Genomic DNA, 141,787 nt, shown 5'->3' with positions numbered 1-141,787 from the left:
TGACCGCGGACGTTGTAACCTTATCCCTGCCCCGCGAAGAAGGTTCGGAAAACGGCCTGGAGGCCGGACCGCGATGGAGTTACGTAATGGGCGCTGATGACCGAGGTTCGCAGCCAGCCGCCTGCGGGTTCCAAGTGCAAGCCTCTGCTTTTCTCTTGAGTGGAAAACGTTATCAGGACACCCTCCCATCAAAGTGACACACGTGCGTCTTGAAGACAAGATAAAAAGCGAAGAAAAATCAGTGCTGACAGGCGGTCCCCTGTTCCGTTTTATTTCTTAACAACTTAGGGTCTTATAAAATCAAAACCTCACATGTGATATGATTCACACGTTACTAAGTATTTAACACAAGCTGTTCATTCTCATGCTTCAGTAAAATCCAATGCATCGAAATCTAAACTTGTGAAAATGTAAGTGGAAGTGACTTTTTGCCTTAAAAGGGGAGCCCCTAAACTTGACTACAGTTCTAATAGAACGTCCATTAATCCCGTTGAGTTTTAAGCTTTCATGTTTAACATATATTGAGATTTACTATGTCCTCTGCCCTGGGCTTTTCGTGGATAATAGGTCCAGACAGACATTCTGTGGTATAGAAACTAGATTCTTTCCATTTGAAAATGTCTCCATTTAATACAGGAATTTCCCTACAACCTCCTGGCAAGCGACTAGGCAGCATTTATTTGAACCCAGGCGATTCTGCTATAACCTAGAAGGCCATCTCATAACCCTTTAGAGACGTATCTGTAGAGTAATTACAGGTTGTGCGCAGTCCCTCAGTCGTGTCCTACTCTTTGTGACTCCGTGGACTGCAGACCCTCAGGCTCCTCTGTCTGTGGAATTTTCAGGACAAGAATAACTGGAGCGCCTTGCCATTTCCTACTTCAGGGGATCTTCCCCACCCAGGGATCAAACTCTTGTCTCCTGCATTAGCAGGCGAATTCTTTACCACTGTGCCACCTGGGAAGCCCCCAAAATTACCGGTTAGTTACCTTAATAATGGCAGGAATGAAGACTAGAATGTTCTTTAAGTATTAATCAAGTCATGTACATAAGAATTAGCCAAGGGCACCAGGCTGAGTATCATCTGTCAATTTCCTGGCACTCTATGAGTGACGACACTCTGCTTATTAGTGGTTCTGTTTCCTGTCCTGTTATCTAAAATACTTCCTTACTTAACCTCCTTGACAATTAAAAAAATTGAAAAGGTTTCTAGTTTGAGGTTGGTGTTAGGAGTTTATAAATGAGTATTAAAATAATTTTAATAATTTAAAAAAATCTTGAAAGTCTAACTTACTTATAAGAAATGAGGCCTACAGAAGGTGAATACCGGACCAAAGATGGTAGACTCTGGATTGCAATGTAAATCCATTCTCCTTGGGGGGCCCTTTCCCACTGATGACTTGGCTTTCACTCCATGCCCTCCTTTAACACCTCAGACATTTAAAAAACGGAAATTTTAAAAAATTATATTCTTTCCATTTTTGAAGTTTTAAGTATGAGTGTGATTTCAGGCTTGGTCTCTACTGCTCTCAATACTATTAAGCTGTCTCTTGAAATTTTGGGAATCCCGCAATCGCATTGTTTTAGGAAACATTATATCATATTAGCTGAAATAACACATATACTGGAGTCAGACAGTTAAGGTTTTGCTGTTGATAGCAGTGTTAACTGTATGGAAATTATTCCTTGGTTTCCTCATAGGAAAATGTAGATGATTCCTATCTAGCAGGGGTTTGCAGTAATTAAACTAACATAAAGTAATATGTGTAGTGTTTAGACATAATACAGGATGGCTAAATAGTAATCCTTACTAATAGTTATCCTGTGTCTCCAATCAAAAGCAATGAAAAAAAATGAATTTTAGTTTTAGAATTAGTTAATTGTGCAAATATTTGGTCAGGCACTTTACCAAAAGTACACATTGCTTACTTATTCTCTTGGCTTTTCCCATGCCTACTCCATACCTGGAGTAAGACTTGTTTCTTCCCTGTTTTTTCATACTAAGTGTGTCCAGCCCTCTTCTTTTAGGCATTTCCTGCAATCCCATTACCTCCAGCGTTTTCCCCAGTAAATGAGAAGGAAATACTATATAAGTATGGTGACAAGAACAGCCATGATTTCAAATATCCTGCCCCATTTTTCTCTGTAAACCTGTACTTGTCAGTGCCCGTGTTCTGATTAGTGGTTAGGCCATATACATCGCCACCAAACTTCCACTTCCCAGGGCATCCTTTACCTCTGTAAAAACGCCCCCCAGAGCACACAGCTACCTCACCACATACAGAGCATGAGACCTTTGCCTTCCTTTTTTTGTATGTTATGTGGATCTGGGACAGATAAATACAGGATACTTATCATGGCTGGGCAGAAGGGGCCCAGACTAGGATGAGGGTGAGAAGGAAGGGAGAAGAAAAGGAGAGACTGAAAGCTAGCAGTAATCCAATTTTGTCCCAGGAGAGGGGTGACAGCTGGCAGATAGCTGAGTATACAGTGTAAACACATGGGGTAGCTAGGGAGTCAATACAAAATGAAAGTACTGCTAAGTGGTGCCTCTCTTTGTAACTGGTGTGTGTTTTCTGAATATTTGAATGGTGAAAAAAGTTAACATATGGTCTTACATTAAACCAGGTTGTTTCTATTTAATATACTTTGCAAAGTTAATACATTTCCAGTTATATAGAAACATAATAAGTCATGTTTCAGAAGACTGTTTCAGAAGATTGTTACAGAATGTTACAGAATCCCTTCCAACTCTGATAAAAATAATATTTGTTTTAAAAACCGCCTAAGAGTTTTTGTAGTTGTTTTGTTTCTTTTTTTTGTTTTTTTTTTTTCAGTCACACCACCTGTGGATCTTAGTTCCCAGACCAGGATTTGAACATGTGCCCCTTGCAGTGGGAGTGCAGAGTCGAACAGGTTTACTACTAGTTACCCTGTGTCTCCACAGCCTAAGAGTTTTAGAGGGTATTTATCACCTTCAGTAGAGTTGTTCTCTTAGCATAGCCCCTTGAAGTTTATATACTGCTGAAAATTGTCTTCCAAATTGCTTGTTAAGATCTGGACACAGGGCAAAGTAGAAGTGACAGGATTACATTAACTCAGTGGTTCCATCTGAGAGCTTGTGATTTAGTCAAAAAGAAAAACCAATTTGCAGTTTTGTATTTTAGTTTTATTTTATGCCAAAATATGTTCATGACACAGCGTTTTTATTTAAATTATTTTTAAAAGTTATCTTTAAAGCATTTGTTAAACTAATACCTGGCTTTTAACAGCTTTTTTTTTTTTTTTAACTCTTACAAAAGTATCCTTCTTCACCCTGTATTCTGGATCTTTGCCTTTAAAAGGTAAAAAAAAAAAAAAAATAGCAAAAGACTAGAATCCAAGTGTAGCATTTACAAGTAATTCAGCTGTTTCTGCTCTGATTGGAACTGACCCCACTTAGTTTTTCATGATCAGTCTTTAATCACTTTATCTTGATGTATGGCTTATCCCTCCCAATTACACTTTAATACATTCATTTAGTTCTTAGACTATTGAGCTGAGACTTTCCTAGCCTAAAATTTCCCCACCAGTCTTCCTCTTTCGTTTTGCCTGAGATTTCCCCATAAAACTTAGCCTTTCAGGTCAGTCTAAAAAAATGAGGGCACTGTTTCCAGAACCCACAGCTGAGTTCAGGAAAGCAGAGGAAAAAGGAAGACTCAGTATCTGCATAGTTGCAAGGGGAAAATAGAAGAATGAAGCTTCAACCCGGTGTCAATGTGTTCTTTTCTTCTCCCTCATTACCACAATTTTGGGGTGCCGTTCTTCCCAGAATGGCACAGTAAATCAGAATTAAAGATGATTACACCATTCTCAGCTTCTTCATTCAGTAGCTTTGACGTTGGTGTAAGAAAAGATTTGAAAAGAAGTGTAATCTGGCTGGACCTCCACCCCATTTCTCATCCTGACCATCTCAACCCCAATAAATGCCTCCTGACTAGGAAAGGGAGGAGAATTTGCAGCCAGATACACTGTGAGAGTCATGGTCCCTTGTCCCATCCCTGAAGTGAGTTCAGGATAGGGGTGGAGGACATCCAACAGTGGAGATGGTTTGTGCCTCACAACAAACTCTCCTGTTTGCTTCTATCTCAAGGCAACAGAGCAGAAGCCAAGAGCAGCCTTCCTTAAAACCACTCTAGTGAGAAGCCTCAAAAAAAAATGGTCAAAAGGGGTGGGAAGAGCAAGAAAGGGAGTGCAGAATAGCCAGGGAAGCTGGCCTAAAATTCTCCAGAGATTTGCACATTAAGAAATATATATATTTAAGTAGAAACAAAGGTTCAGGATACCTAAAAAGTTATGCTTATTTGCTCAGTCATTAATCCATGCACTTATTCATCAGACATTTGCGGAGGACTTTTAACTACATGCAGAGCAGGGATGACTAAAGTCCAGGCATGATCCCTGCTTTGAGGAGCTCAGCAGTCCAGTGGTGGACAGGCAAGCATTTGTGCAAATAAATTCCACCCCACAGTGCCCCGTGCTAAAAATGAGGCATGAACAACGTAGTGTAGGTTCATTAAGGACCAACCAGGCCTCTGTGTTGGGAAGAGGAAACCACTTGGAGCCAGATGATCTTTGAGCTGGGCTGGGAAGAATGTCGGCCTCCAGGGACTGGAAAATGTATGGGGGACTTAGCAGAAACCAGTAAATGGCAACCTACACCTCCAGGGAGAATTAGGGGGAAACCCTAGATGGAATCCTAACCTCCTTATGTTGTGCTTTTTATTTCAAACCACACTGCACTCGGGGTGCTTTAAACTAGGAATTAGTAAAGGTGCTAAGGGAAGCGGATGTTGGTCAACAATCTTAACTTTAGGCATAGCTTACATTGTCAGGGAAAATGGGAAATTGAGGAAATTACCGAAAAATCAAAACAATTACTTAAGCTGAGTTGTAAAAGAACAGTTATGCCTTACGTAAAGCAAAACAAAGATAGATAATCAACTAAGCAGGATATTTTGAGTAACTCCTTTGTGCAAAGCACAGCACTACAGACTTTCAAAGAAATTTTTTAAAGTATGGTACATGGTTCATTCCCTCCATAAAGGTACTGTCTTGTGTGTGTGGAAATGAAATGTATACATGCGAATCAATAGGTTAGGCAACTAAATCGTGAGTGACAAAGGCCTCAAAGGATGACATCATTGACAAGTGTTAAATCTCTACTAAAACGTAGAGAATGAAGAAATAAGAGAATGAGAGGACAGTGTGAAAAAAAGGTTTAACTAGACATTGAAGTAAAGAAAGTCTTATTTGGTAAGATTTGATTTATAAAAAAATCATCTTGACACACAATTTTTCAGGAATAGAATTATTCCATAAAGTGAGATGATTCTATATTTTTGATTGTATGAAACATTTGTATTTGTCTATGTTTAGCATGTATATTAGAAACTGGGCAAGAAGTATCCAGAATTTGGATCCCCACATGCTTGAGTTTTAACAATACCAAAAATATTCTATTGAAGTCACTGAAGAGAAGTGACATTCAAAAGTAAATAGCAGCCTCTCTGATTTACATGTATATTGTGAGAAGTAGGAAGTGAAACGTTCATAGATTGCTAATGAGTGTAAATAGTACCACCACTTCAGAAAACTGTTTGCTCCTTATAAAGTTAAAAATGCTCCTATGCTGCATTCCAGCAATGCTATTTCCAAAACAAATGAAAGCATATGTCTACTGAATGACTTACACAAGAAGTTCATAGTAGCTTTATTCACAATAGCCCAAACTGGAAACAATCCAAATGCCAGTCAACAGAACAGGCAAATAAACCACGGTAAAGTACTATTGAGCAATAAAGAGGAATAGGCTACAGATACATGTAACAAGGTGATGAATCTCACAAGCAGTACAAAGCTCATTTGATGTCATTCATTTATACGAAATTCAAAAACAAGTTAAGTATAATCTATGCCAAAGAAGTCAGAACACTGGTTGTCTGCTGTGGTGAGAATTGATTAGAAAGGGACACGAAGGAACTTTCTGGAATGACAGGGGCATAGGTACATGCATAAATACAGTAATCAGATCTCATTAAATTGTACATTTCAGATCTGTGCCTTTTGCTATATGTAAATTTTACAAGGATGAAAACAACCCGGCCTCTTACAGATTAAACTGAAAAATTCTTGGAAGTTTCTTTTTTTTGGTAAATGAATACCATTTCCATCTTATTTGCTTGAATTCTAAATTTTCTGTGGACCGTTCATTTTTTTACACCTGTGCTATAAATCTCTCCGTGATTTCTTCAGGAGTCAAAAAATTGTATAAACCCTTTTTTAAAAAAGTCTAGTACTTAATCAGATTTAAACGATGTGTTTAAGTAGTGAAGCCAGATGTTAAGGGTGAAACCAGTGACTTGAAGAGAGCTACTGCCAACTTTTGTCTTGAAAAGTTTGGAATACAGACACTAAAAAACTGAGGACTTAATAAAGGAAGTTCTAAATAAAGAAACCTAAAATGGCTAGTTTCTACCCATGAAATTCTGTTTTCCACTCCTGTATTGGTTTCATTTTATAAGATGACATATTTGGACACTGATCATTCTGTTGATCAGATACAAATACTGATCTCTAGTAATCCAAGGTCCTAAATTCTTCTATTAATATAACAACTTTCTGAACACTGAAGACGCACTACTGTTTAATTAATTAGGATAGAGAAGAAATTTTCAAAGGGGCTGGGAATCAGGAAGAGGGGAAGAAAAGGGGGGTTATAAAAATCCAGGACAGCAAAAAAAAGTATCTGTTGTTTTGATAAACATATTTAAAAGTCTGACTAAATCTTCTTGGCCAGAGAGGCTTTGTAAGAGCTGTGATGCTTAACTGAGTGTGTGTTGGGGGGGTGGGGGGGACAGAAGACACCCTGTTTATAAGGGGCTTTTTCAAATTGGGTGGGCAGATGAGATTTTTATGCTTATCAAAAGAGACTGTGGGATGATAAAGTTATGAGACACTGCAGTGGAGAATGTAGAGGAGGTTTACCACATAGTTCCTGCCCTTGGTCTCGCTGGGGCTCTTGAGTCACATCCAGAACCACGCACACCTGTATACCATCACATACCAGAAGTAACTGTCAGACACCCCGCCATGACAACCATGACTGCAGAGACGTTCTTTTACTGTGACATTCATTTGGAAAAAATCACCCTGTGGTAACTTGAATCAACCCTTTCACAAGGTTTTCAGAAATGTGTTGTCATTTAAAAGAAATTGGTTTCATTTCTCTAAACTTCTTAGTTCTTTTCATTTACTACATACTTCCCTTAAGGGAGTTAAGTTGGGTTGGTCTCAAAACGAGGGATGCAGAAACAAGATCTCCACCGTCATTGGAAAAACAGAAGTTACAGGGGCGAGCCCAGCCCCATTATTTTTAAAAGTGAAGTGAATCTAAAAGATCTGCTGCACCCCAAAATAATTAAGATGTCATTCCTCCTATGAACCCCCCCAGGCATGATTATCTCCAACAGTCACTTGGAACCAAGCATATTGCTTTTCGATTTCTCAGTTTGACCAAGTCATAAGACTCTTCACCAGTGGAGTAATTCCCTGAGGGACAGTGCAAATGATGAAATGTTGTCCCCTTTCTGTCCACAATACCCAACTGGGAGAGGAGCAATATACAACAAAGGATAATCTAAGTCCCCTGGCCTTTCATCAATCTCTCATTTCTCATAATAAGTCTACCCTATCTAAGAAGTGAGCAAAAACTTACAGGCATGAGTCCAGAGATTTTTATTTTAAGATTTTTCCAGTAGTCATGTATGGATGTGAGAGTTGGACCATAAAGAAGTCTGAGCGGTGAAGAATTGATGCTTTTGAACTGTGGTGTTGGAGAAGACTCTTGAGAGTCCCTTGGACAGCAAGGAGATCAAACCAGTCAATCCTAAAGGAAATCAACCCTGAATATTCATTGGAAGGCCTGGTGCTGAATGAAGCTCCAATACATTGGCCACCTGATGTGAAGAGCCAGCTCATTGGAGAAGACCCTGATGCTGGGAAAGATTCAGGGCAAGTGGAGAAGGGGGCGACAGAAGATGAGATGGTTGGATGGTATCACTGACTCGAAGGACATGAGTTTGAGCAAACTCCAGGAGACAGTGATAGACAGGAAGGCCTGGCGTGCTGCGGTTCATGGGGTTACAGAGAGTCTGACATGACTTAGCAATGAACAACAACAAAAATCCTTTTAAAGTCTTTATTGAATTTTGCTACAACACTCATTCTGATTTTGTGCTTTGGCTTCTTGGTCCCATCCGAGAAACATCTTGGCTTCCCAACGAAGAATCAAACCCGAACCGTTACCTGCACTGGGAGGTAACCCCATGGACTGCAGCACACCAGGCCTCCCTGTCCATCACCAACTCCCAGAGCTTACCCAGACTCATGTGCATTGAGTCGGTGATGCCATCCAACCATCTCATCCTCATCCTCTGTCATCCGCTTCTCCTCCCACCTTCAATCTTTCCCAGCATCAGGGTCTTTTCCAATGAGTCAGTTCTTCTCATCAGGTGACCAAAGTATTGGAGCTTCAGCTTAAGCATCAGTCCTTCCAATGAATATTCAGGACTGATTTCCTATAGGATGGACTGGTTGGATCTCCTTGCAGTCCAAGGGACTCTCAAGAGTCTTCTCCAACGCCACAGTTCAAAAGCATCAATTCTTCAGTGCTCAGCTTTCTTTATAGTCCAACTGTCACTTCCATACATGACTGGAAAAATCATAACCTTGACTAGATGGACCTTTGTTGGCAAAGTAATGTCTCTGCTTTTTTATATGCTGTCTAGGTTGGTCACAGTTCTTCCAAGGAACAAGCGTCTTTCAATTTCATGCAGTCACCATCTGCAGTGATTTTGGAGCCCCCAAAAATAAAGTCTGCCACTGTTTCCCATCTATTTCCCATGAGGTGATGGGACCGGATGCCATGATCTTAGTTTTGTGAATGTTGAGCTTTAAGCCAACTTTTTCACTCTCCTCTTCCACTTTCATCAAGAGGCGCTTTAGTTCTTCACTTTCTGCCATAAGGGTGGTGTCATCTACATATCTGAGGTTATTGGTATTTCTCCTGGCAATCTTGATTCCAGCTTGTGCTTCTTCCAGCCCAGCATTTCTCATGATGTACTCTGCATATAGGTTAAATAAGCAGAGTGATAGTATACAGTCTTGGCGTACTCCTTTTCCTATTTGGAACCAGTCTGTTGTTTCATGTCCAGCTCTAACTGTTGCTTCCTGACCTGCATACAGATTTCTCAGGAAGCAGGTCAGGTGGTCTGGTATTCCCATCTCTTTCAGAATTTTCCACAGTTTGTTGTGATCCTGGTAGGCTACAGTCCATGGGGTCGCGAAGAGTCCTACACGACTGCGCAACTTCACTTTCACTTTCACTTTCATACAGTCAAAGGTTTTGGCATAGTCAATAAAGCAGAAGTAGATGTTTTTCTGGAACTCTCTTGCTTTTTCTATGATCCAGTGGATGTTGGCAATTTGATCTCTGGTTCCTCTGCCTTTTCTAAATCCAGCTTTAACATCTGGAAGTTCGTGTTCACGTACTGTTGAAGCCTGGCTTGGAGAATTTTGAGCATTACTTTGCTAGCATGTGAGATGAGTGCAATTGTGCAGTAGTTTGAGCGTTCTTTGGCATTGCCTTTCTTTGGGATTGGAATGAAAACTGACCTTTTCCAGTCCTGTGGCCAATGCTGAGTTTTCCAAATTTGCTGGCATATTGCGTGCAGCACTTTCACAGCATCATCTTTTAGGATTTGAAATAGATCCACTGGAATTCTATCACCTCCACTAGCTTTGTTCATAGTGATGCTTCTTAAGGCCCATTTGACTTCGCATTCCAGAATGTCTGACTCTAGGTGAGTGATCACACCATTGTGATTATCTGGGTCATGAAGATCTTTTTTGTATACTTCTCTGTATTCTTGCCACGTCTTCTTAATATCTTCTGTTTCTATTAGGTCCATACCATTTCTTTCAATTAATAAATTTAAAAAATAATAATAAAATGCATATATACATATATATATCATACATATATATGTGTGTATTTTGACACATTGTATGGCTTGAGGGATCTTAGATCCCTAATCAGGGATTGAACCTGGATCTTGGCAGTGAAAGCTCAGAGTCCTGACTACTGGACTGCCAGGGAACTCCCTAAAATGCATATTTTAAAAATTGAGTGTGGTATGCTAAGAATGAGAAAGAAAACCATAGATGTATCACCTGTCCCAAATATCAAATACAGATACAAAAATGTAACATGTGTATCACATATTAGCAAGGACAAGGTGAATGTGAAGTGTGGAAATTTGGTAGAATTGCACAACTGTACATTAGGATTAAATTAATGCTCTGGGACTTCCCTGGTGGTCCAGTGGTTGACTCCACACTTTCAATGTAGGAGCCACAGGTTCAATCCCTAGTCAGAGAACTAAGATTCCATGTGTCACTCCGTGCAGCCAAAAAAAATTTTTTTTTCTGTCTTGGTTTACCACCAATATACTATTTCACTTCCCATTTGTCTTTTAAAGCTGTAAAAATGGTTTAGTTTTAAGAGTTAAGCAGTTGCCCTGGAGAAGGGAAAGGCTACCCACTCCAGTATTCTGGCCTAGAGAATTCCATGGACTGTATATCCATGGGGTCGCAAAGAGTCGAACACAACTGAGCGATTTTCACTTTCGTTAAGCAGTTGAAGATCTGGATGCCAGATCTGTTTCTGTCATTGGGGCAGGGCCAAGAAAGAATGTGGAGACCACTTGGAGACTACTTTAGAGATAGAGGTGCCCTGCGTGCTCAGTCATGTCCAACTCTTTGCAACCCCATGGACTATAGCCCGCCAGGCTCCTCTGTTCATTGAATTTTGCCGGTAAGAATACTGGAGCAGGTTGCCATTTCCTCCCCCAAAGATCTTCCTGACCCAGGTATCCAACCAGTCTCTCTTGCATCTCCTGCGTCTTCTACATTGGCAGGTGGATTCTTCACCTCTAGCGCCACCTGGGAAGCCCACTTTAGAGGTAGAGTAGGCTGATTTGACCAATCACTGGACAAATAAAACTGAGAATATTGGGGGACCAATGAAGATATTGGGGTTTGGGGAAGTAAAGGCAGGACAAGAGACAGGCATACCCAAGTGTGCATCCTTCTCAGGCACTATATGACCTCTAGCAATTAACATCTCTCAACTTCTGCTTCCTCATCTGTAAAAAGCAGAGAAAACTACCCTATAGGGATGTTGGACTAAATGAATATGTTAATGTATCTAAAGTATATCTGTTACGTAGGCAATGCTTAGTAAATATTTTTCCTTTCCCTTCCTCAAAAACAGGTATCAGGATATTAACTTCTCAGTTTTGAAAACTATTTAATTTGGCATATAAAGCACTATACCAGCACTGAGAAAAATCTGCACCTGCTACAATACCACATTTTCAAAATGTAAACTGTTAAACTTTGTCATGCTTACTAATGTGTATCTTGACATAAAGTCAATAATTGTACAAATATTGAATAGTACATATAATATGGTTGACTTACTATAACTTCATTTCATTTAGTAAACTTCCAGTGAATATCATTATGGCCAGTGTAAAAGAAATTACGAAATGATCAAGCCACAATCCCCGCCCCACAGAAACTGCCAGTGTCCAAGGGGAGAGGTCCACGTCAGTACCTCTGATATATGCTCTGCTGAATCTTCTGACAGTTGTCCACAAGCCAGCTTCTCTCCAAACACAAGATGCTATGGTATTGAGTTTGAACTTCATAGCCGGTTTTATCATTTTACAGATTATCTTTCAGACATCCAGGCACAGTTTGATTAGTTTAGATTGATTTTTGTAATAGAAAGAACAAATCACTCTCAGTTGTTCTCAGAATATGAAGGCACATCTCCTTATTGCAAAAGATGGAAAGAAATAAAGTCTATTTTTCTTAGATACATATAACATTTAAATTTAGATTTTTCCCTTTGTATGTTTCTTCACCACTTCCACATTCTGAAGAGGGAAAAAAAATAAAAGTGCATGCTTTCTGCCTGCCCAAAAGATACTGCCTGCTGGACCAAAAAAAAAAAAGCTGGTATTAAGGGTGCAGCCATCTGCTTGCCACTGGCTCTGGGTGAGCCAAGAAAAGCTAATTAACACCTCGGCCCTTCCTCCTGGTGACCTTCCCTTCCCTCTCATACCAGTTTCTCTCCGCATCCTCTGACTAGGGGAGGTTAGAGACATTTGCCTGTCCTAGGAAGAGACAAGAACAGACTTCAGCAGAATTCTGGGCCATGCATTTCTAAAATTTGAAAGGAAATTACGCAAATTACCTCCCCCACTCACACCAACAATGCTGTCTTTCATGGATGAAACCTTAAAACATCTTTTTTCCCTGTCCAAGGAAATTGGTAGGTCTGGAATCCAATCTACTTTGTAATGGACAATTGTTGGTCTGACAATTGTCTGATAGTACCTAATTCCCACACTGAGTCTCTCTCGTGAATTTTTAGGGGCAATTAGTTTTAATGGCAGAGATAGAAACAAAATCACTGAGTAAATATAGTATCATTCACCATAAAGCCACAGGAAATGATGAGAGGGTACATTCAATGTGAAACAGCAGGGACAGCCCAAATGTCATTACTCATTAAAAAGATGTCAGATAAATAGGACATCAGTGAAGCAGATTAAGATTTTGAGACTTTAAAGAATAAATAGAATGAGTCTTCTAACTAGTCAATAAACACATGCTAGCTATTAACATGCAAGAAATATGATTCTATTTACCTAGGAAATAATGCAATCTGGATAAATTGATGTTTCACTAATAAAAATCTTTGTTAACTTTGGATCTGGTTACAAAATAATATTTTTTCTTCTTGTTCTGACTTACTTTTTCTCTTTTTCTACCTTGTAGTAATACAAGGTATGTACTTTTTGTTAAAAAAAAAAAAGAAAAAGAAAATCTAACTCTTCCAGTTTAAAAGAAGAAACACAATAGAAAACAAACTTTGAAAACTATAAAACCATAAATATTGGGTCAGAATGAGAATCTGACAAGAATCTTGGAAAAAAGCTGTAGTTAAGTTTACTATAAAAAGACTTGGTCCATAGTTATATTTCAACACAGCAATGTATATTTGAAAAAGACAAAAATACTGCGAGATTTTGATGTCAGAATTTTTACCTTTTTTTTAAAAGAAATTGCCCAAATGTGCATTTTTAACAACAGAAGGAAAGGGAGGCCAACAAACCAGTTTAGAGTATTTTTCAAAGTCAGATAAAATTACACTGTGACTCAGATCTGTACAGAACACCAGATGCTTCCTACCTGTAGGGAACATCTGTAATTTTTTTGGTTGTTCACTCTGAACTGTCTTTCTATGTTTGGGGAATTCCTCAGCATTTGAGTCTTAGCAAGAGACAGGGTCTGCCTTCCACTATAGAAGCTAAGAAAGCCAGCCAGCCTTTTTTTTTTTTTCAGGCCTAGGTTTAGCCAATGAGATGCAGCAGATCCAGAATTTGACCCAAAGCATTGCAAGACAGGAGAATCCATTCTGGTATTGATGTTCAACTTCCTTCCCAAAGGCACTGGGGACATCCTTCATGCAGGATTTGTGGGGGTGGGGGTGGGGGATAGCAGCTACAGAATCGCCTCTTCCTCGGAACGGTAATGACCTTCCCAGCCACGTTCTGAGTCCCCTGGATGAAGCCTCCTTTGACCTATGACCTCTAGCCTTCCCACCACTCTGGGAGCTATACAGTTTGTTTCCAGTACTTTCCTTCTCTGCTTAAGTCAGAATCACCTTCTGTTTGCTTGTAGTCAAGAACCTTACGGGACATAGAACCTCTGGACTAGTAACTTAGAATTTAAAAGAGAGGAACCAGGGACTGGATTACAATTTCTCTTCTAAGTTATATATGGCTCATGAAAGAGTTGAAGGCAAGCTCATTAGCGATGAGATATGTGCATATTTTCCCTTGTTGTAAGTAGGTGTGTTTGTGTATCCAGGATATACAGAGAAAGACTGGTTTCAGTGGTAGTCTCGAAACAAGGATGGGGAGCCTTACCCCTTTATCTAGGTCCAGGTCTAGATAACTTATACAGCTTACAAAGGCAGGAGTAGAAAACTATAGACATTTTACAAAAACATAAAGCAAAATAATATACATTAAACATATGAAACTGGTTGCCTACAGGAATTGGAAATAGGAGTCAGGGGTGGAGATAAAAGGGAATGGCTGAATAAACTCATGCAGAATGCTGGGCGTATCTGAAGGTGTCTGGCCCACACCTTCAAATGGCCTGGTGCCATTTCTTCTGCCCCTGAGACATCCAGGAGGGAAAGAAACTCCAGCTATGCATCCTTTGGGTTTGAAGATGAGGCTGCCTGATGGTATGAATGGGATTCACCATGAGGCTGGAGCTCCCAGCTCAAACAGGCAGAAGGAAGGGTTGTAAGAAAGAATACCTGGGGTAGGGACGCATAAGAGAGGGTGATAATATTAAACTTTTTTTTTTTCCAATTGGAGTATAATTGCTTTACAACGTCGGGTTGGTTTCTGCTGTACAACACGAATCAGTTATCTGTATACATGTATCCCCTCCCTCTTGAGCCTGCCTCCTACCCGACCCCCACCCTACCCTTCTAGGTCACAGAGTGACAAGCTGAGCTCCTACGCTGTATAGCAGCTTCCCGCTGCCTATCTGTTTTATCCATGGTAGTGTATATATGTTAATCTTATCTCCCAATTCGTCCCACCCTCTCCTTCTCCAACCATGTCCACAAGTTGGTTCTCTGTCTGCCTCTCCATTCCTCCTCTGCAAATAGCTTCATTGGTACCATTTTTTCTAGATTCCATATATATGTGTTAATGCATGATATTTTAAACACCACTTTATAAACAAGCTCTTTTAGTCTAGACCTAATTATACCACAGCAAGATTATAAACAGCTCTGTTTAGGGAGATGAAAAAGTTTGGAAATAGGTTGTGGTGCTGGTTGCATAACATCATGAGTGTAATGAATGGTACTGAATTTTACACTGAAAGTGATGAAGTTGGCAAATATTGTTAGATCTATGTCAACACAGTTTAAAAATATTAATTACATACCAAAAGCCATTCAATTGTACACTTCAAATGGGTGAATTGTATCTTATGTGAATTGAATCTCAACAAAGTGGTTTAAAAATTACTCTTTAAGTGTTTAGGGATCTTCGCTTTTAAACATTTGGCACTTGGTGTGAGAACTGCAACCTTTTGGAAACTGAGAAATTGTTACTCCTGTCTAATGAATAACTAGTCACTTCCCTTTCACAGCAAGTTAGATGCATGTGTCTGGGACAATAGTAACACAAACATCTCAAGGTTTGGAATACATCAGGAATTTATCATTGAAAAGAAATAAAATGTAACAAATAAGAATCTAGCAGAGATGGACACACCCACCTAAAAATTGGCAGCACTGGCAGAGGGAAGTTGAGAATATTCAAGTGAAAATGAAAACCACACTTGGCGGTAATTGACTTTTTTTTTTTTTAAATATGTGAGGTTTAAAGGAGAAGTTGCTGGCTGTAGGCCCACAGAATGTAAGAGCATACTTGAAAGCTCCCGGACTGGATCAATCATAGCGGGAAGATCCGAGCTGCGGCAGGAGCCTGGGCCTGCCAAACATCACAGCCGCAGAGGGGTTTCTTTGCCTCCAGACCCGTTCCTGTATCTGCCCTGGACATTCCTATGTCTGTGCCATCAATCACGCTGTTTCCTACACCTGGAATGTCCTTTCCACTGATCAACAGACTTCTCAATCCTACCGATCACTCAAGGGTCAGCCAAAATAGCATTCTTTCCCTTTCCTAGAGCCCAGCTGGAGGGACGCTGCTGAGGCAAACCGAACTGATTTTAGAGCGATGGTTGCAGACACACCTCTCAGATGTTTGACCAGACAGGGGGTAGGGGATGGGGATCAGAAACGTAACGCAACTCTCATCGCCAGAAGGGAGAAGACAGCAAAATGGTATTAAGGGAAAAATACCATCCCTACTGCTAACTACATTCTGTAAGTTTAAACTTCCTAGATCACCTGATGATCTTCTTGAGTACCAAAGAAGTCATTTTAAAAATAATTATTTAAGTAATGAATTCCATTTGAGCTATTTCAAATCCTAAAAGATGATGCTGTGACAGTACTGCACTCAATATGTCAGCAAATTTGGAAAACTCAGCAGTGGCCACAGGGCTGGAAAAGGTTAGTTTTCATTCCAATCCCAAAGAAAGGCAATGCCAAAGAATGCTCAAACTACTGCACAATTGCACTCATCTCACACACTAGTAAAGTAATGCTCAAAATTCTCCAAGCCAGGCTTCAGCAATATGTGAAACGTGAACTTCCAGATGTTAAAAACTGGGTTGAGAAAAGGCAGAGGAACCAGAGATCAAATTGCCAACATCCGCTGAATCATCAAAAAAGCAAGAGAGTTCCAGAAAAACATCTATTTCTGCTTTATTGACTATGCCAAAGCCTTTGACTGCGTGGATCACAATAAACTGGAAAATTCTGAAAGAGATGGGAATATTAGACCACCTGACCTGCCTCTTGAGAAATCTGTATGCGGGTCAGGAAGCAACAGTTAGAACTGGACATGGAACAACAGACTGGTTCCAAATAGCAGAAGGAGTACGTCAAGGCTGTATATTGTCACCCTGCTTATTTAACTTATATGCAGAGTACATCATGAGAAACACTGGGCTGGAGGAAGCACAAGCTGGAATCAAGATTGCTGGGAGAAATATCAATAACCTCAGATATGCAGATCTCCCTTATGGCAGAAAGTGAAGAAGAACTAGAGCGCCTCTTGATGAAAGTGGAAGAGGAGAGTGAAAAAGTTGGCTTAAAGCTCAACATTCAGAAAACTAGGATCATGGCATCCGGTCCCATCATTTCATGGCAAATAGATGGGGAAACAGTGGAAACAGTGAGAGACTTTATTGTTGGGGGCTTGAAAATCATTGCAGATGGTGATTGCAGCCATGAAATTAAAAGATGCTTACTCCTTAGAAGGAAAGTTGTGCCCAACCTAGGTAGCATATTAAAAAACAGAGACATTACATTGCCAACAAGGTCCGTCTAGTCAAGACTATGGTTTTTCCAGTGGTCATGAATGGATGTGAGAGTTGAACTATAAAGAAAGTTGAGCACAGAAGAATTGATGCTTTTGAACTGTGGTGTTGGAGAAGACTCTTGAGAGTCCCTTGGACTGCAAGGTGATCCAACCAGTCCTTCCTAAAGGAGATCAGTCCTGGGTGTTCATTGGAAGGACTGATGTTGAAGCTGAAACTCCAATACTTCGGCCACCTGATGTGAAGAACTGACTCATTTGAAAAGACCCTGATGCTGGGAAAGATTGATGGCGGGAGGAGAAGGGGATGATAGAGGATGAGATGGTTGGATGGCATCACCAACTCAGTGGACATGGGTTTGGGTGGGCTCCGGGAGTTGGTGATGGACAGGGCGGCCTAGCATGCTGAGGTTCATGGGGTCGCAAAGAGTTGGACACGACTGAGTGACTGAACTGGACTGAATGGAGTTAGTGGTTTTAACACCTTAATTCAAAGTTATGGACTCTCCTGGGAACTTCCTGGTGATCCAGTGTTTTAAGACTGTGTTGCCAAAACAGGGAACCCAGGTTTGATCCCTGGTCAGGGAACTAGGTTCCATCTGTGGCAACTAAGAGTTCACATGCTGCAATTAAAAATCCCACATGGCGCAACAAAGATCTAAAATCCGCTGTGCCGCATCTAAGACCTGGCACAAGCTGAAGTTATGGCCTCTCTTCACAAACTATTCTTCTATAATTATTATGGGAAAAATGCCTTGGATACACATTTTTTCTCTCCTAGTCTGACATTTAACTTCTGTTGAATTGTTATTCATTGCTCCTTCTGATACCTTCTAAGGAAATGTTTGCATTACCTAGAATAGCTGCTTCCCAATCTTTTAAAAGTCACGCCCATAAAAATTATTTTCTATTTAGGAATACAGAAGCAAAAGCCTGAGTCAACCATATCCCCAGTCCCTCTGCACAGGGAGCATATTTACTTATTCATTTATCTATTCAACCGTCCATCCATCATCCATCCCTCTATTCCCTTTGATCTCTATTCCCCATTGTTTGCAGTCCCATAGGCAACCATTTTGATGCGTTAAATGCATCTTGTCTTCTGTGTTACTATAAAGAGTAGGGTTATCCTGCACGCCTGCATCTTCCACCTGTGTAAGTGACGTCAGGATGCCGCCCTCAATCTGTTTCTTCCTTCATTTCCTCTGGCTTTGGAGACCTACAGCGTTGCTGTGTGCACATCTAGTCCGCTACTCAGGACCTCACGGTGGTCATCTCCTACATCACCGTCCCTCCCCAGTGACAGGCACCCTGATTGCATGGATCCCTGTCCCTAAACACCCATCTTAGTGAATACTCTCTTATGTGCCCCCTGAGAGGGAACTGCAGGTCACAGGGTACCTAGACATTCATCACAGTGATGTACCCCATACTGCTCTCTAGACTACTCCCTGTGTTGTGCTAAGTCACTTCAGTGGTGTCCAACTCTTTGCAAGCCCCGGGACTGTAGCCCACCAGGCTCCTCTGTCCATGAGATTCTCCAGGCAAGAGTACTAGAGTGGGTTGCCATGCCCTCCTCCAGGGGATCTTCCTGCCCCAGGGATCGAATCTGGGTCTCTTATGTCTCCTGCGTTGGCAGACAGGGTCCTTACCACTAGCACCACCTGGGAAGCCCTCTAGACTGCCTACGCTCATCTAAAAGCTGGACATAAGGTGTCCTAGAGGCTACAGGGCCACCAGCACTTTGTGTGAAAAGGAGAATATTTGCACAGCACACTGGGGTGAAAAGGTGGCACTGCTCCTTAGAAGAAAACGGGTCGCTGGACTCCTGTGGCCACACCTTGCAGCCTCCCTAAGGGCAGAAGCATCCATATCTCTTAGCCTGTAAGCCCTTTCTAAGCATTTCTCTGCAGCACTGGGCTTCGCTGGTGACTCAGACAGTAAAGAATCTGCCTGCAATGTGGGAGATCCAGGTTTCATTCCTGGGTTGGGAAGATCCCCTGGAGAAGGAAATGGCAACCCACTCCAGTATTCTTGCCTGGAGAATCCCATAAACAGATGAGCCTGGCAGGCTATCGTCTGTGGGGTTGCAAAGAGTCGGACACGACTGAGCAAATCTCTGTCTGTCTCTGCGGCACCACACACATGAGGAAATGCCGGAAGAGGGTACCTCCCTCCCCATCTCCCACTATCTTCTTAAATGTTAAGTCTCAGGATTCTGTGGAATGAGGAACAACTGTTAAATTTCTCAGGGTGGCACTTACTGTACCCGCATCCCCGGTGGCGCAAAGGTGTCTTCGGGGAGCACTCCAGGTCACACCACTTAGCAGACATCATCACTTCCGGTGTTCCCTTCCTTGCAGTGCCACTGATGCTACTGCTTACCATCCTGCCACAGTCCTGGACCAAATGTGGTTACTTCCAGCTTAAGGGAGAAGTAAACACTAAGGATAGGATAGTCAGAGCTCCACAGTAGACGGCGTGAGGAGGACCTGGAATCCAGGCCTGCTTGCCTACAAACCAGTTTCTTTGTACACACCCCCACCCCCTGGAAGATGCTGCAAGAAAGAAGGGCAGAAATAAGGCTGTGGGAGAGGGGGAACATTATGTGCAGATCTAGAGACTCCAAGACTGGGCACTGCAGATTCCCAGAACAGCATGGGTCCCTTCCTTTTGCTCTGTTACCCCAGGTTTCTGGTATTTCAGTCTGGCAGTTGAGATACAAATATATCAATTCTGTTTGGAATAATCTGACGATCTAAGAATCAGGGCATTTGCTTTGATACATTTTTTTTTCTATTTGGTGTTTTGTTTTCCTTCAGAGGTGTAAATTGAGTGACTAATGTGTTTTCACAGTCTGTGGGTTGAGGTTGACAGAAGGAGTAAATTAGGCTTTTCTTTTTTTTTTCTGTTACTAAATAATGGGAGAAAAAACAAAGTCAATTTTTTTAGAGAACTATAAAAAAAAGTAAATTCCAGCTGATGGGATGATAAGGAGATAAATAGTTCAAGAGATGACATCTTCATTTATTCATGTGAAATATAAGTGCTTGTTGCAGTCCGGAGTGAGGATTTCCAGGACTCCCATTCATATTAAATTCTGGGAGGGTCTTCCATGGTGGCCTGGGTCCCAGTGCAGGGGGCCAGGTTCAATCTCTGATTGGGGAACTAGATCCCACATACTGCAACTAAGAGTTTGCATGCCACCCACATACTGCAACAAAGACCTGGTTCAGTCAAATAAATCACTTCTGGGAGAGAAAGAAACATTTGCCTGTATGTGTCTCTAGAAATGAAGACAACTTATTAATCAGGCAGGAAACTATCTGTGCAGGGCTTACAGTTCGAAGTTTCTAATAACACCAGGAACTGCAGATGGAGGCAGGCTGACACAGTCCCCTTCCTAGGAAAGAAGTGTTCAAATCTAGGGTCATCGCAGGCATGCTGAGCTCTTCTCTGGGTTTCCTGAAAAACATTTTGACAGTCTTTTCACCTCAGGACTTGCATTAGATGTATCATACCCAGTATACCATATAGCTATAGGAAACAGACTTAGGATATTCGTGTAAGACAAAAAAAAAAAATAGGTCTTTAAACAAACACAGGCTACCAAACTAGAGACTCCAACAGCCGTATTTATGTGCGTAATATAGGCATTGTTAATTATGGTTTTCCATCTTTATATTTAGAAAGACTGTAGATAGTGTTTTTGGATGTGATGAAGAAGAGTGATGTCAAAATATATGTACATGTGTCTATATACACACACACACACACACATAATAAAGAATAGAAGCCAACTAACATCCATGGCATAGAACAATAAAGATACATTTGAGACCTTTAACATTTTTTTAAATTCTATTTTAAAAGCTAATTAAATAAGCGATCTGTCTTTGATTGTATGTTTATAGTAATTGCAAGTTGTCTGTCTCTCACATATCTCCCACTGCATATTAAGATGCCAGACTCACCCTCTATTTTTCCTTTGGTCCTGCCTCTGACTCATATCACTGCACCAAGCCTTAATTTTTTAAAATCTTGGAAATAGAGTATTAGGAAAAACATAACATTTAACGTGCTCATCGATATACTATGGAAAATAAACAAAGCTTGACTTTAATTGTAACACGAGGTTATTGTATTAAAGTCAATCTGTGGTGGGCAGTGGACCACTCCCCCTCCCCTCCCGCCTCCTCCCTCCTCCCTTCTCCTTAAGAACTTCCTTGTGTTCCCAGATGGGTGGGTTCTCCTAAGTCTCATTTCTGGTGCACGGTTCTGTCCTACAAGAATGGCTGACCAGTCCGGAGCAGAACCCTGAGCAAAGAGGGACAACCGGTTTCTCTTCCCCAGGAGGTACCTTTTGACCGAGAAGTGTTTGAAGCAGCAAGCCCTCTAAGGAGAAAGTCCCTGACTGTGTCTGGGTTCACTGAGGTCCCCAGAGATGCCCTGGTCGTGCCACTTCAAGGCTTGCTGCCCACTCTCCCCTGCACTCAAGGTCATTTGACTATCCTCCTACAAGGGCCTCCACCTTTGCGTTTTTTGCTCAAGTTCTCTTTGTTTTTGTTCACTTGTAAGCAGAGAAAACTCTAACACAACACACATGCTTAGTATGTCATTATTTCCATTCTAACATGGAATTTATGGTTTCTGGTAGAATGAAGATCATAGACTTATCTTCTACCTGACACTGTCCGTTATGAAGAACCCCAAACAACCTCAGCTGACATGTTTAGAATTATCTGAAGTAGGCTAAAGCAGTATGGTTAAAGCAGGGTGGCTCAGTGGTAAAGAATCCACCTGCAATGCAGAAGACCTTGGTTAGATCTCTGGGTTGGAAAGAGTCCCTGGAGGAGGGCATGGCGACCCACTCCAGTATTCTTGCCTGGAGAATCCCATGGACAGAGGAGCCTGGTGAGTTCCAGTCCATGGGGTTGCAAAAAATCAGACATGACTTAGTGACTAAACAACAACAAAGCAGTATAAGAGAAAATAATTTAAGGAATTTTAGGGAAATGTGGGGTTTATTAATCTGTACACTAACTTTAAAAAAAGTCCTTTAGACTTTCTTTTAAAATCCCAGCATCACCCAGGAGACTATTTGTGAACCATCATTAAAAGCTATTCAACTTCCTATAACCGAGGGAGAGTCTTCATTTTGGCTTAAGCACCAGGGATAAATGTCTTTGCTGACCTACTCAGGATTTAAAAGTGCTAAGTCATTTTATGGCAATGAGGTTTCAAAAAACTTTAAAAAGCAGGAAACAGAGCAGAACTCTCACCAACACATGCAGACTACAGTTGCAGCCACAAAATACGTAGTATCCCGTTTTGCCACATTCACTGGACTGGATTAGATTGTCTCATAGGTTCAGTTAACTCTGAAAAGTGAAAGTGAAAGTTGCTCAGTCCTGTCCGACTCTTTATGACCCCATGGACTGTATAGTCCATGGAATTCTCCAGGCCAGAATACTGGAGTGGGTAGCCTTTCCCTTCTCCAGGGGATCTTTCCAACCCAAGGATCGAACCCAGGTCTCCCACGTTGCAGACGGATTCTTTACCAGCTGAGCCATAAGGGAAGCCCTGGGAGAACTTAATAGGTGCATATTGTTTAGTGTGGGAGTGGGCAGTGTAATTAACCCAGAGTCTTTAATTCTTCTCGAGTTCAGATGAAAGCAACCATTTAGGTTTTGTCTAACATTTAGGGTGTGTTTCCAATTACACTAATATCAAAGCAAGCACCTCTGGATTCTTCTTCAGGATCTCTATCATGAAAACTGAGTGTATGGTTCTGTTCCTCCCAGGCCCACCCCCTGCTTCTGGAAGCAGCAATATCTTGCTGAACCTGAAAATCTCTATTGAGGGCACAAGTAGGCATCACAGAACTTATCTGATCTCCGTTTTGCCCCAAAATAAATGGCTTAAACCTGGGGACAGTGTTTGGTAAGGTTGGACATGGTGACTTGAGTTGGAGTTCCAATCTGTCCCTAACTAGAACATCCTTTTATTGACCTTAACCCCCTCCCACCAATTCATTAAGGTTCTTTAATCCTCAAGTAATTGTTTATGAGATAGTAAACGAATTCTTAGGCTTACCTTTTTGTGAAGATGTCTTAAAAGCTCACACCCTCCCTGGCTTAAATGAGAAATTCAAACATGTCCTAGGGATCTTCTGGTTGAGTTCAGAAACAAGTCTAATTGTCAGCCTGAACTGCCAATTCTCATCATGCTGTGAACGAGTCCTTGAGTGTTAGAACATCATCCAATTCATCTTTGCATCCCTTAGCACCTACCATCGTGTGGGCTATTAAGAAGCTCAATAAATAAATATTTGTCAAATGAACATATCCTTTTTATCTTTCCTATTAGAATTGAGTTTTCAGAGGGAGTAAGAACTATATAGACATAAACTTTAGATTCCACACCATACAGACAAATTTCATGAAGAGGGAAACAACTTAAGACCTACCACAACACATATTTATAGAATTAAAGAAAAAGTAGTAAGTTTGACAAATACAGAGAGATTTCAGTATTCAGTCAAACTGTAGTGCCTGAACAAGGTATTAATGTATTAAAAGACCATTCAAAAACCCAGAACTTTGCACCAGACCAGAGTAGCCCCCAAAGTGAACCCCAGGGTGTTGGGGGAGGGGAATTGGGGGGGAGGAATGGGGACGTGAAGCAAAGTCTCAGGTGAGAGGTGGAACCCGCTGAAATTGCAATGACCGGATGAGAGTCAGCCCCTTCCACCTCCACAGGGCTTCCTAAATAGTCACCACCCCCAGGCTCTTTAAATGGATGATAGTCAAACCAAAACTGTCATCAAAGCTGTTAGGCTTTTTCCCCTTTTCTTTTTGCACCTAAGGCATAGCAGGGAAAATAAAATGACAATATAAACCATAATAAAATAGTGCCCAAGAAGGAGTGACATTTATCGCCTTTGGCAAGTATCCACTGAACGGTTTAACTCAGCATCTCCTCGGCTCTGTAGTTTGTGTGAGGGTAGGATTGATTGCATTCCTTCTCTGCAGAAGCTTTCACTCATCTGCCTCTGAAAATAACTCTTTATCTGGCGTTTAAGTGAGACCAGGTCTAACGGAATCTCGTATGCGAAATTTTTAAAGTAAGAAAACAAGAGACAAAACCCTAGTACAGCAAGTGCCCCCGGATTGTACACTTAAAAATCATAAACCATGACGTTTATGCTATGTGAATTTCACCTCAATTAGAAAAAAGATGGTCGAGCAGCCACAATTTGCTCTTAGAATCTTTTAGGGTCCTGCAATTTGTCCATCCTGCTTTGTGTCTGTAAAGGGGTGTGATTAGTCCGACTTTTTGCCACCCATGGACTATATAACCTGCCAGGCTTCTCTGTGCACGGGATTCTCCAGGCAAGAATACTGGAATAAGTTGTCATGACCACTTCCAGGGGATCCTCCCAACTCAGGGATGGAACCCAGATTTCCCGCATTGCAGGTGGATTCTTTACGCTCTGAGCCGCCAGAGAATACCTGTAAAGGGATGGACCACACCAAAATGAATTTGGCACTGTGAGAAAGTCCTGGACTCAGAATCTTAAGCTTACAGCCCCAACTCTTCTTCCTCTTGGGGATCTTTTAACCTCTCTCTGCCTTTGTGAAAAAAACAGAACTCCCAGATTGGAAATAGCTGGTCCCTTCGGTCTCCACAAGAAGTAAATTGGTTTATTGACAAGCAAGAGCTGTGCTCGCTTTGGCAGCACATATACTGAAACTAGAGCAGTACACAGAAGGTCAGCACAGCCCCTGCGCGAGCATGACATGCAAGTTCATCAAGTGTTCCATGTTAAAAAAAAGGGAAGAATTATTTACATCTTTATTATCTTTCAAAAGAGCTCCTCTCACATTTCATCATCAGTTAAGTCTAGAGCCCCAGTGCTTCTTGCTTCTCTTCTTTTCAAAGCTATGTGTAAGGCCTCCTCAGACAGCCATTTTGCTTTTTTGCATTTCTTTTCCTTGGGGATGGTCTTGATCCCTGTCTTCTGTACAATGTCACGAACCTCTGTCCATAGTTTATCAGGCACTCTGTCTACTAGATCTAGTCCCTTAAATCTCTTTCTCACTTCCAGTGTATAATTGTAAGGGATTTGCTTTAGGTCATACCTGAATGGTCTAGTGGTTTTCCCTACTTTCTTCAGTTTAAGTCTGAGCTTGGCAATAAGTAGCTCATGATCTGAGCCACAGTCAGCTCCCAGTCTTGTTTTTGCTGACTGTATAGAGCTTCTCCACCTTTGGGTGCAAAGAATATAATCAATCTGATTTCGGTGTTGGCCATCTGGTGATGTTCATGTATAGAGTCTTCTCTTGTGTTCTTGGAAGAGGGTGTTTGCTATGACCAGTTCGTTCTCTTGACAAAACTCTATTAGCCTTTGCCCTGCTTCATTCTGTACTCCAGGGCCAAATTTTCCTGTTACTCCAGGTGTTTCTTGAGTTCCTACTTTTGCATTCCAGTCCCCTATAATGAAAAGAACATCTTTTTTGGGTGTTAGTTCTAGAGGGCTTGTAGGTCTTCATAGAACCGTTCAACTTCAGCTTCTTCAGCAATAACGGTCAGGGCATAGACTTGTATTACCATGATATTGAATGGTTTGCCTTGGAGACGAACAGAGATTATTCTGTCGTTTTTGAGGCTGCATCCAAGTACTGCATTTCAGACTGTTTTGTCGACTATGATGGCTACTCCATTACTTCTCAGGGATTCTTGGCGACAGTAGTAGATATAATGGTCATCTGAGTTAAATTCACCCATTCCAGGGACTTCCCTGGTGGTCCAGTGGCTAAGACTCTGAGCTCCCAGTGCAGGAGGCCCAGGTTCGACCCCTGGTCAGGGAGCTAGATCCCACATGCTACAACTAAGACCCAGAGCAGCCAAATAAATAAATAAATAAAATTAAAAAAATAAAAAATAAAAAAAATAAATTCACCCATTCCAGTCCATTTTAGTTTGCTGATTCCGGAAATGTCAACATTCACTCTTGCCATCTCCTGTTTGACCACTTCCAATTTGCCTTGTTTCATAGACCTAACATTCCAGATTCCTATGCAATATTGTTCTTTACAGCATCGGACCTTGCTTTTCCATCACCAGTCACATTGGCAACTGGGTGTTGTTTTTGCTTTGTCTCCATCTCTTCATTCTTTCTGGAGTTATTTCTCTACCGGTCTCCAGTAGCATATTGGGCACCTACCGACCTGGGGCGTTCACCATTCAGTATCCTATGTTTTTGCCTTTTCATACTGTTCATGGGGTTCTCAAGGCAAGAATACTGAACTGGTTTGCCATTCCCTTCTCCAGTGGACCACATTTTGTCAGAACTCTCCACCGTGACCTGTCCATCTTGGGTGGCCCTACACAGCATGGCTCATAGTTTCATTGAGTTAAGCAAAAGCAAAGGAGAAGAGGAAAGATATACCCATTTGAATTCAGAGTTTCAAAGAATAGCAAGGAGAGATAAGAAAGCCTTCCTCAGTGATCAGTGCAAATAAATAGAGGAAAACAATAGAATGAGAAAGACTAGAGGTCTCTTCAAGAAAATTAGAGATACCAAGGGAACATTTCATACAAAGATGGGCACCATAGAGAACAGAATGGTATGGACCTAACAGAAGCAAAAGATATTAAGAAGAGGTGGCAAGAATACACGGAAGAACTATACAAAAAAGATCTTCATGACTCAGATAATCACAATGGTATGATCACTCACCTAGAGCCAGACATCCTGGAATGGGAAGTCAAGGGCCTTAGGAAGCATCACTACAAACAAAGTGAGTGGAGGTGATGGAATTCCAGCTGAGCTATTTCAAATCCTAAAAGATGATGCTGTGAAAGTGCTGCACTCAATATGCTAGCAAATTTGGAAAACTCAACAGTGGCCACAGGACTGGAAAAGGTCAGTTTCATTCCAATCCCAAAGAAAGGCAATGCCAAAGAATGCTCAAACTACTGCACAATTGCACTCATCTCACACGCTAGTAAAGTAATGCTCAAAATTCTCCAAGCCAGGCTTCAGCAATATGTGAACTGTGAACTTCCAGATGTTAAAGCTGGATTTAGAAAAGACAGAGGAACTAGAGATCAAATTGCCAACATCCAATGAATCATCAAAAAAGCAAGAGAGTTCCAGAGAAACATCTATTTCTGCTTTATTGACTATGCCAAAGCCTTTGACTCTGTGGTTCACAACTAACTGTGGAAAATTCTTCTCAAGAGATGGGAATACCAGACCAACTGATCTGCCTCTTGAGAAATCTGTATGCGGGTCAGGAAGCAACAATTAGAACTGGACATGGAACAACAGACTGGTTCCAAATAGGAAAAGGAGTATGTCAAGATTGTATATTGTCACCCCGCTTATTTAACTTATATGCAGAGTACATCATGAAAAACACTGAGGCTGGATGAAGCACAAGCTGAAATCCAGATTGCTGGGAGAAGTATCAATAACCTCAGATATGCAGATGACACCACTCTTATGGCAGAAAGCCAGGAAGAACTAAAGAGCCTCTTGATGAAAGTGAAAGAGGAGAGCGAAAAAGTTGGCTTAAAGCTCAACATTCAGAAAACTAGGATCATGGCATCTGGTTCATCACTTCATGGCAAATATGTGGGGAAACAGTGGAAGACTTTATTTTGGGGGGCTCCAAAATCACTGCAGATGGTGACTGCAGCCATGAAATTAAAAGACACTTGCTCCTTGGAAGAAATGTTATAACCAACCTAGACAGCATATTAAAAAGCAGAAACATTACTTTGCCAACAAAGGTCCATCTAATCAAGGCTATGGTTTTTCCAGTAGTCATGTATGGATGTGAGAGTTGGGCTATAAAGAAAGCTGAGCATCAAAGAATCGATGCTTTTGAACTGTGGTGTTGGAGAAGACTCTTGAGAGTCCCTTGGTCTGCAAGGAGATCCAACCAGTCCATCGTAAAGGAAATCAGTCCTGAATATTCATTGGAAAGACTTATGCTGAAGCTGGAAGTCCAATACTTTGGTCACCTGATGTGAAGAACTGGCTCATTGGAAACGACCCTGATGCTGGGAATGATTGAAGATGGGAGGAGAAGGGGATGACAGAGGATGAGATGGTTGAATAGCATCACTGACTCGATCAACATGAGTTTGAGTAAGCTCTGGGAGTTGGTGATGGATAAGGAAGCCTGGCATGCTGCAGTTCACGGGGTCACAAAGAGTCAGACACGAGTGAGTGACTGAACTGACTGAATCTACAGATCTTATTCAAGCCTTTCCAATTGTTGGAATAATGGCTTTTATTTACTTATTTATTTTGATGTGACTGCCTCCAGTCTTTAGTTGAAGCACATGGCGTTATGCGGCGTTGTGCAGACCCAGTCATTGCTGCCTGTGAACTTAGCTGCTCTGTGGCCGTTGGATCTTATTTCCCCAACCAGGGATGGAAACCAGTTTCCCTGCATTGCATGGCGGATTCTTAACTACTGGACCACCAGGGAAGTCCCTGAATAATGGCTTTTCGAGCAAGAGAAAATCCTAGATCATGTATTGCTCTCAGTTGCTCGGTCTGTTTAGGCTCTTTTAATCAGAAAAAAATTCTTTCAATCCTTTCATGATAAAACTTTTGAAGAGTTCTAAAGTTTCTAAAGCTGTGCAGGGTGTCCTTCAGTTTGGGTTTGCCTGTTATGTCCTTGTCGACTAAAAAAAGATGTACAACTTGAAAGTTGTGAGTTAAGTTTTATTCGGGGCAAAATGAGGACTGCAGCTTGGGAGGCAGCATCTCAGATACTCTGAGAGACTGCTCCAAAGCGGCAGTGGGGGAAATTCAATATATAAGGTTTTGGTGAAAAGAGAGTTCAATACCATGAAGCACTTATTTTACAAAAGTTTTTTTTTGTAAAAAAAAAAAAAAAGTTGTGAGGATCCGATGTCACCAAGAAGGGATTTAGTGCTTCTCTTTATATGAGGAGATGCAAGGATTGAGGTCATAAAATCTGTTTCCAAAAATATCCAACTATCTGAAGACCTGTCCCACCAGATTCCTTGGAGCAAAGAGTGCCTTACTGCACCCTGAACTACCTCAGGGGTTGTTGAAGGTCAACAGCTATAGCAGCAGAAGCAGATGGCAAATGCCTTTGTTGTCCAGCCGTTGGCAATGCTCTTGGTAAGTGCCACTTTTTAGTTGACATCCTTGCGATTAAAAACATACTAGGTACTTTGGGCAGAAAGAAATTCCACATATTTCTCGGTGCACTATCAGAAAGCACATGATGTCAAACTCGTTCACTATCTCATGAATTTAACTACAGTCTCTGGATAAAAAGTTGTTTGGCAGTTTTCTCCACTGTAAGGGGACTAATTTTCTCTGAGTAATTAAGAAGAATATTGTGGTGAATATTGTGTCTCACCTGCCAAGCTGGAGCTCCTCTGGTCCAGGTGGTAAGCTTCAGAGTGTGTAGGGGCGGGCCTCACAGCTCACCTGCTCTCCACCCCGCCTAGCCTGCTCCTGAGGTCTATGCCTCAGGCCCGTGCCCAAGGTCTCAGCCTGACCAATCCTTTCCCGCGGGCTGCACCCTTGGGATCCACCTCCTTGCTCAGTTTTCAAGGCACTCTGTTTCCTGGCCTGGGCCATGATTTGTCTTTTTGTGAATGACTGCATAATGGTGAGTGGATGGCTCACTTCTTGGGGTCAGAATAGGGTTTCATTCATTTTGGTGTTTTGGAATGTGTTAATTGGTTATTTTCTTCAAAGTTTGGAAAGGTAAGAAGAAACACTTGGCCTCTCAGTTCAGTTCAGTTGCTCAGTCATGTCCGACTTTATGGGCACCATAAAGAACAGGAAAGGTATGAACCTAACGATGCAGAAAAGACTAAGAAGAGATGGCAAGAATACACACAAGAACTATACACTAAGGTATTAATGACCTGGATAACCATGATGGTGTGATCACTCATCTAGATCCAGACATTCTGGAGTGTAAAATCAAGTGGGCTCTAAGAAGCATCACTACAAACAAAGCTAGTGGAAGTGATGTAATTCCAGTTGAGCTATTTCAAATCCTGGAAGATGATGATGTGATAGTGCTGCACTCAATATGCCAGCAAATTTGGAAAACTCAGCAGTGGCCACAGAACTGGAAAAGGTCAGTTTTCAATCCACTCCCAAGGAAGGTCAATGACAAAGAATGTTCAAACTACCACACAATTGCACTCATTTCTCATGCTAGCAAGTTCATGCTCAAAATCCTCCAATCTAGGCCTTAACAGTACGTGAACCAAGAACTTCCAGATATTCAAGCTGGATTTAGAAAAGGCAGAGATCAAATTGCCAACACCCATTGGATCATAGAAAAAACAAAGCAATTCCAGAAAAGCATCTACTTCTGCTTCATGACTGCACTAAAGTCTTTGACTGTGTGGATCAAAACAAACTGTGGAAAACTCTTAAAGAGATGGGAACACCAGATCACATTACTTGCCTCCTGACAAACCTTTATGCAGGTCAAGAAGCAGCAGCTAGATCAGACATTAAACAACAGACTGGTTCAAAAGTTGGAAAAGTTGGAAAAGGAGTTCCTCAGGTTGTACATTGTCACCCTTCTTATTTAACTTATATGCAGAGTACATCATGAGAAAAACTGGGCTGGATGAAGCACACGCTGAAATCAAAATTGCCAGGAGAAATATCATATGCTCATGACACCACCCTTTTGGCAGAAATCGAAGAGGAGCTAAAGAGCCTCTTGATGAAGGTGAAAGAAGGGAGTGAAAAAGTAACTCAACATTCATAAAACAGAGATCATGGCATCTAGGCCCATCACTGCCTGGCAAATAGATGGGGAAACAGTAAGAGACTTTATTTTCTTGGGCTCCAAAATCACTGCAGATGGTGATTGCAGCCATGAAATTGAAAGACGCTTGCTCCTTGGAAGAAAAACTATGACAAACCTAGATAGTGTACTAAAAAGCAGACATTACTTTGCCAACAAAAGGTCCGTATAGTTAAAACTATCGTTTTTCCAGTTGTCATGTATGGATATAAGAGTTGGACCATAAAGAAGGCTGAGCGCCAAAGAATTGATGCTTTCCATCTGTGATGCTGGAGAAAACTCTTGAGAGTCGCTTGGACTGCAAGGAGATCAAATCAGTCAACCCTAAATTAGGAAATCAACCCTGAATATCCATTGGAAGGACTGTTGCTGAAGCTGAAGCTCCAATGCTTTGGCCATCTGATGTGAAGAGCCGATTCATTGGAAAAGCCCCTGATGCTGGAAAAGATTGAAGGCAGGAGGAGAAGGGGATGACAGAGGTTGAGATGGTTGGATGGCATCACTGATTCACTGGACATGAGTTTGAGCAAACTCTGGGAGATAGTGAGGGACAGGGAAGCCTGGTGTGCTGCAGTCTATGGGGTTGCAAAGAATCAGACACAGCTGAATGACTGAAGAACAACAATCTAGATCAACAATAAGGGTCATACTGGTTTTCATTTGGTTTTGATGTACAAAATATACCATAAAATTCTCTCTTTCTCTGTACTATTTAGCGGTTTTTAGTTGTGGAAGCATCACCACTATTTATTTTCAGAGCATTTCTATCACCCCCTAAAAGAAATTTCCTACCCATTAGCAATCATTTCCCATTCCCTTCCATCCCCAACTTCTGGCAACCACTTTCTGTTTCTCTGTGTCTCTGTGTGTGTGTTACTTGCTCTGTCGTGTCCAGCTCTTTGTGACCCCCTGGACAGTAGCCCTCCAGGCTCCTCTGTCCGTGAGATTCTCCAGGCCAGAATACTGGAGTGGGTTGCCATTTCCTTCTCCAGGGGATCTTCCCGACCCAGGGATCGAACCCGAGTCTCCTGTGTCTCCTCCATGCAGGCAGGTTCTTTACCACAAGCGCCATGTTTCTGTAGACATTTCTATTCTGGACATTTCATTTGAACAGAGTCATATAATATGTAGTCTTTAATGTCTGGCTTCCAATACTTAGCATAATGTTTTTAAGATTCATCTGTGTTGTAACATCTATCAGTTCTCCATTTGTCTTAATTACTGAATAAATAATCTATTGTGTGGATATGCCATATTTTATCTGTTCATAGAGGTGATGGATATTTGGGGTTTGGGCTACTCAGAATAATGCTTCTATGAACACTCATGTACAAATTTTTGGGTAGTCATACGTTTTCCAGGTGGCTCTAGTGGTAAAGAACCCACCTACCAACGCAGGATATGTAAGAGACGCAGGTTTGATCCCTGGGAAGATCTCGTGGAGTAGGAAATGGCAACCCACTTCAGTATTCTTGCCTGGAGAATTCCATGGACAGAGGAGCCTGGCGAGCTACAGTCCATAGAACTGCAAAGAGTTGGAAGCGACTGAGCAGAGTATGCATGCACATATGTCTTCATTTCTCTTGGCAACATACCTAGGAGTGAAATCTCTGGACACATAGTGTATTAGTCTGCTAGTGCTCCATAACAAAATACCCCAGACTGGATGGCTTAAACAACCAAAATTTATTTTCACAGATCTGAAGACTGGAAGTCCAAAATCAAGGAGTTTGGTTTCTTTAAGTTCTCTCTCTTTGGCTTGCAGATGCAGAAAATAAACTTTCTCCTGCTAAAATTGGTCACTTTTTATGACATAACTTCTAGGGTCTTATCATGTTAGAAAAAATTGGGGAAGAGGAAAAATAGGGTGTGAACATGGGAGAGAAAATCCCTCTCTTACATGTTTGGTTAAATAAATAGTGAAAACTTCTTTTCAGAATCTTTGTACCATTGGTGCTTTGTAAGATCTTCATGAATTAAAAAAAAAAGATTATAAAGAAATTCAGAGGTTGAAAATGTTTTTAGTTTTATTCATATGTATGTATCTTTTGGAATTGCTGTTACCTGTTCTTGACACAATAAAAGGTATTTTAAAGAAACCTATGTGTAACATAATTTTTGTGTTAAGTGGTGTGATTTTTTTTTTTTTCCTTAACTTTTTTAAAGGGAAGGTCTGAGCAATTCACTCACAGGGAGCTTGACAGTGTTCACTAGAAACAGCAAAGATCTACAGAAGAGCTGGGCAGGGCTGGCCTAGTGACACCACTGGCTGGTCTTCTGGTGCTGCTGGTCTCAGGGTCATGCTGGGGACAAGCACTTTTAACCCCCAGCTACAGTATGTGGATCCAATCCATTCACGAGAGCACTACTCAGGGAGGTGTGTCTAAAATGAATTGTCAGAGTGAGTGAGCAACTGGCCCGAGGCAGGCACCAGGAGAGGTGGAGGGCCAAGGAAGTCAGATGCCAGAGAAGGTAAGAAGGAATGCGTCCAACACAGCAGAGGAATGAGAAACTCCTGGAGCAGTTTCAGAGACTTTAGCAACTGCCAAAAGTGGCGCTTTTACATTCTACTGATAGAATGTTGCCTTGGAATATTCCAGAATAGAGCACACAGGAAGACTAAGAAAGTTTAAACGAGGTTTTGGGGTCAATGTCACAAAGCGTTGGGTAGAATGGTGCAGAGGCAGGAGGCTCTGACAAACCAAATAAGAATTAGACTCAATTATTTCAGAGAGCCGATTGAGTCAATGACTTTGATTAGTTTCAGATGCAGCATTTGTGTAGGTTTAAAGCTCTTGAACTCAGCTTGACAGCTGGTATACATTAAAGAAGTGAGGCTATTGGAAATTTGTCTTTAAAGTTTGTTTTTTTTTTTTTTCTTAAAAAATCTTTTAACTTTTCTTTGCCATCATCCTTGGTATTTTGTGACTTAAACTTTTAAAAAGGAACTGACTTATATTGTGTAACAATACATATCTATGTAAAATATTCTGTAATAAGAGGTGCTGTTTTTGTTTTCTTAGCTTACATTCCCAAAGCTTTTCATGCCCCAAAGGGAGTGCCTGCTACATTGTTCAGAGAACACCCTTGATCATTTGATAAATGTATAAAGAAGGCAAGCAGCATCTCTAGGGCATGCCAAAACCTCCCTGATATGTGTCAGACACTTACTTTTGGCAACTTAGAACTTGCATATTTCCATAATAAATAACATGATTCTGTTTCTCAACTGCTTAAAGAATGGTGAAACTGTCTACTCCCTCAAGTCAAACAAATCCAATCTTCAGAAACAGACCTACAGGAGTATCTTTTGATCATCTTAACAAAAGATAAATGTCATCAAATGTATCTATTTGGTTGTGTTAGGGTGGCATTTACAGAAAATCACTCAAACAGAGCCCACTTGTATAATCTGCCTGAGTCAAGTAATTGGACCTACTCTGCAAATACCATTACACTTACAATATCCAATGAAAGCTCTAGAAGAATACTGTCTAGGTTTCACATTTCTAAATATTTGGAATATTTTAGTTCATAAACCCACTTAGAATCAAAACCTTAGGATATTTAAAGAAAGTACCCAAAGGAGACAATAAAAGCAGACTAAAGTGTTGATTTAGTGGTAGTATCAATTCATCAAAAATTTTTTAAAAGAGAGATTAATGTGCGACATATTCTTTTCTGTTCTATGAATGTCAAGAATGCCCAGAGAGGATTAGCAAACTGCAACTGGAATACCTGAAAATTACAGTTAAGGATTTTTTCCAAAGGGCTTATATTTTAAAGATGGAGAAGCTCTATACAGTCAGCAAAAACAAGACCAGGAGCAGGCTCAGATCTGGCTCAGATCATGAACTTCTTATTGCAAAATTCAGACTTAAATTGAAGAAAGTAGGGAAAACCACTAAACCATTCAGGTATGACCTAAGTCAACTTCCTTTCAATTATACACTGGAAGTGAGAAATAGATTTAACGGACTAGATCTGACAGACAGACTGCCTGATGAACTATGGATGGAGGATCGTGACATTGTACAGGAGACAGGAAGCAAGACCATCCCAAGAAAAAGAAATGCAAAAAAGCAAAATGGCTGTCTGAGGAGGCCTTACAAATAGCTGTGAAAAGAAAAGAAGTGAAAAGCAAAGGAGGAAAGGAAAGATATACCCATTTGAATGCAGAGTTCCAAAGAATAACAAGGAGAGATAAGAAAGCCTTCCTCAGCGATCAATGCAAAGAAATAGAGGAAAGCAATGAATGGGAAAGACTAGAGATCTCTTCAAGAAAATTAGGGATACCAAGGGAACATTTCATGCAAAGATGGGCTCAACAAAGGACAGAAATGGTATGGACCTAACAGAAGCAAAAGATATTAAGAAGAGGTGGCAAGAATACACAGAAGAACTGTACAAAAAGGATCTTCATGACCCAGATGATCACAATGGTGTGACCACTCACCTAGAGCCAGACATCCTGGAATGTTAAGTGAAGTGGGCCTTAGGAAGCATCACTATGAACAAAGCTAGTGGAGGTGATGGAATTCCAGTTGAGCTGTTTCAAATCCTAAAAGATGATGCTGTGAAAGGGCTGCACTCAATATGCCAGCAAATTTGGAAAACTCAGCAGTGGCCACAGGACTGGAAAAGGTCAGTTTCATTCCAATCCCAAAGAAAGGCCATGCCAAAGAATGCTCAAACTACTGCACAATTGCATTCATCTCACACGCTAGTAAAGTAATGCTCAAAATTCTCCAAGCCAGGCTTCAGCAATTAGTGAACTGTGAACTTCCAGATGTTCAAGCTGGTTTTAGAAAAGGCAGATGTACCAGAGGTCAAATTGCCAACATCTGCTGGATCATCAAAAAAGCAAGAGAGTTCCAGAAAAACATATATTTCTGCTTTAATGACTATGCCAAAGCCTTTGACTGTATGGATCACAATAAACTGTGAAAATTCTTCAAGAGATGGGATTAGCAGACCACCTGACCTGCCTCCTGAGAAATCTGTATGCAGGTCAGGAAGCAACAGTTAGAACTGGACATGAAACAACAGACCGGTTCCAATTAGGGAAAGGAGTACATCAAGGCTGTATATTGTCACCCTGTTTATTTAACTTATATGCAGAGTACATCATGCGAAACACTGGGCTGGAAGAAGCACAAGCTGGAATCAAGATTGCCAGGAGAAGTATCAATAACTTCAGATATGCAGATGACACCACACTTATGGCAGAAAGTGAAGAGGAACTAAAGACCCTCTTGATGAAAGTGAAAGAGGAGAGTGAAAAAGTTGGCTTAAAACTCAACATTCAGAAAACTAAGATCTTGGCATCTGGTCCCATCACTTCATGGCAAATAGATGGGGAAACAGTGAAAACAGTGACAGACTTTATTTGGGAGGCTCCAAAATCATTACAGATGGTGATTGCAGCCATGAAATTAGAAGATGCTTACTCCTTGGCAGGAAAATTATGACCAACCTAGACAGCATATTAAAAAGCAGAGACATTACTTTGTCACCAAAGGTCTGTCTAGTCAAGGCTATGGTTTTTCCAGTAGTCATATATGGATGTGAGAATTGGACTATAAAGAAAGCTGAGTGCAGAAGAATTGACCCTTTTGAACTGTGGTGTTGGAGAAGACTCTTGAGATTCCTTTGGACTGCAAGGAGATCCAACCAGTCCATCCTAAAAGAGATCAGCCCTGAGTGTTCATTGAAAGGACTGATGTTGAAGCTGAAACTCCAATACTTTGGCCACCTGATGTGAAGAGCTGACTCATTGGAAAAGACCATGATGCTGGGAAAGATTGAAAGAGGGAGAAGAAGGGGACAACAGAGGATGAGATGGTTGGATGGCATCACCAATCAATGGACATGAGTTTGAATAAACTCTGGCAGTTGGTGATGGACAGGGAGGCCTGGCATGCTGCAGTCCTTGGGGTCTCAAAGAGTCAGACACGACTGAGCGACTGAACTGAACTATATTTTAAAGAATCTACTTTGTAGAGTCAGATAGCCAAAGGATACTCATAGTTGCAGGTTAAATAAAATTTTTTTAGAAAAAGAACAATGAATCTAAGACCCAATTGTTTTCTATTTAACAAGGCCAATTTTCTTTCTTTCTTTTTATTTTTCTGCCTTGCCATAGGACACGTGGGATCTTAGTTCTCTGACATGGAATTGAACCTGGGTCCCCTGCCTTGGAAGCGTGGAGTCTTAACCACTGGACCTCGTGGAGAAGTCCCAAGGTCAATTATCAAAAAGGTCAGTACACCACAACTTGAGAAGGAAATCTTTCTAGTACTCCAGCAGGAATCAATTGTCTCCCTGAACTTCCTTTTCACTGGAATTTATATCCAATTAGGGATGATATCTCAGTGGAGTAAATGCTTAGCACCACTCAGGCTGGAATCTCACCAGCCATAAACATTTCAAAAACACACATCCAAGCCAGCCTTGGCTAGGAGCCAAGACAATACAGTAATCCACTTGGACAGCTGCGAGGGTGAAGCTGGGTCAGAGATAAGCAGCGCCAGCTAAATGTCCATAGTTTACCTCCCACCTGATGAGCCCAGACTCTGGCTGTGCATCACAGGTGTCCTGGTTGTATCATCTAAGGCTTCAAGGCACCATAACACAACTTTTGTTACTGCAACTACACTCATTTCTGACACATAACATTTCCCAAAGTGAATACATTTCCTAAATTCATGCATTTCAGAATTCAGAAGCTAGCTTCTGAATTAAAATCCTCAGTGTTCTTCGGTTTTAATTGCTACGTTTCTCCCAGGTTGTATTTCATGTATTCAATAAATATTCGTTGAGGGCTTCCTGTGTGTTTTCTTCTTGGTTAAGCTGAATAGAGCAACGAGAGCTGCCAGGGTTTGTCCTGTTCAGTTTTCTTCCAAGTGAACAGACTCCCAGAGGGGACCGCAGTTTAGCCTTGATGTTTTCTGTGACAGGTGCCAGTTGCGGGGAAGCAAAGTATCATACATAGTCCACTGGTGACAGATGGAAGTAATGGCTTGAGTTCAAAAAAGAAATTGTAAGTTTATGGACCAACAACATACAAAAAGCAAATTACTTTAGTTACACAATGCATAAGGTATGAAACAGTATAAAAGCATAATTTAGATAAGCCCCTTGCTGTTGCCAAAATAACTGTAGATTTGAAAATTAAAATACTGTGATTATGAAATAGGTTAACACCCTCCATACCCTCCCTGCCTCTAGAGTAGTAAGCAGCATGCTTTCCTTTGCAAGTGACAGAAGCCAACTCAAAATTGTCTGAGGTTTGATTCTCTGGTTCAGGAAAATCCCCTGGAAAAGGGAATGGCTACCCACTCCAGTATTCTTGCCTGGAGAATCCCATGGACAGAGGAGCCTGCCAGGCTACAGACCACAGGGTCACAAAGACTCAGACATGACTGAGTGACTAACACAAACAGGAGAATTTACTGCCTTCTGTGTAACTGGTAAATTCAGGGTGTTCCGGGTGTGGCTGGTTTCAGGATGACAGATCCAAGGTTTCAGATGAGCCTGTCAGATTTCTCAACTTTGTTTTTTTTAACTGTTCTGGACCTATTCTCTTCTATGCAGGTAGGCTTTTTCCCACATAACAGGGAGATTATCAGACAATGTCTCCTGGTTAATATCTTTCCCTGGGACTTCTCTGGCAGTCCAGGGGTTAAGACTTTGCCTTCCAAGGCAGGAAGTGCAGGTTGATCCCTGGTGGGGGACTAAGATGCCTCATGGCTAAAAAACAAAAGGACCCATAAAAGAGAAGCAATATTGTAACAAATTCAATAAAGACTTTAAAAATGGTCCACATGAAAAAAAATTTTTTTTTTTTTTGCTCCCACCTCCACAACACAAAAAGCAGAGTGCTTTCCCCTCCAACTCTAAATGTAAAATCCCAGGAGGGATTTCCATTGGCCTGACTTGGGTTGCAGACCTTTTCCTACTAAGTGAAAGTCGCTCGGTCTTGTCCAACTCTTTGTGACCCCATGAACTGTAGCCCGCCAGGCTCCTCTGTCCATGGCACTCTCCAGGCAAGAATACTGGAGTGGGTTGCCATCTCCTTCTCCAGGGGATCTTTCCAACCCAGGGATAGAACCCAGGTCTCTCACATTGCACATGGATTCTTTACCGTCTGAGCTACAAGGGAAGCCCAAGATATTAGGATATTAGGAATGTCTGGAGTGTTCTGTGCCCACTATGAAATAGGATCTTGGTTTAATAGCCCCATCAAAATCACCCGATTGCACTGCTGTTGGAGTGAATCTGCTCCCCAAAAGACGAGCTCCATACAACAGAACCAAAAGACATTCCGAATATTCCAACTTCAAATCTGCCCTTACCTTTTGGTTCAGCCATATTCCATTGAATGTTTGACTAATATGGTTATATTTCTGGCTCATTGGCTCTTGAACTTTAACTTGCATCAGAAACATCTGGAGAGCTTGTTAAAACACAGATTGCTGGGAACCACCCCGGTGTTTCTGATTCAGCAGGTGTCTTTCTAAGTGGTGTTGATGCTGCTGATCAGAAAACCACACTTTGAGAACCTCTGTTTTGGAGTTTCTTTGTTTAATTGTCAAAGAGATTTTTATCCAAATAAATACCATTCCTGGATATACCTTGTAGGTAAAATATCTCTAATTTTCAAGCAACATGTTAGTCTGATACTGATTACCACTGTGGCCTTGGACAAGTTACTAAACCACTCTCCCAAATTTTTTGTGTGTAAAATGGAAATAACAGTACTTACTTCATATGACTGCTGGAGAGATTAATTAATACATGTAACATGTAACATGTAACACACTTGGAAGTACATGGTGTTCTTTCCTTGAGGCCCAGTGGTTAAGACTCTGCAGGGGGTTTTTCCATTGCAGGTGGTGTGGGTTCAATCCCTGGTTGAAGATGTTCTTCAGGCCATGTGGTGTGGCAAAATAAATAAGTAAATCAATTTTAAAGTAAAAATTTTAAAAGTGCATAATATATCATATATAAGTGTTTCCAAGTATTTAAACTGCTCCAGGGAATAGAGAGGGAAACCGTGCAAAGTATTTTATGATGGAATCAAAAGATGAATATCAAATCCTGAAAAGGATTATGCATATGAATCTCACCTATAAATTAACCATGAAAATTATGACTAAAATATTAGCAAGTAGAATCCAGCTGTACATTAAGAGAACACAATATCACAACCAACTGGCTGCTATTCCAAAACTGGAAAAATAGTTCAGTCATATTTATTAATAAAGTTACTATAGTAATAGACTTGAAGCAAAAAAATCATATGGTTATTGCTAAGACTCGAAAGGTAATCAATATTGAGTTCTGGTGAAATTTTTAGTAAAGTCAGAATAGATGAGTAGCAGACATCAATCCTAGGGACAGAGGAGCCTGGTGGGCTGCCATCCGTGGGGTCGCACAGAATCCGACACGACTGAAGTGACTTAGCAGCAGCAGCAGCAGACATCTGTCATTTCTATTTTTAGCTATCCAGCATCAGCTTCGTATTCTGGGGTATGGAGTTTGCGTGAATCTTAGTGGGACATGGGGGTCCTACTAGGAAAACAAAGCACTGATTTTTCTGACCCTGGGAGCCACAGTGCAAGCACTGATCCTAACCTCGTCAACCAGAGACCCTCACCTGGGACTCTGAGTCACAAGCGGGTAATGCAGAGAAGCAGAGGTGGACAGAAGTGTCTGATGGGACAGTGTTCAGGATCAGCGGGGCGGCAGGAAGCATCTCAACCTGACGCCTCTTGGGACAGAGGCGTCTGCAGTCTGGCTTCCCAGCATTTTTTTTTTTCTTTTAGAACTGATAAAATTTCATTTTATGTTTGAAGGATCAGTATTTTTGTGTCTTTTGAAGGTGGGAAAAGCATTCTTGGAAGAACGAACAGAATGCATTGGGTTTATTCCCATGACTCCAGGCATAAAGCTAGTAATGATGGGTAAATGCTACAGGACGTCAAAGGAAATTGGCAAGACTAATTTCTGGCATTGGTCTTGTCATTCAAAGAACGGCTGATTGATCTGCACTTGATAGGAATGTTGCAAAGATGATTCAAATATCAGATGGTACTCAGACCAGAAGAACTCATATTTGCAAACTGGAGATTTATTCCTGGATACTTCTCAGTCTGTGAATAAGCAAAACCCCATATTTTAAAAAGAACTTCCAATTTTATGATGCCCAGTCTTTTTTGTTCTTATGAGCTGAGTTTGAATCTTCAATTTTCCCAGAGATTCCATGGGTTATCAAATAGGCATCCAGTATTTTCTTCCCTTAAGTTACCTAGATTCTGTTTGGGACTTTGAAAACAAGAAGCCTGACTAGTCCAAGACAAATATCTTCTTGACTTTAGAAGTGTATATCTTATACCAAAACTCAACATTCTATTCAATAGTAAAACACCAGGAAACATTCTCATTACAGCCAGCAATACAGCAAGGTGATCTCTGTTCTCATCTGGCACAGAATTCTCTAGATTGCTTTAGGGATAAGGTGTCGGGGAACAGCCTTTACTTCACAAAAGTCTTGCAAACAAGTCATGGGCAACACAAGCTGAGTGGCCAGTGCTGTGCTGTGCTTGGTCATTCAGCCATGTCCGACTCTTTACGACCACGGACTGTAGCCCACCAAGTTCGTCTGTCCATGGGATTCTCCAGGCAAGAATACTGGAGTCGGTTGCTATGCCCTCCTCTAGGAGATCTTCCCAATCCAGGGATTGTACCCAGGTCTCCCGCGTTGCAGGCGGATTCTTTACCCTCTGAGCCATCAGGGAAGCCCAGAGTGGCCAGTAGGAGGCCTGAATCAAGTCAAGGAGAGCACACCACACATCAGGCCATGGCAGCTGCAGCAGAACTCGACAATATGTTTAACATATCTTAAAATGCTTAACAATCAGACCCTTATCTCAGTAGTTTACTTCTGGGGATTTGACCTAAGAAAATAACCAGTGCCAAGAACAAAGACTTGTGTGTGTGTAAAGGGAATAAAATTTCCACCTGGTCACAGTAGACAACAAGCAGTCTGTCTTTTAAGTAGGAAATTACTTTCTTTTTCTTTTTCTCTTTCCCAACTCCTCTTTTCTCGACCTTCCTCATCCTCCTCTTCTATTTCATCTTCCTCCCCTCCCTCCCTCCCATCCTTCCTTCCTTCCTTTTTCTCTCTCTCACCTTAAGAGGCCTTTTAGTATAAAACAGAAGGTCCTGGGCTACTCTGAATGGGGTGAAAAGTGGAAGTGTTAGTTGCATCTGACTCTCTGTGACCTCATGAACTACATGTAGCCCACCAGGATCCTCTGTCCATGGGATTCTCCAGGCAAGAATACTGGAGTGGGTTAGGTAACCCAGAAGGTAAGGGAATTTGGAGACATTTCAATTACATGTGTGCAAGAATATTTCAGGCACCATTATTTATACTCAGACACATCTGCCTTCAGAACCACCTAAAATTCCAGATTATCAATTCAGAATTTTCAAATTTCAGACAGTGGGTACTGTCTACTGTATCCCAGCTTGGAGAAATAGGAAGAGCTGGTCCAGTCTCAGCTCTGGTCCCCTCACGGCCCATCAATTTTTTCTTCCTGCTCCCAGCTCTATTCTGGCTTAAACAGGGCTGTGTGCACCTGTGAGACTATCTCATTCCCCTATTCAAGCTGTACCTACATACTTGCTCAACCCCCTGGGCTAGGAGCAAGCACATCAGTGCTGTGGCCCATTTTTGGGAGAATGGACTAGAGACAGGGCCCAGTCAGCCAGGTCTTGAAAATGAACTTCTTGAGGCAATTTGGGCAGAGAATTCTAGGGTATGCAAAGCACACTTGAAGGGGAATTGGGACAGGGAGGGACCTGCCAGAGATGTCTGGTTCAAGTACTGGATCAAATCCAAAAACGTGTTTGAAGATAATCCATCTTAAGCTTTGTTTCCCCTGTAAGTTCAGCAGTCTTGTTATGGATACAAGGATATTTCAGTACAGGTATACTGAAGATAAATCCGAGGAAAAAATATAGTCCCAGAAATGTTAGTAAGAAGAAAGAGATAACTAGGTAATGTAGAGGATGCCCTCCTAAATTACTAATGTACGTTTTTAGCAGAGAGCCTACTGTTCAGGCATTCTCAGATTGTACCTGGGAATCAGAATCAGGATTCCCAGCACAGTGGGTCTTCTCCAGAAGCATCTGTTTTAAAGCTAAAATTTATTGAATTCTATTTTCTTAAACTTGCTTTAATGTGGGTCATCTAATTTAATCTTCACAAGTGCCCAGTATGGTAGATGCTGTTGTAATCTCTAACACAAGGATGAGGAAGCAGAGGCTCCGAGGTGTAATGTGACTGGGATGTGAACCCAGGCAGACCAGCCTGAGAACCCCCAGTCCTAACCACTAAGCGGCAATTTCCCAGTTGACTAATAAATCTAGAATAAATTTAACAACGAATCATTTGGATGAAAGTGGCTCCCATTCTCCTAATTGGTTTGATAATGTGATATGGGAATTCTTGCCCTTTTACCAACCCTCTTCATGGACATGCATCAAATCTTTCACATTTCCTGATTAATTTTCTCCTGGCAGCTGAGTGTAGTTTAAAGAGATTAAGTCTTGGGACATACACACCAGAAGATAGCTGGTGATTTCAGTCTAAAAGGTTGTTCAGTTGGGAGTTCAGGTGCTGTGACTGTGAGTACTGCTCCTCCTTACCCTTTGAAACTCCTTGCAGAACTGCCAGGAGCGTGGTAAGTGTCTGTGTTAGTGAGCCCCAGCTTCAGTCGTGTTGCTTTGGACATGATGAGCAATGGTATGTGATGGTAATAGATGTGAGTAGAGAGCTCTTTGATTACCTAGGTTTCAGCAGGGCTACCACTGCCCTCTGGTTACAGCAATAGCAGCATGGAGGTTCCTTCTACTCTAGAGCAACTGTCTTCAGATGCTGGTGTCTCCAAAGCTCAAGTGAGGGTGGCTATCTGAGTTTTGTTTAGTCTCTAGCAGTGAGACATGAGCAAAGAGGACTGTCCCTTGAAATGAAGTGCTGAAACCCTGCATCAGGTCCATTTCACTAAGCAAGGGCATTTTAAGACCCGAATGTCTGCCAAGCAGCATGTAGCCTAAAGATGTTTGTTCCAGTTGCTTTCCAGGAACTTGTGGAAAGTCAGCTGTGAACTAATGAGCTCATCAGCTCATGATGGAAGTGAAAGAGGAGAGTGAAAATTGGCTTAAAACTCAACATTCAGAAAACTAAGATCTTGGCATCGGGTCCCATCACTTCATGGCGAATAGATGGGGAAACAATGGAAACAGTAACAGACTTTATTTTTGGGGGCTCCAAAATCACTGCAGATGGTGACTGTAGCCATGAAATTAAAAGATGCTTGCTCCTTGGAAGAAAAGTTATGACCAACCTAGGCAGCATATTAAAAACAGAGACATTACTTTGCCAACAAAGGTCCATCTATTCAAAGCTATGATTTTTCCAGTAGTCATACGTGGATGTGAGGGTTGGTCTATAAAGAAAGCTGAGCACCAAAGAATTGATGCTTTTGAACTGTGGTGTTGGAGAAGACTCTTGAGAGTCCTTTGGACTGCAAAGAGATCCAACCAGTCCATCCTAAAGGAAATCAACTCTGCATACTCATTGGAAGGAGTGATGCTGAAGCTGAAACTCCAATACTTTGGCCACCTGATGTGAACTGCCTCATTGGAAAAACTCTGATGCTGGGAAAGATTGAAGGCGGGAGGAGAAGGGGACACAGAGGATGAGATGGTTGGATGGCATCACTGACCTGATGGACGTAAGTTTGAGCAAGCTCCGGGAGTTGGTGATGGACTGGGAGGCCTGGCATGCTGCAGTCCATGGGGTCGCAAAGAGTCGGACAGGACTGATCAGCTGAACTGAGCTTCTTAAGACTGGCTAGGATAGCAACCCTCCAACTGGGCATGCGCACATGTCAACTCCGTGACCTTTTGACGTCAGAGAGCCAAAACTCCGCCCTCAGAGCATGCTAAATGCCTCCATTTTGAATTTGCGGGGGCCTGCAGATGAGTTACACCTCTGCAGGGAGATATTACACACCTTTTCCCAGTCACCTTTCCTCACATTCCCCTTGCCTCAGACTGCTGCTGTATGTTTATCCCGTAAGTGCCCCATCCCCTTGTCTTCAGAGAGGCTGATCTGAGGCATTTTTTCTCTTCTCCTTGCTTGACTTCATTGTGAATAAGTCTTCTATTTGCTTCAAACTTTTGTGTTGCAGCAAACTGCTTGCTGGGCATCAAGCCAAACAAACTTGTTTCGGTTAACAGTACTTTGAGAGGGTCCCAAATATAATGGGAATGGAGGAGACATGGGGGTTGAGGAGTAGAAGTTGAACTTGGAGCCGTACACCTGAAACTAATAGAACCTTGGCAATCAACTGTACTCTAATAAAAATTTTTTTAAAAATTGAACTTGCCGATAATCTGAGGCTATGTGCAGGTGGGAAGCATTGCTTCTACCCCAAATCATAGGTAACCTCAGTTACATTTTGAAGAGAACTGGGCATTTATTCTGTTGTGCTGAGGTCCTGAAATCTATATTTTGGACTTTGGAGATAACTTGAAAGGTTGTCTCATTTAACGACACACCCAGCATTAAAAATTTCTTGCTAGGAGTTGTCCAGCCTATTTCAACACAGCTCTTAAGACCGAAACTCACTCTTTTCCGAAGCACCTCATTCTGTGTTTGGAAACATTAATAAAATAGTGTCTTGAAAATTAAGCCTGAATTTGTGTAATGTTCACTCTTGGATTCTACAGTCTGAGGCAGTAAGGGCTAAATCTAATCCATCTTCTACAAAATACCAAAGTAAAGTTGCTCAGCCTGAGACATCACTTTCCAAAGCTAAACACACTCAGAATTGTTTGTGCAACTGTTTCTTGTGTGACATGCGTCGGGGCCTTTCGTGCTCCTGAGTTCCCTGAGTGTTTTGCGGTTGTCTCATTTCCTTATAAGACGTGATGTCCAGAATTGAAAGTCATGTTTCTGGAGTAGAGAGAGCAACTGTCATCTTTGCTTTTCTCTTAATGCAGACCAAGATCATAGTCACTTTATTATTATTTTTTTGGTGTAAACTCAAAATGGGTGTATACTGATACAACTGCTGCCTGCATTCCCTAAATCATTTTCACATGAGCTACTGCTAAACCCTGCTTTTTGCTTTGCTCAAGGCAGCTGCTGTGTTCTTCTGAGACTCAAATGCCCTTAGGGTTAAGTCCCAGCAGCAGAGGAAATAGTCCATCCAATATTATTAAATCTGTGCCTCCAGATTCAAAACAATCCTCCCTCTTCAGTCACAAGTTTTATCTTTTCATAAAAGAATGAAGAAGTACCTTTTAAAACTCCAGCAAAGATGGCAGTTTCTCTAATTTTTTGGCAATTATCACTTGCTATGCAAATGTAGAAATGGTACAAGAGTTACAGCCAGTTTTTTGTTTTCACATAAAATTTAGGTTTAATTTTAAAATATCTTTACTATCTCAGTTCTGAAAACAATAGATTCTTGGGAAGATGTAGTAGAATACTTGTATTAAGCTTAAAGATTAGTCTCTGAGATCCTGTCAGGGAAATAACTACTTTTATGATTACAAAGGTTAACTCAAAATATAAAACTATAATTCAACTTTTAGTCTGTAAGTGATTGAAAAAGATTAAAATTAAAGCAAGGGTTAGCAATGTTTAGAAAACTTTATAGGATTTTTCAAAGCACTAACTTGTTGCCCTTTTGTCTAAGTTTGGCTTTGATAAGTGTTTAAAACCTCACAAATCAATGTTACCTGAGCAATCTTAGTGCTGGATTATGGATCTCAGAACTGCCAGTGCTTACATATCTGTCTAGGCTAAGAAGTGGAATTTGTCAAGTTCTTACAATTATGCAAGTTTCTAGGTTTTTAAAAGTCGATTTGGGTCATTTAAAAAAAAAATCTTACAAATAATTCAGCCGAAACTAGTTTATTAGTTCAAAACAAATTACTTCATCCTTCATCATTCTTCGTATTTTAAATCACAATGGGCCTCAAGATAATCATAACATTATCCAACATGTAATGGTGTAAAGGGAAGGTTACAGAATATCTGGGGCCAGCTTTGGTGTTTACCTACTTGAAATATTTCATTTTGCTAAAAGTAGAGAAAGGCAAAGGGCTTCATTTGAAAACTTGAACAATTTCTGAGTAACAGAACAAAACTGTTGATGTTAAATAAGGCACGCTGCAAAAAGACAACTGTTTTACTCACTGGCACGCAGATGGACAAGGTACATTCAGGACTGGCCTTTCCTCCCCACCTTAGCGGAGACCGGGGTCCTAGGTCAAATCTCTGGAGGTGGCGTTTGCAGAGTTAGGGGGTGGTCTTTGAAGTGTGAATGGAGCAGTGATTGCAGACCCCCTCCATCCTTCTGTATCCTTAAGCTCTGCCTCCCCCAGAGGGCCCATCCCCACTTGGGATCACAATGGAGAGTACGTTTCCCCAGCAGCCCCCCAGTGTTAGATGCCTCTTCGCTTATGTCTGGTCCAGTCCTGCTCAGACAAGGGCTGCCCATGATGGCCACAGAAAGGCCAGACGAGCACATGGAGCCCGTGGGGTGGGAGGTGGCAAAGCCGCTGTTGGGAAAGCGGCTGGTCATTCCTAACAGACTACTGATCTCTCTGGGTGTCAGGGAGGGAAGGAGAGTGAACAGATGAGGGTAATTAAGACGGCAACACTGCAGAGCGGTGACCCGTCCTCACTCGCCTAGCGACTGGATGGCCCCTGGGGGCTGACCTGCCGCAGACACCGGGCCTCCTTGCTCAGGCTGAACACCGATGCGGTTCTCCACCCACTTCTTCCTGTGAGGTCTGTCCCCTCTGTCTCTCCCTCCCTCCAGTGGAACCTTAATTTGGTCAGAAGTCAGAAGGGGTGGATGGGGAGAGGGCTGCAGGGAACTGTAAATGTGTCTCTAAATTTCTCAGTCTTCATAACTCTAACATGCTGATTGTGAAACTCATCCCCTGAAACAAGAATGACTGGTATCTAGCTGCCGGGAGAGGCCCTCAAGGTACAGGTGAAGAGTTTCAGTGAGAACTGGTTGGGTGGGAAGGAATGGAGATTACACATTATCTGTCCTTTGAAGTTTCCTACCAACAGATGACTTTACAGACTATGGCAATGGATAACTTGTAATTTATAATGAACTAAAAATATCTATATGGATAGTTCCTTTAGGTTCTATACATAAATAAAATGAGGGAAGGCATGTAAAAAAGATGAGCATTAAGCATATACAATTGTTGGAAAAATTAATGTTGCCAAGTGTTATTAATATAACTTTTTTTAAGAAGACTTTTTTGATGTGGACCATTTTTAAAGTCTTTATTAAATTTGTTACAATACTGCTTCTGTTTTATGGTTTGGTTTTCTGACCCTGAGGCATGTGGAATCTTAGCTACCTGACTACATTGGAAGGAGAAGTCTTAACTACTAGACCTCTGGGAAAGTCCCTTACAATTTATTTTTAATTCCTGTTAGTGAATCTGGTGGTTTTTTGTTTGGTGACATTCAATGCAGTTGACCATAAATTCTTATTTTATTTTTTATCAAAAATTATATATACATATGTAGAGTTAAATATATTTATAATGTTTATTACTTTAAAAATCCCAGCTATTCCCCACTCTCCAACATGTCACCCGCCCCCAACATCCCATTTCTGTTTCCCATAGCAATGATTTTTAACTTTTTTTTTTTTTGCATTTTTTAGATACTTACCTCCATATCTCTAAATAATGTGCTTATAATATCACTTCTTGAATTGCTAATTGTAGGCATTATGTACTGATTTCACACCGTGGGGAGACTGACATGAATTCTAACTCTGTATCTCTCTCTCTCTCTCTCTCACACACACACACACACACACACACACACACACACACACACACACATTTCTGGTTCCCCTTGTCTCCACAGTTATACTGTAAGATTGTTTATATACATAATGGGAATTTCATTATTATGTCTGTGTAACCACTATTCACGGCTGAGTCAGGTGGTATATAATGACTGAATGTTCTCGCTTACCTCTGCAGCATTCCTCCCTGCCCTACCTCTGTTCCACTACCCCCTAGCTTTAATAATTACCTCCCCCTGCCCCGCCCTGCTTTCCTTAATTTTCTCTGAATACAGTTGACCCTTGAACAACACAGGCATTAGAGGGTGTAGCGCTGTCCCTTGCAGTCAAAAATACACCTGTATCCACCATTCCTCCTATCCCTGGTTCTGCATCCACAGACTCTGTATCCAAACTTAGCCACATAGGAGTTAGAACTTAAAACATCTGAATTTTGCTAGAGTACAGGCATTCAGTCCGTAACCTAGGGAATATAAAGTAGTATTTCTGTAAACCTGAACTTGTATGTCCCTAGTACTAATGATGCTGAGCATCTTTTCATATGTTTATCTTCTTTGGGGAAATGTCTGTTCAAATATTTTGTCCATTTTAATAGTTTTTTATTTATTTTATTTTTTTATTTATTCATTTATTTGGCTGCACCAGGTCTTAGTTGTAGCATGTGGGATCTAGTTCCCTGATCAGGGATCGAACCTGGGCCCCCTGCATTGGGAGCTCAGAGTCTTAACCACTGGGCCAGCAGGGAAGTCCCATATTTTGTCCATTTTAAAACTAAGTTTTTGTCTTTTTATTATTTATTTGTAAGAGTCATTTAAATATTCTGGATACATTTCATTTATCAGATATATTATTTGCAAAAGAACATATTTTCTTGAGTAACAATTTAAAATTAAAGTCACAAAAACCACAAACTTCTCCAAATATCAGGTTATCAAAAGAGCAAAGAAAATAAGTTATACCATGAGGAAATTTTAAAATTATAAAAAATAACAAAAAAGACAAATATGTCAGTCAAATTTTTAAAATGTGCTTATTTACCTTTTAGAAATATACTGACTTTCAGATTAGAGCAGAAGTCAAGAATCCAAACTTTTTGGTTTGTAAAAGAAACACACCTAGAACAAAGTGGTTCACAAAGGTTGAAAATAAGAGGATGGGCAAAAGTAAAGTAGGCAAATGCAAATTAAAAAAAAAAAAAAAAGCAGGATTTGTGATCTTAATATTAGCAACAGATATTCATACCAAAAAGCCATAAAATGAGACCAAGTAGGGCTACTTATAATATTAAATTAAAAGATTTAAACGGTAATGGTGATATAACACTTGTGGTACACATGCCCTTAGAGCTTGGTAGCAACATTCAAGGAGCAGACATTATAGGAGATAACAAAGGGAAGTAGATGTGCTTGTTTAGGAGACATTACATTTGCATTTAAGGTAGATTAAAGACATTTTTAAGGGGTGTGAGAATATAGACAACGTAAGGAGCATGATAAGCTAAAGCTGGTCAATAGATCACATTTCATTTGAATGTAAGATGCCATCAACTGTAAAACATGTCATTTTTTAAATATAGCACAAGAAAATAAGTGCTATCAATTAAACTATGACACATGCCTTATGGCCTGCAAAATGCATGAAAAAGTCTCAGTATCCTCTGTTAGTTATGAAATTTATTTCATCTATTTTGAGGGATCTTGCAATTTCTCCTAAATTCAGTTGCTTCAGTTGATATGCAGTAGGTAGCTTCTAGCATGTATCTCAGGAATAAAATGCCAAACAGATTCATCTACTCATAGTTAGTCTCCTTTATTGTGTTTTAAGGTTCGGTACAGTCTTTGGTTGTTTCTTGCCAGAAAATGTATAGTTTGCTGTTCAGTAATATTTGCTTTACTAATATCAAATTTACACCTTTCCAAGCCTTTCTGTGTACCCAATAAATTTAAGTTTCAACACCAAAATACACTGTAATCTTTTCAACCACTTAAAATGGTAACTAAACTCCACATGTACAGAGTCAGCAAAATAAACATATCTCAGTTGACGTGTCAATGATGTAAACAGCAGGGACCACGTATATGCCTGTGGCAGCAATGCCTTATGATTGCCACCTGGCCAAAAGCATCTATGAGATGCCAAAATTGAAAGGTGAATCTCAAGCAGTGATTTTAAAATGTAAAAGAAAGAAACGGTGACTGGATTCAATAGTACATGGTAGGCATACTGTGTTTCCTTAAGATAGATAATATACTTCATTTTCAAGTGTCCATAGAAAACTGATCGTATGTTGGTCCACAAAAAAACACTGAACAAACTTTAAATGGTAATAATAGAGGCCAAATTCTCTATTCACAATTCAGTAAAACTAGGCTAACTGACATGATCACAAAATCAAGGCCCTTCTATACAAATATGTAAAGAAAACAAATTCTCTTATGTAATTCTTAGATCAAGCTGCTGCAGCTGCTAAGTCGCTTCAGTCGTGTCCAACTCTGTGCGACCCCATAGAGCGATATACTAAAATACTAGGCAATCAAAGGAAGAAAAGATGAGAGTGGCATTCTCAGAGTTAAAGCACACTGAAATTCTTCAATTGTTCAGGAAGAAAACAAAATTGTCAAGTTTTTGCTTTGTCAAATAATATATTTGTATTTTAGGGATTACCAATGAGAAAAATAAATTGCGGTATATTTTTCTAAACCAGTAGGAGCAATATAAACCAGTGTCAAGAAATTCACCCCCTATGTTTGCTTCTAGAAGTTTTATACTTTCAAGTCTTCAATCCATTTTGAGTTGATTTTCGTTTATGGCAAAAGATAAGGGTATAGTTTCATCTTCAGCATGTAGCTGTCCAGCTTTCCTAACACCATTTATTAAAGAGATGATCCTTTCCCTTTTGTATATTCTTGGCTCTTTTGTCATAAATTAATTTACCGTATATGTGTGGGTTTACTTCTTGGCCTCCTTTCTGTTCCAGTGATCAATATGTCTGTTTTTACGCCAGTATCATATTGTTTTGATCCCACTCAGATTGAATTAAGTCCCACGCCAAGGGCCTCATTTTAACTTAATGACCTCTGTAAAGGCCCTGTCTCCAAATAAAGTCACATTCTGAAGGGGTCATGCCTTCAAATTCAATGTGAATTTTAAGGGGATACAAGTCAGCCCGTAACACAATTTATAATAAAATATTATGTAATTTTTCACCATTTCAACAAGTGAACCATAGGGCATGGTTACACTATCACAGTGCTTCAAACTTTAGTTGTACATATGAATGCCCCAGGGATCTTGTAAAAAATGCAGATCCTAATGTAGTAGTTTTGGAGGGAACTGAGATCCTGCAATTCCAGCAAGCTCCCAGGTGAAGTCCTTCAACCATACCTTCATAGTGGTGAAGCATTGAAAGACATGAAACAGTCAGATCCTTGCAGCTACTTGTGATCGACAGGACTGGGTTTAAGAGGAGTACGAGGATCAGAAGAAAACAGAAATATGAAATAGCAGGGAACAAATGTGATCTATATTTGTACATAAGAAAGGGAAACTTAAGGCCCATATGCCAAGACAACATACTACATTAATGGAGAAAATGAGGAGGGGTGTTATTCCTACAAATGAATAAGTAAATGATGTTAATACTCACACCCCACCAGGGCTATCAGACTTTCAAATCTACAGATTTGCAAGAAAGTTTTTCAAGCCATTACATAATTTCACCACTACTGTATACAGATAATCCACTAGGCTGGACTAAACTTTACATCTTGAAGATTTCAAGCAATTTCCAAATGTCTGACTTAAAATCAGACATTTAATATGCCAAAGCAGTGAAGACTTCACAACTATCTTGTAATCCAAAAGCTTCATCCAGAAAGATCAGGCCCTAGAAAAATCTGACATAGTCACTAGGGATTTACCATTAACAGCCCTGGGGATTGGATAGCCGGTGAGCTCTGAAAGTTCTTTCCTTACTAACTGGAAATACGGGAATAACTGCTTCTCTTCTTCTTGTAACCTGTTTTACACAAGGATGGGCCTCTTTCACGCTCTGGTCTAAGCACAGCATACCTGAAGACACTGTTTTAAATCCACCCTGTCTGCAGGATTTTGTGGCATTTTCTGTGGTAAATGGGACCATAACTCGTATCATAATTTTCATGCTTAATTACCCTATTCTGAATGAGGTAACTTCTGGGGACCATCTGTTCAGAGAATAACTGGATGAACATTTCAGAGTAAATATATGAAAAGGTTAATTAATGCTGTAGGCTAAACAACAATGAGACATACAAGAACAGACCTGGTTAATTCAGAAAGTCTCATCAGATGCTTCTTTTACTGCAGCATCTGTGTAAAACTGTGATGTTCTTCAGGCCCTATAATTTGCAAAGTTACAGTCTTGCCAACAAACTGGGAAACTCTGGCTTATTTGTCCATGAGGAAGGATATGACCTTGAGACCAAAATCTAGATAGATCAGTAGCATCAACTTTTTAGCCTTAGTAAATTATGAAAAAAATATCCTGACACTAAGTCCCTAGATTCACAAGATGCGCTTTTAGTATAAAACCATGTGTTTTTGCAATGTCTGTCACCATCATGGTTCATTTTACTCCAAACATTAAAGCAAATTGGCCACATTTTAGTTGTTTGCTACATTTGATTTTCAGATATCTATGTACTGTGATAACAAATTGATGTTATATATAGAATAAAATCTGGAGGATTAGGCCACAAAATATTGTCAGTGGTTGTCTCTGGAAGCCGGAATTTTATGTAATCTTTATTTTCTACTTTTTGTTTCTCTGGTCTTTTTTTTTTTTTCTTTCTCTGATTTTTTTTCAATGAGTATGGTTTACTTTTATAAACAGAGTTACTTAAAAAAAAATAATGCATTAGTAGCAGAATGTTGACCAAAGCCGCTTGTTTAAACATGTCTTACTAAATGAAAAGAATTACCACCCCATAATAAGAAATGCAAAGAAAATAATGTATTGGAAAGATTAATACCACAAACTATGCCAAGCATTGCCTGGGAAAATAGAAGTTTTTAGATGTTGGACAAATAAAATAGCTGACATCAAAAGTCATAATGGAGGTAATAAACAAAAACTTTACAATTAAATATTAAGTTGTAATTTTTTCCAACAGACTTTGTGTCATGAGAGCATATTAAACATCTATTTAAAAACCATTTTAGGGAATTCCCCATTGGTCCAGTAGTTAGGACTCTGCATGTCCACTGAAAAGGGCACAGTTTGATCCCTTGTTGGGGAACTAAACAAAAAGAAGAAATAAAAACTTTTTAAAACTTCAGTTAGAATATTTTTTTAAGTAAGGTATATAGACTGAATGTTTGTGTTCCCCCCTCCCCCCAACCAATGGCATCTGATCCCATTACTTCATGGCAAATAGATGGGGAAACAGTGGAAATTGTGACAGACTTTATTTTTTGGGGCTCTAAAATCACTGCAGATGGTGACTGCAGCCATGAAATTAAAAGATGTTTGCTCCTTGGAAGAAAAGTTATGACCAACCTAGACAGCATATCAAAAAGCAGAGACATGACTTTGCCAACAAAGTCTGTCTAGTCAAAGTTATGGTTTTTCCAGTAGTCATGTATGGATGTGAGAGTTGGACTATAAGGAAAGCTGAGCACCAAAGAATTGATGCTTTTGAACTGTGGTGTTGGAGAAGACTCTTGAGAGTCCCCTGGACTGCAAGGAGATCCAACCAGTCCATCCTAAAGGAAATCAGTTCTGAATATTCATTGGAAGGACTGATGCTTAAGCTGAAACTCCAGTACTCTGGGCCACCTGACGTGAAGAACTGCCTCATTGGAAAAGACCCTGATGCTGGGAAAGATTGAGGGCAGGAGGAAAAGGGGACGACAGAGGATGAATGGTTGGATGGCATCACCGACTCAATGGACATGAGTTTGAGTAAGCTCCAGGAGTTGGTAATGGACAGGGAGGCCTGGCGTGCTGCAGTCCATGGGGTCGCAAAGACGCAAAGAGTCGGACACGACTGGGTGACTGAGCTGAACTCACCGCCCCCCCTCCACCTGAATTGGTGCATTAAATGTAAGTTAACCAATGTGGAAGGTATTCGGCCAGGGTGGGGGAAGGAAGGGGTAGGTTTGGGGAGGTGATTATGTCTTGAGGGTGGAGTCCTCATGAGTGACCTTAGTGTCTTTATAAACAGATTCCCAGTGAGCTCCACGCCCCTTTCTCAATGTGAGGACACAGGGAAAAGACTTTTTTTTTTTTTTTGCTGTTTCTTTTTTTTTAGGGAAAAGACTTTTAACAGGAAATAGGAAACAGGCTCTCACTAGACACCAAATCTGCTGGTGCCTTGCTATTGGACTTCTTAGCCTCCAGAACTGTAGGAAATAAAATGTTCATGTTTCTAATTCACTCTGTCAATGACATTCTGTTCTAGCAGCCTGAACAGACAAGTTGCCCTGCAACACATGGGGTCTTAGTTCCCCAACCAGCCCTTGCATTGGAAGGCAGATTCTTAACCACCGGACCACCAGGGAAGTTCCTCTTTAAGTCTCATTCAATCTCATTTTTTTCCCCAATGAATTTGAGTAATATATGAATATTTTATATTATTTTATTTTTTAAAACATTTACTTATTTGGCTTACTGGGTGTTAGTTGTGACATGTGGGATCTAGTTCCCTGACCAGAATCTGAAATCGGGTCCCCTGCATTGGGAGCTTGGAGTCTTAGCCACTGGTCCACCACAAGGGAATTCTGTGAATATGTTAATTTCATTATAAAAGAAAGAAACAGAAGAAAAGATAAGGATGCCAAGCCTATTTTAAAATGTAATGGCTTCAAATTAGATGTAGCCAAGTTTTCTATCTAAAATTAGACAAGGAGATAAAATATGGCACTTTTCACTTAAAATGGAGCTGTGAATTTCTTTCTCAAGTCACGATTACTTTGCTTATTTCTCTTTCCTCCTTTGCCACCTGAAGGAAAATGGGTGCCTTAAAGGAACGTAAGAATCCTCTTGGATGAGATGGTAGCTCCAGGGGGTCTAATGATGTCAGAGTCATCTATTTAAAAAGAGTGCTCCCCCAAGTTGCTTTCCAGAGGCCATCATATTTACTACCTTGCCATAACACGCACAGAGAAACTCCAGGCAGTTAAAAATATACACATGTACATTCTGTCTCTCTCGTATTTTTTAAAAACCTATGGTAGGTCACTACACAAATCATTCTTCATTTTGCCTTTTCTTTTAATTATATCAGTTCAGTTCAGTTCAGTTCAGTCACTCAGTCCTGTCCGACTCTTTGAGACCCCATGGACTGCAGCACGCCAGGCTTCCCTGTCCATCACCAACTCCTGGAGATTACTCAACCTCATGTCCATCAAGTCAGTGAGGCCATCCAACCATCTCATCCTCTGTCCTCCCCTTCTCCCACCTTCAATCTTTCCCAGCATCAGGGTCTTTTCAAATGAGTCAGCTCTTCGCATCAGGTGGCCAAAGTATTGGAGTTTCAGTTTCAGCATCACTCCTTCCAATGAATATTCAGAACTGATTTCCTTTAGGATGGACTGGTTGGATCTCCTTGCAGTCCAGGGGACTCTCAAGAGTCTTCTCCAACACCACAGTTCAAAAGCATCAATTCTTTGGCGTTCAGCTTTCCTTATAGTCCAACTCTCACATCCATACATGACTACTGGAAATGCCATAGCTTTGAATAGATGAAACTTTGTTGGCAAAGTAATGTCTCTGCTTTTTGATATGCTGTCTAGGTTGGTCATAACTTTTCTTCCAAGGAGCAAGCGTCTTTTAATTTCATGGCTGCAATCACTATCTCTGGTGATTTTGGAGCCCCCCAAAATAAAGTCTGTCACTGTTTCCATTGTTTTCCTATCTATTTGCCATGAAGTGATGGGACTGGATGCCATGATCTTAGTTTTCTGAATGCTGAGATATTTAATTATATATTGATTTATTTAATTACATATTTACACCTTAATAATCTGTTTTGCAAATCTGCCTCATTATTTTTAATGGATGTTTACAATAGATATGCCACAATTTATTTAACCATTAGTCTCTACTTAAACGTGCTGTCCCTTCTCTCAGTTTCCCTCCATGGAAGTTCAAGTAGAAGGAGAAATTTGCTTCTTCTGCCTACCTGGAACATTTTGCCATTACCTAGCTAACCCATTTTTTATCTTTAAAATTTTATTTTTGACTTTCAGAAAGCCTTCCCCACCCTTCTTCCACCACCCCGTCTGGGTTAGGTGCACTGTAGCTATCACAATATTCAGCTATCTGCACTGGAAGAATGCTCAAACGACCACACAATTGCACTCATCTCACACTCTAGCAAAGTAATGCTCAAAACTCTCCAAGCCAGGCTTCAGCAATATGTGAACTGTGAACGTCCAGATGTTCAAGCTGGATTTAGAAAAGGCAGAGGAACCAGAGATCAAATTGCCAACATCCCCTGGATCATCAAAAAAGCAAGAGAGTTCCAGAAAAGCATCTATTTCTGCTTTATTGACTATGCCAAAGCCTTTGACTGTGTGGATTACAATAAACTGTGTAAAATTCTTAAAGAGACGGGAACACCAGACCACCTGACCTGCCTCCTGAGAAATCTGTATGCAGGTCAAGAAGCAACAGTTAGAACTGGTCATGGAATAACAGACTGGTTCCAAAGAGCAGAAGGAGTACGTCAAGGCTGTATATTGTCACCCTGCTTATTTAACTTATATGCAAAGTACATCATGAGAAATGCTGGGCTGGATGAAGTACAAGCTGGAATCAAGATTGCTGGGAGAAATATCAATAACCTCAAATATGCAGATGACACCACCCTTATGGCAGAAAGTAAAGAAGAACTAAAGAGCCTCTTGATGAAAGTGAAGAAGAGTGAAAAAGTTGGCCTAAAGCTCAATATTCAGAAAACAAAGTTCATGGCATCCGGTCCATCACTTCATGGCAAATAAAAGGAGAAACAGTGGAAACAGTGGCAAACTTCATTTTTTTGGGCTCCAAAATCACTGCGGATGGTGGCTTCAGCCATGAAATTAAAAGATGCTTACTCACTGGAAGTTATGACTAATCTAGACAGCTTATTAAAAAACAGAGACATTACTTTGCCAACAAAGGTCCGTCCAGTCAAGGCTATGGTTTTTCCAGTAGTCATGTATGGATGTGAGAGTTGGACTATAAGGAAAGCTGAGCACCAAAGAATTGATGCTTTTGAACTGTGGTGTTGGAGAAGACTGTTGAGAGTCCCTTGGACTGCAAGGAGATCCAACCAGTCCATCCTAAAGGCAATCAGTCCTGAATATTCATTGGAAGGACTGATGTTGAAGCTGAAACTCCAATACTTTGGCCACCTGATGTGAAGAACTGCCTCATTGGAAAAGACCCTGATGCTGGGAAAGATTGAAGCTGGGAGGAGAAGGGGACAACAGAGGATGAGATGGTTGGATGGCATCACTGACTTGATGGACATGAGTTTGAGTAATCTCCAGGAGTTGGTGATGAACTGGGAAGCCTGGCAAGCTGCAGTTCATGAGGTTGCAAAGAGTTGGACACGACTGAGCGACTGAACTGAACATTGTTCTGAATCTTTTAAAAATTACATACCATGCTATAAAACCTAACCTTGTGTGTGTATCTTCTCTGAAATATGTTACTACATCTCTAGCATACCTAGAAGGAAGTCAAACCACTTTGTTGGAGTGTATACATTTAAAATATTGACAGATGTTGCTAAGTTGTCCTCCATTGATGTTGATATATGAGAAAGCTTATTTCCTTATACTCTAACCAGTATCCTGAGTTATTAAGCTTTTTGATCTTTATCAATTTGATAGGGAAGAAGCTATCTAATTATAGCTTTAAATGAGTGACATTGAGTGTCTTGTGTTTAAGAGGCATTCATAGTGGGGTTTTCTTTTTCCATGAATTGTCTGTTCACATCCATTGTCCATTTTTCCTTTTGGGTTGTTATTGTTTTTTCTTATTTACTTATAAGAGTTTTTTATATATTAAGAAAGCTAGGATTATAATATGAGCTACAGATACTGTTTCATGGTTTGTCATTTGTATTTAGTCTTTGCTTTTGGTAGTTTTCGCTTTGCTAACTTTTAAAACATAATTTAATTTTTAGTTGTCTACAGTGTCTCGGATTTGTGTTATAAGAGTACTAGAAGAAAAAGGCTTTGAGATAAAATTCATGGTCTGCTAGAAAGGAACATTCTAATTAAAACTTTGGATGAGACCAGAATTACCTTAAATTATCACTGATAACCTAATAAAAATCTTGATCATCCTGCCATCCAAACTCTAAAATTTGTTCCTCTCATAGTTTATCCCATCTTGATGAGGCCATCTTCCTTCTATTACTCAAGGATAACCTGGACTTATCCTTGGTTTTCTCTCTCTCTCTCTTTTAATTTTTTTTTTTTTTTTGAAATTTTGAGATTTTTCATTTGAAGGTAAATCTTAATGCTATTAAATTCACAAATATGCTAATTTAAATACCCAATTCTATTATCTAAAACACACATTGCAAACATACAAATATCTATTCTCTCCACATGTCAGAGCCATTCATTTCATGGTTTGGAAATGGGGAGAATAGATTCCCCTTAAACTGCAAGTCAGCAGGTGTTTCTTTACAGTTAACTTTAGCAAAATTCATACAAAATAGTAATTAACAATGATCTTCTTTACTTGCTAACTCACAAGGAAACACCTTCAAAACTGCATTTTGTTAAAGTTTCTGTACTAAAATGTAGAAAAACTGAACTACACAAATATTGAAAAGTTAAAAATTCCTTAATTTTTTATTCCTGGTACCACTACCACAATTTACAGGGCAATATACCTGATGTAATGAAAAGAAAAAGAAAAAGACAAAGCTACAACAGATAAAAAGACCTCAGGAATGTACATCTAATTGACACTACATTGCATTAATCAATAGCTGCACTTTTTGCAAACTGTGGCTATGACAGTCCTGAACAAGAAGGGTTTCCTGTTTAAGCTGCAGTAACTTTTCTGACTATGGATCATCGTTCCTTCTGTGGCAGATTTTTACAGTTCCTCTAACGCATTTGGGACGACTGTCTCAAAGTAACCTGCAGCTTTCCTGACAACTCCTCGCTCTCTCTCCTGCTAAGAACTGTAGCCCTTTTCTTCTGAGTTTTTAGAACCTTCTGCTACCATATCCACCACTTCCACCACCAGATCCATAACCACCACCATAGGGACTGCCCGAGCTTCTTCCACCAAAACTACCCCTTCATGGGTCCATAATTTGATTGCTGTTGTCCACTATAATTTCCAAAATCATTATAGTTTCCACCACCACCATAGTTACCTCCAAAATTTCCTCCTTCATTGTAACCATCATATCCTCCACCACCGCCACCATATCCACCACCTTGGTTTCCATATCCTGGTCCACCACCACCGTAACCTCCTCTACTACTATAACCAGGACCACCGCCATAGTTGCCACCATCACCTCCAAATCCATTGTATCCACCATCACCTCCTCCATAACTCCCTCGGCTGCCACCACCTCCACCACCATAGCCTCCTCTTCCACCAAAGTTTCCACCACGGCCAAAGTTACCTCCACCACCTCCAAAGTTTCCGCCACGACCCATAAAGTTGCCAGATCCACCTCCACGACCTCTTTGTGATCCAGCAGATTGCATCTCTTGTTTAGAAAGGGCCTTTTTCACTTCACAATTATGCCCATTAATAGTGTGGTATTTCTGAACAACAATTTTATCAACTGTATCATGATCATCAAAAGTTACAAAAGCAAATCCTCTCTTTTTTCCACTCTGCCTGTCTTCCATAACTTCTATGGTTTCAATCTTGCCATACTTTTCAAAGTAGTCTCTCAAATTATATTCTTCTGTATCTTCTTTAATACCACCAACAAAAATTTTCTTCACTGTTAGATGGGCACCAGGCTTTACAGAATCCTCTCTAGAAACAGCTCTCTTTGGCTCCACTACATGCCCATCAACCTTGTGTGGTCGAGCACACATTGCTGCATCCGCTTCTTCAACACAAGAGTAAGTCACAAAACCAAAGCCCCGGGAACGCTTTGTTTGGGGGTCTCTCATCACCACACAATCTGTAAGTGTGCCCCATTTCTCAAAATGTTCTCTTCAGCTATCATCTGTAGTTTCAAAGCTCAGACCACCGATAAACAGCTTTCTCAACTGCTCTGGTTCCTTGGGATCGCGACCCTCCTCCCCCCGGCGGCGGCGGCGACGGCCGGAGTCGGGCTGGAGGCGACCGGGCGGCGGTTTTACCTCCATTTTGAGACCGGACTCGCCTCTTCCAACTCGAGTTCAATATGGGACCCTCTCTCTTTTAATTTAAAAATTTTATTTTTAAAAAATTTTGGCTGCACTGGGTCTTTCTTGAAGCACACAGGCTCTTTCATTTCAGTGCCCGGGCTTTCTCTGGCTGCAGCATGTGGGCCTGTTTGTTGTGGTTGGCAGGCTTCTCCGGTTGGGGTGCTCAGGCTTCGTTTCCCTGTGGCATGTGGGATCTTAGTTCCCTGACCAGGGACTGAACCCACGTGCCCTGCATTGGAAGGCAGATTCTGAACCAGTGGACCACTCGGAAAGTCTCATTGTTGGTTCTCTCTTTCTCTCACATGCCACGTTCAAACCATCCGCAGTTCTTATCAGCTCTGTTTTAAAAATATTTCTAGAATCTGACCTCCTTTCAAACCCTTCACCACCACCCTAGTCCAAATCACCATCTTAGCTTACCGTAGATGCTCCTAAGTGGTTTCTCTGCTTCTACCAAACCTGGCCTATCAGTTCACTCTCAAGGAGCCGGAGATCTTTTTTAAGATATGATGCAGATCATGGAGCTTCTCTGCTCAGCGCCCTGCCAAGTCTCTGCATTTGACTTAGGGTAAATGTCAATGTCTTTACAATAGCTGGAGGTCCACTGAGACCCTCCACTCTCATCTCTTGCCTGGCTCACTCTGCTTTCTCTACTACTCATTACTGGGACACCAAAAGTTCCTGCCTCAGAGCCTCTGCATATCTGGTGCCTTTCTTTAGAAGGCTTTTCTCCTCAGTAGCCACAAGTTCCTCCCCAATAAGTATTTTGTTCAAACATCACTTTCTCAGAAGGACCCTCTGTGATCACTATTATTTAAAATTTCTCCCCCTATCCCAGCCACTTCTGGTACTCACCCTTCCCCTCCCCACTTTGCTTTTCTTTATAGCGCATATCTCACATGATATTCTAAGTATGTTGCTTGCTTATTTGTTTAATATCTCATCTCCTACCCAAGCTCCCCCCATTTGAGCTTCGTGAGGACATACATCTAGTCCTTTTGGTGTGTTCAGCTTTTTTATCCCAAGTCCTAGAACAATGCCTGACATATAACCATGAGAGAATGGATTGTACCTGAAGGACTTCACCTTCAAACTCAGATCCACAAAAATGTACTGAAAACCAGCTATGTAAATGGTTCTGCACTTGGAGCAGTGAAGGAAAACAAAAACAGAGCCAACTTATATGGAAAAAGTTTCCAAGAAGAATTGAGGCATAATATGAAAAACAGCACATACATAAGAAAGTTTCAGCTTTTCCAGGTAGTTATATTAGAGTTGGATGTGTGAAGTAGGTGATTAAGACTGGAAAATGCAAATTTGAGCTTAATTTTAAGAGATGCCAGGAGGAGGTTACACATAATTATATATGCAACAGAAAACCACTGAGAAGGACGAGCAGAAATTAACATGATGGGAACCAGGTTTCAAATGCTTAGTCTATTAGCATCTCTAAGATGCATTGGGTCTGGAAAGGCAGTTTAGAATCTAATATTATAGTGTCAGTGAGAGGCTCTGAAGTAAGTAAGAGTAGCCCTAGAAAGAAATGAAAACCCCTGTGTATGTTGAATAAGCATACATTGGCAGGTGATTGGCTATAGAAGGTAAAAGGCAGTCTGGGGTGGGGGCAGACAGAGCTAAGATTTTAAGTTTGGGTAATCCTTAAAGCATGTCCTAGACACCTATGGATCCTTCAGTATGTCTTCTCATGGTTTGATGTATTTGTATGCAAGGAGACATCAGATTTGTCCCAGAGCCTCAGCAGAGAAAGTCAGTGCATTCTCTTTATATTACTATTAGGAGCACAAGGAATACACAGCCCAACACTGGGAGCCAGGTCTGTGGGAGGTTGGACTGAATTGATGCTTGGTAAAGAGGCTGAGGAAATTATCTCCTTTTTCCATCCCTCGAGATACTTTACCAGATATCATTGTTGGAGCTGCATCTTAACCTTAGAATTTGACAAACATTTGCATGTGTGGCCATTCAGGAAAATATAATCCAACAGCCTGGATTGAACCCAGCAACTCCTCTAACCTCTGAGAATTGCTCATCATGCTCACCTGCAGGAAATTCAACCCAATGAAAACATGCATATGGATGTTTATATCCATTCTATAATGGATAAGACACAAGGCAGCCCAATCCCTCCCTTATCTACGGCCGGCCCAAGTTCCTTACACAAACACCATGAGATTAGTTAAATGCCCTGTGCAACACAAACAAAAAGAAATGATGTGATTTAGAGATGCAGAGTGTCAGAAGACTTCATGTTTACCAGGGAAACAGATTTCTCTAGTAGCTTGCAGAATTTTTTCTGTAATAATTTTGTGCCTTCTAAATGACTTTCTTAGGTTGGTTAATTACAAAAAAAAAAAAAAATAATAATCAAAACCAGTAAACAAAGTTTTATTGGAACACCGCCATGCCTATTTATTTATAAAGAAAAACAAAACTTCAATCAGCCTATGGTTTACTGTGGGATTCATGGTCAGTGAGGGCTGTGTGTCACTGACACGGTCATGGCCCGGTGCCCTGGAGTGTTTCTTGGCATTGCCAGTCATTTCCCACTGGACTCACTTGGCCCCATTTCCTACTCCTGAAACAAATCATCCCCAATTACTGCCTCAACTGAATGGAGTATCTGAGTTGGTCAAGACAATTTGACTACATCTAGAGCCAAAAGCAAAGAACCTAATGACTCATCTCCAATTTTTTAAGTCCAATAATAAAAGATACTCTGTGATTAAAGAGTTTATTATAGGTTAAGTTTAGTGCAGTATTAATTAATGCACTAAAGTTCTGTGCTCCCACTTCTCTCTGCCTATAAAGAGCCGTTGCTGTACATTCCTTGAAGCGATTTTATTTCAATATGATACAGAGAAGTAATAACCATAAGAGTTCGAAATGAACTTAGAGGTCATATTGTCACCTCGTTCATACTGCATTTTATTTGTATTTTACAATTGATGAAACTGAGGCTCAGAGAAGTAAGGTTATATTTTCCAGACTCTATAACAGGCTTGTAGAAGAGCCAGAGCTAGAAACCAGTTTTTCTGAGCCAGTGGTTTTAAGCTCTACCAATCATGGAGTCGGACACGACTGAGTGAACTGAACTGAACTGAACTGAATTAAATGATCCTATTTGACAACATAACCTTCAAGTACAATAGTTTATAAATTTCAGAAGAAATGTGCCAGAGAATCTGTATCAGAAGGAGCTTTCAGAAGCATCCAGTCTCACTTCGCAGTATGTCGGGAATCCCGTTAGAGTTCACAGAGAGAGGATATTAGAGTCATGCAGCTGCGGCGGCTGTGACCCCAGCCATTTAACAATACCCGTGTTCCTGACAGGCGGCAGCTTCCACATGGTGACTCAGGAGCCCAGCCTCCTTTCATCTGTGGCCTCCTCTTCCCAGGGTTTTCACCCCTTACATGCAGGAGGAGCATAGGGCAAAAACAAATGGAGAAAGGTTCTTAATCTTGGTCTTGAGAGAATACATCTCAATAGTTCTCAGTGAGAACTATTCACCTGTCCCTATCGAGTTGCAAGAAAGGCTGACAAGTGTAGTCCATGGCTGGACAGCTGCCTCCGTACTCTGCGGAAGGAGGCTTCATCTTTGACTTAGGCAGCTCCTATCAGCCAAGTGCAACCTCCTGGGGAAAAGTGCAGGTGTAATTAGCGGCCAACACTGGTACTCCAGTGTGTAAAGGGGATTGCATGCACGCTCAGTTGCTTAGTTATGTAACTCTTTGCGACCCCATGGACTGTAGCCCACCCAGCTCCTCTGTCCATGGAATTTCACAGGCAAGAATGTTGGAGTGGGTTGCCGTTTCCTCCAGGGGATCTTCCCCTCCCAGGGATCAAACCCACGTCTCTTGTGTTTCGTGAATTGGCAGGCGGATTCTTTAGCCCTGAGCCACCTGGAAGGCACCAATAGCATCTGCTACAGTCTACCCTTTGTACCACTCAGAGCCAATTGTTTCTCATGTTACTGTCATTCCATTTGGTTGCAGGTCCTCCAGCATTCTGGTTGGTGCAATTTCTGGTACTTATGAGAGGAGAATTATTGGAACAAATGACAACTTTGATGTTGCAGGCCGTCCTCAGGTTAAAAGTAGTGGTTGTTCTGATCTACTTGTTTGCACAGCTTTGTTGCTTTGGGGAACTGCTTGAGCCCAGTTTCAGATGCACTGTTTCCATCTTATGATGGACGCTGCTGGTGTACCCAATCTTATGATTTGGTAGGTCTGACCAAACCCAGTGTGTGGTGGGCAGCTCTTGTTTCATAGTCATTTGATGTCTCATAAACAGTCACTTCCAGGTTGCAATGATGTGTCCGACGCTGTTTGTGAATGGTGTATAGTTCTCTGCTACCGGTAACACAGACTGGCCCAAGAACCCTAGAGATCTGTACTGCAATTCTCACATTTAGGATTCTCAAGTATTTCACACAGCATCTTTATTTACCACAGATACATCAAATACCCTAGAATTTTTGGGGTCATGTGGTCCAAAAGGCAGTGTTTCTTATAGCATAACCTAGATCCACTACAGAGCCCTTTTGTATTCTAAGTCCCACTTAAACTGGTAGACTTCCTCATGTTGCAAGCTCAGTTGCTCAGCCATGTCCAACTCTTTGCAACCTCGTGGACTGTAGCCCACCCTGCTCCTCTGCCCGAAGGATTTTCCAGGCAAGAATAGTAGAATGGGTTGACATTTCCTCTTCTAGGGGATCTTTCTGACCTAGGCATCAAACCCGTCTCCGGCATTGGCAAGCAGATTCTTTACCACTGAGCCATCTGGGAAGCCTAGTAAACTTCCTCATCACTCATTAAATAGCTATTTTCATTTACAACTTTTAATTTTGAAATAGCTACAGACTCCTAAGAAGTGGCAAAGACAGTGCAAGCATTCCTGTGTACCAGGCTTCCCCCTGTTTTCCTCATACATGTTAAATACCCAGAGCCACTGCAGAATTCAATGCAGCTTCTTCCTATATTTTGTCCTAGTTCTCTGCAGGTGAGAATCTTAGCAATGGCACACACTACCAGCAAGTCAAGCAGTAACAATAGTTCACTCACTGCCGATGATGTGGTTCTCATTGCCATCTAGTGGATGAGTACTCCAACGCCAAACCTACATCCAGTTGGCTTCCTAGGACCATTCCTCTCACTAGCGGTCTTAAATCACTTTCTCTGTGAATGGGAATCTAGGTGGGACTTCTTACTTAAAAGATCTTAAGGAGGAACCTTTTAGGGAGTGGAAAAAAAAAAGTAGGAGACAGCAGGGGATTAAGTTCAGTAAAGATGTGGCTTTAGGAGAAGTCTGGTCTCAGCTTGATCCCACGGGAAGCCCTAAATCATGAATCACTCCACCCAGAGCTGTCATGTCCTGTGTTGGTCGCTCAGTCGTGTCCAACTCTTTGCGACCCTGTGGACTGTAGCCCACCAGGCTCCTCTGTCCATGGGATTCTCCAGGTAAGAATACTGGAGTGGGTTGCCATTCCCTTCATCCAGGGGATCTTCCCAACCCAGGGATCGAACTGGGGTTTCCTTCATTGCAGGCGAATTCTTTGCCGTCTGAGCCATCAGAGGTGAAGGCTGCTAATCCTTTCATCATTCAGCCTCTGTCCACAGCCTTCCGCTGGGTGGGGAGGTGTAAGTTACTGCCATTATCTCCTGGACCAGTGCCAGGAGAGGAGGCTCCTGCAAGCCAAGGGCAATTCCACGAGAAAGGACAAAGGCCTGAGCCAGGAGCAGGCAACACCCACAGCACCTGGGGGACGGATGCACACCCTGGGGAGCGGCATATAGGCAGGGCCGCCAACAGCATCTTCTGTCCCTCCCTGAGGAGATGATACAGGTTCAAAGCTGAATGATGAGAAGGAGGCAGCCACGGGAAAATCCCGGGAAGATCATTGCAGGTAGTTCTGAGATGAGAACTCTCTTGGCATGTCTGGAGTGCAGAAAGGCCATTGCAGTGGAATGGGGTGACGGAGGCGAGGATGGAGACTGAGCTTGTGAAGCTGACAGAGCGGCGGGACACAGGCAGCGGCTGGGCTTTATTCTGACGAGCGCTTCCTCAAGACCGTGTACATCTTTAAGGCATGTTAATAAAGTTATTTGTTTTTGTACTGAGAGAATCTGAGAGGTGTGATTAGAAATGTTATTCCTTACCACTCAGCCATAAAAAATAATTAAATAATGCTATTTGCAGCAATATGGATGGACCTAGAGATTATCGCACTAAGCAAAGTCAGAAAAAGAAAGTCAAATACCATAGGCTATCACTTATATGTGGAATCTGAAAATGACACAAAAGAACTTATTTACGAAACAGAGTCACAGACATAGGGAGCAGACTTGTGGTTGCCAGAGGTGGAGGGGGTCTGGGGGAGGGATGGATTAGGAGTTTGGGGTTAGCAGTGCAAACTATTGTGTAGAGAATGGATAAACAAAGTGCTACTGCATAGCACAAGGGCCTATATTCAATATTCTGTGATAAACTGTAATGGAAAAGAATATGAAAAAGAATGTACATATATGGGGAGATATATATATATATATATAGCTGAATCACTTTGCTATACAGCAAAAATTAACACATTGTAAATCAGCTAATACTTCAATGAAAAGTTTTTTTTTTAAAAGAAATGTCATTCCTGCTTTTATTAAAAATACACACCCCCACATTAGCTCATAGCTCATTTCAAATGTATCAGATCTTAGATATGAATGTATGAGCTCTTAAATATCATTGCTTTCATGAATTTTTATAAGTTAACACAGCAGGTCCAATCTTGACCTTGCGTGCCTTATTTATTCCTTCTAATCAGGCTATACTTAAATGAACTACCTTTGAAAGGGAAAACAGATTAGTCACCCTAAATGGTTTACTTAAAATACTTCATCATAAAACAAAACAAAACAAAACAAAACTGCACCTCCTGGTACTCCTACACCACACACTGATTTTTTCCTCTCTGCGTTATCATCTGTCTTTCTGGTAAAAGTGTTTTATAACTTTTCTTGGAGGTTAAAATGGCTCTAATAGGGCCTTCCCTGGTGGTCCAGTGGTTAGGACTCAGTCCTTTCACTCCCAAGGGCTGGGATTTGATCCCTGGTTGAGGTATTATCCCACAAGCTGTGCATGGGGAAAAAAAAGGTTCTAATAGTGCCTTACTGACCTGATTGATAAAGGTAATTTACCACGTGCAGCTAAACTTATTTCCAGGATAGGTTGACCACGTGCTCAAGCCTGGTTTGTGTACTTCATTCACTCTGATATAAACCATCTCGATGGAGGTCCCTATTCCCCATCTGCATAGCTTTGATCCTAATTGGGACTTCTTACCTGGATTTAGGTTCAAACCAGTTTATCTCTTAATCTTCAATCCATCCTTTGACCTATTGCCAGATTAGTTTTTCTCAAACTCTGTCATGATCATTAATAGTAATCTATTTCAACCACTGGTTTGGAATTTAAAATCCTCTATAAGCTGGATCCTTTTTCCTAAGATTACCTTCTTTTATTTCCCAGCAGGGAACTTTTCTCTGCCCAGGATATCCTCACATATTCTGTAAACATAGTGATTTTTCCTCATTGCCTCTGTTTATGCTTTTCCCATGTGTGGAAAGGCCTTTTTAGCTCTCACTGGCTTGCATCTGACCCATTGCTCAAAGCCAGCATCTTGCTGGAACCTGCTCTGATTTCTCTGACACTAAACCTTAACTCTCCTCTGGAGGGTAGCACCAGCTGAGGCCCGATCATCTAGTCATCACTTAGGATAAAATGCACCTGTGATTGCTTGAGAACCCCCCCCCCCCATGACCTTTGTCTCCTAATACCAGGAAGAAAATGAACCTTGCTGTACTTGCAAGATATTCTCTTAAATCCCCAGAAAAGACCAAAGAATGCACAAGTTAATTTTCCTGATCAAAGAAAGAACAGAGTTGTCACAGCTCATTGCTAGGGGTAATTAAATGTATCTTGTGTTACTTCACCGAAAGAGGGTTTTTGGAAATTAGTGCTCGTTGTCCCTTGGACTTCACCCCATGTGCCTTTTTGTTTTGCTGATTTTGCTCTGTACCTGTAACTGAGCAGAACCCTATGGGCCTTCCTGGAACAGACTCCCCGAAACATGTCTTCTGCCTGCCTCTTGTCTGTAGAAAAAATTTAGCCTCCGAGGCCTTCCTTGAATTACAAAGAAGCACTTTACTGATGGTGTTTAATTTGTCCCTAGAAAAAGACATGTTTTTCTAAATGTGTTATCCCTTAGTTTCTTTCGTTTTCAGTTTTCAAATTTTTACATATCAGGTGTAATTCCACTGCAAAGCACTGAGGGGTGGACCCAAAGGGTTTAAGCTCCCCTTTGTGAATAAAATGCTCTATCTGAAAATTTGTTAGTTACAGAAGCATTGAAGAATTTCTACCTCTGATTTCTATAATATCACAATATCTATAACAGGTAATGACAAAGACTTTCCTTATTAAAGAAGGGCAAACCAACAAAACATTTTTTAAAAAAAAAAACTTTTTTTTTTTTTTTTTTGAGCAACACAGCAGAGACCTCTTCTGGTCAAGAAGCAGAAGGCTTAGGCAGAGAACCAACTTGGAAAAGGTTAAGGTGGAGAGAATTGGTATTGGAGAAAAAAGACTATGAAAGAGGTTTCATAGAAGAGTTGGCAGTTGTGTTGAATATGAAACTGACAGCAGAATAGAAAGGAGTGCCTTCCACATGTGGGGAGCAGTGTCTGCAAAGGTAAAATACAACAGTGTTTGCTGCAGATAAGTTATAAAGATGCGAGGATATAAATAAGAATCATAACTCCACCTTTTAGAACTAACATTGTAAACATTTTGATGTTCTGGCTTCCAGCACAGTTTTCTGGTCATAGGCATTCTTCTTTTCCACACAAGTTGATACATCCTGACTTTTTTATCCAGGCTTCTATCCCACATATTTTGCCACATTCTCCTTTTTAAAAATTTTAACCTTTTTTTTTGTTGTTGCTTTTGTGTAGCACGTGCAACTAGGGATCAAACCTGCACCGGCTACAGTGGAGGTGCAGATTCCTAACCACTGGATCACCAGGGAAGTCCCATTTTAACAGTTTCTAATGAAAGTTGCTAATAAGATGATTCTTGCATTTTCTCAATTGTTTCTTCCTTGTGTCTGCCCCTTGCCTTTCCTACTTGGCGAGATTTTGGATCATTTTCAGTCTTTGTCCGTTTTTTGTCTAGTGACAAGCACCGTGCCGGGCTGAATGCCCACGTGGACAGTTGTGCCATTAGCTTCCTCTTGCTTCACTCAGGGTAGGCGACATACTTCTCCCAATAAGCTCGGGATGTGTTGCCAGTTTGCTGCTGTTTGCAGGGCCTTCGCAAAATCTGAACTTTTTCATCCTTTCAGATAAGCACGGATCGAATATGCTCTTCTGTCTCAGCTCTTTGGAAAGAGGGGAAGACATAATCTTCCTGTGAATGTGGGGAAGTGCACTGATGTGCCTTTTCTGGTTCTTGCTTTGATGAGAAGCCACAAAAGAATTGAACTTCATTTTGGCTGCTGGTGCTTCAGCAGTGGCCACTGTTTTGGCCACATTCTTAAAAGAAGGAAGACGCTTTCTGACAGCCAGGCTTCTAGTGGTAAATCACATGAAAAGCCAGAGACGTTGGAACTGGTCCCTGTATTGCCAGGGCCCCAGTTGTGCACTGAGGTGCACAGAACTCGGGGAGTGTAGCGCTGGCTCCATTCCAGCCAGTGCTCACCTTCTCTGCCAGACTCCCCTGTGTGGGACACACCTGTTCACCTGCTCTTGGCGGCCCGTTAGCCTGCTGGAAGCTAATTCAGTTCAGTTCAGTTCAGTTCAGTCACTCAGTCGTATCTGACTCCCGTGAATCGCAGCATGCCAGGCCTCCCTGTCCATCACCAACTCCTGGAGCTTACTCAAACTCATGTCCATCGAGTCGGTGATGCCATCCAGCCATCTCATCCTCTGTCGTCCCCTTCTCCTCCTGCCCCCAATCCCTCCCAGTATCAGGGTCTTTTCCAATGAGTCAGCTCTTCGCATGAGGTGGCCAAAGTATTGGAGTTTCAGCTTCAGCATCAGTCCTTCCAATGAACACCCAGGACTGATCTCCTTTAGGATGGACTGGTTGGAGCTCCTAATTAGTAATGGTCAAATATGATCACCTATATTCTCAATATGTGTAAAATATATCCCTTGGCATTTTTGACCCTGGAAATCTCAGAGATTTACCAGTCATGGGGATTAACCCACCTGGGCCAAGATGCAACATGATAATCTGCTCTCTTGGGAAGAAATTCAGAGTTTTAAATTAAACCACAGTGGAATGGGGACTCTTTTAAAACACATTTATTTACCTATTTATTTGGCTGAGCCACATCTTTTATTGAGGCATGTGGGCTCTTAGTTGCAGCATGTGGGATCTAGTTCCCTGACCAGGGATTGAACCAGGCGGCCCTCTTCATTAGGGGTTCAGAGTCTTAGCCACTGGATCACCAGGGAAGTCCCTGGAATTTTTAAAGAAGGAAGCCAAAGGTACAAGTTAGAGTTTACATTTAAGAGAGTGAAATTAGATGAGGAATAATCTGAAAGAGAATCACTTACTAGGATGTAACTTACAGGGCCACACAAAATTAGAGAAAATTAAGTAGAACAGAATAATTGATACTGTAGGGTGATGAGGCTGTCCCTGAACTAGGTACCCTAAAGTGCCTAAAGGAATTTAGATAGAAGGCTTATTACAAGAACAGAGCTGTATCACCAGAGATGTCTGCAAAAACATGAGCAAGGTATGGTGGGGGAAACGCTCAAGGTCTCTATCCAATCTATGTCCCACTGTTTCTGCATGGCCCAACAGTCATTTACGGAACATTGGCTTTTCCATCTCCATGTCAGTTACGTTCTTCCTCTTTGAAGCCCAAATCACTATTCTCAAATCCTCTTCTGTCTTTAGCTGAAGATGATATATAAAGTGAGGGTTTCAGTCATTTTGGTGAGTTACTGTTTTCCTGGGTCTCTCCCATGTATACATGTTATTTAACGTTTGTTTGATTTTCTCCTGTTAATCTGTCTCATGTCAATTCAATTCTTAAACCCACCAGAAGAACCTAGAAGAATAGAGGAAAATTTTTTCATCCCCAACAAATGTTGATGGACATTTGTTTCTACCTTTGGGCTATAATGAATAATGCTGCTGTGAACATTGGTGTACAAATATTTGTTCATCACTGCTTTTAATTCTTTGGGGCATATGCCTAGAATTGAAATTGCTGGATCATAAGGTAATTCTGTGTGTACTTGTTTGAGAAACCACTATACTGTCTTCCACAGCAGTGCATCATTTTTACACATAGTCATTCTTATTTCTTAAGTTATGTGAATCAATTCTTTGCTGTAGGATATTGATACTTGGATACACTGAACCAATATGGAAAGTATATCTCAGCTAAAATTATATGATGCATCATACAGTTGTCTACCAAACACCTCTAATAACCATATTGGTTAGTTACCAGTCTCTTAGGGGTATGTGTGTTGGTGAGGGAGGAAGAAAGGAAGTAAAAGTAAGTAAATCAGAAAAGTAGCAAAAATAATCCCACATCTTCCAACTCTGTCTCAGTTTGGTTTACCTGAGTTTTTGAAGAGATGAATCATAAGGATGGAATGAGAAGGAGAAAAAGAAAGAGGAATGTGATGAAGATAGATGGTGGGACTGGATCAGTCTGCTGTTTCTTAACTGCTTACTCTGAAATTAATTTCAGTGAGACAGTTTTCCTTGCTCCTCTACTTCATCTCAGGTGTTCTTAGAGATTATTTTCTTTCTAAGATATAATAATGTAAAAAAATATGCAGTTGCCTTATAGCCTTTGAATAAATTAAACCTGTAGGTGAAATATTTATGGAAGAGAGAGAGACTGAACTACTTGATTATTTTATTCTTTGATCAGATCAGTCGCCTCCTGAAGCCGTGGGAAATCACAGTGCTTTGGTACTTGGAGAGAGGTGAATGCAGAGGCATATCTACAATTTTTATTTCTGGCGGGCCTTTCTTCAAGACAGCTTTACGATCTTCCCCATGGCAAAGCCTTTCACTGTGATCCAAAAACAGAGTGTCTTCCAAAGGGCCAGCATGGATCCCACATGCTTCTGCGTGCTAAGAGGAAGAAAAAAATCTGCTGTATATCACACCAAAAACCACTTTATTATATTAAGATGGAAGTTGCCCAGTAGTTTTTCTGTTACTGTCAGGAAGGAATCTCTAGTGGGCAGAGCAATAACACTTTTTTAAAAAGCAGTGCTAACTGGTGTCTTCCAACCAACAGGAAGAGCCAGTGGTGTGGACTGCAGACTCTAAACTTGGAGTCAGATCACTGACCTTTAGCTTCACCACTTATGTGTCCTTGTACAAGTCATTTATGCACTGTGGGACTCAGTTTTCTCAACTATAAAATAGGAATTATTAAACAATTCTTTAAGTGTTGAATAAAACATTATATGTGAATGAAAAATCTTTTGCTGACTTTCAAAGCTCTTTTTAGGGCTTCCCTGGTGGCTCAGTGGTAAAGAATCTGCCTGCTAATGCAGGAGACTTGGGTTCAATCCCTATGTCAGGAAGATCCCTGAGAAGGAAATGGCAACTCACTCAGGTATTCTTGCCTGGGAAATCCCATACACAGAGGAGCCTGGCGGGCTACTGTCCATGGGATCACAAAGAGTCGGACACCACTGAGCAACTAAACACCACCACAAAGTAAAATGAGCTTAGGGGATGCGGAGGCTGCTGCAACTGCTGTTGGATAGATAACAGTTACTTATTATCTGTGGTAAGAGGTTATTATCTGAATTGTACATGTATTTCTGACTCTCTGATATTGCTGAATAGCAGTCTGGCCTGGTCTTGGGGTGCAGCCCCCTCTCTCCTATGCCGTTCTCTTGTTTTTATGTTGTTAAATAGCTATTTCAACTCCTATAGGAAAAATGGTACAATGGAAGAAAAGCAAAGCTAGCTTTTACTCAGCGCACACTCACTTCATTATAATTCTCCTTTAGTTTTCACTTTTACTCTGTAAGATAGATGCTCCATACACCAGTTGTTAATTACATTTTAAAACTGTTAGGAACACTGTCAACTAAATTGCAGAAGTGAAATAACAATGAAAAATTTATGCTGAATTATAGCTCTAAAGAGTAAGGTCAAGAATCATAGAAATGTTTAGTATATAATAATCATATTCTATAATATCATCTGCTTTGGTAAAGTATATTCTTACTCAACATTAATTGCTTATTGATTAGAAATGTGGAAATTAGTTACATACACACCTTTCTTCCTAGGAATCGTAACTTGAAACTTCTTGTTGTCTGATTATTACAAAATATTATATTCTCTTTTAAAGAAACAACTTACCTTTTTACAAGTGAATGGTCAATCTGAATTTGGAAAATGTTTTGAAACTGCTGACTACTGAATAGGAGAACTGAGTGAACAAGGAGTCTTATCTATAAATCTAGCCAAACTGTTCCCATAGTTTTCAACCTGAGTTTGCAGTACAGCTGTAAAAATAGACTCTCTAAAGAACAGACTTGTGGCTGCCAAGGTGGGAAAGAGGTTGGGGAGAATTGGATTGGGAATTTGGGATTATCAGATGCAAACTATTGTATACAGAATGGATAAACAACAAGGTCCTACCGTATGGCACAGAGAAATATATTCCATTTCCTGTAATAAACCATTAATGGAAAAGAATAGAAAGAAGAATGTGTGTATAGTTATATACATACATAACTGAATCACTTTGCTGTACAGAAGAAGTTAACACATTGAAGATAAATTATACTTCAATAAAAAAATACACACTCCGAAAAAAAAAAAAAAAAAATACACACTCCGTACTACAGCCTTATTATTAATGGTGCCTACGACTGATGGACTTAACTGTGAGTTGGCATTATGTAGAGAAAATGCAGACATGTATTTCTGATATCTTTTGGTTTATCTATTTTAAGTTTATAATTGGGTTATTTGAGTAAGACATTGCTATTTAACTTTTGTTTGCAAGTTTATGTGGCAGGTGCACCAAATAACTTTTGTTAGAATGGTGGTTGTCAGGGCCTGGGAAGAGGAAGAAATAAGACAAAGGATACAAACTTTCAGTTTTGGAAGAGTAAGTTCTAAGGGTCTAATGTTCAACACAGTGACTCTAGTTAATAAAATGGTACTGTATACTTCAGAGCTGCTGAGAGTAGATTTGAAGTATTCTTACTACAAGGAAAAAAGTTAACTATGAGAGATGATGAATGTGTTAATTATCTTGATCTTGGTAATCAGTGATGTACAAAGCATCAGGCTGTGTTACACTAAAAAAATTTTATTTTTGGCAGCACTGGGTCTTCCTTGCTCATGTGGACTTTCTCCAGTGGCAGTGGGTAGACTTATTGTGGTGGCTTCTCTTGTTGCAGAGTACAGGCTCTAGGAGCGTACTGGCTAGCTCTGGGCTGAGTTGCTCTGTGGCATGTGGAATCATCTTGGATCAGTGATCCAACCTGTGTCCCCTTCACAGGCAGGCAGATTCCTAACCACTAGAGGGAAGCTCCTATTTTAAAATGTTTTATTTTTTTATTTTTTAAATATTTTTTAATAAATTAGCTCTTTGCTGTAAATGCTATAAATATTTCCCCAAGTTGCCCTCAAAATTTGTTGTTGTTGAGGTACAGTTGATGTACAATATTATGTAAGTTTCTGCTGGACAACATAGTGATTCACAATTTTCCATAGTTTTTTTCGGCCACACCACACAGCATGAAGAACTTCCCCAACCAGGGATCAAACCTGTGCCTCTTGCAGTGGAAGCACAAGCCTCAACCACTAAACTACCAGGGAAGGCCCATGTTGTATACTTTAAATATACACAATCAGATTTGTCTATTGTTCCTCAATAAAGCTGAAAAAATGAAAAATAAATTTCAAAACAGACTTTGTAGAGTTGTATGTTTATTCATAGATATATTACATACTATAGTTTTTTTTTTTTAATTATGAATATTTATAGGAAAATACCTTCAGATTCACATTCCTGAATTCCATGTTCTGTTTCCAAGGCATTACATAACTTCTTGGGATCATCCCTTGCTTTAAGGAAAACCGTGGCAAATGAATCTCACAACACCTGAAGATTAAGAAAGCAAGAAGAAAGAGTATCTTGTGAACTAAATATAATTGCTTTAGCATCATTTGAGGGAACGGAAGCAGTTGTGTCTGTGAGGTTTGGACCCCTGCAGCTGCAGGACAGAGCAGTCACTGCTTTGAGACTCACCTATTAACAGTAGATAACCGACCCATTAAATCCCCAAGTGTCACCAAGAGTCCACTCTGGATATCATTACTCTAACTGCATGCTGTCCTTTACAATTTACTCATGTTCATTTTGGCCTTATTTTAAGGGGAAAAACAGCACACCATGATTTAGCTCAGGCCTATGCACTGGCTAAAGGAATCTCTGGCCAGCCACAAAAATCAGTAACTTAGCTTCTGAATTTAGTACATGCTCTACACTCAGGACAGTCTTGCTTTCTCTAGCACACACAGTTTTGTTCTGTAACATAAAGTTTTCTATATAGATACCAAGGGGAAGCACAGAATTGGTGTCCCCATGAATGTTAACTCCCAGACTGAAAACAAACAAAACCCCCGGAAAACCCCAAACCCTTAAGTCCTCACTTATTAGCAGGCTTATCTGAATTCTCATCACAACAGTTGTTGGGGAGTTTAGGTAAGATTGGACAAGTGTCTTTGCCTGAAGCCATCTCTGCCCGTAGTGACAGGAATTCTCATCTAGAACTTCACTAGTCTACTAATTATGATGCCAGTGCTGCCTCAGATGTAACAATGTTTTGCTAACTTCATAGCAACCTGTAGTAATTGCTTCAGCAGTTAAATAAGAATGTGGGACTTAGAGCCATTTCCAGTGTTTTTTAAATACTCCTTGAGTACACCATCATTCTTATCATGAGCACTTAAAAAATAAGCATGTTTGCAGACATACTACAACTTTGACAAAGATACTAGGAAATATAGTGGACTAAGTAATTATTATTCACAATCACTTCATATTTTCCTCTTTATAGACTGCACATAGCTGATATGTCCCATTCCTGTTTCGCCATTATTTAGACACCTGTGAGTGTAAATCAAAGTTGCCTTAACCCAAGCCAATCCAACCCATTTTATCTCCTAGGTTTTGAAGTGAATCAGAGTATTTTAGGTTAAAAAACCTCATTCTAATAAAGGTTATGAGTGAGGATGAGCACCTAAATTACTAAGCCAGAGACACAGAGGGCATTACTGTTAATCCTACTAGCCAGCAAGTAGAAGAATGTTAGGCTGAGCAGGAAGAATGACTGTAATGTATGCTGGTACGATGACAGTATTAAGGGAATACATTTCTGGCAAGTTTGGAAAGACATTCCTAGATCTGGATAATTAGAAAGGTTTAGAGAAGAGTAATGTTAATAAACAAAACCTTAAACCTTAAAAACCGAAACACTGGTTTCTATACACCTTCGGATGTAATACAATCCAGAAATCTGTGTAGTTTGCAAATGTTAAGAAAATAATGAAAACAAGCTAGGAAGTGGGTGGGGGAGAAATGAGCAATCCACTAAAGATGAAGTAGCCTGAGACATTAATATCCTTCAAAAACTGTAACTTACACTAGAAAAATCAGCAATATTTACAAGGATACACGACATTTAGATTTCTGAGTGTTATCTTACCTAATATACCAAACCTTTAAAATCACCTCACATAAAGCAATCCCAGGAACTGTGGTGATCATTTTACAATATATAAAAATACTGAACCACTATGCTATACGCCGAAACTAATGTAATACTGTAAGTCAATTATACTTCAATTAGAAAAAAATTCTTCAATAAATAAAAGGTTAAAAAAACTTTAGGGACAATATTTAAATACTTACCTTTTTAAAATGCTTCTTTCCTTGGTTATGGCAATTTTATGAAAGAAAATTTGAGATTATAAAAAAAAATCACTTGAAACTCATTGACTTCCAGAATTCTAATTTTATTTCTGCATTCTTTACGAATAAAATGTAACCAATAACCATTTTCCTCTTCCTTCCCTGCTTAGATCCAACTTCAATGATTACGTGTTTCAAAAATTACTGAAAGACTTCAAGTACATTATTGCAAAGAATAGATAAAAACTGCTTCCTACATATTTTTGCTTACTCTGTAAACTGTAGTCAACTCTTGGGACACCTTAAGTAAACTACCTTTATTTTCTTAAATAAAAATGAATAATTTTAAACATCATGCAGAAGAAACATTTTTAATATGTAACTTCCTTAACATAAGGTAAAACTGTCTTAGGCAGGCCACCACTGGGAATTTTTTAAATGTCATTGCAATTATGCACATATGGATTATATTTAGTATTTAAATATATGACCAAAGTAACTAATAAGTCAAAAACAAAGTTAAAGTTATGAACCGATACTTCTTTGAAAAGAGTCTGATGTTTATTTACTTCAGAACAAACACATAAGTGGGAAGAGCCACTAGTATAAACCTATTTTTAGTTTCTATCATTAAAAGCCTAAGAGTTCTTAAAACATAGAAAAACTAAATCTGAATGCATTTGTAATAGTTTAACAATTTATGTCTTAATAGGATCTTTTAATGGAATGTTTTGAAACCAATCATAGTTCATTGTAAAGATAAATCAGAAAAACTTTTAAACAGCACGTTAAAATGACCTGGACAAAATTGATGATCAACTAGTAATAATTAGCACATGCAACAGATTAAGAAATTAAATCTTCCACTATATACTTTTAAATATTTTGTCAGACATGAGAAAGTTTTAAATGTTATCACATTCATCTCCCACATATTCAATTTTATTTAAAACAAAGTAACAATTCTCTCCAGATTTTTGTGTTTATCAGTGCAAAGTAAAATAATCTCAGTAGAAATGGTTTATTACAATGTTATCTTAGAAAGGTTTATTCCTCAAAATGTACTAAAACATGTCCAAATCGTTAGAATGATCAACCTCAATGGCTTCCTCTGCATCCAACTTTGTTTCTCCATGTCCTTCCTGTGATTCATCAAGAGAGGCCAGGGCCTCATTAGTGTCACTTGCAAAAGTCTCTCGTGATGTATCATCATCTTCTTGAAAATTTAGGTTTTTAATGGCTTGTTTCATCTTTTTCCCCATCACTTGCATTCTTCTCTTTCTAGCAGCTTTTTTATTTTCATATTCCTTTTGATTTTCAAAGTAGAAAATGTCCTACAATAAAGGAACAACTTTAGTAAACAAGAACTACTATTTATTAAAACTACCATATCCTTAAACCCTATTATGTTGCCTTCACAACAGTGTGAAAATTCACAATTTTTTCAGGCGTCTACTTACCTGTAAGTGGAGCATAGTAGCAGTAGTTCCATTTTATATGAAAACACATCCAAACATCTTGATAAAAACAATTCTAACTAGTACAATGCCTGGCAATACTAAATTAAATTATGAAGTTCCCCCTTTCCCTCCAAATACAGCAAACTTTATTAATGAGGAAATGTCATTCCCATGGGTTATATATTTAAATAAAACAAACCAGGGAATGGCCTAAAGAAATGTCTTTTTATCATATTGTTAATGTGTTACAACAAATGAAGACAATAGATAACCTGAGAGAAATTTTTCTTCTCCCACCCATAAGTTAAGAACCTAGTGCATACTACTTTCAGAGGGAGATCGTTATAGCTGGACTTTAAAAAAATATAGCAAATTAACCTCTAACTATTCTTACTCTTTTTATCTTCACAAACTTTGTATTCGCTAGAAGAAAAATTATAAGGCCACATACTAAAATAAAATCAAGTGAGAAAAAGTTGAAAACAAGCCCACTCAGTTCAGTTCTGGCTTCCAAATTCTACAGACTGTGATTGTTAACAATAGAGTGACTAAAAGAAAAACTGTAACACCATTATTTGGATGAAATATGAAATTACCTGCAATAAAATTATATCAACCTTCTGATTTTTCCTTCTAGTAACAAAGGTAGTCAATCCATATACAACAGAAATTTTGGAAAAAACAGAAAACAAAAAAATCTTAAAGCCAAAACATTTCTAACCCCTCACAATAGACCAAAGCACTGGTAACATTTTGGTGTTTTAACTACCAATCTATTGTCCCATGACTCTTTTTCTTTAAAAATCTGTACTCTGCCTCTAAGTTATTATTTTATTTTCTAATTTTCTTGGAATTGCTTCATAAAAATAGAGGCTACACAATAGCTGTTTTAAGAATGTCCTTATAAGTCAACATTCCCCTATTATTGGATACTATTAAAAATGTTTCCACTGTTTATCATAATGCAATGTTTCTGACAGTTTAAGATAAAAATCTACAAACGGTAAATTCCCTTCACAATGAGTTAGAAGAACTGAATTTCAAAGACAGGTGATTCAGTGAAAACAACATGGCTCTGAAGGCAGAGTCCTGGGTGATCTCAGACCTATCCTTTTCTTGCTTTCATCTGCAGAGCAGGGTGACACCCAATGACAGGCTGTCAAGAGTTAAGTCCTGTAAATATTGGCCTTAGTGCGAGGCTCATGGTGAATAAATGTTCCTTTCTTCTCTCCTGCTTCTGGAAATTGCTTGTCCAGATTTAGTTACCAAGAAAAAGCTTTTTTAGACATCATTTTATTTAACTCTTTTATAGTAATATTAAACAGGCAGGGCACATATTAAAGTCCTCACTTTATAGATGAAAAAATTAAGGCTGGGGGAGACAGTAAGCAATCTTCTCAGAGTCTACAATTGCTAAATGGCAAAATTAAGATTAAAACCTAGACTTTGAATCTTAGAGAATCCTTTTCATCACATCATACTATATCTTTCAAAAGAGTGACATTTTTTCATTAATAAAAAGTTATATCGGGAATTCCCTGGTGGTCCAGTGATTAAGACTCCATGCTTCCAGTGCAGAAGGCCTAGGTTTGATCCCTCATCAGGGAACTAAGATCCCGAAAGCCAAGTTATGTGTGTGTTAGTTGCTCAGTCATGTCTGACTCTTTTGTGACCGCATGGACTATAGCCCGCCAGGCTCCTCTGTCCATGGGATCGTCCAGGCAAGAATACTGCCATTCCCATCTCCAGGGGATCTTCCCGACCCAAGGATCAAACACAAGTCTCCCTCATTGCAGGGCAAATTCTTTACTGTCTAAGCCACCAGGGAAGGCTTAAGATTCTGAAAGCCAAGTTATAGGAGAGTAGAAAAAAATAATTACATGCTAAGACACCAGGAAAAATTGCCATAAAAGGAATCATGACCTTGGCTCTGAAAGGGGAGAAAAAGAGGAGGCAGAGCTTTATAAGAGGTTCAAGTTTTACTTGAAAAGAGCAACTAAAAAATCAGTCAAGGTAAGGCAGAGCAGGTAATAGAGATCAATAGAAAATTAAGCTAGAGGCTGAGTGGCAGTCAAATTATGATTGATCTTAAAAGTCAAAGACATTGTCATTTTTACCTTAATTTGCTCCTCACTGATACTAGGAGTGTTTTTCAGGAGATTCAGGAAAACTCCACCTGGGGTTCTTCTTCTACTGCCATTCTACAAAAAGGAACAGAAAAAGCATCCTCTGTAGACTCTTACCATGAATGGTCAGAGCAACTTTCAGAGACATTCCATGAAGATTTACTATGCCACTCCGTTAAACTGCAATGTCCTTCTCGCCTCTCCAGACTTCCCATTTGCTCTATTTCTTTTCTCATAGCAGGTATCACTTTCTAGCATACTTGGAAGATACTACATTTATTCTTTAGACCGCTTCCTTCCCACCCCCATAACAACACAAGCTTCCTGTATCTAAAACAGTGCGTTAAACTATGATACAGGCAGGGGGTACCACTACACTCATGATCATCATAGTTTGTTGTTAACTTCTATAATCTATGTCCACAGGCTGTTTCCTCACCCAGTGCTATCACTTCTAATGGTTACTTTTCTCTCCATTTCCACAGCATAATATTGATGGGGTCTCTTGTAATGTTATTACTCAAATTCACGAGGAACAAATAAGAAGGAAACCATTCGACCTTCATCCTCATCCTGTGGTGAAGGCGCAATTAAATGAGATCTGCAAGACCACTCATTCTACAGCATAAACTGCTACTGCTTGTGATCTGGCCCCAGCAAGAGAATTGCTCTATCAGTCATTTTGGGACAGTAAAGTGCTTTTTAACCTTTTTTTTTCCCCTTCCTCAATCCCAGAAACCTCTTTAGACATTTTGTTTCCTATTCACCCCTACCACCCATGAAATTTTAATACTCATAGATACACTTTATCTGTGCTTTATACATAACAAGATTTTTTTTTTTGTCCCCCCAAGAACCAGTTTTCAAGAATGTATGAATTAAATGAACAAAAAATAACAAAACAAAATAAAAAAGAACAAAAATTTTCCTCACCACTACTAACTGAGTTCTGGGCACTGTGATAAGCACTATATATGCATTATCTTATTTAATCCTTACATTAGAGGATTAATCCCATTTTATAGCTGAGACTGAGGTCTCCAAAGTCAAATAATTTAGCTAAATGTCACATCTAGTATGCTGCACATCCAAAATTCAAAACAAGAAACCCCTAACTCCAAAACCCATGCTCACTAAGTTTGAGCTTCCAGGTCCTTTGCCCTGACTTTTTTCTTTTTTTTTTTGACTTTTTTCTTAAAATTTCAGCCCCTACCCTTAATGAAGCCTGTGAGGGATTTGTTGTTGACTACACACTAACAAGCTACAATTTAGATACATTTTTAATAAGAAAAGTACTAATTGTAAAAACTGATCATACTGAATATTTAAATTCAATTTTCATTATTAATGAAGGTTTTTAAAAGTCTGAAACACACTGGTTATAATCCATAAATAAGAGAACCAACAATCAGAGACAAGGGCATTTTATTAGTCTTACCATTATAAAAAGACCACCGTTTTGTTCAACTTCAGCAGTTTCCATCAGAAGTTCAATTGCCTTTTTGTTCCCAATTATTCTCACTACTCGGGCTATCAAATCTTTCTTTGGTTCCTGCAACCTGATAAGGAACAAATGAAGTAATATCAACCTCTTTATTTGTTGCATAAAGTTGAGGAAATCTACCTTAGTCTCCAATTTAGTTCCCAGATAGAATTAACATCCCCTTCTAGTAACATTTGCTTTCTGAAATCTTTAGTATTTAACCTTGGAATCAGTGACATGGACACATTCTTATCTTGGGGCACCCAAGCAGACAGTAATGTTAAGATTCCATCTCAAGTTACGTACTGGCCTCTTCACTTTGTCTTATGGGATTACAGCAAATTTCAAAAAAATACGCACACACAACATGACGAATGCAAGTCTAAAAGCAAACATATACCACGTTTTCTAAAGTTTAGCTCTCCTAACTCGAGATGTCCAGGAGCTTTAAAATGGATTGGACTTTTCCCTCATGGGCTCCCTGTCTCAGAACAGACAATATGGCTAATATTTACCAAAGGCTTATTATGAGATAAGCACAATCCTAAGAACTATATATGCACTATATTTCAGTTAATTCTCTCAACAGTCTTACAAAGCAGATATAATTATTTTTACCACTGACAGGTAAAAACACAGGAAGCCGAAGTAAGTATAGCACACCTAAAATGAGAGACCATTCTCTGCAGAGATGAAGGAAGATTAATATTACAGAAGTCTTATCAGTTCCCTAGCAAGCTCTGGCTTCTTTGGCTTTTTCTCTATTGTGGAAAGAGAACTAGACTAGGAATAAAGGGACTAGACTTCAGGTCCAGGTCTGACACATTAGTGACTGTGAGCAAACCACACAACTACTAGGCCTCAATTTCCTATTTGTAAAGTGACAGTATTGGTTTCTTTCTCTAGGTTTCTTTCCAGCATTCAAATTCCAAACCACCTCAGTACTTAAAAAATCCAGTACTGCTATTGACAGGCTTGCCTGGAAAGGAAATACTTGTTCTCCTACTAGTTATATTACCTTTGAACCAAACATGTTTTCAAACTTGTGACACTGTTCACTAATGACTTAGAGCTAATAAAATGTAAACAAAATTTCAACTTTAGATATTTCATGTTAAAAATACATGAAATGAAAAAAAAAAATGAAATGTAGATTTACCATACATCAAACAACTCTACTCCTATCTATCTGAAATAAATGAAAATGTGTCCAAAGATGTGTACATGGAAGTTCATAACAGAATTATTCATAATTGCCAAAAAGTGTAATAGCCAATACAAGTGTGTGTGTGTAAATATGTAAGCTGTTGATTGACTGCTATGACATAGATGAATTTCAAAAACACTGCACTGAGGGAAAATAGCCAGGCACAAGAGACTACATATTGTCATTCTATTAACATGAAATTTCCAAAAAATGCAAATTGACAGCAATAGAATGATTAGCAGTTACCTGGGAATGGGAATAGGAACTAACTCTAAATGGGCATATGGCATGAGGGATCTTATTGGGTGATGGAAATGTTTTAGAAGTGCTTTATGATTGTTCAACCGATAAATTTACACAAAAAAAAGTCAACATTTAAAGAGGACAAATTTTATTACATGTATAATAAGCCTCAATAAAGTTGTAAAAACAAGCCACAAATGCTTGAAAACACTCCAAGAAACCCACATGATTTGATTTAAAAGGATCTGTTTTTATCCGAGGAGTTCTACAGCCCTCAATAGAAAGAGTTGCTCAAAAGTTCGGAAAAATCTACAAAATTATTCTATCAGGTCTGCCCAAATTTAAGAATAGCCAACTATATTCATATTCATATAACCACATAAGCCCAGTTCTTGCTTTGGATTTAAAAATCTCAAAAAGGAACACCACCATCAATGTATTTGGAATCTATGGTATTTCTTATAAATAGAAGACAACTGGTCAAGTGTTCACTTCTAGAAATATTTAAATGCTCACCTGAAAGAAATTTCATCAGCCACCTTCTCTTGAGAATCGTCCTCTGTGATCTCGTATCGGCCTTTATAGTTCATTTCTAGTCTGTCTCCCACTCTGTCTTTGACAGGTCGTTTCCTTTTGAGATGGCCTTGCCCATTTTCCTCCTCCTTTGGTCCCATTTTTTTGCCACCATGCATATATTCTTCTAGCTCTTTGTCTAATTCTTTTGTATGTTCTTGAGATTCTCTTTTAAGTTTCTTAGCAAGTAAATAATTGTAGGTCTCAGATTGTCGGCTTCTATCAATGGTGCCCTCCATTCCCAAGATACCAAGTTCAGTGGCCACTGCATCTTGGTTCTGTTCTTGCAGCACAGCACCCCAGATGTTGTTAACCTTCTTCCTTCCAGCTATCGGTGGTTTCTGGCTGCTCTGGTCAAACTGAAAAGGCTCTGGTTTGGGAGGGGTGTTAAAACATTTCTGTCGCTTGCGTTTCCAGAGAGAGCTATCGTCATCTGAATCTGAAAAACTCTCTTCACTTGAATCCACACTTTTCACAGTCCGATAATGTGATTCCGGGGCACACACTGTTGCAGTACTCTGGAAGGGCCGCACTGCACAGTCCCCACCTAGAGCTTTCTGCAAGTGAAGGAAAATGACAGTCAATTTCACCAAAGACATTACCCCCACACACCCTCTGCTATCTAAAAAAAATTATTTAGGGATTCAGCGGAACCATTTTAAAGCAGCAGTGATCTTTGAAGATCTCTGAAACCAATTCAGTGCCTGAATTTCAAAAGGTTTACATAGAACTTCCTTTTTTTTTTTTTTTGACCACTTGTAGGATCCCTGAGAGTGTTAGCCTGAGTCACTCGGGGATCCTGCAAGCAGCCCCCCCCAACCAAAAAAAGAGAAAAATCCATTTAAGGGACTGAATTGGTTTCAGAGATCTTCCGAAGATTATTCCCTAACCAGGAATTGAATCTGGGTCCCCCACAGGAAACGTGGCCAATACTAACCACTAGACCACCAGGGAACTCCCTGGAATTTCCATTTTAAAAGCCACAAATTCTTATTTCTATATAGCTAATGCAGCACTTAGTGCTAAAACAGCTTTCCAAAAAATTACCAAGGCTCTTAATTCTCACCTTCAGAAGATTTTCAATCTTTTCAGTTGTCAGAACGTTTGAAAATGACATGTTCAACAATTGTTACAGCAGTTAGAACTTCTTTTCCTCTTTTACAAAGGCTCCTGTCCTGCATTTGGATGTATCAACTGCCTTTATAAGGTTTTGGGACTATGTTCCTTTTAGACTAGAGAGTAAAATCCTATGTGTAGGCATCACTGACAAATTACTTGTAAAACCGCAGAGTCCATGGCATTAAGTTTACTAAGTCAAGAGTCAATCTATGCAAAACTGAAAAAGATTGAAAAACAAAATATCTTGGTACCGATTTCCCAAGATGCTTCTACATGCAAAAGGAATCACCTTTGCTTTTTCAACTAAACATCAAACTATCTGTTGAGTTCCTAGTCCGTGCTAGGAATGGGGGAGGGGTATTTTAAAGACAGAAGGTTAAGGCTTCGTATCTGGAAACAGTAACGGCACTAACACACTTGTCAGCCATCATTTAGGCTCCACCGAATCCTTACAGCCACCCCATCACTGTGGTACTATTATTCCCACTCTAAAGATGGGGCACCAGGCTAAATACCCTGTCACCGATCACACAGTGGCGGCTCTGAAATTTGAACGCGGGAACCGTGGCACTAAAGCCTTCTCAAAACAGCTTGCTACTTGGTAGGGCGGCCAAGACAAACGCCTACTTAGAAACCTGGGAAGCTGACATAAAACCCAGCGGCACATTACGGCACGACGAAGCTAGGTTCCATGGGAATATGGAAGAACAGTTCCCTGAGCAAGAGATGAACTTCATTCCCGGTCCTCACTCCCTTTCTCTTCGGGCGCAAATGAGCGCCACAGCCTGTTGGTGGGCCGACGATCCCACGTTCTACCTGTTCGGGAAAATCTGCCCTTCGGGGAGAACCTAGCGACGGCGAAGGGGGTAATTCTGTAGGTTTAGAAAACAAGAAGAGGAGCACGGGAGGCGGGAAAGAGACGACCGCACGCCCGCCTCTGGGAAGCCGCACGCCTCGCGCACCCCGCCTCGCAGCTAGATGCCAGGCCAGGTTCGTAGGGCCCGCTGTCTCCCCGCCGCCCGCCGGGCTCCGCGCGCCCGCCGGGAGGACGCCTGGGCCCCTAGCTCCCGGCCCCGAGTCACCCGCCTGCCCGCCGCACTCACCGGCACCGGCAGCGGCCTGTCGCTGGGTGCCACCGTCATGTCGGAATCCGAGTCGGAAAGCTGCCCATCTTCCATGTCGCCGGCCTCCTGCGCCATCTTCCCCCGGCGCGGCGCGGCGGGCCGGGAGAGCACTTCCGGCGGGGCGGCGGGCGGTGGGTGCTCGGGCGCCCCCGCGAGGGGGCCGCTCTCGCCCCGGCAGCCGCTGGGGCCTGGCCCGGACGCCTGAGGCGAGACTCGCAGATGTTGCATCATCATTGCTAACTGCTCACGTGTGCTGCCTCTACACCCTGGCGCCTTTTCTTCTGACCTGCTCTCTTCAAACCTAAAGATGTGCACGCATGGCAGCCGTGAGGGATTCCTCCCTCAGTCTCACAGTCTTCGCCTGGATGCTGCAGGCGGGCCTTTCGGCTTCCATTCTTGCTCCTCTGTGCTCCATTCTGCAAGTAGCTTCCTGGGGAGCCTTCCAGACGGAATGTGAGGTCGCCGCCCGGCTCAGACCTCAGCACAGCCGACAGAGCTGCAGCTGTGTGCCTCAGGCTGGGGTCCCTCTCCTGCTCCCCAGCCACGCTGGCGCCTCTCACGTTATTCCTCAGGCATCCTGGGCCCTTTCCCGGCCCAAGGGCGCTGCAGTTACTGTTCCCTCGGCCTACAGACCCTCCAGTACCCCGACACCCCATTCTTCCAGAGGTTATGCTCTCACATGATTCAGAATTCTGATTAAACGCGCCCTTCCCGCAGAGGTCTTCTTCAAGCACTCTCACTAAAACAAGGTCCTGTCTTTCCTGTCACCCTTTTTTTTTCCTTCATGGCTTCAATAGTCATATGCCTATTTGTTTTATTTTTTGGTCTGAATTTCCCCACCAAAGTGCCTGTTTTATTCACTTTTTTCTACCTGTGCCCAGACCAGTGATTTCTTGTATGTAAACATGGTGAAGAAATATTAATTGAATTTTGGGGGGTATAAAGGGGATCTTATTATTTGTATCTTTTACTATTTTGTAATCTCCTTTCAAAAAGAAACAATATAACTGTTTATCCAGGACACTTTTCTATACCAATACATAAAGATCTAGCTCCTTTTTAATGACTTCCCAGTTTTTCCATTCCATTTATTTAGTTTCTGATGGTGTACACTTAAAGTGTAGCCAGTTTTGCAATGAACATGTCTTTTACAAACTTGTTTTATTATTTCCTTAGTATAGACTGTATAGGAAAAAATGAATTTATATTTTTGAAATATGAATTTAGTACCTATAAAGGAACTTAGAAGTCACTTGGCCCATTTTATTTTGGTAACGGAAGGGAGATTACATAGCTAAGCTTTTGCAGACCTCTGTGTTGACTCCAGGTCTCCTAATAGACAAGTCTATTAGGTTGTCTAAGGTCTCCTCTTAGACAACTGATATTTTACTTCTTTTGCATAGAATTACAGTTCCCCTGAATGGGTTCTTGTGTGTAGTGTGAGGTAGGAGTACATTTTCATGCTGTTATTAACATACTGTGTGGTATGGGATGCAGCTAAACATCATATAATGCATAGAACAGGCCCTCACACTAAAGATTTTCTCCAGTGTTTTCCACTAGATGTTTTAGAGTTTTGGTTCTTACTTATAAGTCTATGGTTATTATTGACTTAATTCTTGTATATAGCATGAAGTAGGAGTCAAGGTTCTTTTTTTTTTTTTGCATCTGAATATCCAAATAATATAGCACTCTTTGTTGAAAAGACTATTCTTTTTCTTTTGATTTGTTTGACACCTTCATTGAAAATTGACTATAAATGTGAAAGTCTATTTTTGAGTACCCTATTTCTGATCCATTGATCTTTATGTCTGTCTTTATACCAGTGTGACATTTTCTTGATTTCTGTAGCTTTATAACAGTTGTAAAATTGTTAAAATAATTGTTAAAATCAGGTAATGTAAATTTGTTCTTTTTTTTTTCCTTAAAACTGTTTTGACTATCCTAGATCATTTCCCTTTCCACTTAAACTTTAAAATATGCTTGCCAATTCTGGTATTTTGATTGGGATTGCATTGAATCTATAGGTTAATTTGGACATTTGAGAGACTGTAGTAGCCTGATACCACTGAATGCTGGAATCAAATATTATTAACCAATAACTCTTCTTGTGACACTGGGCTCATTAAACCACTAGATAGGTAAAATGTACCCTGGGAGAGAATGCAGCATTTAGAGGATGTGAATGGTTGGTCCTTTCTGAGAATAATTTTCCCCATTAAATAAGCCAGCATGTTAGTTGCAACATCATAGTTTGATATTTTGGTGAGCTTGATTAATCTGAGTTTGCCCAGAGCAATAGTGTCACTCACTTATGCTCTGAAAAATCAGACACTGAGTTTACAACAATGAAATTATATTCTGGGTGGTGATGATTTCTCCAATTTATTGCTGCCTTGGGGCAAGCATGCATGTTCATATCACTCTGCCTTCTGGCCAACTATCTTTGAAGAATAAAGGCAGCTAGTATTCACAGAGGACTTCCCAAGCACAGGTCATTTGTACTTATGCTGTGACTCCAGAGTCTTTGCTTTAACCACTCTCTGAGGCCTTTAATAAGTCATTTGAAAAGTAGAATTTGCCATCTACTAACTCCTCTACTTTTAATACAAAATTAGTTCAAGGGTATCCTGACATTTAAATTTCTGTAGGGCTTTGCAGTTTTTTTTTTTTTTTTTTTTTGCAGTTTTTATATATGCTTTCATGTACAATCCATTTAATTCTTTTTCAAGTGTGAAATGTGCTTTCATAGGATTTATTTAATTCTATATCTTCCCGCTTTGCCCCATCAAATTCATTGTTGGTGATTTTTCCTGACCTCCTATTGACAGGCTAAGTAAGTTTTGAAAAAAGAAGTTGGAAGAGAGATGTATTCCCTATTTTCCATATAGGCAGTTGCTAGTGTGTATTGTCCCAAAACTTGTTTAGAGGGAGACCACCATGAACCTCTCTTTTTGACTTAGTGAAGAGATGGAAGTTAATATTCCTTGAGAGTGTCATGTGTTGCTTCTAAAATTTAGTGCATCTGTAAATGTCTTTTCATTTTTTGAATCAAATAGAGGGGAAGAGAATGGAAGGATGTGATGTTGGGATACATGTACAAAGAATCTTACTGGCAGCCAGAAAGCGAGGAGAATTAAATTCTCTATTAAAATGTCTGAGAATTAAAATGAAGGAAATTAGTGCGTTAGTCCTAGGAGTGGATGGACAGGAGTAGTTGGGTTGTTGATACAGATTACCAATGCTGAACAGGGTATCCTTGCTTATTACTGCTGAGGTGTGTTCATAGGTTCATTTTTTTTCCCAGTGATGTAAATGAATGTGAGCCTGGTAAGATGTTGGGAATTGCGGAGTCATGCAAGGATGAGTCAGAGGTGGTCCTTGCCTTAATGGGGAAAAAGCATAACATTTTCAAGTGGAAACACCATTCAGATATTGCCAGCACTTACTACAGTTTCTGATAAATGCTTGCTTGATACATGCCTATTTCAACATGATTTGTTGAAATCATTTATGTTCTAAGGGTCAAACAGATGAAGTTTGAATGCAGAGGTGGAAGGAAAGGTTTTACAGGTGGAGGGAACAGTAGGGCAAAGGCACCATGCGAGGAAAACACAGGCTTTATAAAGAAACCTGTGACTCTCAACTGTCTGGTTGCCATGTGGAAGGCCACAAGGTGAGTACGGAGAAGTAGTATTTTGGGGAAAGTAGGTTTGGAATCACCTTATTTATGCAATGATTTGAGAGTGCGTGTGTATTTTAAACTCCTGCCCAAATCATGCTGATTGAGATGTTGCCATTTCCCTTAAATAGGATAGGCCTAGTTATTGTGGAATTAGGTGGCAGATGGGATGGTGGGGATGGCAAGAATATTGCAGGAAGAGAGAAGAAATGGAGAAAAAAGGAAATTGATCAAAACCATCTTTGTTCTTCAAAAGCAAGAATATACCCACGCAGAATATTTGGAGGGAACTACAGCAATTTACCATTTTTCATTAATTAGAAAACTCTAATTTGTAATGTAATAAAGGGGCGGAAACAATTCTCTCCTTTTCACCAGAACTGGTTAAAAATACCGACTCTCAGACCCCAGTCCAGACCTGCCGGATCACAGTGTGCATTTAACACGACAGCTAGGTGAGATCACATGCACGTTACAGCCTGAGAGGTCCTGCTCTAACTCACTATGTTTTAGAGCCAATATTTTGCTGGAAAAAATTCCTAGCTGGTGCCGCCGTTCCCGCCGTCTTTCACTAGATGGCAGTAGCCTGCTCACTTCCTCCGGTTTCACCCTCATTGTTTTCCAGGCCCTGGTTAACCTCCAGGCCACAGCTCCCGGCTCCCGCGCAGGACCCAGCTAGGCTGGGCGACGGCGGGGGGCGTGCCCGGGGGCGGGGCCGGGCCTACCCAATGGGCTCCTCCGGGTCGGGGGCGGGGCCGCACTTTAGTTCTTCCTCGGGCCACAGGCGCCCCTCGCATCCCTGACTCAGTATGTGGCGCGTTCCCGGTCTGCTCTGCGTCCACGTTGCAAGGAAGAGCAAGTTCTCCGGACCTTGGAACAGGCCTGCCGCCTTCATGTCCACTCTGCTCATCAATCAGCCCCAATATGCTTGGCTGAAGGAGCTGGGGCTCCGCGAGGAAAACGACGGCGTGTATAATGGAAGCTGGGGAGGCCGGGGAGAGGTATGCACGTCTTGGGCAAATCTCTGCGGCCTCTCTTCGCCCTGGGAGGCCGGACAGACACTGCGCAGCCCTAATCCCCGCGGACGCTGTCGGCTTGTACTGGGGGGAAGTTTTGAAGTCCATAGTAAATGTTTTCTCAAGTAGAACCATTAAAAGTACCATTAGATATCAGGTCCCGCGTGTTACCGAGAATCGAGTTCATTTTGGAGCAGAAAGGAGTTGGCCTTCCCAAGCTTACTTAAAACCGCAAGGCAGAGTTCTGCCCTCTGTAGTGCCAAATGGCACACACTTGGCGGTGGAAGCCATCTGACTTTTCTACTTTTCTTTTTTTTTTCTCTTCTACTACTGTTCTACTCCTCACATGTGACGTGCGCCACAGGTAACGTTCAACAGTACAGTTTTATTTGAAATTGTCTGGAATGCAAGCTCGGAGTTGCTGAAATCCTGTTTTGCAGTCATTGGGCTCAGAGCTTCCTTGAGGGCCAGATTTTCAGCATTTCCAAACCCTAACAATAGCTTGAATCTCAGTTAATGTTCATTTTATTGAACATCTTATAGACTAGGATGGAAAGATAAGGTTGTTATCACTTGGATTATTTTTGAGGGCTGCATAGGAAAGAAAACTTTGATAAGAAAACGTTATATAACATCCCAACAGTTTGTTGAATGAACCTGCTTTGTTAGAGGAAAGGCATCTTTTAGTTATATGCGGCTGTAGGAAGTGCAGGTGGTTTTAATTGTTCCCAAATCCCCCATTAGTGGTTTTATCCTGTTTTTCCTGTGGTATCCAATCATTAGGTTCATAGATAAAATACCCTCTCTGGAAAGCCTTCTTAAAGCTATACCTGGGTTTTTTTTTTTTCTAATTTATCCCTCCAGTTCATGTGGACACACGCCTTTCCCATGGTTGTTTAGCCTTGGCCTTTTCACCTCTGACCAGAGGGTGGGCAGAGTTATGGAAAGAGGGAATAAGCTAAACTTGTAACTGCACGTGTGTTATTTGCTCAGTCGTATCCGACTCTTTTGCGACCCTAGGGACTCATAGCTCGCCAGGGTCCGCTGTCCATGGGATTCTCCATGCAGGAATACTGGAGCGGATTGCCATTCCCTTCTCCAGGGGATCTTCCTGACCCAGGTCTCCTGCATTGCAGGCAGATTCTTTACCATTTGAGCTATAGGGAAGTCCCTAAAACTTGTAACTTTGGCCTGTTAATGAAAGAAGAGGCAAAATAACGTGTTACTTTTAGGCTTTTGTTTAGATGCCTAATATTTAGATGGCGAGGGTGGGTTTTGCAGAAAAAGTGGTTCTGAGTGTTCAGGTCAAAAGTGAAAACTCTGTAGTCTCTTGTTTGTAACAAGTTAATGGAGACGGAAATGGCAACCTACTCCAGTATTCTCGCCGGGAGAATCCCATGGACAGAGCGTCCTGGCCGGCTACAGCCTATGGGGTCGCAAGAGTCGGACACAACTTAGCGACTAAACCACCACCACCACCAACGTAAAGGTTCTGAGTTGGGTTTTTGTATCTTAGTTTCCGCCCCACCTTCCTTTTTACCTTCCTGCATTAAGTCTGCTCCCCCATTTTCTATTTATATAGATCATCTTTTTGTTTTAGGTTATCACCACCTATTGTCCTGCTAACAATGAGCCCATTGCAAGAGTCAGACAGGTAAGTGCTTTTTTTTTTTTTTTTTTGATGCAAAATGCCCTTAGAGAGTTTGTGCCAGTGATCACTGAGTTATACAAATTTACAAAGTCAAAGAATGTTTCCTTTTAATTTAAAGTTTAAGAATGTCTGGGGGAGGGACTTTCCTGCAGGTTCAGTGGTTAAAATATTGGGCTTCAGCTGCTGGGAACATGTGTTTGATCCTGGTGAGGGAACTTAGATCTTGCATGCTACACTGCCTGCCTGGAAAAAAAAAATTCTCGGGGAGACCCTGTACTCTGTGAGGGTGTATATGCCCTGGAAAAGGTGACCCCTAGAGAGGACTACCCAAGAGGGGTTCCATTGAGCTCTATGTTTCTGGATCACCAGGGGACTTGGGTTAAGATGAATGTTCTGACCTCTTGAATCTATGTTCTGACCTGAAGTTCTGAATTTCTAATATACTTCAGGTATTGCTCACAGATGAGGCTCCTGGACCTTGCTTTGAAAGGCAAGGTTTTAAAAGGTACAGATTCTAACTTAGCAAATTCTGGCAAGTTTTGGGAAGTGTAAGCTGTGATAATCATTTTAAACCGCAAATCTTAGGGTCACTGGGGATTTTACAATTCTTTTCCAAAAGTCTATGTTCTTAGGAGGGGATCATCACTGCTCTTTCCTTTTCCCTTTGTCTCCCTCCAAATCTTTATTTAGGCCAGCATGGCTGACTATGAAGAAACTGTAAAGAAAGCAAGAGAAGCATGGAGCATCTGGGCAGATGTAAGTATGGAGTCCGTGACACAAATACCTACTGTAATGACAGACGGGAGGCAGCCAGCGCCCCCTTGCTGAAACTGGAGCTTCCTGGGGGCTGTGACTATCTCTAGGCTGTAGTCCTGAACTCTAGTACTCTTTTCCATATTTTGCCTTCAATAGCAGGGTAATTTTAAAGGGAAAAGAACTCTGTTCTGACGTAGCGTAAACAATCTATGAACACTTGCATCTCCAACTGATCTCTGAACACCCAAGTCTCCAAAGATTAAGTGAAGAGAAAGGAATATCTATGCTAAAAATAAACCATATGCTCCTCCCCCACCTCCAAGTTTTTTTAGGGGCAGGGAGGGGATGTTAGCAATAGGTCGGCATTCTTGGTTCAGGGGGAGTGGTGTCAGCAGCTGCCCTCATAGGGCCTAGGCTCCAGTTCCTCTGCAGTCTGATGAGGCTTTGAGGCTAATTCTGCCTCCCCTCCTCTGTCTCCACCAGTTCTGTGAGCAGGTGTAGGAACTGAGTGGAGCTGGGCTGGGCCACCCTGAGCTGTCAGCAAATGAGGGCCAGGCCCCGGAGGAGGGGAGAGTAAAGAACTGGCTTAGTCTGGATCTCCTGTCTTCGGCCTGAGATACTTGGCCTGAAGCTACAGGAATATCCTGAAAGGTTAACCCAGCTCTGCCCCAGGCGGTTACTTCGCTTCACGTGCTTTGTCTTTTGTAGAAAAGGGGAGGCCAGGTGTGCTTACCTCTTGGGTTATCAAAAGGGTTAAACGAGCTAATCATTTAACATGCTTACACGCAGGGGTAAACCTTAGTACCTGTTTGATTTTTAGAACCATGTGCTGCTAAGTTTGGAACTGCTGAGCCTCAGTGGTTTTTTTTTTTTTGTTTTTTCCTCCTGAATCAGTGGTTGCTCCGGGAACTTGGGAAAGGGCAGACTCTCCAGGAGAGCCCTGAATTGGATGCAGGGTTACTGTTAGCCAAGAGACTGCCTCTGTGCAAAGCAGGAAGAATGTTTCCTTTAACTAATTTTGGCTATAAGTCAGGCTCTGGGTTTATGATATACAATCAAAAACTGAACTGAAAAAATCCTTGAACAAAGAAAATACTGCTTGCAAAAGTCAATAGTGTGCTAAGTGAAGTTCACCTTAGCAATGTAGAGAATAGTGGCCGATGCCATGTCAGCTTATTTTAAATCAGCTCATTCCACATCTGCAGGGCTCACATCTGCGGGTACGGAGTGCTGACTGTTCTCCACCACTTTGTATAAGGGGCTTGAGCATCCATAGGTTTTGGAATCCATGGGGGTCCTGAACCAGTCTCTCATGGATACTGAGGGACAGTTATATTGTTTTTGTTTTTTCAATTAATAGACTATTTTAGAACAGTTTTAGGGTGAAACTTTAGGGGAGGAAAGTTTTTTATTCTTCCCTTCTAGGTTCTTTGGCTGGCCTAATAATTAACCAATATACAACAGATTAGCAGGAGAAAAACAAATTTTAATTTTTTATGAGGGGGAGGCATAAAGATATGAGACCGAAAGGCAGCCAGGCTGTTGAAGCTTATACACCATCCTGAGCTAAGTAGGAGCACAGGGAGCTCCTACTAAGTAGGAGCAAGTGTTCGGTAAGCAGACGCTTTCCTTCTCATGCAGATAAGTCAGATATAAAAAGTTTTCTCTGTTGATAACTCCTGGTACAGGTCCCTTTTTAATTTCTTTTAGGCTGTTAAGGGGAGTTAGAAATCTTTTCCTGAGTCTCCTGGGCCTTAGTTATCTGTAGCTCAAAATAAAGCCAAAGAACTTCTCAGACTGGTCCATACTGGGGTGGCGTATTCTGAACTCCTAAGTTTCCTGTAATTAACACCCTGCATTAGTGTGGTACATCTTATAATTGGTGAGCCAGTACAGACGCATCAGTAGTAACTGAAGTCCATAAGTTGCGTTAAGATTCACTCTTTGCATGTGTTGTTTTGAATTCTAGTGGAACTTTTGATCAGAAACTCCCACTATATGTGTGTATGTACCCACAGTAAATACAGTCTTGCTTGAAAAAAGATTTGTGTGAATTCAGGGTCTTTTCTTTCCCTGAACTGGCTTTTCGGTCAGTCTTGGCTTTGCCCACGGGGGTGGCCGTCGGCACTGTGATGTCTTGAATATTGTGCTGTACTGTGGCGTTGCTGCTGTTTTCGAATTCAGGTTCTTATTTGAAGTCTGCTCTTCCACAGTCACGCCAGCCTCTCTTTCTGCTCTTCATTTTTATTCCTCTCCATAGAGTGGGGCTGCTAAGTGGGAACAAGTGGCTTTCCTGGGTGATGGGAGAATCAGTTGGGAATCCCACTTGTTGGAATTTGAGTTAAGCCGTTGAGTCCAGAGTTTAGGGAGGAAGCAGAGCATTTCTTTCGTGTGCCTCCAGGACTGCTCAAACATGAACAGAACAAAGCTTGGTCCTCCTCGTGTACATACTTTTCCTCTTGGATCCTCACTTGCATGGGGCTACTTCTGCTTGGCCCTGACCCTTCTGGGTGCTTTGCCTGTGAGGACAAACCACAGTTTCATTTAGTTCATTTGTATTAGACCTGGAATTTTTCAAAGGGAATCTTTTTTTTTTTTTTAAGGAAAAAGGGGACAGAGTATGATAATATGAAAAGGCAGTTTGTAAAAATGTTTCTCTTAACTAAAACTAACCACCGAGAACCTGGTTGGGAATTCTTGCTCTGCTGTTTTCTTTCATGAGCTGATTTAGTCCAAATGCCACCTGTTTCTGCCCGTCTGCATCCCCTGTGGATGCCATCACTTTCCTTCTGCATTCCTGGTGAGGAGGAAAGCCAGAGTCTTTTTCTTCTCTTGATGACAGGAACGTGAATGGGCCTTCTCCAGCTGCATAAAGGGATTCCAGATACCTGTACCTCTCTCTCTCTTTTTTTTTTTAAAGTTAATTAATTTTTAATTGAAGGATAATTGCTTTAACAGAATTTTATTGTTTCCTGCCAAATATCAATGTGAATCAGCCATAGGTATACATATGTCTCTGTAGCTCTTTAATACGGTTGTCTTTGCAATACTTCCCCAAGGGCTCAGCAGATAACTCACTCAGTGCTCTTAGTTCCCTGCTCATGGCTGTCTCTGATGCTCACTGTAACCCTGACTTCAGAGTGAAGTGTGCAGAAATGAGGACTTGGTGGCTGTCTTCAGGAGGGTCAAAGGTTACTGATGTGCTGTTGTGCTGGGCTGGTCAAACCCACCCGGGGAATGGGACTGTCTTCCTGGTTACCTGCTCCCCCTCATCCCTCACCTCATACTTAATCCTGACTTTCTTTTTATCTCTTGCTGCTCCTACCCATCATTTTGGAAGTGGGAAGAAAGAAAAAAAAGTCAAGTTTGAGTGGTCTGAGATGGAATGTAGTTTAAACCTTGGGTAGTGGGTTCTAATGTGTACCCAGGGTTGAGACTTGATCAGTTGCCAGGTCTTAACAGTTTGAATTATGTTTATCTCTATTGCTGTTTTTGTGGTCCAGACAGCCACCATCTCTTGTCTGGCTTCATAGTGTTCCTGCCTGAGTCTTTCTTCCCTCTGATAACATTTTCTATACCACATCTAGAGTGGTATTTTAAAATGCACTGTGAGGGACTTTCTTGGTGGTCTAGTGGTTAAGACTGTGCTTCCACTGCAGTGGGCCTGGATTTGGTCCTTGATCAGGGAGCTAAGTCCCTGCATGCTGCGGCTAAAAAATTAAAATGCACTGTGATTTTTCTCCCCTGTACAAAACCCTCTAGTGATTTCCCCACTGCTCTTTGGATCCTTTACATGGTCCTTTGCAGTGTGGCCCCTACTTTCCACTCCTAACTTCTTTGAAGTCTTTATAGTTTCCCAAAATTATCATATTCTCTTGCCTTTTAATCTTTGCATATGTTATGTTCTCTGTCTCCCATAATTTCCCTCTACTTTATCTACCTCTTCAGATGGCAAATACCAATCAAGCTTTAGGCCTCAACTCTTTTAAAAGCCCCCCTCCTTCCCACCTCCTTGCCCCCAAGGAGTTACTACTGGGTTACTACCAATAGGTGGTCCGCTTGTGTAGTCTAGCGCCTTCATGGCGCTTACCACGTGAGATTATAATCTGTTTTGTGTCTGCCATCCCCAGTGGACTTGAATCTAGCTGCCTTGTTTCCCTTGAATCCTGGGGAATAGCACTCTATCTAGCACATAAAATGTGTGCAGTAAGTGGTGGTTCAAAGACTGATAGAATAAAATAAGCTCAGAATAGTCATGTGTACTGAATTAGCCATTCTGAGTTGAAGTTAACCAATTTGCTAAGGCTATAAATGTGTGGGCTAAATTTGGTTCAACTCATTCAGTGCCTTAGAAAATATAGAGGATCTTTGCTGTTTCATTTAACGTTATAATTTTTGTTTACTGTTTCCAAAAGTGTGCATGTATCATAAAAATGGCAAATGTTGCAGACGTACAAAATGCAGAGAATCAGTGTTATGATTCCATTTCCTGGAAATTGCAACTGTTAACCTCTTGTTGCAAATTCCATCAAATTTAAGCAGAAGTTTACTTACCATATGCATTATCTTGCGTTTTTTTGTTGTTGTCTTGTTATGGCTCTTAAAAGTTTTTCCTTATAAATCTATTTTATTCTTTTTAGAACATGTCTAGAGATTTTATGTGCTGTTCTGTGCTTAGTCACTCGGTCATGTCCAACTCTTTGTGAACCCGTGGACTGTAGCCTATCAGGCTCCTCTGTCCATGGGGAGTCTCCAGGCAAGAATACTGGAGTGGGTTCCCATGCTCTCCTCCAGGGGATCTTCACAACCCTGGGATCGAACCCCAGTCTCCTGCCTTGCAGACTGATTCTTAACCATCTGAGCTGCCAGGGAAGCCCTCCATTTTATGGCTATTCTATAATTAACTAATCATATGCTGATGGGCGTTTGGATGGTTTCTGTTTCTCTACTGGATATAGCACCGCAGTAAATGCTGTTGTAACCTATACTTTTGCACACTTATGCATATGTTCAGTTTCCAGAAGTAGAACTGCCTGTTCAAAGTAGTGGGGGCTCAGGATGTATTTGAAATGTTAGTAGAAGGCCAGGCTACCCTTAGATTAGAAAAACTATACAAGGATATTTGGTGTACATTTGGGGAAGAGAGAGAGTGAAGAAGAGCCCCGAGCTCCATGAGTGCCTCAATTATTTCAGCCCCAGTGCCTAGTATCGCTGATGTCACACAGTAAGTGCTCAGAAAGTATTTCATGCGTGAGTGGTATGATTTGAATGGATTTTGGACCATCAGCCTAAGTAAGCTGAATTTAGGGTTTGGGTTTGCAATCGGTTTGACCCGTATGAAAACATCACTGGGCATCATATAGGGTTCCAGATTATGTAAGGTATTTAGAGCTTTCTAGAGTCATCCCACCACTCCATTATTCTTGCCTGGAGAATCCCAGGGACAGGGGAGACTGGCAGCCCATGGCCCATAGGGTCGCAGAGAGTCGGACACGACTAAGGAACAAACCACTAAGCGCGCAGAGTCACCCCAGAAAGTTGTGTTCAGTCTGAATTTCTCTCTGTACTTGGCACAGCCCTTGCTCACCAAGAATGTGTCATCTGTATATTTTCTTGGTCTCTGGAATGGGTTTTAAGGCCTGTCATCAGATACTGATGGGATCAAAACGAATGTTTTTGACATAGTTGTGCTTTGTTCTATTACAGCACATTAATACCGTGTTAATAGACATGAGCTTACACTTTTCAGCAGACACTGAAATGCCATTCCTTCCTTAGATTCCTGCTCCAAAGCGAGGAGAAGTAGTGAGACAGATTGGTGATGCCTTGCGGGAGAAGATCCAAGTACTAGGAAGCTTGGTAAAGTATTTTTGTAGTAAATATATAGTACTGTGAGTGAAGAATAAGGCTATTTTATACTTTTGTGTATAAGATTGTGATCTTTTTAAGGTCATAATTTACGTATTTTATCTGGAGAAGGAAATGGCAACCCACTCCAGTATTCTTGCCTGGAGAATCCCATGGACAGAGGAGCCTGGAAGGTTACAGTCCACGGGGTCGCAGAGTCGGACAAGACTGAGCGACTTCATTCACTTATGTATTTCAAAAATATATATGTATATAAATTTGTAACATATGTTTCAAAAATCTTTTCTTTAGAGGAAAGATTAACAAGATGGATAGGAAAATGTGAAGACAATTCTTGGGCTTTAAAATTCTTCAGAAAAATAAGAACAGACTGTGGTTTGTAACCCTCACAAAGCATAAACAAAATGTTTTGTTTTCCCCACCTCAAATTTCATGTTTAAAGCATGAATTCTGTTGGAAAATTGCTGCTTGGTCTTCTGTATTTTTAGGTGTCTTTGGAGATGGGGAAGATCTTGGTGGAAGGTGTGGGAGAAGTTCAGGAATACGTGGATGTTTGTGATTATGCTGTTGGCTTATCTCGGATGATTGGGGGACCCATCCTGCCTTCTGAAAGTAAGCAGCGAAGTCAGTTCTGCTAAGTATTGCACTCCAAAACAGAGAACTCCCCAAAATTCTCTGGTTGTGAGCAGTTTCCACAAAATACTTGTCTATGAAAATGTTTTTAATCTCTTTACTAAGAAAGTCAAATTAAAACAGGTGAGAATAATCAGAGCAAGATGCTTAAACTTTTTAAATTTTTTAAGATAAAGTTCAGTATTGGCAAGTTTGTGGATGAGACTGATACTTTTTTATGGAGACTTTGTGAAGTGAATCACCAATCTTCTCTGGAAAACAGTTTGGAAAAATATCTATCAAAAAAACCTTAAATATTTAATGCAAGTTTCCAGAATCTTGATTTAAGTAAATAATCTGAAATGCAACTGAGGTTCAAGTATTAAGGTGTTCATTGTCCCATCAACAGGAAACAATAGAAATGACCTAAATGTCCAATCATGACAAAGGTTGAGCAAATAATTTTGGCAGTCTATTAGCGGATATTGTCAAGAGATCATAAAGATTGCCTTCCCCAATCGCAGACTTTATAGGAAAGTTGTACTTACTTATTTTTACTTTGTCTTCTTTTTTTATATATACTTACTTTTAGATTATTTTGATTTGAGAAGGTAGTATTTTTCATGTCACAAAATTAAAGAGGAATAAAAAGGTGAAGGAAGAAATATTTTCTTCCTCCCAGTGGGATACTCCATAGTATTCTGGTGACCGTATCAAATGTTTCTGGTTTCTCGAGTATATCTTTCCAGAGCTTTTTCACCTGCAGACAGATATGTAGCAAACCATCTGTTCCATTTTATACTTTTTTCCTACTTAATGTATCTTAGAAATTGTTTCATATTGTTCCAATAAGATGCGTCCTTCATCTTTTTTTTTTTAATGGCTGTTTTGTTGTAAGGGTGACCAGCTCCCAAGTAATAGATATTTAGGGTGTTTTCAGTCTTTGGCAGTTAAACTGTGCTGCAACCTTGTACTCAGTGATGGGGACAAGGGCTTACACAGTTTGTAGTGTTTGCCCTGTCAATGGAACAAACCGGGTGAGTTCATGTGACTGTATTGAAACCACAGAGGTGGAAATCTCCTGAAGTAGTAATGGTGGTTATCTGTCAAGGCAGAATTATTAGTGGTTGGTATTGTCTGTCTTCTATATTTTCTAAAGTTTCCACACTGGGAATTAGGTTACATTTATAGTCAGGAAAAGACATTTTTAAAAAATCACATTTTCCTGTTTCCTCTTGGAATATTGGGCAAATTCCCTGCTGCTAGAAAGAGGGAGTTCTTTTCAAATGTACAGTTATTGTCCATAATTTGATATGTAACAGCGAGTCCCATTAGCCAAGGTTAATTTTATATTCAACACTTTTCAGACGTTGTTCAGAGTTAAGAAAGTAAACTGCCAATTTGTGGAGGTATATATATGCAAGCAAGTAACTTTTAATTTTACCTGCTGTAATGTCTGACTAACCAATTAAAATCCTTTTCAATTGTTTACACATTAAAAAAATAGATTATTCATTTATGCAGAAGCTCTTGGGTAACTTTGACTTCATGAATTCAATTAATGCTTGTTGAGTGTCTGCCAAGTGATCTAATAGGTAATACTTGGTTGAAAAAATGTAGTCCTTTCCCTCAAGAAATGTATAAAGCTGTAGATTCCCTGCATTTTAATTTTGTTTATTTTTACTTATTGGCCACACGGCATGCAGGATCTTAACTTAGTTCCCCAACCAGAGATCAAACCTGTGCCCTGTGGTGGAAGCATGAAATCTTAACCACTGGGCTGCCAGGGTATTCCCAGGGGTGGTTTTAAACTGGGAAGAAGCCTGTGTGGAAGCTTAAGATGGGAGAACTTGGCTTACTTGGGGAACTGTGTTACTTCAGCCCTGCCAGAGGGCGCAGTATGAAGGGAGAGATGGATGGAGAAGGAACCTTGGGAAGGGACTTTTCCTGGAGTTTGGACTTTATCCTGAGGGCGGCTTCAGTAGTGATGGGGTTGCCAGAGAGTGGCCAGCGGGGGGAGTCCTGTCGTCAGAGCTCTGCTGGCTCCCTGGAGGGAAGGATGCAGAGGGGAGTGGCAGAGAGGAGGAGGCAGGCTCTGCGAGGAAGAGACTGTCCCAGCGCGTCACCTCTCGGGAGAACAGGGCTCCTGGACTAAGGGGGAGCCTGGGAGTGCGGTGGGGCAAGAGGTGGGGTCCCTGTTCTCGCTGGCAGGGTGAGCATGGCCAGAGAGGTCGATGGCTGGGAGGGCGGCCTTCCTCCTGCCTTTAGCCACGTTTCATGAACCTTTGCATTCCTCGCTCTGGTTCTTCACTGCTTCAGCTGCCTTTGATTAAAATAAGGCTCTTGTGGGGTGAGGTGGTCGGATGGCATCACCACCTCAGTGGTTATGAGTTTGAGCAAACTGCGGGGGATGGTGAAGGACAGGGAAGCCTGGGGTGCTGCAGCAAAGAGTCAGGCACGACTGAGCGACTGAACAACAGCTTGTGGGGTTATGGTGACTTAAGTTTGTCTATGAGATACAACTGTTTTAATTTATATTTTCAGTTTTCCTCCTATAGGTGTGTAAAGATGTGTACAGTTAATTCATTCAACGTTATGTAATTATTAAAACTTCCCCGCCCTGTACGTGAGTCACTTTGTCCTGAATTTAGAGAGATGAGCTGAGGGCTTCATCCGGCAGCGTCAGGAACACAGCCCTGAGAGTCGTGACTCCTGGGTCGTGGTCGTGCCCTGCCCTTGGCGATCACATCACCGAGGACACGTCTCGTTTACTCTCTGAAGTTTCCTCGTCTCCCAGATGGGACTGGCACGGCCCTGATCCACACAGAGTTCCTTCGAGGAGTAGAGGCTTGATGGAGATCCTCATGGTTTATAAGACAGTCTGGTACTAACAGCGTTTGTTGTATGCTGGTGAATGTACCGTGTCCACCAGCTGAGTTAGGTGATCTGCTACAAAGCGTCTGTAGTCCCCACGTGCTCTGGTGCATTTTGTTCTGAAAGTGAAAGATTGCAGACTTTGTTCTTGTGACCTCGACAGGCTTGTAATTAATGTGTTTAAGCATGTTCCATGCCTTCTTTGTCCTCAGGACCTGGCCATGCTCTCATTGAACAGTGGAATCCTGTAGGCCTGGTTGGGGTCATCACTGCGTTCAACTTTCCTGTGGCCGTGTACGGCTGGAACAACGCCATTGCCATGATCTGTGGGAATGCTTGCCTTTGGTAAGAACGGCTCTTTTTCCTATCCAGTAGTTTGATGGTAGAAGTCTCCATTTTCAGGTACTACTGAAAGTATTGCAAATGTATTGAAATGTTTTCTACTACTCTTTCCGTTAACATTGCAAGTGACACCTGCTAGTTGTGAAATGCTGGGTTTTAGTTATTTACATATTTTACCATTGGTAAAATTTATATTTTTCCACTTAACTTTTTGACACAACCTTATACCATCTTCCTTCTAGTTATTTCTACCCCAAGCAAGTATACTGTAATTCAATTTTGACATTAATTACTTGGACTCAGTATCAGACTCCACCTGTTTGAGTGAGTGAGTGAGGGAGTGAAGTCGCTCAGTCATGTCCAACTCTTTGCGACCCTGTAGACTGTAGCCCACCAGGCTCTTCCATCCATGGGGTTCTCCAGGCAAGAATACTGGAGTGGGTTACCATTTTCTTCTCCAGGGGATCTTCCTGACCCAGGGATTGAACCTGGGTCTCCTGCATTGCAGGCAGATGCTTTAACCTCTGAGCCAGCAGGGAAGCCCCCACCTGTTTAAGGGCTCAGTCTTTTATAAGACTCCTCCTCCTTAAGATGCTAGCTGCAGATGTTCCCAGTCCTCAGGACATCTGCAGGTCTCATTGGCTGTCTACAGGATTGGAGGTTATCACTGGTTCCAGTAGAGCTTCCCTGGTGCCCAGATGGTAACGAATCTGCCTCCAATGCGGGAGACATTGGAAGGGTTGGGAAAATGCCCTGGAGGAGGGCATGGCAACCCACTCCAGCATTCTTGCCTGGAGAATCCCTGTGGACATAGGGGCCTGGCAGGCCGCAGTCCGTGGGGTTGCAAAGAGCTGGACGGGACTCAGTGACTAAGCACAGCACACCCTGGTTTGAGTAACTCATGAGAATGGTCCAGAGAACTCAAGAAAGTGCAGTATTCAGCAGTTGCACTTTGATTGTAAAGGATACATTTAGGGCATGGTTTAGAAGGGTTTCAAACACAGAGCGTCCCTGCCCTCTGCCTGTGAGGTCAGGACATGTCACTTTCACAGCCAGGAGGCTCCACTGAGCTTTGGCGTCGGGAACTCTTATGGGGTTTTTATGACATTGGCACGATTGGGTAAATCATTGTACACGTGACCGAACTCAAGTCTTCCTCCTTCCCACCCCACGGTTGATCTTTCTCAACACCACCCCCCCATCCTGAAGCTATCTTGTGGGGAGGGGCACCAGTTACCTCAGTAGCATAACAAAGGCCCTTCTATCATTCAGACAGTTCTGAGGTTGTTGATCCTGGGTGTGCCAGAAACTGGGAGCCAGATCCCTGAGAAGCTCCAAGAGTTGGTGATGGACAGGGTAACCTGGCAGGCTGCAGTCCATGGGGTGGCCAAGAGTCGTACATGACTGAACTAACCAAACTGAACACCAGATATAGTCTTCATTACGCTACATTTCACAAGCAGAAGAAAACTAAATGAACAAGTAGGAGGGAAAAGAGAGCTTGTGATAAGGCACAACCTTCTTTTGGAAACACAATTCTTTTTTAATTCCATAAAAATTTGATAGTGAATTCCCAAGTGATTCTGAGGCACTTGGCCAGTATTCCCATGGCTGCATTAAATGTTACATCGCTGTGAAATATGCGATAGTAAAAGTTAGCTGGGGAAATGTCAGTATTTATAGATGATAAAACAGTTGCTTGCTTTTAGCTTTCGTGTTCAATGGAGGAACTTAAATCAGGAAAACCAGGAGAATTGTCTTTGTCCATTTTGTGTCTTCCCACTAACATGTACTGATCTTGGTATTGTTCTCAATTGAAGGTAGTCAAAGGCTATATAAGCAAGGCATAGTTGGATTAATGATTCGGCATCATGTTAGGCAAGGAGTATGGTTTTCCTCAGCCCCCCGAGTCTTCCATTGAAAGTTGCTGTTGATTGATCTCTGTTTGACTCAGTTTCCACAATAGACAGAGGTTAATGTAAAGTTCCTGTGATCAGTGCTGCAAGCAGGTTCAGAACGGCTCAGTGCCATTTTTATACTTAATGAAAGTTTTATAGTCCCTTCAGCCCCAGAGGCACCAAGCTGAAGGATTGATTTCTCTTTCAGTAATTAGGCTCTGTTGTTTACTAAGAACTTTTTTCCCACAAAGACTGTTGCTTCTGCTTAAAAATAAAAGGTATTTATGATTTTCACCCAATTAAGCTGCTTTTTTGTTTTTATTTTTTACTCTTACAAGGAAAGGAGCGCCTACAACTTCCCTCATTAGTGTAGCTGTCACAAAGTAAGTATGTGTGGCTTTCTTTTTCTTGGGTCTGGGAGAATCTTAAAGGGTGATTGATACGCACTGAATTTTTAATCTGACATGAAAGTGTCATATTTATTTTAGCATAGAATCTGGATAAACTCTATTCTTTGATTGTGATAACATTTTTATATCGTTATGTAGTTTACAGATCCTTTTCAGGGCCATGTCATTTAAGTCATGGGAAACATGCCAGATACTGATATAAATGTTGAACTTGAACTCTTATAACATTTCTTTTTGTCACTTGCAAAATAAAAACAAATCCAGTGGAGAAGAAATAGTTTTGCAATTTAGGGGCTATATGCTATAACTATGCAGCATGTTAATGGTCTTAATTTCTACTCAGGCCGATACTTTTATTGCTCTTGTTTAATAGACGTTAGCAAACAAAGAAAGTGTTACACCATTCAACTGATTCTTCTGACACTGTCTAAAATGTATTTCATCTTTTGGTTAAAAATTACTGTTTTATTTATTCTTCTTTGGAAACATGATAACACTAGTTAAGTCAAAAAATCAATGTTACTAATTTGTCATTCCAGAATTAAAGAACATGTAGAGGAAAATGGCTTTCTGTGTAGGGTGATGATGGGCCCTTGATGATACATTGTTTGCATGGCCTGCATTCTCTGAGAATTATTGGCAGAGAGCTTGTGATGGAGTCTATTCATAAGAGGGTACTTAATGTTAGAAGATCATTTAGGAACACTGGCTTAGGAAGCAAAAAGTCGACTAAGAGTAGTGTGTGTCAGTATTGAAAGGAATGTGTGATATTGAGGAAACAATGTCTTTCAAGGCAAGGGTTCAAATTAAATATTAAAAAGAACCCATATACAAAACACATAAAAATGGTGAGATTCCAAAAAAAAAAAAAAAAATGGTGAGATTCCCCTAGGCAATTTTTAAAAATAATCCTTTAAAAAAAGCAAACAGTTAATATGAACATGGTAAACTGACTTGCCACTTGTTATAAAATAGCTGATTAAATTATTATTTTTATGTTCTCAGTTATTGCTTTGGTATTCTAAAACATAAAGTTATTCTTTGTGCTTTTAAATATTTATTTGGTTAAACCTTTGAAAGGTTTGCGGTTTTCACATAGGAACATGGTGGATTTTTTTTTTTTTTAGATAATTGAGAATATCATCTGATTTTTGTGATAGAAGACAGTAAGTTAAATGATGATATATTGTGCTGGAGTTAACCAAAGGTATCATATTATCCACTGGGAGTTTTTATTTTTATTTTTTTTCACTGGGAGTTTTTAAATTCAGCTGCTGTTCAGACTCAGAAGATGACTACATATTGTACCTGTCTGTTCAGAAGCATATAGGACAGGAACATAGTTTTCTGGGAGGATAGCATCAGGTACAGGTATTTCTCTTCGTTTATTGTTTCTGGATCAGTTTATTTGGGGCAGAGGAGCTGAGATCTACACTGGATAGGGGTTACCTTGGCTTAGAAGCTCAACGCCTCACAGAAACCAGAAAGTCTTGTAACAATTCTTGTATGCGTGGCTTTCAGCCACTCACAAGGGACGTGTAGTTACAGAAGCCACTGCACTCAGAGAAGAGCAAAAGCATGAGGTTCCAGTCGTAGTTCTCGGGTCATCATTCCAGTTTAGATGGGGGCGATCAGTCAGGGGTTGCTTTTACCATGAGCCATGTTGTCTAGATAGCATTGTTGACATTGGCGTTTATCAGGTAAGCTGAGGAACAAAACTGAGGAGTTAACCCAAGGTCAGATTCTCATGAGTTAGGGAAAGAGGGTTTGATTAACTTTTACCCACAGGTGCAAGGCAAAATGCCTACCCTTCAGGTGCAATCAGCTGCTTGTGCAGACAGTAGATACACCCTGAGTCCCTGGAGAGAATTATATAACCTGATCCTTGGTCTCAGACATGACAACTATAGTGTGTGATCCTTGATGGGTGGAGGAAAGAAAACAGCTGTAAAGGATATTTTGGGGGCCAATTGGAGAATTTACTTGGGTATGATAATGGTATCTTTTTTATGGAAGTGGGTATAGGATTTAGATCTTTGTGAAATTTCAGGTAGAAAGTAGCCAGTAGCTTGGGGTGGTGGATCAAAAGAATTTTTGCCCCATTGAGGCACCTGCTCCTCAGGAAGCTCAAAATCAACGAAAGAACCGTGTTTCAGAGAAATCGGAATTACTGGAGCCATATTTTACAACTTAAAATCAGATTTAAATAGCATTGAACTGTATGTCTCATTTTGACTCTTAACAGCCTAAGTTGTAAGCAGCAGACTAAGAAAAGACTGCTTGTCCACCTTACTTTAGTCTGGTGGGTGGGGCGCTATTTCCTGACTAAGAGGTTGGCGGACACTAGTGCTGAACTTCTTTGGGGTTCTGCAGGCAGGTCCTACGCCCTCTGCTGTTTCCTCCACATCCCCTCTTGGTTTGGGGAACCTTTTCCTCTTCTCATCCTTTACCATTCTCTAGCTGGCTCTGGTTGGAAGAGATGCGGCAAAACCTCTCATGGCTAATGGAACCTATCCTTCATTTTCTTCATCTTTCTGGGTTTTATTCCATATATCCCTTTTTATTTCTTTAACATTATTTTAATGGATTTTTGGTGAGAAAGGGCTCCCCCACCTGCCCCAAAAAAGCCCTGCAGTCAGTTTACCACTTTGAACCTTGATGTCTTCATAGTTGGGCAGAAAATATTTGAGAACAGTGATCACTTGAACTTCCTGACCAATGCTTTAGGTCTTTTATGTATTTTGCCTGTCTTCTTCTGAAGTTTCTTTTAGGGGAAAAAAAAAAAAGTTCTGCGTTTAAGTGTTTGAAAACCTCCTCTAGTATCTGAGGAGAAATCTAGGCCTAGATATTTGAGGGATGGGAGAGAAAGTTGAAAAGGGAAAGCCAAGTGGTTGGAATTTATTATTTTTCCAAATACGGTAAGAAATTAAATCGGTCCCTTCCTTAGAATTGCCTTTTCTTTTCTAGGATAATAGCCAAAGTTCTGGAGGACAACAAGCTGCCTGGTGCAATTTGTTCCTTGACTTGCGGTGGAGCGGATATCGGGTAAGCCAGCAGGCCCAGAGTGTCTTTCTGCTGAAGGACCTGGGATGATCACCTAGAATCATCTCTACTAGAATTTCAAAACCCAGTATAGTGGAGGAAGTGAGAGTGGCGTTTTGAAATCTTTACTGTTACGGATCTCACTGGGCTTTACTTCATTCATATGTAGCTGTTGGAGGGTGAGTGAGACTTATGTTTTTCATCGCCCAGAGCTGCTATTGTAAGGCGTTTGTGTTGCACATCACTGCGCCAGCGTGCAGCCTGTGGTTTCCTGACGCTTGATTTATCAATGTGCTCACCTACAAGCAGAACTGTGGAGCTGTGCCCTGGTGTCTCATCCCCACCAAGGACACGTAGCCTATTTTCTGAATTCCTCTGTGACCAAAGAAGGGAACCCTGGAGACCCAACTTCTGATTTACTGTTTTTCAGAAGTTGCCGTGTAATTCACATGCCATAAAGTTCTCTCTTTAAAAATATACAATCCAGTGGTTTTTAGAATAGTCACAGTGCCCTACAGCCATCCTCGTTACCTTGTTCCAGAACATTTTCGTTACCCTCGCCTCAAAAGAACCTGACACCCACAGCAGTCACTTCCTTCCCTCTCCCCTGGCAGCCCCTCTTGTACTTCCTGTCTCTGTATTTGCCTGTCTGGGATGTTTCTTATAAATGGAATCATACAACACATTGCCTTTGTGTTTGGCTTCTTTCACTTGGCAGAATGTCACAGCCTCTTTTTCAGCTGAAATGGACTATACTTTCTCTGAACCATGGTAAAAACTGGTTCTACTGGCCTGGACTTTTTCTTAGTTGACGTTTCCTAGGAGTCAGGTCTTAGAACCCTTCCTGGTATGGTAAAAGTCTTACTCTTGTCTCTATTATACTTGTACTTAATGGGCAGTCTCAAAAAGGAGTAGTAAAGGCTTTTTTTTTTTTTAAGATAAGGGAGAACATTTTAGAAATTCTATTTAGAAAATACAATTCCCATATAAAGAGTGCATATAGTGACATGACATTTTTTTTTTCCAATTATTTTTATTAGTTGGAGGCTAATTACTTTACAATATTGTAAGTGGTTTTTGCCATACATTGACATGAATCAGCCATGGATTTACATGTGTTCCCCATCCCGATCCCCCCTCCCACCTCCCTCCCCATCCCATCCCTCTGGGTCATCCCAGTGCACCAGCCCCGAGCACTTGTCTCATGCATCCAACCTGGACTGGCGATCTGTTTTACACTTGATAATATACATGTTTCAATGCTGTTCTCTCAGATCATCCCACCCTCGCCTTCTCCCATAGAGTCCAAAAGTCTGTTCTGTACATCTGTGTCTCTTTTTCTGTCTTGTATATAGGGTTATCGTTACCATCTTTCTGAATTCCATATATATGCGTTAGTATACTGCATTGATGTTTTTCTTTCTGGCTTACTTCACTCTGTATAATGGGCTCCAGTTTCATCCACATCATTAGAACTCATTCAAATGAATTCTTTTTAATGGCTGAGTAATATTCCATGGTGTATATGTACCGCAGCTTCCTTATCCATTCGTCTGCTGATGGGCATCTAGGTTGCTTCCATGTCCTGGCTATTATAAACAGTGCTGCGATGAACACCGGGGTGCACGTGTCTCTTTCATATCTGGTTTCCTCGGTGTGTATGTCCAGGAGTGGGATTGCTGGGTCATATGGCAGTTCTATTTCCAGTAAAACATGACATTAAAACATGTCTACCCTTTGACCTACTCTGTTCTTGTCCTCAGGACGTGCAGTCCTGCAAGCTGGCCTTGGTGTAGCTCAGATGATGACAGGAGTGTGTGCACGTCCCCCGTGAGTGTCAGTGCCCATGTATGCTGGACTGACCTGGGGAAGCCCGCAGGCACACCGGCATCAAGCGTTTCCAGCCCTGCATTGGTCTGAACCTGTGTCTGTCTTGCTTGGCACACACCACACCCTTTGAAGCACTAATCTATAAGTAAGGAGGTTCAGATTGACAGTGTCTGGTCTACCTCCCTTAGAAACTGGAGATCCTAGCACAGACTTTCTAAGTCAGCTTCCATGAGGGATGATTAGGATATTTCCCTACAGTCTTTGCACTTTTAATTCTTTTTCAAAGATTTTTAAAATTCTTTTATTTTGAAGAGTTCATTTGTTTTTGGTCAAGCCACGCGGCATGCGGGATCTTGGTTCCCTGACCAGGGATTGAACCCATGCACCCTGCATTGGGAGCATGGAGCCTTAACCACTGGACCACCAGGGAAGTCCCTAAACTTTTAATTAAGAGACTTCAAAATAGCTGAGATGCTCATCAAGGAAATGCTACCATTGAAATGTCCAGTCGCGCATCAGTACAAGAAGGAATATCTTCCTTAACAGCATCCTTGAAGTGATTTCTGTTTATGGAGAGCTCCCAGATCGGATTAGTCACTGTCAGATGCCCCTGTTGCTGGGTTTCTCTGCTTGGGTGACCGTGTCTATTCCCCTGCAGCACAGCTATGGCCAAGGATGAGAGAGTGGACCTGTTGTCCTTCACTGGGAGCACGCAGGTGGGAAAACAGGTGGCCCTTATGGTACAGGAGAGGTTTGGTAAGTGTTGGCTTCATACTGAGCATTTTAATACCCTCAACTATGGATGTGCAATCTAAATATTGTTTTTTTTCCATGGATTATTTGACTGACTGTCCAAGTAAAAGAAAAGATACAGTTAATGGTGGGTTAATATTACCAGCAGATATATATCCATAATTTGGAAAAGGATGTCATTCCCTCCCTAACTGACTGTAGTAGAATCATATCAAATGTATTTATTAATCTGTATCAGACCAGTTTAGCAAGTAAAAAAAACTCACGATTTAAACAGGACTATTCAGAGTACAGGACCTAGAGTGAATGAGGTGTAGAAGACTTGTGTCTGTTCTTCTCTCATTAATGATGTAGTGCTCGGTGGCTTTTGGTAATGACGGCCCCATCCCCATGTAATTTAATATCCGCTTGATGCTTAGGCTTTCCTGGTGGCTCAGTGGTAAAGAATCTACCTGCCACTGCAGGTCTCATGTGTTTGATCCCTGATCCAGGAAGATCCTATGTGCCTTGAAGCAGCTAAGCTGTGCGCAACTATTGACCTGGTGCTCTTGAGCCCAGAAGCCACAACTACTGAAGCCTACAGGCCCAAGAGCCCCGTGTTCTGCAACAAAAGAAGCCACCTCAATGAGAAGCCCACACACTAGAGAGTAGCCCCCTCCATCTGTAACTAGAGAAAAGCCTGTGTGGCAAGCAAGACCCAAGAGAGCCAAAAATAAATTAATTAAAAAAAAAATCTTTAAAAATAAAAATCCATTTGATGCTTAACTGTTTCAGAGTCGTGGAGGTGAGAACATATTCTCCTGTTTCACATATGCTCCTAACATCACAAGTAATTACAAGTTACTTACTTAGAAGCTGATTTTGAAGTGCAGTTAAGAAAAAGTAAATATATATATAAAAGATCAGTAGTAACCACAGCTCTAAGTTGAGGCAGGCACATCTCAAGTCTCAGTGCTCAGGAGTGTACAATGAGAATGGTGTACATAGCCTCCTGTATACCCTCCTGGCATGTAACCGGGCATTGTGCATCAGGAACTCTAATATCCATACCCTTTGGCCCTGACCTAAGCAGGTAATCGAGAGGTAGGTAATCAATAACCAGTATATTCAACACTAGAGAAGTTAAATAAAATTGGCTTATATCATTGTGATGGAATGCTATATTGTGGTGTTTATTAAAAAAACTCTTTAATAATTTAGAGAAAAGGTATAGGTTTTTATTAAGGAAATAAAGCAAAATTATTATGATCTCAACTGAATATAGATGTATAAGAAAGAGATTGGAAAGCACTGTATCAAATTATGAGGAGAGATTTCATGGTAATTTGTGCCATACCTTTGGCTTATTTGATTCTTTTTTGCTTTTTTTTTCCAAATAATTTTCTATAATGAGCACATAATTTTTAAACTTTTTTATTATGGTAATATATATGTGTGTGTGTGTGTGTGTGTGTGTGTGTATATATATATATATATAAATAACAAAACTTAATATTTGATTTATATATATAATTTTTTTTAAACTGTACAATTCAGTTGCATTAAGTACATTTGTACTTATATTATTGTGAAACTGTCACCATCATCCATTTCCAGAACTTTTTCTGTCTTCCCAACTCTCTACCCATTAAAAACCAACTCCCCATTTCTTCCTTCTCCTGGCCTTGGAAACAAGCATTTTGTTTTCTGCCTCAGACTTGACTATTCTAAGAACCTCCTCTTAGAAGTAGAATCATACAGTAGATGTCTTTCTGTGTCTCAGTTATTTCACTTAGCATAGTATCTTCAAGGTTTACCCCTGTTGTAGCATGTGTCAGAACTTCCTTTTTGAGACTGAATAATATTCCATTGTATGGATATACCACTGTTTATCTATGCATTTGTCGGTAGATACTTGGGTTGATTCTACCTTTTAGCTATTGTGAAAAGTGCTGTTGCAAATACTACTCAGGTCCCTGTTTACTTCTTATGGTTAAGTAACCAGAGTGGAATTGTTAGATCTTATGGTAGTACTGTGTTTAAGTTTTTGGGAAATTGTCAAATTGTCATATAATTTTCCTCAGTGACTGTACCATTCTACACTAACTGTTTGGAGTTTAAGGGGATATAATTTCAAGCTTAGAGAAATTCCAAGACTAACACAAAGAATCCTATATACTCTTTAACAAGTTTTACCAGTCACTTGCCCCATTTTTAAAATCACTTTCTCTTCAGCAGCACACACACACATACACACATAAAAAGGCATATACAGGGAGAGTATATTGTTTTTGAACCTTTTGAGAAAGAAGACATTGTATTCCTTTAAATATGTTTGTGTATTTCCTAAGAACAAGGACTTTCTGTCATATAACCATCATACAGTTATTAAAATCAGTCATCTTGACATTAATGCAATGTTCATTCTTTTTTCTTTTCCTTAAGGTACAACTGATTTATGCTCATGCTAAATCTGAAATCTGAATTTTAAATCTGAAAGTAAAACAAATGGGATAGGCTGTGGTTTGCAGGTGTGTGCAATAAACTGAAATAGGCATTAATTTGTGTTTGTATATTTTTAAAGGTAGAAGTTTATTAGAACTTGGAGGAAACAATGCCATTATAGGTAAGGCTGCCTTTTTTGTTTGTTTTCTGGTCGGCATATCTTCAGTAGTCATCCTGAATGTGTAGAACTCGTGTGAGAACTCATCTGTTGTGTGTTGTTTGAGATCTAAGTCCCGTGCGTGGGAACTTTTCCTTACGAGGCAGAACACAGTGTGTTCCTGTTTGGAAAATGTTAACCTGGGGCTTAGAACCTGTGTGTGAGGCTTTCTAATGAGGCATGTTTCTTGTTCTCCTATTTTTTTTTTTTTTAAAAACTGGCCACATGTTTCTCTAGAATAAATAAGTCACTCTTATATGATCTGTTTCCAGAAATACTAGTGTGTCTTCAGTGGAATATTGAGTGCTTTTATATTGGGAAGGAACACTTCCTTAAGGTATTTTATCATTTAGCTGTAGTCTTAGAGATTATTTAATTCTCTTTTTCACTTGTTTGACACAAGAGGAAATAGTCCACCAGCATAACTTCTGGATAATATAATGAATATCAGTGGGTTGAGACTTCATAGAATCATGAATTTTATGATAAAAAACTTCCTAATTATACATTGCTATCATTATCGTGTTTAATGCTTTTGTGTTTGTGGGGGACACCAGGAATAGAAAAAGTGTGTGATGAAGGATTTGTTCTGGGTGAACTTCTAATTTTGTAAAAGGGAGCTGATTAAAAAATACAATTAGCATTTATAGATCACTAGGCATTTGACAAGTATTGTGATAAGCTGTTTCATATGCCATATGTCATTTAATCCCCACAATAATCCCACCTTTATTAATCTCATTTGAAGGTTACACTTAGGCTTAAAATAATATGTGCCTAAAGTGACAGAGTCAGCATTTCTATCCTGGCAATCAGACCCCAGAGCACAGCTCTCTTTCTAAAACTCCTTCCTATCATCCATTAGTACCCCCAGAAAATAGTATTCCATTTTATGCATGAGGAAACTGAGGCTTAAAAAGGTAAAATAACACAACTAAAAAAGGGGTGGGGATGGATAAGAACCTTGGTCTGTTTGGTTGTACAAACTGCCTTCTTAACCATCACGTTAGAAGGCTATTTAGACTGGACAGGGGAAAATTGAGGATGTAAAAGGCAATTGGGACTGTAAGTTTATGGAAGGGGTGGAAAGGAAGGAGTTATAAGTAATACAGTGTATCACTGGAAGGGTTAATCTTGTAAAGATGATGCTAGTTTTTTCTCCAGAGGGCAGAAGAGTAGGAGGAAGGAATATAGACAAAGGGGGAGAGGAATCTGGAGGTGATTTTGCGTTGATCTCTTCAGAGTTGCAGAGGAAGCAGGAAAGGGCTTGGTGTGTGATCCCTTCAAGATTTTCTGCAAGTGCAGGGTGAGGTCATCTGGTGCGGGAGTAAAGGGCACGAGGGGTTTGAGAGATTTGAAAAAACTTCTGTAGAGGGGGGAACAAGTGGCATTTAAGGGAATGGACTGATGCAGGTGAGGGTGTCGATATTGTTAGAGAGCTTGGTTGGATGGTGGTAATAAATCAGAAGGGTCCCAATGGGCTCTCTGGTCCAGGGAAGCTGCCATTGTAATCGGCTGTGGGGTTGAGAGTGGAGGCAAGTAAAACTGACAAAGACGACGGGGTCTTATAGAAGAGATCACATGGGTGCAGACAAGGCTTAGTCAGCACCAGAAACTCCCGAGAGGTGAAAGATAAAGCAAGTCGGAAGAGGATAAGCTCATTGCTCTATTCTCGTATCATTTTCCCTGGGAGAGGAGTTGCCTCTGCGGCGTGAACCTGCTCATCTTACAGAAATTGTTGTGATGTTCTCTTCTTGCACTTTTTTTTTTTTTCATTTATTTTTATTAGTTGGAGGCTAATTACTTCACAGTATTGTAGTGGTTTTTGCCATACATTGACATGAATCAGCCATGGATTTACATGTGTTCCCCATCCTGAACCCCGCTCCCACTCTTCTGATGATGCGCTTTCTAAAGGCATCATCTTACACCATTTAGCGTCAAGTACCTTGTCTGCCTCCTTCACGACACTGATGGGTGTGTTTTGTTTCCCTAAGCTTTTGAGGATGCGGACCTCAGCTTAGTCGTCCCCTCGGCTCTCTTTGCAGCCGTGGGGACAGCCGGCCAGAGGTGTACCACCGCGAGGCGCCTGGTGAGTGTCTGCACGGGCGTGTGAGACTGTCCTGCTTTTCCTTTGCCATTTTCTAACACACTGTACCATCCAGGAAGTGTGACAGAAGGGCTACCAGAAACCTGCAGTTTCTGAACACAGTTTGACTCTCCTACTCTGTTCTGGGCTCATGGCGCATTCTGCTGGTCAGCCAGGGTCCCTGCCTTAGCTCTGCCCCAAGCTGGATGTGGTCCAGCCCTCACTGGAGTCGGACTTGGGAGATTAGACCTGCTTTCAATCCTGCACCTAACAGTGTGGACAGAATCCCATGTCACTTAGAGAATAAAACAATCTAAACACCCTATGGGGTCGCAAAGAGTCGGACACGACTTACAGCCCCAACAACAACAACAACAAAACATTTGAAAAATTTGAACCTGTTTGCTAAAAGAAAGACAATTTTGGCTTTTTTATAAAGACATTTTAAGTTGTAAAATATTTTAAAAATTAAAAGATTTGGGCCTGTAAGTCAAGTCTTGGATTTGACTTGATGTGACATAATTTTCTGGAAAGTAAATGTATGTGTATCCTCTCTTTAGAAATGTCTAAGTCTGTACACATAGTGTATAGAGCATGTACATATTAAGTGAATATGATGAGAGTGGTTTCCCTTCAGTGTTTGGGGCTTGGGAAGTTTAATATCCACCCTTAGTTTTGGACTGGATTTTAAAATGTTTTTTTCTGGGATACAACCTTGATTTTCATGAGTTGTGCTACTGGAAACTTGTGCCAAACAAGTTTTGATTAGGCAGAAAATTTGGCTACCTTTGCCTTTTTAAAAATAATTATTGTTGAGTTTTCCTCCTGTCATTAAAAAGAAAAATCAAATTATGGAGGAATTAGCTTTGGGTTTTTCCTCTCACCCACAGTGAATGTGAACAAATTCTTTATAAGATTAGCACAATCTAAATTAGTTAGAATAAGATAAGAAAATAGGGAAATTGAATCTTTACTTTTGCTATGACTTCTCATTTTCACTCTTCCTGTATTTTACAATGGATGAATATCAATCTTTTCTTGGTTTTTACATTAATCAGTTGAAGTTCTTAAAAACATTTAAGCTACAATGTTCATAAAGTATTTACAATTTATTAAATTTGTTCACCTTAGGCATTTATTACATTAAAGCTTAGAAGGAAACAGGCATACTCCAAAATATTACAATCTTAATTACATGACAAACTATGAAATGATGTAAATGTCAAGCATTTCTTTATTTGGTTAACTTTTGTTTTTCCTTTGTGTCCTGGAGCAAATATGCATAGCTATGCTTTCTATTAAGTGTCAAATATTAAAGGATACTATTGGTCATAACCCAAATCAGTTTCTATAGGGAGAGTAGTAGTCTTTAGAAAAATCCACTCTGGTACTACACACCTCTGATGATTTATCATTGGCCCTCTGTTTCAACCAACTGTGAACCATGTAGTCCTGTAGCATTTATTCTAGAAAAATATGTTTATACAGGGGGACTTGAGCAGTTCAGACCCATGTTGTTCCAGGGTCACCTGTATAAATCAGTAATGTTAAGAAAAATTGGAAGAATTCCCTGACAGTCTAATGGTTAGGACTCTGAGATTTCACTGCTGAGGGCATGGGTTCAATCCCTGGCCAGGGAACTAAGATCCCACAGCTTCACGATGCAGCCGAAAAAAAAAAAAGGCTGCAGGAAAAAAAGAAAATTGTACATTGTTAGCAATTTTGTGCATTTATTTGTACTATTTATATATACTATTAATAGTGCATTTATATTTCCTAATCCCTTGAATGTTTCTTCATTTAGTTCTTACATGAAAGCATCCATGATGAAGTTGTCAATAGACTTAAAAAGGCCTACGCACAGATCCGTGTTGGGAACCCTTGGGACTGTGAGTATCTGGTTGATTTCAGAGATTTTCTTTTTAACTGCTGGTGTTAATAAGAGTTCCTGGTTTTCTACTTAGATATATATATATATATTTTTTCCCTTTCCTGAGAGGCCCAAGGGACTATGAAGCAGGTTATTATTGGGCAGTTAGGGTGACAAGTCTGCTCCAAGTTAGGATCTGAGTGTTTCATGTGAGCTGGTGGATGAGCTTGGGATATGATCTTGAGGTGGGGTGAGTTTGATGAGCTTCTCCTTTTCCATTTCCCTCTTTGGAGTTAGCACCATCTTCCCTCTGGCAAGGTAGCGAGAGGCACCTACCTGACTTCTCTGCTTCCATTTCTGCCTTCCATCATAACCAAAGCAATTTAAAAAATGTAATTAGATAGTTCACTCTCTTGCTTAACACAGTCATTGCTTTTGGACTTTAACTTCGATGCCTTTGGAGCCCCGTTTTAGCAAGTTTATAGTCTTGCATGGTCTGACCTCATTGCCCCCCCGACCCCCTGTGCACCCTTAACTTGTTCACGACTGCTGGGCCTATGAAGTTCTTAGAGAATAGTCACCTTGTAATGAGTAAGCAGAGCCTATATTTTGACTGCAGTGCCCTGATGAATTGATAGCTCTTTGCCTAGATTTGACCCTTCGTGTTTCTCTATAGAAAGCTTATGAGCACTCAGTCATACCTGCTTTTTTGCGTATCTTCTGTGGCTGCTTTTGCACTGCATTGGTGGAGTTGAGTAGTCATGGCAGAGACCACATATGTCACACCAAACATTAAATAGTTACTGTCTGGCTCTTTGCAGAGAAAGGTTGCTGAAACCTCCTGTTCTAAGGCAAAGTAATATATTAAGGGATTGGTCTGCTCAATGGGATAGCTGTTAGAAATAATAAAATGATGCCTTTTAAGGTGAAATGAAGCAGTCTTTTTTTCTCTCCAGCTAACGTTCTCTATGGGCCACTCCACACCAAACAGGCAGTAAGCATGTTTCTTGGAGCAGTGGAAGAAGCAAAGAAAGAAGGTGGCACCGTTGTCTATGGTGGCAAGGTAATGACCACTTGAGATCAGGACTTTTCTTTTCCTTTTGCACACAAGTAGGCTCTGGGTAACTTGATGAGGTATCCCTCACTACCAGCTTTCTTTTCTGCAATCCTTTTGTAACAGGGAAGTAAGTACATATTTGAAAGAATAACAATGTAACACACATGGAACATTTCTGAAAAGACATAACTCAGAGCCAAGGTTATCTTTGCATTGAGTGCCTGGCAATTTGTATGGAAGGGAGATGAAGACCTCTTTTTCATGGTACAGGGGAAGACTGTATTCAGTGCAGTTTAAATCCACATTTAGTAGTGATTTTTAAGTCATTTAAGGTGGAGAATCAAAAAAATACACACTGCAAGCATTTTAATTTGACACATATTACTGTTGTCAATGGAAAATTAATTAGTTGGTTTAAGAAAGAAATGGAAAATTTTATTTGAGCCAAGTTGAGGATTATAACCCAGGAACAGCATCTTGGAAAGCTTTGAGAACCGTTCTGCCTGTTAGAAAGTCAAGGCAGTTATAAAAGTACTTTAAACAGGGCTGTATATTAAATGACAGTTTACACAGTCTAGAGAGATGTCATCGTGGCTCCTTACAAGCTAATGAAGGAGTGTTATATTTTAGGAATTGTCTTATCAGTGCTAGGAGAATGTTTGCTCTTTATGGTTGAGCAGGTATTTCTGCTTATGGGGAGGTTTGGTGGATGCATAATACAGATACACAATGCACAGTAGAGGGGAGAGAGGAGGCCATAGGGCAAAGAAAGCTTTTGATGGTTAAATTTTTCTTGTCTTGCTGTAAAATATGAATTTCAGTTCACACTCTATTTGTTTGATTCTTGAGATGTAGATCCAAGGCATTTTTTTCATGTACGATAGAAATTTGTCTTCATCCTTGAATGAGCTATAAATATCATTTATTATCTGCAATGTATTTTCAGTTCTTTAAAAATCACAGTGAACTGAGTCTCTCGCAAAGCACTCTGAGGGCAGACTCCTTCTCTTAACACTGACACACCTACATTTCACCTGATAGAGATGTATATGCATATTTGTACTTTTGTTACTTATTTACCTTGAGTTTTTTTAAGCATATAACTTAATCTTTTTAGAAGTAACTCCCCCCCCCTCGGGTAATATTTACTTAAGGTACACAATGCGGTATAGGATTACAGTAACAAATATAGCTGCTGCATATGGAACTGGGAGTAAATACAGGTGACGCTGAGTAAACATACAGCTCAGAAGGTGTGGGCAGAATTGTACAGGCACACTGAAGAACCGACCACTGGCCAAGCAGCTTGCTGCCGGCATCAGAATATTTTATAGAAGTTATGTGGAGATGAACTAGCAATTGGGTTACGTGGAGCTCAGGAGGGTGTCTACAGTATGTCCTTGGAGCTTTAGGTTTCTGTGTTACTGTGTGTTAGCTTGCTAGGGCTGCCGTAACAAAGCATCACAGACTGGGTGGCTTAAGCAACACGTTTATTGTCTCTCAGTTCTGGAGGCTGAGTCCAAATTTGAGGTGCTGGCGAGTTTGGTTCTTTCTGATGAGGCCTCTGGCTTGCAGGTGGCCACTTCTCTCAGCGTCTTCACATGGTCTGTCTGGAGAGAGGAGGTCCTTGGTGTCTCTTCTTATGAGGAATTAGTTCTATCTGATAAGGGCCTCACCCTCATGACCTCTTTTAACTTTGCCTGCCTGAAGGTCCTGTCTTCAAATTTAGTCACAGTGGAGAAGGTGAGGTTTAAGGCTTCAATGTAAGAATTGGGAAGGTGGTGGGGGGTGGGGTACGTTGTAACAGGATGGCTATAGATTACCTCTTTAAAAATTATGTGTAGTTTAAAATAGCCACCTATAGCCACATTTTTTCACTGTAACTTGGTCATGATGCATAGCCCAGCTCTCTGTCCTTGACCCTTTTTTCTTTTCTTTTTCTGACCAACTAAAGTTAGAACCAATAGGTGGCAGAGAAATTTTCATTCATGATGGGAAGTTATTTTGGAGAAATAATTCACTTATAAATGATAATTTTTTTTTCCCCAAAAGTATAGGCATGGGACTTCCCTGGCGGTCCAGTGGTTAAGACTTCACATTCCAACGCAGGGGGTGTGGGTTCAATCCCTGGTTGGGGAGCTGAGACCCCACACGCCCCCTCAAAAAACCGAAACATAGAACAGAAGCAATAATGTGACAAATTCAATAAAGACTTTAAAAATGGTCCATTAAAAAAAAAAAAAAAAACCCTTAAAGTATAGGCAAAGATGGTATCCTCTGAACCAAAGAATCAAAAATAAATGTTCTTGATTTTATTTCCTTCTTCTGCTACAGGTTATGGATCGCCCTGGAAATTACGTAGAACCGACAATTGTGACAGGTCTTGACCATGATGCATCCATTGTACACACAGAGACTTTTGCCCCGATTCTTTATGTCTTTAAATTCAAGGTAAAATGTGGATTCCTTCTCTCTTTTCTCTAGTTTAATGTTGAAACAAATGAGAAAACCAGGAGAAAATAAAGGCATATTAAATTTCACTCAGTTAGCCTTTTGGGGAGGTTTTATAAAATGACTCTGATTAGTAGAGATTTGAAAGTTAAGGACAAAATAGGATGATCTGAACACTTTAAGCAATAAAGCATGTTAAGCTAGATGCCAGGGGAATTGAGACAAGCCAAGGGCCAATGTTGAAATTGGTGGAGAATGTGGCCCACATTGTCTGTATCACCTGATTCTGAGCTGTGTACGCTATGCAACCATCTTGTGCACAAAAGGGACCAGGTAGTTTGATAGTCTGAGTGCTCAATATCAGTGGACAAAATGAGAAGGTAGAAATGTACAGCTACAACCTGTATCAGAGGACAGGCTGCAGAGGTTTCAGCAGATGTAGGTGTCTAGAGGGTCTCCTTCCTCACGTGCAACAGGCCCTACTCTGCCAGCAGAAGCTTAGAGATTGAATCGAGGCTTGGCTACTGTGATTAACAGTTAAAGGGTAATGAGACATACCTTGTTGCAATGATGTGATTGCATGAATTAAAATCTTGCTTTAAACTGTCTATTTTTGCTCCACATAATGTGACTATAAATTGTAATGTCATGTTTTGTCATGTGTCTACGTGTTTGAGTTCCTGAGCATATCATTTAACCCCTCTTGCCTAATCTGTAAATTTGGGATAACATTGAGCCTGCGTCATTGGCTGAGAATTAAATATATAAATGCATGTTCAATGTCAGTGTGTTTGTGTTGCATGTAGTAAGGGCTTAGTAAATAATAGATCTTGTATGTAGTGGCCTGACATGGAAGAATGTACTTGTGTGTGTGTGTGTGTTTTAATATTTATTTATTTGGCTTTGCTGGGTCTTTGTATGGAAACTCTTAGTTGCAGCATATGGGATCTAGTTCCCTGATGAGGGATGGAACCCAGATCCCCAGAGTTGGGAGCTCTGAGTCTTAGCCACTGGACAGCCAAGCACGTCCCATTATATGTTTTTCTCAAAGTTCATTTGAGGGGAAGATCCCACAAAGCACTGTATTAGGAAGATGTTGACTCCTTAGTTCCCCTACGATTATCCTGGTACATTTTATGGAATGAGTTTACCATTAGTGATTGGACCTGACGCTGTATCATCTAACAGCTTCCAATGTTTGTCCTTTTAGAATGAAGATGAGGTCTTTGCGTGGAATAATGAAGTCAAACAGGGACTTTCAAGTAGCATCTTTACCAAGGATATGGGCAGAATCTTTCGCTGGCTTGGGTATAACTTTGTCTATTTTTAAAATGAATATAAGTCTGATTTGTGTGGTGAATCGACTTTACAAAAAAGAAAATGAAGCCATCATAGGTGAAAATCTGTTTTTCAGCATTGAGAATCTTAGAAGTTTTGTTTGGCTTATTTATTTATTCATTTTTGTATATATATATATATTTTAAACTTCCCTATATTTTGCTTTCACTGTGCCTCCCTTTTTATATACGCAGACCAAAAGGATCAGATTGTGGCATTGTAAACGTCAACATTCCGACGAGTGGGGCTGAGATTGGAGGTGCATTTGGTATGTAGAGAATGCTTTTTCCTTTACCATGCTGGACAACTTGTGTGAAACATTGTCTGCCAGGGAAGCATAGAGACTTGGTATCCAAAGCTTTTATTAGGAGTTGGTCACACAGGCATGCAAGGCCTAACGTGCCCCCCACATTTCAGACTCTCAGAAGGAAAACAGGTAATAAACATAAACTACATTGTTGGCCCAGTGAGACCATATGGGGAACTGGTTAGCCTGTAAATTCCCAGATGCTAGCGGCATTGTAAACAGATCTGCTGTGTATTTTCTGCACAGATTGTAGCTTTTCTCAGACTTTGAAGTTATAAATTACTTGTCTTCTGGTTTCCATTACTGTAGTTGAAAAGCCCAGTCCACTTTGATTTCTGATCTTTCCCCTCATTTCAAAAGTTTGGGGTCTATTATTTATGTCTGATGTTCTGAAATGCTTCAGTAATATGCTTCAGTGGAGATCTTGGTAAAATTCTTGTTGCACAGTCAGTGGGCTAGTAATTGGCCTTAGCATTGGAACTCACAGATTTTAGTTGTGGAAAGTTTTTGATAGTTTTATTTTGTTTTGGTGGTGTTTGAGGTTTTTTCCCTTTGATTTTTTTCTGTTTTAATTTCTAGAACTCCTATTATTTGAATGTTATCTCTTGAAGAATTAGATATCTAATTTTGTTTTTTTTTTTCCCTTTATCTCATTAGTCTTTTTGAGAGATTTCTTCAAACTTTTCTTCTAATCCTTCTCTCAAGTTTTTTCTCTTACAAAAAACAATATTAAGTGTACTTTGATAGCATACTTTTAAGTGTAACCTTTTCTTGTTTTGTGGAATCATTATCTTTTTATAATCTCTTTTAAAATATTAAGATAACATTTGAACATTTTATTACAAGATCAGTTTATGAACATTTTAGAAAATTATATACAGATAAGCATCAATGGGAAAATAAATTATATTTCCCTTGTCTAGAGGTTTCTACTCTTAACACCTTGGTCTAATGGTAAGGTTTTTTTAAGGTTTCCTTCTGCTGCTTGATATTTCTATTTTTTGTTAGTTCCTTTAACTTTATTTTCCAAAGTAGTTCCCTTTTTTGTGTTTATTTTGGTCTCTGTCTTTTATGTATTTATTTGCAAAGGAGCTACTCTGGCCACAGGTGAAGTAACTGGTCAGGTAGCTCTGGTCCCCTGGTGCCTTCATTTCCATGGTACTAAGTGGGAGCCCACAGAGGCGCTGCTATATGTATACACACACATACAATATATGCTATGCATAGAGTCACGAGCTATTTGTGCACTTCTCTAGGAGGGGAGAAACACACTGGCGGGGGCAGGGAGTCGGGCAGTGACGCCTGGAAGCAGTACATGAGAAGATCTACTTGGTAAGAGAAGGCTTTGGGGAAGCGGTTTGGCCTTACAGCCTCTGGAACATGCTCCTACACATTTCTGCTTTCTGCTCTGTGTTCGTGTAATTTCTCTTCATTTTGTGTTTCTAACGTTCCACAGCTCTCCCCTCCCTGATCATCCACTTGGTACTATTATTTTCCTAACTGTCTTGGGAGAGTGCCCAGCGCCTGACTGTGGAACCAGTGGTTTCTGTCTAGGGACAGCACCGTAGCAAAACACTTGGTGTCAGCCAGCAGGATAAAGTGGAAGAGGCTGTCCTTTGAGTTTTTTCATTGGGTGCAGTCAACCCACCCCTGCAGTCTACCAGGGTAGAAGGAATGGAGCTGGGCAGGCTGCCTGCAGGCCTGGCTAGTGAGTGGGGGGCGGATCCTGCTCTCTGGGAGTAGCGAACATAAGCCTTAAAAGTAGAAGCAGGTTCACCCAGCACAAGGGTAGCTGGTGAGGGAACATGTTGCTGGGAGATTTCGATTAGGACTTTTTACTTGTTTTCTATTTTCCCTCTCCTTTAAATAGAAATCGCTTTATCCAAGTGCAATAAGATGGTATGGAAGGCCCGTGCGGTGTTAGGTGTTAGAGGAGCGCGGGTGAGGAGCCAGGACACTGTCTTGGTCTCATTTGCTGCTGCTTACTGGCTCTAAAACCTCAGGAGGAGCAGGTCGGGGGTTCTCCAGCAACTTCATGTAGGTCAGGAATTTTTTTTTTCCCCTCCAGCTTTTCTGAGGTATATTATTGACAAAATCACAATATATTTAAAAAGTATAACATGATGATTTACATATGCCTACATTGTGAAAAGATTCCCACAGTCAAGTTAGCACATCCTTAATTGCATCAGAGCATTGTATGTGTGTGTGTGTGCATGCATGCTTAAGATCTGTTCTTAGCAAATTTTTGAAGGTATGTCAGGAGTTTCTGAGGTGCTTTGGCTATGGCTTGTTTAGTCTCAGACATACGCACGCTCTTTGCCTGATTCCCTTTTGTTGAAGACAGTCTTGTTCCTTATATTTGTCTTGTGTACATGGGATCTAGGGGACCAAGCATGTATTAAGAGCTGCAGCCTTTTTGGAAGCCATTTAACGGGGACACTCTGTGTCAGGAGTAAAGCCAGATGGTTAAAAGGGAACCTTTTATTTTCTAAATTATTATAGTTCCTTATTCTATTTCTATCAAATGTGAATCCCTGTGTTTTTCCTACTAATTCACTGCATGTTGTTGAGAGACATAAAGATGATGAAGTTATAGTCTCCATATTCTTTACACCCTGAAAACCACAACTAACACATATGCTGTGTGTCTTTTCAGACTTTTGTGTTTCTCCTTTTTTTTTTTCTTTTATAAAACTGGACCTATACTAACTTTTTTGTATACTAATTTTTTTCACCAACTTATAACTTGAACATTTGCCCTTGTTAATATATGCAGATCAGCTACATTTTTTTCATGGCATAAAAAAAATCCTCTATTACATGTGTACTATCCTTCATTTAATTTTGTTCATTTTTTACCCCCTTAGTACCATCAACTACAGTAAGGACCTCCCTCTGGCCCAAGGAATCAAGTTTCAGTAAAAAAGTGCTTTAAATTGACATTTCAAGCTTTTTACGCATTGTTGTAACTCTTTCTTCTGAAGAAGACAAAGAAAATGAGTGTTTGCTTTGAATAAATGCATCATTTTGAATATGACGGTGGTTAATCCCTTATGCTTCTGAGGCCTAAATCAAGAGACTCACTTTTAAAAAAATAAAACTTTTCATGACATCGTCTCAAGTAATAAAAAGCAATTTTTATGTTACTGATTTTTTACATTTAGGATTATTTTTATAATTTAGAAAAAAAAATAGTACATGTCATGGTGGGAATTTGGAAAAAATCGGAACATGATAGAGAAGAAAATAGAAGTCTGGTCTGTGGATGCAGGAACATCTCCTAAGCAAATAAATCAGTGGCGGGCTTGATCACATCACCCTCACACCCTGGAAAGGGTGTGATTGAAGAGAGTGTCCCTTGTTTATGGAGGACCATAGCACAGTCATGCTTGTGATCGACTTGCTGTTTAAGATGCCTGAGGGCATTCATCACCGTCACAGCTTCTCTCGCTCAGGATCACCTGTGTCACCACAGAAGAAATTTGCGAGACAGATGGGGATTTTGCCCCTGCCCCACCTAGAACCTGCACGTGTGGATGACTGGACTTCTACGCAAAGCACCTCTGGATTTCTTAGGCAACCTCAGACCATCCTTTTTAGCTGTTAGGCTTCTGTAATTGCCTTTAGGTTTGTTCTTAGAGAATACCAAGTGTGTAGCAGCATGTGTTTGCAGTGACCTCGGCATAGTTCACTTTCTCTTTGCTGAGCATCTGCCTCCTTCTCTTGAGAATCTGCCCAGCAGCCCCTGGAGTGGTTCAGCCAAGGGCCCTTCCAGGCGCACACTGGCTCCTGCAGTTCCATCTTCCTGGCAGCCTTCGCCCCCCCTAATGGGTAGCAGCTACTCGCCAGCTTGACTCCTGCTAGACTGGACTGGGCAGAAGCCTTGGAAGAAGGTGATGTTTGTACAGGACCTGATGGGTCAGGGTGGACTGGAGAGATGTAGACAACGGGCAAAGAGTTTGGGGTTGAGTTATGACCGAGAAGCAAGCAAATGAAAAGACCAACCAATTGTAAACTTGTCAGGGAAGGACCGGTATTCATTGCATGTTCCATGGCCCAGCTGTGACTAGTGTTCATCTAGGTAAAGCTGTGGTCAACCTTGAATATTAAGCCAAGCATGGTGATAAACCTTTTGAGAGCATGTTGGCAGAAGTTCAGGGGTTGAGAGTAGGTTAGAAAGGCAGGCAGTTTATGTTCTGTGGTGGAGGAGCAATGTCTAAAGTTATAAAACAGGAAATACCAATGTAGGCTTATAAAGATAGGAAATTCTGAAAAAAATCTTTGCTTCAGGAGAAGGTAAATTGGTTGGGGGGAAGGGACATGGAGAAGGAGGCATTGCTGTTTTCCATAACAGGTCTTGTAGAGCTGTTTGTCTCTTTAAATCAAGAGGATATATAACTTTGATTAAAAATGAAAGCCAATGAAAAAGAAAATGATGTTGGAGAATCAGGTGCTTGAAATCCTCCATTTCTTGATCTCGTTTCCACCACCCCTGCTCCCTAGCACACATACCCGCACACTTGTCTGTTTCCCATTATTGAACTAGGGACTCCTTTTAAACATCTCATGAAATGATTGTGCTGAAAGCCAAGTTTTCTTCCATGTTTTGAAGTTCAGAATAGACTAAATCACCTTGTATTGATATATACATACTTTTTAATATAAGCCGATGCTTGAGAAAATTGCTGTTTGGGCATTTGTTTTTTAAAAAAAAAACTTGCCATGGTTTTTCTTTGTAAGTTGCAGTGCTAGGTCTTGTAGCCCTGACTATAGAATATAGTCTATATAATAGTCTATATTATACATATAGAATATTCTATATTCTATAGAAGATAGAAAATAAAGCACTATTTTAAAACATTTTTAGGAACCATGTAGTTACTGGCTGTTTACGTTTTGTGGAATTCTATGAGATTAATAGTGATTGAAATGTTTTTTTTATACCCAGTTTTTTTCCAAGCATTTTATTTTTTAACAAGTATTCTGAAACACAAGCTGTGTTGGTGTTTTAATTTTAAATTTTTTACATTTATAATTTCTCTCCAGGTATTTAAGGAGGTTCTCCATCTTCCTGTGTATCTCCTGAAGCCTTGCCACGCTAGCCAATTTGAAATAATAATCTCCAATACAGTGGTGAGAGGAATACCAGCCGCTCTAATCTTAGGTTATAAAAGTCAAGTCAAACTGATTGCAAAAGTTTTCTTTGAAACTAATTCCATTTTCTACATCTTTCTAGCAACAAGGACATTTTTTGCTGTGACATTTATTAAAAAATTTTGCCTTTAAATGGCCCTCTTTGTTTTATTACTGGTTTAATAAAATTTACTCATATTTTTAGCCGTAGAAGTTAAAATGTACATCTATCTGTGTATGCATTATTTCTGGCCATGTTTAAGGTGCTGGGAGTCCTAGGCCTGTGCTGCTGATTACTGGTTACTTACTGGTTACACTGAATCCCTCTGTGACTGTCTGACCCTCCCTGAGTGCTGTAGCCATACTGCGAGAGTTCCTGCCTCCACAGTGGACCTGAGCAGCTGTGATTAGCATTTCCACTCTATGGGACAGTAACGATTATAAAGATTTTTTTAAAATATTGCAAAAGTAACATAGTGCCTGTCAATGGTAAGAGCTCAGTAAATGTTTATTAGGGTGTGTTCTGTACTTTGCACTTGAAAAAAAATATTTTTTAATTAAAAAAAAATTTTTTTTGATGTGTTTTCCTGAAAGAAATTTAGAAGCATTGGTTTTTGAAAAGTGAAGTTCTTTGAAATGTTGATTGGAATCGCGAATTTAAAAGTAGGAAAGAACCAATTTATAGTACTCATTTAAAAAATCTAGGTATACGGTATCTGTTCAAATATTTATCATTCTTAGCAAAATTTATTCCTATATAATTTACGATTTTAGTTGTCAGTTGGATTTTTTTCCTCTTTCCTTACATGTAAACTGTTGCAGAGGCAGTTTTCTTCCCTGGGTAGATTAGGTGTGAAAATAGGAGGACAGATTCAGTAACTCCTCAGCGTTTGCGATGTATTGGTCTTTTCACTGGCAATTCTAGGGTTTTCCATGAGAGAATTCTCGCCAGAAATCAGGTATTATCAAATTGCCTTCACGGTGTTGCCCTGCAGGTGGCGCTGTTGATCAGAGCAAGCGCCTCAGTTTGGCAGGGGAGTGATTCTTTCGGACTCTTAGGTATCCAGGAAGTCACCATGGAAAAGGTTTTGCGTTAAACTCAAAGCCGGGCTTTTCTGAACTGCTTTTCATTCCAGCACCATTGGTTACCCGCCTTCCCTTCCTCCATCTGATAACTACACAGATCACCTTTGCTGCAGTTGATTATTGTGCTTAGGTAAAACATAAGGCCCGAAGTGTCAGAGCAAAAACAATGGCTATAATCACAGAATAATGTCTTTTACATTAAAAAAGGATTCTTTTTCCTCCTCCTCCTGCTCCCCGTAGTGAGCATATGTGTGAGTTTACTCCATTTTTAACAACTCCAGGGGACATTGTGTTTTAGTTAAACTGTGATCCAGGCACTTTTCAAAGCACTTACGTATAAACCCATTTAATTCTCAATAATTCTACAAATTATTACGATCCTCATTTTACTGATGAGGGAACAGGTACAGAGAGGGGGTAAGCAACTTTCCCCAAGTCTCATTGCTGATACACGATGGGACTGAAATTTGCACCCAAGCATTTTGGCCCCAAAAGTTAGTGTCTGGTGACGGGAGTTGTAGCCCCTGAAACTGGAGCTCTAGCAATGCGTCCTTCTCTGCCTGTTTCTCAATCGCTAATCTTTCTTTTTTCTTTTGTAATGTTCTTTATTTTTTATATAATCATGAACTTAAAAATGGAAGTAACTTCCCCCCTCTAAACTGTGAGAGTGTGGTGTTGACCTGATTCCACATCAGCTCCAAGTACTTCAGCGTTTATTTCCCACAAACTACATTTTACTATGTAACCATATACAATTGATACGTTACTAATACTCTGATTCCATTCATCTTTTCATTTGACCCAGTAGAGTCTTCTAGCAAAGGGAGTCATGTCATATATACTTAGTTTCCTTTCGTCTCTTTATGGCCTTGATACTTTGGAAACTGCAGACTTTGTAGGTAGACTTTGTACTTTGCAGGGTGACCTTCACCTTGGTGTTTCCTCATGATTAGGTTCGGGTTGTGTACCTTCAGCAGTTACAATTGCAGAAATGATGTCATGTTCCCCTGACTGCGTCCCACGAGGTGGTGCATGATTGCATTTTGTCTTATTACTCATTACCACTGATACCTTGACCAGAGTGGTGTCTACCAGTTTTTTTCATTGTGAACTATTTCTCATTTGTAAATTACAGTCTTTTGTGGGGAGGTACTTTGAAACTACCTGTGTGTTCAGTTCTCCCTTAAACTTTCTTTTATCCACTTAGCTGTCTCATCTATTTTCCTATTTTATACAGTAAGTCATAGTCCATTTGTTTTATTACTTCTTTGGATGCTCACAGTGTACCTTGATGTCCCTGATTTGGCCAGCAGAGTTCCCCTCGAGCTGGCTTCTGTGTCTTTTGAATGTGTCCTTGTCCTTCGGGCACTTCCTAGCTTTTTGAAACAAGATGTCTCAGGTTGTTCTTGTACTTAACCTGTCCCAGTTCTGGTATCAGCTGTTTCTCCCAGGAGCTCTGATTCCTTTTAGTCAAGAACCATATTTAGGGGAATTCCCTGGTGGTCCAGTGGTTAGGACTCTGTTTCCACTGCAGCAGGCATAGGTTTGAACCCTGGTTAAGGAACTAGGATCTTATATGCCACGAAGCACAGCCAAAAACATAGTAATGAATCATATTTGGAAGCCAAGATCTGGTATAGGTATGACTGGTGATATCATCACAAGATATCACTGCTGCTAGGTCCTTACAGAGGCTAGAGCTTGGAAATACACGTACAACCGACTCTTGAACGAGTTGGAACTGCGCTGGCCCACAGAGACATTACTTTGCAGATAAAGGTCTGTCTAGTCTACATAAGCTATGATTTTTTCAGTAGTCATGTATGGATGTGAGATTTGGACCATGAAGCTGAATGCCGAAGAACTGATGCTTTTGAACTGTGGCGTTGAAGACTTTCCAGAGTCCCTTGGACTGCAAGGAGATCAAACCAGTCCATCCTAAGGGAAATCAACCCTGAATATTCATTGAAAGGACTGAGGCTGAAGCTGAAACTCCAATACTTTGGCCACCTGATGCAAAGAACTGACTCATTAGAAAAGACCCTCATGCTAGGAAAGACTGAAGGCAGGGGAGAAGGGGATAACAGGATGAGATGGTTGGATGGCATCACTGACTCGGTGGACATGAGTTTGGGCAAGCTCCGGGAGTTGGTGATGGACAGGGAGGCCTGGCGTGCTGCAGTTCACGCAGTCGCAAGGGTTGGACACAACTGAGCGACTGAACTGAACTGGTCCACTTAGGCTCAGATGTTTTTCAACAGAATTACAGTATTACACAGTCATATGTTGGTTGAATCTGCAGGATCAGAACCTTGTATACAGAAGGCCAACTTTAAGTTATATGTGTATTTTTGACTGCAGAGGGTTAGTGAACTAATGTGTTGTTCAAGGGTCAACTGTATACACAGGTACCTCTGTGTTTACTTCTGAATCTGTCTGCTTATACTGAGAGCTAGGAGTTCACATCAGAACTTCCACATCCAGCCCAGCATCACAGGGTTCATTTTAGTTATTTCTCTTTTGGTATTTGCAACTCTGATAGCAAGAAACTACTCATTACCCTTGATGTATTTCTCACTGGAGTAACTAATCTCCCATCTTTCTGAGGACACCTCCCTCACCTGCTTCTGGTTTTGAGGGTGCTGGTCTCATCTCCCATGTGGATGTCCTTCTCAGCCAACTCAGGCATCTTATACATAGCTGTCCCCAGATGGGGACAATCTTCTCCCTGCCTAATGGTGTTAGGACTGAACTGCTCTGGAAGAAATAAAGTAGACAGAGTAGATTTTAGCTCCTGTAACAGAGACTACAAAGAATGAAGGCTCAACAAGGTAGCGTCTCTGACCTTTCCTTAAATGTTGAATCCTGAGTCAGTGAAAATGATGCTGTCCCTGACCCTGCCTGCTTGTCTGGGAGCTGAGATGCTTGGGGCTTCAGCTAGATGTCTAGGTGGTGCAGGTCTGGGAGGTGGAGCCCCTGTGTCCTCAGCGCAGCTCTGCTTCTAAGAGGCTGAATGTTCTTAGAGGAGTAATCTGAACTTTCTGTGCCCTAGCTCTCTCATCTGTAAAATGAATAGGCTGGGCCATGTGGTGACCATGGGCCAAAATTGGCTAAGTGCTTGATTTATACTTAGGTGTTAGCCTTCAGAAAAAAATTCGAATTTAAATTTTTTTGGAAGGAGGCTGTGCATGCCAGTTAACCACAGGTGAGCCACAGCTCAGATGATCTTTCCAAGTTTCACACATTTCCTTCCAGGCCAAAGGTTCTGAGGCTTTATTCTTTGGGCTCTGGTGAATCATGCTTGCCCCAGTCTGACCCTTCTCAGCTAAAGGCAGTGTTTATACCGAGAAGAATGAAAACAGCTTCTAGACTTCTAGTCAAGGCCCATATTTAGGACGTGATTTTAGCTTCTCTTTCAGAGACTGCAGAGAATGAAAGCTTGACAAGATAATAATCTCTTTCCTACTTAGCAGTCCAGATGTAGGTAGTCCACGGTGGACTGTTGACCCCCTGGTGTCTGGGCCTGAAGCTTCTGATCATTCTGCTTGATGAAAGATGACTCATCACTACCACATACTTGGGTAAGGGAGGGCACTCTTCCACTTAAGGGTGTGACCAGGAAGTTGCACTTGTCAATTGCAACAAGTCACATCACATGGCAAAACTTAGTCACAAAGCATATACAGCTGAGTGGGAGGTTGAGAAACAAACCTTTGTTTTGGGGAGCTGTGTACTCCGACACAACTTGGGTGTTCTGTTGAGAGAGGACAAAATGATTAATGGGGGAAAATTAGCAACTTCTACCAGAGTATTTGTTAAAAATACTCCCTTCTGCCCACTCTGCAGAATGTCTTCTGTCACATGTCATTTTACTTCCTTAGGCTCTGATGATCAGCCAATGAAGAAATTCATTTAGATTCTGCTATCATTACTTAGGGCTATTCGTCATGACCCTTCATAAAAAATAGAAGTCATCAGCTTCCAAAAGCAGCCAGTCAGGGAAATTTCAGAGTTGGTTAGAACAGAATGGGAGGTGGAAGAGATGAGTTTCGACAAATGGGATAGTTGGAGGTAGAGTTGACAAAGACAGGAGATCCTGTAGAGAGCCAACAGCCAAGTGGAAAGTGGGTACCCGGAGAAGTCATTGCTGGTTAAAGAGAAGTGGGAAAAGGAAGAGAGGCTGAGAACCAGATGTGAACTGCATTTTCTGATGTGGCTCAGTGGATTTCTAATCTTTTGAATCAGGGCTGTCAGAAGGGCAGGATTCCACTTTCAACTCTGTGCCTCGTAACACTGGGAAAACCACATCTCTTCTGAGGCCTATGTCTTCCTCTGTAAAATGGGCATAATCTTCCTCCAATACTTTTCCCAGCACTATTGTAAAATACGAGTGTGATGTCAGATGTTAGAACTTTCTGGGTAAAGTGTAATAGACACATAGTGATACTGGAAGAAGCGGTGGAGCTCCCTGTATTCTGTGTGGAGCTGGTCTGGGCCAGCCCAGGGGCACTGATTTAGTTAAGAGAAGCTCAGAGATCTGGACTGATGGGGGTCACCTCTGACTCAAAGGTCATTCCTTTGACAAACAGGGTCTGAGAGAGACCGCACAGTGTGGCGGTTAGCCCCTGTTTGGCAGGTCTAGACCTAGGCTGTCAGCATAGACCCGTATCTGGAAAGGAGTGGGGAGGATGGGCATAGTCTCGTGTGTGGTCAGAAAGATGCTCCTTAGACTGGGCTACTCCTGTTGTGGGATTGCCAGTGCTCTGATGAGCTCAGAGTCCCTTTAAGGAAGTCTTAACCTAGGACTCTTGAGAGGAACCCAAGAACCATGACTGGAGCTGGTTTGATCTTGGATTGCAGTGAGCCACATGCCAGACCACTGAATCTCTCCTTTTGAGCTGGTGAACTCATTCCAATTGGCTTTCAGCTGTGAAAAAGTCTTCTGAGTGAAAAGAGACATTTTCTCCAGTTTAGGGATTGAGTTTGCAATTAAAATGAGGACATTCAGCTGTGAGCCAGGAAATGCTCTTTGCTCATAATCTCAAACAGTCTGTGAGAGGAGTCCTCACGAGAGGACTATGAGACCGTCTTTTCCTGTGTTCTTTTTGGGGGAGGAGATGACACATGGCCTTGTCTTTTATGGGGATAACAGGAGGGGACAGTGTCTCAGGGATGCATCTTGTTTTCTTTTGAATTGCAACTTGTCAGTTTTATATTACTTCCCTCAGTTATTCATTTAAAAAATGTAACAAACTGTGGTAAGAATAACAAAGATGATTCACTGAAGGTTTTTCTTTCTTTTCTTGACTTAATGACCTGGCCTAACTTAAAAGAATTCTGCATAATCATTGCAGTGTTTCCTGGTGTTTTAAATCCAGATTCTAGCTATGCCAAAACAGAGTGATCAAATGATTTTAACCTCTTGAAATGGAAAAGAACCTCTGAGGAAAAAGTACCAGGAAATTTTGTACAGCTTCAGGCTGTAGACTCTGTAGGAATGACCCAGTGAATTTTTTATTCTCGTAGTTTGCCCTGCACAAGGAGCCTACCTCGGCAGTCTGCCTTAGCTGCCTAGTAAGTGGCAGATCATTCCAGCCTCTCATATGAACACAGGTAAGCTGAGTCTGCGCTCCCCACTGTATTTTCTGACTTCTGCACATGTAACAAGGACTTTCTCATGACTACACTCCCTCCTTTCCTCCTTGAGGGATTTCATTTTATTCTTTCTCATGAAAGCAGAGAGCTGGCTGCTGCTGGTATCTCCCAGACTGCTCAGAGCCTCCGCACCACCAAGGGCCCCCTCCCTCCCAGGTCAAGATGCCGCAGTCTGCGTGCTGCTCTGGCTAAGTGGCTGAAGTCACGCCATCCCCCCAGTCCCGGATCTTTATGAAGAACCAAGTCAGTGGGCTGCCCTTGTTCTCCCCCAGTAGGATTCGTCTCCATAAAGTGCATCCTCTGAAAAAGGGGAAAGCCCAATTGTTCCCTCTGTGTTGCCCAAATGATTTGCAGGGCTTGGGTTTTTAGTAGCTTCCAGAAACAAAAGAGGCTTTTTTTTTTTAACTGGACAGCCGATTTCCTCCAGCGAAGTCTCCCTGGCTGACCTTTGTTTACCATTAAGCAGCTTAGTGCTGGCTGTTCTATGGCTCCAAGTCAGTCACTACAGGAAATCACTTCAGGGCTGTGATTGAACTTACAAGATCTACTTCTGGTTTGTTATTTCTTTTTTTTTTTTTTTAGTCTATTCCTTAAAAATAATAAGGAAGGTTAGGTTACAGAAAGTTTCATATGATCTTTCTCACCCCAGTGTTAGATCTCCTTGTTGCATCCCCACGGTTCTGATGCATTGGTAATTTTTTTTTAATTAATTAATTTATTTTTGGCTGTGCTGTGTCTTCATTGCTCTGAGGGCTCTTCTCTAGTTGTGGCGAGCAGGGGCTACTTTTTTTGTTGCAATGCATGGGCTTCTCATTGTGGTGGCTTCTCTTGTTAAGGAGCAGTGGCTCTAGGCTTACAGGCTTCAGTAGTTGAGGCTCGCAGGCTTAGTTGCTCCGGGGCATGTGGGATTTTCCCGGATCAGGGACTGAATCTGTGTCTCCGGCATGGGCAGAATTCTTTACCACTGAGCCACTAGGAAGCGCTGCACCAGTAATTGTTTAATGTCTGCTTCTCTCACTAAAGGAAAGCTCTGTGAGGGCAGGACCTTGCAGAGCTTAACCAAGTTTTCTGTCTCTCCTCCCACATAGTATGGAATCAGTAAATGTTTGTTGAATAAAGAAATAAATGGATGCTCTGTGGAGGGTTTGACTTCTATTTGTATGTGTGGGGAAGGAAAAAAAATTCTTCCTCACTCTTATGTTCTTTCACTGAGCCCTGTGAATTAAACTGAGGAAAAGATTAACAGAAAAAAGAAATGCAAATTTTAATATTATTTTATGTACAGAGAGGGGACTTCCCCTGGTGGCACAGAAGGATCTGCCTACAATGCAGGAGACCTGGGTTCAATCTCTGGGTTGGAAAGATCCCTTGGAGAAGGAAATGGCAACCCACTCCAGTATTCTTGCTTGGAGAATCACCATGGGCAGAGGAGCCTGGCAGGCTACAGTCCGTACAGTCCATGGGGTCCCAAAGAATTGGACATGACTGAGCAACTAAAATGCATGTACATAGAGGCCTTCTTACAAATGAAGTGGAAACCCAAGAAGTAGTTACTGTTGGGGACTTACGTTCCATTTTAACAAAGGGCAGTGAATGGTGGCGAATTGAAAAGATGAAGTTAAGGGGGCTTTAGTTGCTAGGGGTAGTAAATTTTGGGATGTTGAGTATATGGGGAAACATAATGGAAGAAAGGGTTATCTGTCAATAGTAAGGTTTAGTTTCTGCGGACTCGTCTGGGTGCTGTCTTAAGCTCTGGTGATAAAGGTGGTTCTTTCCTTCTGGGTGTGAGAGAGGAGGACATCTTCACAAGGCAAGTTAAGCTTTCAGGCTGATGGGAGATGAGCAGAGAGCTTTTCCTGTGTCTGCTTTTTCTCAATTGCCTTCCGCTCAAGGAGAATTCTTCTGCCAAAGTGGCATATTTGGGGGCGGCATGTTGTGATCCCTTTTATGTGTTTGGTAAGATTTGGATCTGGTAGAGACAGCTCATTTCCTACTCCAGCATCGATCCTCTCCCTTTTGTGGAGGGTGCGTGAGTGCCTGGATGAAGACAGACAGCACCTGCTAGTCTGTTACAGCAAAGGTGTGGCCATGTATTAGAATAGCTGGGGCTCCTGAGGACTTCTATGTGCAGACGAATCACCTCTGGACTGCAAACTCCTCGGCTCTTTTGAGATAGAGAGATGACCATCTATCTTGTTTATGCTGTTGCAGTCACAGTGTTTTGTTTATGACTTGCAACCAAACCTAAGTGTAACAGGTGTCTTGGCTTTTCTTTGCTTTTCTGAGAAGAGATTTGGATTAGAAATCTAAATCTAGTTGGGATGATCATAGAAAACCATGCCAGTTAGAGATGTTCTGAATCTTAGGACAGCCTCAGCTGAGGGTATTTTCTTTGGTGGTGGTGATTTAGTCGCCAAGTCGTGTCCGACTCAAGACTCCATGGGCTGTAGCCTGCCAGGCTTCTCTGTCCATGGGATTCTCCAGGCAAGAATATTGGAGTGGGTTGCCATGCTCTCCTCCATGGGATCTTCCTGACCCAGGGATTGAACCCGGGTCTCCTGCATTGCAGGCAGATTCTTTACTGACTGAGCTATGAGGGAAGCCCATTTTCTTTGGTAATTTATTTCATAAATATGCTCAGCAAAATGGAGCGTGTCCTCTCTTACCCTTTGGATTAGAAATGTAAATAACAAATCAGTACATTAAGTGTTGATCTATTGATTTGCTCTATGAGGCTGAAAGTAGCTACATATCTACACTGGCAGCAAAGCAAAAAGTCTGGTATACCCACCTTGGTATTATTTTGCTCTTAAGTATAAGGAGAGTGCAACCAGTCACTTGCTTGGTTTTTTTTTTTCTTTTTTAAATTTTTTCCCCTATTATGTTTATGTCATTGGAAGCAGTTTCAGTTTCCTGGTGTCCTTTGTAAGATTTGAATTTCTTTATTGCCTAGTCTAATTTAGCTCATATGAGTAAGAACTTCTTGACAATCACATGTTTCCTTATCTTTTAAACTAGTTCTTTCCTACATACACCTAGTTGTCTAAGCTGTGTTTCACTTACCTTAACCATAAAGGAAGAAGGAAATTCTGTCTCTTTTCAAGGAATGGTGACTGTGGTGACATGCAGGTGGGAGGGAGCAGTCTGTGACCTGTGCCTCTAATAACAGGTTTGTGAGACATGGCTGAATGAGAAAAGGCTATCCCTTCAGTGTTCAGTTTATAATACGTTTTTTCCCCTCTAGGAATTCCCATTAAGCTTAGATAGTCATGAAATTGAGAATTTTATCAATCTGATTGGAGTCATGGGACATTAAAATAAGCACTTTTAGCTCTGCATGCCCCATGCCCTGAAAGCAGATTGGGTCCTCAGGTTGGCCTGGTGGAAATTTTTGTTCCTAATCTCTCTTTTGTCCGTTCAGTCCACAGGCTCCAGAGCCACAGAAGCTGAGAGGGTGGAGGAACAGCTTCTTCTCCAACAGGAAAGAAGTTGGCACATAGGGCAGACTTTCTAGGAGGAGCAGGGTGAGACTGGTGTGACCGGCCTGGAGTGAAGCAGGGGGTGTGTGCTGGGAACGTGGTGCACACTTTCATGAGACTAGGAAGACAGCTAGAATTCTGACCCACAGGGATATTAGTTATGTGTGTCGTTTTAAAAGCAAAAATGGAATAAGTCTATGTCCCTCATCGTTTGTAACGTACTCTTTTAAATTATCAATACCTATTGTTTGGGTCCAGAGTCTTCTTGCCACGCTAGGGTCCTTACCCAGGTAATCCTGCCGGTTTCTTGCTCTGTCACTGCCTTTGTAACCTAGGGAACTAGACTAGCTCTTCCTACCAATGTAACAGGAAAACTGCCCCTTTCCTGTATAAGGAGCTATGAAGGTAGTTCCCCTGGAACTGAGTAAAAATTCACAAGTGGGCATTTTCCTGAGAGGAAGAGATCCTTTTTTGTTATTGGTCTGTCTCCTGCCTTCTCTGAAGCCCAGAGGATAAAATTGAATTTGTACACAATGTTACTACTATTAGTTAAGTTGTCACACTTTGTATTGTCTATTGTCTACTTTTGTTTTCTTCAGAATGTCACGTAACATAACTTGATATTTAACCAGAGGAATACTCTGATTTCTCTGAGAAATTAATATGCCCCTCTGCCTTTCAGGTGGTGGATCAGTGGGGCATTTGGGGAGATAACTGTGTTTGCTTTGCATCACTATCCTCTTTTGGGTCATCATCACTGTTTTCAGTTGATAATCACCAAAAAGGATATAGGGACTGTGGCGTGTGCCCGTCTGACATGAGTTACTTTCAGAGTTTCAGTGCTGAAAATCTTAGTATTGAGTCCTGACTAGTCAAGCTTCATAGTGAAAAACACAGTTTTAAGAGTCACATACAGCAAAAATGATTGGTGTATTCTGGGCGGTACTTGAAGGCAGGCTTACCCAAGACAAAAACAAACAAAAAGCCAAGGACATTTTTTTTTTTACAAGTGGGCGATTTCCCAGGGTTTAACAGGGTATTAGAAAAGGGAGATTGTTTTCACGTTTGTCTGTGCATTGGAAAGCTTAGCTTGGTGGATGGTGAGGAAAGGACACCTCCACATTCTCACACACCCAGTCTGAGGGAAAAACCACCCACAGTCCCCACCCAGCTGAAATTTCCCACTTGATCCACTTTTTGGTGAAACCTAAGATCTGAGATGTGCCAGCTGCCTCCAGCTGTAGTCTCAGGAGCCCAGTGCATTCTGGGATTGGTGTGTTCGTGGGGGTGGATGGGGGGGGTGGCCTCATACATTGCACATTCAGACCAGACTCAGATTTAGAGGATTTGGGACCATTATTCTTGGCAGTTATTTTCCTGAACTATCATAAGGAAAACAAATTAATACAAATAGGTTTTTGCTTTTAGTGGATTTTCTCTATATAAAAGCTAAAGTTCCTGCTTGTCTGTCACATGCAGAGGGAGTAAGACACTTGAAATGTATTTTATTAAGCAATCTGAGGCCCAGAAAGAGGACAAAAGACCTGCCATATGTATGATTCTGAGTCCAGGGACACTGTGATTCCCAAATGAGTGCCCCTGGGTGCAAAATTTGAATGGATAGTTGGATGGAAGCCAGAGCGTGGATGTTCTCCACTGAATGGCTTCCAGGAGACTTTACTTAGTTTCGGATAACTTTTCTCTGGCCCTCGAAATCTTGAACAATTTAATAGGTTTACTCTCAGGTGACTCTAAAGAAATGGGAAGTTTGGGCCCCTGGAGCCCCTGGGTGTGAGGCATGAATGAGGAGTGGCTTTGGTTCCTTATGTCTTTGCTTCCAGGGCACTGGGTGCTGGCTGCAGTCCTGGCCACAGAGGGGATTAGACGAGGGTCCCGGGCTGCTGTGGGGGCCAAGGGTGTCTGCACTGACCTCCAGAGCTGGAGCCAGACAGCAAGTGACAGATGGACTGGGTTCAGCCTGAGATGTAATGAAAGGCCCTGGAGAATCCCTTATGCAGCTTTTGTTTCCAGGGCTTTCAGTTCTGTAGTCCCTTTTCTGTAAAGATTTTTCTAGAAATGTTTACTTGTAGGAAAGAAACTTAGGATACTGAGACATGTTTCCAAGTCTACTAAGAAAATCTTCACCCAGTGATACAGGACTATTTACCTGGTTTCTCATTCAGAATTTGGCCTTGCTCGGTCCTAGAGAATGGAAACATACATCAGGTATTCTAAGATTTGAAGGACCTAATGAAATAGAGTTGACTGATATTGTGCTATTAAAAAGCATAG

General features: G+C 40.9%; 3 protein-coding genes, 1 non-coding gene and 2 pseudogenes across 6 annotated transcripts; 2 read left to right on the top strand and 4 right to left on the bottom strand.

Moving 5' to 3' along the window:
* Window positions 1-24,881: 24,881 nt before the first annotated feature.
* Window positions 24,882-24,988, top strand: LOC122441110. The gene has a single exon (XR_006269250.1). It is a non-coding gene; the product is annotated as a U6 spliceosomal RNA (small nuclear RNA).
* A 34,875-nt stretch (window positions 24,989-59,863) lies between these two features.
* LOC122440107 lies at window positions 59,864-61,300 on the bottom strand (annotated as a pseudogene). Its single transcript, XR_006269049.1, has one exon. The product of XR_006269049.1 is annotated as a heterogeneous nuclear ribonucleoprotein A3-like (transcript).
* Window positions 61,301-70,441: 9,141 nt separating this feature from the next.
* LOC122440900 lies at window positions 70,442-70,869 on the bottom strand (annotated as a pseudogene).
* Window positions 70,870-73,257: 2,388 nt separating this feature from the next.
* On the bottom strand, window positions 73,258-77,928 carry TEX43 (testis expressed 43). The gene is made up of 3 exons (XM_043465941.1): window positions 77,057-77,928; window positions 76,397-76,505; window positions 73,258-73,492 (listed from the first exon to the last, which is right to left on the bottom strand). The coding sequence occupies exons 1-3, from the start codon at window positions 77,140-77,142 to the stop codon at window positions 73,283-73,285; spliced, it is 405 nt and encodes a 134-aa protein (XP_043321876.1). The 5' UTR covers window positions 77,143-77,928; the 3' UTR covers window positions 73,258-73,282.
* A 472-nt stretch (window positions 77,929-78,400) lies between these two features.
* On the bottom strand, window positions 78,401-88,095 carry PHAX (phosphorylated adaptor for RNA export). The gene is made up of 5 exons (XM_043465940.1): window positions 87,632-88,095; window positions 85,353-85,966; window positions 83,342-83,462; window positions 81,895-81,978; window positions 78,401-79,651 (listed from the first exon to the last, which is right to left on the bottom strand). The coding sequence occupies exons 1-5, from the start codon at window positions 87,884-87,886 to the stop codon at window positions 79,382-79,384; spliced, it is 1,344 nt and encodes a 447-aa protein (XP_043321875.1). The 5' UTR covers window positions 87,887-88,095; the 3' UTR covers window positions 78,401-79,381.
* Window positions 88,096-92,092: 3,997 nt separating this feature from the next.
* Window positions 92,093-129,429, top strand: ALDH7A1 (aldehyde dehydrogenase 7 family member A1). Of its 2 annotated transcripts, XR_006269048.1 has the most exons (19): window positions 92,093-92,335; window positions 93,951-94,004; window positions 94,692-94,757; window positions 100,536-100,616; window positions 101,114-101,237; window positions 104,324-104,456; window positions 106,690-106,734; window positions 109,729-109,806; window positions 112,292-112,389; window positions 114,950-114,991; window positions 117,025-117,119; window positions 118,921-119,005; window positions 119,943-120,049; window positions 122,378-122,494; window positions 123,705-123,802; window positions 124,027-124,100; window positions 125,396-125,471; window positions 127,010-128,035; window positions 129,189-129,429. XR_006269048.1 is itself a non-coding variant. In XM_043465938.1 (18 exons), the coding sequence occupies exons 1-18, from the start codon at window positions 92,144-92,146 to the stop codon at window positions 127,062-127,064; spliced, it is 1,620 nt and encodes a 539-aa protein (XP_043321873.1). In that variant the 5' UTR covers window positions 92,093-92,143; the 3' UTR covers window positions 127,065-129,429. The 2 variants fall into 2 exon arrangements, 1 of the variants encoding a protein (XP_043321873.1); XM_043465938.1 differs by having other exon boundaries at window positions 127,010-129,429.
* The last annotated feature ends 12,358 nt before the right edge of the window (window positions 129,430-141,787 follow it).

This window comes from Cervus canadensis, chromosome 4 (genome assembly GCF_019320065.1).
Source record: "Cervus canadensis isolate Bull #8, Minnesota chromosome 4, ASM1932006v1, whole genome shotgun sequence".
In the NCBI taxonomy this organism is placed as follows: Eukaryota; Metazoa; Chordata; class Mammalia; order Artiodactyla; family Cervidae; genus Cervus; species Cervus canadensis.
Note: the sequence above shows the minus strand (reverse complement) of the source record. Positions and strands in the feature narration are given on the sequence as shown.

Coding starts and splice junctions, on each gene's coding strand:
- TEX43 (XM_043465941.1), bottom strand. CDS start 77,142: ATGGCTTCAGGCAAAGACACTTGTCCAATCTTACCTAAACTCCCCAAC. Junction 76,506..77,056: donor TCAGATAAGCCTGCTAATAA/GTGAGGACTTAA, acceptor CTTAATCTTCAG/GTGTTGTGAGATTCATTTGC. Junction 73,493..76,396: donor TCAGGAATGTGAATCTGAAG/GTATTTTCCTAT, acceptor TCTTCCTCTTAG/CACGCAGAAGCATGTGGGAT.
- PHAX (XM_043465940.1), bottom strand. CDS start 87,886: ATGATGATGCAACATCTGCGAGTCTCGCCTCAGGCGTCCGGGCCAGGC. Junction 85,967..87,631: donor ACAGGCCGCTGCCGGTGCCG/GTGAGTGCGGCG, acceptor CTTCACTTGCAG/AAAGCTCTAGGTGGGGACTG. Junction 83,463..85,352: donor GCTGATGAAATTTCTTTCAG/GTGAGCATTTAA, acceptor GTTCCTTATCAG/GTTGCAGGAACCAAAGAAAG.
- ALDH7A1 (XM_043465938.1), top strand. CDS start 92,144: ATGTGGCGCGTTCCCGGTCTGCTCTGCGTCCACGTTGCAAGGAAGAGC. Junction 101,238..104,323: donor ACCCATCCTGCCTTCTGAAA/GTAAGCAGCGAA, acceptor CTTTGTCCTCAG/GACCTGGCCATGCTCTCATT. Junction 109,807..112,291: donor TGCGGTGGAGCGGATATCGG/GTAAGCCAGCAG, acceptor ATTCCCCTGCAG/CACAGCTATGGCCAAGGATG.